Raw genomic sequence first — 144179 nt, forward strand, 5'->3', positions numbered from 1 at the left:
CAAAGAGGCACAGGATGCCTTTTAACCAGCACTGAGCAAGGAGAGAACACCTGGTCACTGCTATCCTTGGGCACTGAGGCCCACACAGGTACACAGAGCAGTTGCCTGGGGTAGGACGCAAAGCAGCGTGAGCAAGTAGAGGGAAGGCTACCAAAATTTCCCCAGGGACAGACACAGTCCTCCGAAATCATCTATTTCAATATGAAACTATTCCAGAGTGCAAATGGAATAAAGTCTCCAAAAGGACTGTGGTGTCACAGGGGTTCAGATTCACGTACCTCAGTAATAGCAATACTGATATTAGAGGGTCTGTACACAAAAATGCTCAGCAAAGCAGGAAACTCCCCACTTCCACTAAAGCACTGCCCTGATGGAGAAAGCTGAGAGCTTTTGGCATTCAGAGCTGACTGGCAGGAGCTGCAAGGAGAAAAACAAGAAGGAAAAGCAGTCTGGTTTTGCATTTAATTCCTTCTAAGTCTAGAGGAGCAGGATTTTATGCCATCTTTATAAATAAGCCATATAACATCTGCATAGTTGACTCCATCACCTTTTTCATCCCTCAGTGGGAAGAACCTGCAGGTCAACTATGGTCAACGTCTATATTTTAAAGCATTAACATGCCAGACATGTTAGTTAACAGTTCGAGACAATACTAAGAATCCTCTTGTCCTGATTCACTTTATTCATAGCTCAGTGCCACTGCGCTCTCTCCTTTTAGGCACAGGGCTGGCCAGACCTTTAATTTCAGAGTCTGCTTTGGGGCACCGGAGTTTTCCACCCAGAGACCTTGCAGGCACATTGGGCTGATGCTCCTTTCTCAGGTCTGAAGACTTTTCCACTGCCAGAGGCTTTCAATCTCTTCCTGTGTCTCTCCCTCTTTCCAAAATACATAGGTCCTCACAGGCTAATGATTGATAAAAAGAAACGAGTGTCACCATAGGCATGCAAAATCCTTAACTTTTTTGATCTATTAGAACTTTGGTTTCATTTCAGTTTAGGCTTTTATTTTATAGTACAATGCAAAAAAAAAAAAAAAGTGAAAATATAAAAGCTTTTTTTTCCAGCATCATTTCCACTATTTTTCTCTCAGAAACATCTTTTAGTAAACATGATTGTATAAAGCTCTTTCTTCACTAGAGCTCACTATCCACTCTCTGATAACAATTAAGACTTCGTTTTTTTAAGAAGAAATTGTAAAGTTTTTCTATAATTTGAGCCTTTAAATGTTTATAGCTATATTTACAATACCCTATTTTGTACAAAAATGGAACTGTGGTTGCACAATAGTTCCCAGTTTAAGTGTCCATACATGTTAAACCATGTAACTCTAGTCCCGCCTAGGCTGAAGGGGCAAGTTAGAAGTACCCAAACACATGAAAAAAATAAAAAGGTGCAAGAGTCCTGAAATAAAAACGGTGGTGAAGGGAAAGGAAGCACAAGTGAAATTACAAGTGTGCAAAATCATCACTGCAGAGATGTCAACAAGACTATGTCTCACACAAAAAGAACTGGAAGGCACAAGGAAACGATCAGACAGCAGGTATAAAATGAGAAAATAAGGCTCTTCCATAGAAAGAATAATCAAACTAAATTCACTGTGAAAAGGCACTGTGGATCCATGGAGGATAAACAGGTTAAAAATGGATTAAACTGATTCAGAGAGGGTAGGTTTGATCAGTGGCAACTAAACACTGGTCTGAAGGCAACCTCTGGTCAAGGGTTCCCTAAAGCCAGCACCGTGGAAGCTGGAGGATGTGCCAGATTTTCCTCTCACACTCTTCCCAAAGCCCTTGGGACTTGCTTCTGTTAGAGGCAGCAGCTTTGAAAAATCCACCCAAATCACCTAGATTTCTAATTCTGTAAACAGTATGGCTACACACTCCCACATGCACAAGTCTGCGTACACACACCTAACTACACATATGGGAATCGAGATAGACATTCAGGATGGCTTCAAAAGTCTGGAAATTAAGTGATAAGATTCTCACAACCAAGTTTTCTGAGGCATCTTCCTCAAAAAGATACCATGCTAGATACTTCTGCTTAAATATGCATTCTTATTAATAATCTCCTCAATCTAAACTATAAAGCATGTTGTGCAACATGACTGAACGAATATTGCTGTGAGAAATATTTTCCCCTTGTTCGAGTAATTTAAATTTGTAAGTTAATGTAAGTTTTTGTATTATATAATGTACTGTGTGCAATTTTCTTTCTTGTAAAGCACTTTGAAGCTTTCAAAGGGCACTCTAGGTTAATAAATAATATGGTCTCCCTTGCCAGAACTGTAGGGCATTTCCCATAAGTTCTGTATCTCCTTTGCCAGAGTTGCAACATGTTGCATGCCAAATCCTGCACACAAATAGGTATCGGGAAAGACCACGGGCATGGCATTCCTGGGTTCCTTAGGAAGCGCAGGAGAAGGGAAAGAAGTGGGAGGGAATAATGAGGGAGGGCAGGGAAGAAATTAATGTCTGTGTATATGTCTTACAAAAACCCAACCGTCTTCACTTTCAAAGACTAAGGCTAAGCTGTTTACTGCACGCAGAACAAACTCATGGGTACATAGGGTTGGGCCTCCTCCTGTTTTCCTTCACGTATGGAAACTGGGCCTTCATTTTTGTGATGGCTTTAGCTTCTTCAAAGCCAGATGTTTGTATGGGCAAGAACACCTGCAATCCCTGCTTCTCTGGGCTCATGGGCATGTGAGCAGAGGGCGTGCAAGCCTGCAGAAGCGCGGTCAAGACTGCTATTTACTGCACTGTGAAAATGACTCCTCTAGGCAAAGTAGCACATGCATTTCATACACCCCAGGCGACCGGGAACAAAGCAAGCCCAATATTTATAAAGAGTGAACACTTGCCTTTTTGCAGTCTCCCACATGGACAACTACATTCCTATTTCTGTAGCTTGGAAGAGGAGGAGTGAAAAACACTAAGCCCCAGAAATTAAGTCAGTACATTTGGCTGCATACCATGTAGGTTACGTTACTCAAGGATATTAGGAGTTTAAAATGCCTTTGTTTTTAATTTTCTTGATTTAATCTCTTTATACATTAACCACAAACAAATAATTTCAACATTCCTCACTAGTTTAGACTGAACTTCTACAGTAATTCAATCATTTTAAGCTTTCTGTCCTTCATTAAATTTGAAGTAAATGGTGACAAAGTTTTAATCAACCAGAGACAACCAAGCAGTTTAAAGGCACTAAAACTATGTAAAGCACTGAGACCACCACTGTTTTCAAAACAAAGTTATTAAAACTGAACTCCACATTCTGCAATAGTAAATGACCGCTTTACTACATGCTTTTTCTTGATATCACAAGAAATGACTGAGAAAGCCTTGCTGTTGCCAGAGTTAGATTGCTTAGAAAAGAATATCCTGTGGGTTACCATTTGCTGCCATGATTTACAAAGGTAAGGCCTATAGTCTGCATCTGTTTCATGTAGAGGTTTTGGAGAAAACGAGTGTTCTGCAGAGTTTGTAGATTTCTGCATGATGGTTTGTGTAGTTGCAAACAGGGTTAGGTGATACTCTCTTAGGAGCTTTTCAAGAATTTCAGCACATTTCTTCAGATTCATCTCCTGCAAGTTCAAACTCTCCCCTCCGTTGCTTCTGTCTATCCAGTAAAAAGCCGATATGCTGTCCAAAACCAAGAGGCAGAGAGAGGGGTGAGTGCAAAACATGTTTTCTAAAGAGTAAAGAGTGAGGAGTAACTGGGTGCTGCTACAACAGTTAACAAGAAAAAGCCTCCCCAGGCACTGTTTTATCATTTCTTCCGTGCTCTGCGCCAATCTGTGTTCAAGAATGGTGACTAGACGGAGCATATCAAAATGATAGTCTGTATCGATGAACATGACTCCCACTTCCAGTCCTCCTCCTGACTTTGGAAGGATGCAGCGGGCTACAAGGTGATAAAGCATTTCTGTTTTTCCTGTTCCTTCTGGACCGTGGAATTCAATGACATCTCCTGTTTCAAAAACAAAGCAGCAAACTGTGAGGTAGGAGCACCTATAGCGCAGAGAGGATTATCAGCGTTCACTGGGAAGTGCAAGTGCTCATCGCTTCTGAGCACTATTTAGAGACCCCCTAATGTCCATCTATTAGTTCCAGTTAAACTAGATCACTGCATTTTCATTATAATCACTAACAGAGGACCACTTTCCCACATTTAGTTTTGGGAGGCCTAGAACTTTGTGATGCTTTTGTAAATAGAACAAAAGTGAAATTCTCCTTCCTCCTTGTCCCTCCTAATATAGTCCCCCCAAAGCAGGGATCATGAAACACAAGCTCAGCTGTTTAAAAGGCAAACAGTCACAATCGCACTTGTTTTATCAAATTGCTGAGGCTAATTGGAAAATGCATTTTGAAGCCTTGGACAGCCATAAAGAATGCATCTACCAAGAGAAATTTCAATTTTCAAGAAAGGCCTCTAAAGTGAAGAAAATCAGTTTGTGAACCTAGGTTAAAAAAGAGAGTATCTAAGACATCAATAGTAATACAAGGTTAGATGGGTTAGATGACCTCTCTATCGTTCCAGGTGGCTAAAGAGGAAGCTGCTATAACAAAGGACTGGCTAAGACACCACACATCTACACTGCAGACACAAAAAATAAGAAATAAAGGAGGAGGAGACAGAAGGGAAAAAAAAAGATATGTTGGATGTACAAATCATGGCGACATATCTATTTTTGTAGCATGGACTGGCCTTTAGCATTTCATGCTATGTGCTTGTTCAGTATCTGTGCACGTCACAAGACACCAGCAGGAGTCTGTGACCAGTAAAGAGAATGTCAGTATATTTATTTAGCACTTATATTCTATGATGATCGCAATATGAAGTTGCTTCTTTTGACAAGGGAGAAATCACACATCACTTTAACTCCAAGCAACCATTCTACTGTCTGAAACTGAGGTTCTCGTCTCATGAACTGACTCAGCCTAACTGCTTGATCATTCTGCGTCGATAACATATGTAACACATACATTTAAAACATTAATAAAAAAACCATAACCCATTTCTAGGGAATTGGTTATTCTGTCAGATGTAAATATAAGATAATACGAAATCTTTTCCATAGGCTTTCTATGTCTTATACCAGAGCAGTACCTTAAGAAAGGTTACTGCTTATAAAAAATACATTAAAAAATTATATAATTTAGGAAACTGGATTACTTATTTATGACATTCTGGATTTTACGCAGGAGGGTAAAGGCACATACAGTAAGGTGAACAGTTCGATTCTCTCTAGCTGAAGGAGATTCACACAACAGTAATTTCAAGAAGCTGATAGGTTTCTATGGCCTCAGCAAGTGTAAATGGCCTAGCAGCTTTTGACGGGAGGGATGCAAGAACAGATAATTAATTGTAACTTTACTAAAACAAGTTTGTGCCTGCCTGAGTTAACAAGGTTTTTCAAGTCATTACCCAACTTCCAGAGGATGTTGTTTGTTCACAAGTGAATATAATGTCCAGAAGCAGCTTGGGATGAGGGGCAATGGGGAAAAGATTATGCTCTCTTCACACACTGCAAACATCAGAAGCCACTCCGTCCGTTTCGGTGGCACACAGACCACTTGCCTCTCTGTAATGAAATCATCACTTCTCCAAAACTGCAATCCCCTTTTCCCGAACATTCAATACCTCGACATTTTTATATATATAAAAACCAAAACAAACACAACAAGTTAATTGCCTTCCAAACCCTTGCAGATCTGGGTTGAATGGCCTTTTCCCACTTTTGAGATGACACATGACTACACCTCTGTTACACTGGTCCTCACCTTCCCCTTGTGCTCAGAGGTGGCAATATCCAACGTGCACATGCACAGCTACTCTACTGTGTCACACACACAGTGCTGGCAATACAACAGAGCCCTGTTGGGATGTGACACCAGCTTGCAGAAGTCCTTTCTAAGTACAGGGTTTGTGTCCTGCCTATCACTGGTTTCTGCCTTCCACTGGCACTGTGGAAAAGTGCACAACTTTTCTACCCTGACTGGTACCTTTGAATCCAGATCAATGACTTGATTGGGTGAAAACACCATGTTTATAGCAGAATATGTTAAAAATAACCTAGCAACTCTATGCCCATTCACAAGCATCAGTAGCAAGATCTTAGTCAGATTTCTAAGAAAACTAAAGAAGAAACTAAACTAAGAAAAAACTAAACCAAGCAAAAATTGTTCTGCGAAGTGCACACTTGACTTCATCATTTTAAAATATGTATTATCAGAAAGTTTTTGTGTTACCTCCTGTAAAACTTTACAGGAACTGTAACTCACAGAACACTGAAGGAGCTTTTATTGCCAGAATTAGCATGAATTAAGTAAAAATGATAAACTGAACAAAAACGAAAAAAAATATTCTTAAAGAATTTCTGTGGTGGTGCTTTATAAATTTTAACAGCAAAACAGCTAAATAGCTTTCAAAGTTTGCTCAATACTGTTGATCAAGATACACATCCGGGTTGCAGTGTGACTACGTTACGCGGATACTCTGAGGAGAATAACAGTTTGGACAGTAAGAAAACCTCAAGGGAACAGGGGGGGTTCTGTGCCTTTGTGATTACCAAAGAGGCTGCCCACAAGAACTGGTGCAAGAAAAACAAGAAGCCATTTATAGCAACATCTATAAATGTAAGGTTTAATTTAATTAGGAACTGGGCTGTTGCAGCAAGATAAAGAGGGGAAATTCATCCTTCTGGATCAGAGCAGACAAATCATGACACAGCAGAGGAAGAAGTGTGGCTAACAGTGCTGTCAAAGAGCCTCTGACACTCTGGCAAGGGACCATGGAGGAAACTAAGGCATCAGAACTAGCATTGTCCTACCCATACATAATTCTATCTGTAAATGTCAGAATAGTTTAAAAGAAGGATAAGTAAGGAGATACTATCACAGGACGTAAACAGTCTGGGAGTTGGGATAGGAATGGCCACTTTAACACGGAGGAAAGCTAAAGGGGAACTTTTTACTATGAATTGGCGTTGCCTGACATGAATAATACCAATAGGCTTGGCAAAAGGTGTAGGAGACAAACTAACTTAGTGACCAGAGCAAGGTGGAAAAGCAGAACAATTTCAGATGAAATTCAGCACTGGCCAATTCAAGAAGAATACTTTAAGGAATGACTGGTCTAAGGCAACACACTACTTGGGTCAAAGCAGTATCAAACGCACACAAAACTGAGCCCACCCACTGTGAGCAGGCTAATGAGAACAATAGCGTAAACTACATAATGCTGAATAAACTTCAATATTAATAAATATATTTTCAACTGAAACGTTGTTCTCAGTCCTGGTAATAAATTCAATGTCATCTTTGAATTAATGCAGCTGAGGTTATGCCAGTAATCATTACACTAGCAAATATCAGAATTATTTTCTAACACTCCAGTTAAAAAACAGCTATTAGAATACTTGGCAACAGTTTTGTGGGTGTCACACCAAGAGATACCTTGAAGTTACCAGGCTAATAATTTACAATACTGTGGAGAAGTCGTCACTAATATTCCTGCCATTTAGAAGTGGGGTAAAAGGGCAAAGTGTTTATTCCAAGTTAATTTGGGGTGTTGCACTCCAGCTGAACATCAGAGCTTAATACTGACACCCACGCCTTCATACCAGTGGCATAAGGAGAAACATGACTGGCAATAGTGGAAGATTATTAAAAGCTTGTGTCATTTTTGCTCAGTTCCAGAAGAGCTTAAATGGTGTGTAATTAATATGCTTATGTGTTCTTAAACATAGAATTCCACACTAATTAGAAGCGCTGACTGGAATGTCACAGCAGTACTTATATTAGCTGTTCCTATTTTATGGACAAGAAGAAAATCTCTGACACACACATGATGTAACCTTTGTATAGTTTATTGAAGCTTTATGTATATGTTGCTTTGATTGAAATATTGTCAGGAAGAAGAATAATTTAAGTTATTGCATTGTTTTAATGCTACACCATTTTACATTAAAAGAAAAGGTGAAGCCCACTTATACATACAAAGTTAAAAATCAGTGCTAAATTCTTAGGCTGCTCCATTAGCGCCATCTAAAAAGCATGACCAATTCAGATAATGATTAGTACCATTTGCTAAAAGCAAAAGAAAACTGAAAAGCTTTGAAAGCTCAATAATAATGTTGGCACAGAGAGGAAGCAGCAATGACTTTACAAGGTTTCCCAGCCACCTCAGAATGGAAGTTCTGGAACCTCAATTCTGGAACCTCGGTCACTGGGCAGAAACAGGGCTTGATGATGGAAGTTGGTAGCTTTATGAATGGAATTTATAGTTCTATTGACTGCAACAGCAAGGGCAATTCTTGGCCACCAGGAAGGCTTCTTATAGTCTGTCCTAGGAGGATATGTCCAGTTCAGTCTCAACTGTTTCCTGCATGTAAAGCTCCAAAAAACGAGCACACGCTGCTCCCTCCTAATTTTTGTGGGGAAAACAAAACAGTTCTGAATTAAAAGTACTTAAACACCCCACTCTGCCCTGCTCACACTGTCTTGCCAATATTTCACTGCCCTTTAACTTAGTTACATCATATTTATAACGTCTGGGGGCAGGAATTGTACACTGCTGAAGCCCTAATGTATTCCCAAGTGCTGCAAAATATACACGAATGGCTCAGAATGGCTACATTTTTAGACTAAGCATCATCTCTCACACAATTATCACGATTTTTTAAATCGTTTTTCTGCTCTGATTCTTCTATACTTAGTGGGAATTCAAATTGCAGGCAAGTATGTTGATAACTACATCAGCCACATACTTTTCATATAAAAACTATCCATATATACATACATACATATATATATATATATACTTTCAACAACTGTGGTATCTCACAGCTTGATACTTTAAGTTTGCCATTCATGCTTCTTTTTTGCTGTGTATTTCTAGGTCTGTGTACACATGCACCGTAGTCTCTTCTATGGTAAAATCCATGGAATTTCAAATAAAATTCAAATGAAAAAAAAAAGTCCAACTTCTTGAATAATCAAGAAATTACTGAGTTATTTCCTGTTTAAGCTCAGTAATTTCTTTCATTAAAGCATTCATTTCTAATTTAAAAACACCCAGTAATAGAGAATCTACCTTAAACCTATTGCACCACTGGCAAGCAGAGGTAGCCCAATTCCTCTACCTTCACTTGGAATTCTTATTTATTCAGTTAAGGAATAAGACATTTTGATCATAACATCCTCCAAGAAGTCATTCAGCTGATTGATATTTATGTTCATAACAGAATTGTTTCCACAGTTTCATCACTTAAGTATAATCCCCATTTGTGGGGCCAAGTGGTAAGGCTTGATGACTTGGTTTTATTAAAATAAAAAACAAAAACAAAAACCACAGCTGTTTGCTCTTGCCCATTTTACTGGTTGATCCAGATCATTTCATACCACTGAGCTTTTTGATATTTATTGAATCTCAAGTTTTCTTCAATTTTTTACAGTGATGATCTTTTGAGGGGGCTTAGGCCACTGACAAAAAGCACTGCCAGAATCAGGATGAATTTCTGTGAAACACTACTAAAAACCTACCGAAGTGTTTGCTATTTCCTCATCTACATTTTTTGTTACCTGTGAATTAGATATTTTAAATCAATTTATTAATATTCACATGTTGATTCTGTATTGTTCCATTTTATCTAATTTGTCTAAAACATAAGTGAATTACATCAACACTTAAAATTCTGAATCCAGGGCAAAAAAAGATCTATTTGTATTCTCAGGGCAATATGATGGAGATAAGCATACTTTTAAACTGACATTTTTCCATAAATAAGATAAGGATACATTTTTACCATGAACAGGAAATCCTTCCTCAGCAAACAGATATGGTTCAAGATCTTTCAGAGAAGTTCTTCCCTCAAGTCGTGCAAGCAGCTTTTAAAGAAAAAAAAAGAATAGACATACTGTTAGCCAAAAATAATGGAGCTTGGGAATCAAGACACATAAAGAACCAGAGAATTGGAGGTTTCCAGTGACAGGTCTGCCAAAAGATTGGTTTGATTTTAAAATGCTTTCATAAATATGCACACAAGCCCATAGTCTGGAGTACATGAACAGAATTTTCTACTTTACAAGCAGTTATCATACAGATTCTATTGCAATAAGGAGCTGATACCCTTAGGGAAAACAAAGCTAAAAAAAGAAAAATAAAAGGTACAGGTAGAGTAGCAGGAAGGAATGCCTCTGATATACAGCAGTGCTGCCATTTTAGAGAACAAAGGGGAAGAAAATCATCTGTAATAGCTACAACACGCTACTGGTTGAGAGGTGGCAGGCTCTATTACCCATTATTACTCTCCTGAGTCAGTCTCTCAGCTCATTTACAAGTGAAAATATGTGTATATATATACAGGACTCCATGGCCTACCAGTCCTATTATATCAGAGTTACGTATTTAAACATAGCATGGATTAAGAGTAGTTAACATACAGAAAGTCTCCAAGATTTTTTTAAAGCAAGTTCATGTATGTAAAGCAAGCAAACATTTGTAAACCACGTTATTCAAAAACCCATCCCAAAGTAGATCTATTTTAAAACAGGTTAGTTCAAAGTTCTTGGACAGTTTTTTTAATCTGACAGGTATTTGCGTAACAAGTAGGCAGGTATTCGCACAGTCTGTGTTATTTGTAGTTCTGGCATAAATTCATAACCCAAGAATTAACACCTTACAGCACTGCTGGAGACCTTATTCCACACATACACATTAAAACACATGGGAATAGACACTAATCAGGATGCCATAATGTATAAACTGCTACCAAATATTCCCATCTCCGAGATGCCCAGTTGTCATTTAAAGATTTTAAACAAACAAAATAACCCTTTTCAGCTTTCTCTCACTCTCCTTATGGCCAATCAATGAGCAGTGAGCACAGCGCTCTCAACGTGTGCAGCCTTATCTTGCGTTCCTCCCTGCCATATTGATGAGCACCATTTGCTTGGAATTCTTAAAAGTTGTTTGAACAGTTGTGTGTTTGCCCTTAATAGCCAAATAAACTCCATTAAATGACCCTGAATTTACTTCGAGTGGTCATGATGTGAATCCAAGTGTGTCGTTTTCATTGACATTTTAACATTTCCTTCCATTAACAAAACGTCAATGTGTTTGCCTTTGCCTGTTCAGACACACAAGGGTTTTCCAACGTGTCCGCTGAAGGATCACCAAAATGCTTGAGCTGACCTTGCTCTGGACCTGTGGAGCCTCCTCTATGCTTCATACATTTGTGCCATGTATAAAACACACGGTCAGCTCTTGTTCTGGGAAAAAAAGAAAAAAAAAAGAACTCTGTGATCTGGACAAGGCGAAAAAAAAACAGATGTATGTATGCAGACAAAAATATAGTGATATATCACATTTGGGGCCACATTTGCTAGCAGCCTGCACCAACCAAGGACTCTGCCAAGGGTGCGCCAGCAAGAAAACCCAGGGCCACCATGGAGAAGCTCTCCCTCAGCCCACAGGCAGAAGGGCTGGGAATCTCTCACCTACTCATCAGGCCATGGAATTGAGCGGAACAGGAAAACCACCCCAGGCTGCTGGTTTCTGATGCCCTTTGTTCCTCAGCAAAAGGAAGCATCGCTCAGGGATCGCAGCAGCGCAGCCAGAGGCACCACTGGAGCCAGCTGGAAACGCCACGCGCCAAGACATGGTTGTAGGATGGCCACCCAAGCCTTGTGCCTTCCTGCCCCCCAATTTATTTCACATTATCAAATATGTTCTCTATGCAGCTTGTTTTATGGAAAACAGAACCTTCGCCTCCTTGATCATAATCCTCACAATTTACTGCCAGATCTCTGGATCAGTGGATTGATCCTTTTAGTTTAAATATGACTCTGTGGTTCCTTAAGTGACAATTTATACGTTCACTGTAAATAACTACAGGTGCTTACTCCAAGCAGCACTCACGTAGGTAATGTATGGTAATTTGCTCATGATAACACACCTGTGTTTTTATCAAACTTGTATTTACTTCCGAGTTGTGAAGCAGAGACTCCAAAGGCACTTGCCTCATTAGTGTCCTGCTGTGAACAACAGGGGTTTCCTGGCAGGAACAGCTCCCGACTTTGCCTCCAAACGGAACCTCACTGAAGCAGGGCTGCATTCAGGTAGGACACGAGGCAGGAATTCTCCAGCTCAAGAGACATTCAAGTTAGTGACAATGTGGGTTTTTCAAGTAAGCAAAAATCATCTAGTATTTTGGCTCTGTTTCAGGCATTTCCATTTAACCTTTTTATCCCTCTACAAGAGGGACAAGGGAAAAACCTGACAACTAGTCTCAGTGGTGGAAATCGGATGCTGTTCGCTTTGGTGTGGAGAGTTCACACGACACAAATGCAGCACTACTAGAGGAAGCCTTCAAATGGAAGAACTCGGGAAAAATACAATTCTAAATCACATATCAGAGCCTTGATTCTGTTATTTAACTGCAGGTGCTCATTTCTTCCCTCATAAAGCTCTCTTTTTCTATAGCAAATATTGCCTTATAGCAACCTGCTTCATAGGAGGTCTCCACTCCTACTATGTGTTCTTGAAAAGCCTAATTACATTACCAAACAACCTGTACACTTAAGTGGACAGTCACATGTCACAAGCAAGATATATAGCCTAGGCTGGGCAAAAAAATATGGATTAAGCTTCAGTAATGACAACGAGGCTGACAACATCCAAAAATATTTTAACAATGTCTTTTATAACTTATCAATTCCATCTTTTTAATAAAGTATTATGCATATGGGCAGCCCATTGACTAATGTATTACACGTATACATATGGGTTTCAACAGAGCTATGCAAAAGTGTAGGCACCCATGTAGGTCTTCTCAGAAGTGAGGTAGTACTTCATTAAAATGTTAAAGAAATTCAAATTAAATCCTCGGGCTATATGAGAGGCTGTGAGCTAACCTATGGGCCATTTACAAATATAAACATATCTCAAGTATGAGACAAAACTTAATTTTCAACCACTCTAACCACTCAGACTGCGCTTCTGTAAACTTTGGGCAGGAAGACATATGCTAGCACTTCATCATTTATTTCACTGTGACATACCAAAGGTGATTTAGGAGAAGTCCTAATTTGTTGTGTTAATTAGGCTGAAGAATAGAGGTACACGACTGTGGTCTGTGCACAACTCTTACTGAAACCAGGTTTTATGTGTGGCCATTCGAGGGAAATACACTTCAGGGCCGCCTCCTGTTTCAAGGGCTTTCATATACTGCGCTATATTAATATATGTTACTTTTTGTTTCTTTGCCAGGCTGTATCAGTCCTTCCATCACTTGATCCATTGGTGCAGCTGGATTCATGCCCTGGATTGGCAAGTATGCTTGCTGATACTGGACAGATATTATAGTTACTGAAGCATCAAAAGGGCATGAAAACACGGAATTTTAAGAAGAAAGAAGTACTGATTTATAAGGCACTTTTCCAGCATATTCTGATCCAGCAACACACAAATGTCAAAGTGATTTAGCTTCATTACAACAGAAGTAGGGAACAGATAAACCATGAGGGGGTGCATAAGGACGAGAGAAAGACTAAAAATAAAAAACAAACACCCCTCAAGCCTTTTTTTCCAAAGGAGAACAGGCAATTTTAAGTCTCATACTATTCACTTAAACCACCCGTATTCAACACCCCTTCGCGCTTGGACCTTTTCCCTCCACGCTCGACGAGGGCCGCGCGCAGGGAGGCGCCACCGCAAGGAGCTGCCCGCGCTGCGCCGCCCGCTGCCCCCGCGCGCCGGAGCAGCAGCCCGGGCGGCAGCGGCCGCTGCGGCGCCTCCCGCGGCTGCGAGGCCCCGGCACGGGGCGCCCGAAGGCGGCCCCGAGGCGGCCCCGAGGCGGCCCCAGCGCCGCCCCCGCGCGGCCCCTCGCCGGCGCCTCAGGGCGGCCCCGCCTCGCGCGGCCCCTCCCCCCCGCGGCGCGTGAGGCGGCGGCAGCCGGCGCGGGGGAGGGGCGGCCCCGCGTGTCCCGGAGCGGCCCCGCGCGGGCGGCCCCGGCGGGGACCCCCGGCCCGGCCCGCCCCGGGGGCGGCTCGTTGGCTCCGCGCCGCGGGCGGGGGCGCCCGGGAGAGGCCGCCGCGCTGCGCGGGGCCGGGGCCTCACCTGGGTGCCCGACTCCGCCCTGCGGGGCGCGGCGGCCATGGCGCGGCGGGGGGAGGGGAGGGGAGGGGTGGGAGCCTCCGCCGCGCACGCGCGGGGCCGCCGCCCCCCCCCTCCGTCCCGCCCCCCCTCCGCACGGCGCTTGCGCAGCTGCTGTGGTGGCGGCTGCCGCGCCTTGCGCGGTGCGGCCCGGACCTCCACGCATGGGGGTCGCGGGTTCGAGACCCGTTTTGGGGCCACGTCGCGTCTGTCCACCCGTCTCTGCCGAGCTGTTGCTGGAGGTTCCCTCGGTGCCAATTGCTGATTTTGGCTACATTTCCGACGTGCTAAGTCCGGCCCCAGTGGGATGAGAATAGCAGCTTTGCTCCCTTTGTGTGTTGAAGGGTAGTGCCGGTGCCCTGTTTTTTAGCAGGGTTATTGGTGGCACTGCCTGTCCTTGTGTTTCGGAGGAGAAATTAGCGAGCAGGTGCTCTCCTTTCCTTGAAGAAACTGTGTTTGCCTCGTTAAAAAGAGTTTTGCCTGTCTTGTTGCCAGAAAACATGAGGCATCAACCTCAAGCAAAAGGTGATGGCTTTACTTAGTCCTTTAACTCCTTCACCCCAAGCTCCCAGTTTCAGAACACCTTTTTGCTGCTGTGTGACTTCACCTTAATATTTTAGACTGATGGTGACAGCATTGGGCTCCACAAGGCATCAAGATTTAACTTAACTTGGAGCAGTACAGTGAGTGTCAATTCCTAATGTTGTGTATTAAAGCACAGAAAGGAGATGGTCACTTGTGGGGGATTCCCTGCTGGAGCAGGGGGTTGGACTAGGTGATCTCTAGAGGTCCCTTCCAACCTCAACCATTCTCTTAAGTGTAGTAGCCTCTCGTTTTATGTGTATATATATATATATATATATATGGGTGTATGCAAAGCTATCAAGAATGTATAAGGCAGGTGGTTCTCTAGGAAGAAAGAACTGGATGACTAGGAACAGATGCACATTACAAAATTCAACTTCAGTGATAGTTTAATTTTACTGAAGGAGGCTTCTGCTTCAAATTTTTTTGGGGAAAAAAAAAGGCAATGTAAGGGACAGGACTGGAAGAGTTGCATGTCTGGCTGTACTTACAGTGCCCTGGCGATCCGGACCACATTCCCTGGAAGGGTTCAAAAGGGTTATTAATTAGAAGTGATGGACCTTGAAGTTAACTGATGGTTGAATCTAACCCAACAGTGGCGTGAGCTCACGGCAACTTATGACAACGACACTACTCATGGCTTCCACCTCATGGCTATTTTTTTTTGTAATTATAGGTTCTGTGTTGCTGTTCTCTAATTAAAGTCACTGCACTAATTCCAAAAGTGGCTTATTTGAAGTCAGAGACCGAAAATATACCCAATGCAGAAATGCCAGTTGACTGAAACCCACTCCTATCTCATCACTTACTACTGACTGTGTCCCAGTAGGGAACTCGTGTTCTCCTGCATGGATGACCACAGCAGTGGCTTGATACTACAGCCTAATGCAAGATGAAGTGTCACAGTTCAATAGAGATCAAGCCACGAAGACTCAAGAAAAAGAGAGTAAAAACATTGAATAAACAGTAAAAAAATGATATTATTTAATATACTTAGTATGTAATAGAATTAAGTTTGTAACAGCTGAAATACACTGATTGGTTTCATAGATTGCCTCAACTATCTTTCATGTTTGACCTTTGCATTCATTTGCTTAGTGCAGTGTGGCTGGTACTACAAATTTAGAAAATTGATGCTTCCTTTGGCAGCATGCAGGTTGGTAAGGAATCACACATGTGTGTGTTTTCTTAATTTGTCAATACTGTTATTTCTCCTCTTTACCAACAGATGAAAAGCTAGATTTTGACAGAGTTTGAATAACACCAAACCAGTCATTACGCAGGTCTTCAGCTGTCAACCTGTACCTGCTCTGTGAACTTCAGCATTCGGCATCACTGACATGTTGAATCAAAAATTCAGTGTTGTAAGGTTTTCTCAGAACTGTCCCTTTTTGTGTGTGTGTGTTCTACCAGTAGAATACATCTATGCCATTCACCTTTAAACTTTAGTGAAAAGTGCAATTCTAGGTAAGGAAAACTTTTCCCATTGGCTTCAGTTGAGCAAGGATTTTTTTTTTTTTGTCTAAAGAGCAGAATCCTCCGTAATGCAGTAGAGCTCTAAGTAGATCGTAGTGTCCAGGGACTGTGTGTCCCAGCAGCCCTGTTTCTACAGGCAGAAAATTTGTCGTCTTTGTTTGGCATGTGGGGAGCCTGAGGGTGCCCCTTGGGCCCCAGGCAATGTTTATGTAGCAATTCAGCAGCAAGAACAATGTCTTTGCTAACAGTTGGAAGATCAGACTCTAGGGCTATGCATCTCTTTCTTTATAAAATACATAGTCTGGAGAAAATTACTCTTTCCTAATGTAGATTTTGATCATCTTTCATGCTGATATACTGTGTTTTCCACAGCACATAACCATTTAAAACATTCATCATAGAGAAAATGACAGTTTGTCAGTTCAGGAGAGGGAGGTACTTAAAGTTGAATTGAGGCCCTGAGCAAAATGAGTGTTTTAGTAGTTGTGCATTCATATGTTCATCATTACTAGTTCCGCTCAGCAGGAAGAGACAGGGTTGGGTTATGGTGAAGGAAGAACTGGCACAAATGCCCCAGGGCTGTAGAGAACTGAGTCTACTGTTTATATCTGTTTATATAAACCTTTTTTTTTTTTTTCCTAACAAAGCAAAAGCTTAATTTTAATTTGCCACTGGTCTACAATACAGAGACAGTCTAAAGAATTGACACCCTATCCCTGAGCAAGGCCTGAGGTAAGAGCTCAAAGAATAGAGAAAAGCATGAAAAAAACCAATGTGGTGACAAGAAATTTAGATTGTATCAGGATGTTTGTAAGAGGTTATACATCAACTCTGTTTAATTAGGTAATAGCTGAAGTGGAAACTGGAATTTAAATAAGTATCCTCCTTTAAGCGTTTTTTTCAGCCGCAGAGATTTTGTTCCAATATGGGTTTCATCCTTTTGGTGTATTGTCACTTAGTGTTCTCTTGCAAGATTTGTATGGGTGACATTTCACACAGCAAAAGCCACTTCCAAACAGATCTTCAAAGTTGAAAATCAATTTGCTTCTATTCATATAGTTGAACTAAACTCTTTCAGTAAAGGCAGCTGTTGTTTTTGTAATTAACCTCTGGACTTCTAAATAACTTTATTCCAAACATGACAATTTGAACATCCAAAAATTCATTAAAAAGAAAAATCAGTGCAAGAGAAAACTGAAAGGTTTCTTATTTTGATCTCTACTCCTTTGTTTAATGGTGTTCAAAACCCCGAAGTTGTACCAACTGAAGACCATCTCAAAGTAAGGCAGAAGTATATCTCTGGAAGAATTAATAGTAATTATATTTATTGAAGAAATTAAGATTTAAGATCTTTAAGATCTACATGTGGCAAAGCCGGTGATGAACTACATTTCATGTTATTTTCAGCCTCCCTGTTTTGTGACTCCTGCAATTGCATGTGGCTGATTTCTGCCCCACTGTTTAAAGTTTCTCTCAATAACTGAAGTGATCTGTCACTGGGTTTTATTAGATTTTTTTTTTTCAGCAGATGGCTGATTTTTTTACCTGGAGGGCTGCCACTTTCTGTAGATGGATCTCAGTTTTACAGTAGTGTAATTTATCTGTTTATCTGACAAATAACCAGGCTAAGTTACAAGGGTGTTATAATTCCACTGACCTCAGAGATGGTGATAGATTTGCTGTATAACCTGGAAAAATGGAAAGAAAAGAGTTTGCTCCATTGCTGGATATACTGCTTGCCATGAAATAATAGGCAAGGTCACTACCAAGTTCTGGCATCTATGATAAAGTTTCATGGCTGTGGTTGCTAGATATTCTGCTTTACAGGGCAGGTTGAAGAGTAACATAATGGTCTGTGTACCTATTCACATATATTTATGACCTGTTCATATTTCTGAAGGTTGCCTTTTGTCAACTTGTGTTCCTGAACTTGAGTTCCTGTTTGTATCGGGTGATTTTTCTTTTGCCGCTTCTTTGGCCCTGTTTGAGTAACGTTGCATTAGCGAGTGGTGACTCCAGGTCAAGTTTCATTCTGAGTACTGTAGCTCTGACCTGCAACCCATGGAAGGGAGGTCTCCTATCTGCTCTTGTGAATCTCCATCTTTGCTCATGTGTCGCTGATGAGAATAATGCAAATTTTCACCTGGTTGAAGCTGCTTTTGAAAGTGGTCTCTGATAAAAGATGCCCCCAGGTAGCTGACGGTGAGTCAATGTTGACTGGTATTCCTTAGTAAAAGCAAAAGGGAATTTTCTCCTGTTGTACAGAAAAATAACAGTATGGTTCAAATAATCCTTTGTAATCATTAGATACAGCCCCAAGAAGAATAACTGATTAATCTAGGCCATGTCCATTAAAAATAATTGACTAGGGAATCCCCATTTTACCCTTTTTACACAAATTTAGCATTAAAGTTTCTGTTTTCTGTAATCCCCACAGACCTCCTGTCAGTGTGAAATATAAATCTATTTCTTTTCTTTTTGATCTTAACACTTGTAAGTAATAAATAATTGATTGCCAAAGGAATTCTGGGAATATATTCAGCCTTAAATTGAGCACTAAACTATTTGCAAATGTACTTAGGCACCAGTCCAAAAGATAGATCAAAAGAATGTCAATTGGATATTGGGAAGTGAAGTGTCATCATGTCTTAGAATTAGGACGCATAAAATATAAGGAGAGAGATAACAGCTGTCAGATCTGCTACCAGTGGTAATAGCAAGAGGTAGGTTCTTACAGAAAGCTTGAACTTTTGTTCAAGCAGAATGGTGGTTTCCCCTTAGTAGTGACATACTCGAGACCATATTTGGGGAATGCCTTGTCTTGAAACCAGGGCTTGACACTGAACTAACCCAGGAGATGGAATTGGATAGAATAGATAGAAGTGCATCTATCAAATCAGAAAGAGTTGGGGTATGTTTACTGCAGTGACCGGTCACCTTTGGCACTGCTAGCAGGTTTGTTGTGATAGTCTGGATTTCAGCGTGGTTACAAGCCTGAGGTGGATCAGTAAAGCTGTGGTCTGTGCAGCTGGACATGGATTTTTTCCAGAGCCTGAGCTAACTTCAGTAGATCTGCACTGCTGTGCTTGCAAACGAGACACATCCCAGTGTCCAGTATTCCCAGATTCCAATAGCTGGATATCAGTGGAAAAAATTTACACGTTGTGTGAACGTCAGTCTTGCCCCCTGCATTCAAAGCTCAAGCACTCTCTTCATGGAGCGCGTCCTCTTGGGATCCGTTTCCAAGCATGGGAGTAGCAGGAAGACAGGGTTGGGGGCTGCCAAAAGTGTCAGGGGTCTCGGTGTGAAGAGAGGATGAGGGGACTGGGCAACACTCACGTGATTCTGTAGTCTGTGTTTCCGTGCAGCAGTGGAGGAGTCATGGGTGGGTTTGCTTGCCATCTACCCATCTCTATTAGGTTGGTCTTAGTTTCTTGCATCTGCCCAAACTGGCCATCTGTTTGAAGAGGTGTAGATCAAAGATAGTTTTTCAGTGACTTTCACAGAAGCCTTTCTGACTTTCGGGGCTGCAGGGTGCTATATCACCCATCATGTAAGTTACTTGGGTCTCAAGATCCTCTGCTGTAAGACAACTTCCAGTAACTCTCATGAAGTGGTGGCACATGTGGAGCATTGCTAAGAGAGCAGGCGCTCTCCCATGTTGATCTGTCCTGCTCATGGTGCATCTGCCATGATTGTGAGCTGGCCAAGGGGAATGGCTACAGCACTGATGTAGAACAGTTAGTGACAAAGTTACTAATCAGTATCTTTTTTTCTATTGGAGAGTGCAGGCTGGTAAAACCCAAAATGTTCTTGCAATTTTTCATGAGATGAAAATGGTTTGGATGGATTTCTCATCTTGAAAACATCAGGGGATTTTGGGGGGAAGTTGTTGAGACATCATGTGTTGGTAATTTCAATGTGAAAACTGACTTGTTATGAAATAGTCTTTCTTATAGATCTTTGAAGTTAATTATACTAAAATATTTGAATGAAAAAGACCACAGTTCAAGAGAAACATTTCAGAAATGTGCTTGTTGGCTCACTGGTGAATTAGAATACAAGACTTTGCTCTTTTGGTTTTTCATACTAGGGATTTTTTTAAAATCTTGGAACTCCCCTAGGATGGAAAACCTCTTCCTACTGTATATAAAAGTTAGTAGCCATCTAAGATTGTAACATGTTAAGGCAGCCTAGAAAAACCTTCCTGTAGCTTGGGAACAGCATTATGTATTTTAACGTCCTATATTTAGTGCATTCTGACAATAGTGCAAAAAGTCACTTTAGGTTAATTTAAATTTCTCTTTTTTTATCTTTATGCAATCTTTATGCAATTTCTTTGTGTTCATATCTATTTTAATGCTTGATTTTCTGGACAATGAGCTGCTGATAGGATTGTTCACTAAAGCAGCAAATTTGGAACTGATTATTCAAAGTATATCTGTAGAAAATGAATTCTGAGCGTATGTAGAATACAAGATTTTTCATCAACTGCATGATTTGTGCACTCCCATAACCAGTCACAGCCTGAATTTTCTGATGATACATGTTTAAGAGAAATTTACTGAGGAGAAGTTTAGGGAAAAAAAGACTTCTTGCAGAAAAGTTTGAAAAATGTTTAGAACTAAGATTTAGTAATGGTTGTTTCTAGGGGGAAAAAGTACATGGTTAATATTCATTCTCTGCACATGGGGTTTATTGAAATAGTTCCTCAGATTATTCTCATAAATTTCACCCCTTTCACTACTGTAATCTTTTATCAACAGTGAATGACGTTGTAGTCAAATTAACTTTGACAATTAAGCACCTCACTAAAGCAAACTAACTTGAAGAGTCTCAGCCTGAGACTAAGCCTGAAACTGACTGTTTTAATCCAGCTAAATTCAAGTTGCTGGAGGAGTTTGTTCTTGGCTGCTCCTGATGTAGGGAGAGCAGGACAGGACAAAACTGGAGTTAGGTTGGTCAAAACCAGTGATGAAACCAGTTGCGGGCAGACCTCAAAGCACTGCTTTTTCTCAAAGGTTAATTTCTCCTTTGTAAAATTCACTGCCTCAAAAACAAAGTTTTAATTCCTGAAGCACAAAATAAGTGTCAAGAAGAAAGCGCTCTGTTGCTCTCCGTCCTGAAGTGATCCAAGATGTGAGTTGTGCCTGTCCCAAAGTAGGGCAGTTTCAACCTTTAATTCCTTGAGACAGAATTGCAATAAGTCTGTAGGCAAAAAAGAAAAAAAAAAAACTCTATAATTCCTTTCAAGGCATTGGAGTTTAATAAGAAAGATTTTCTGTAACCCTTAACACAGGTCCTTAGGTGTCTGAGAGACCACTCTAGTTTCCAGCAGATTTTTCGGTTGCTGCTGGCTCCCTGCAAGCCCTTTGGGTTTATTTAGTGGGAAGATCTGCCTCTTAGGAAGCAGTGCAGCTGCATGAGGAGAGTGAAACGTGGAAACCTCTGCAAAATCTGCTCATCACTTAAGTGGAAGCACTGGTGTGACTGGAACTGACTGCCAGGAATGGCATGAGGGTGAAAAGAGGTGACTGGTTTGGTGAAAAAGAAGGGAAAATAGGAGACAGAAATCAACGCCACAGCTTCTACCAGAGCAGAACAGCTCCTGAAGTTGGTGAAAATTATGCTGAATTTGAAGGTAGTGTGATTAGGTTTTGAGTTATGCAGAGAGTGACAGAGATAAGCGGGCCCTGAGTAGAAGCTGTTCCCACAGAAAAGAAGCTGTTCCCACAAGGTCTGGGTGATTAACTAACTCATTCAGTGCCATTCCCACCCGTAAGCTGGAGGTTTCTGCCAATTGTCACGTTTGCTCTCTAGCCTCCTAAAGTGAACCTAGCATTCATTCAAAAATGAACTTAAATAAAATATCCAGATTCTTTCTCTCTGTACCCTTTCCCTCTTGTCCCTTGCAAACAAAGTCCCAGCAAACAAAAGCCCTCTCTTTGGGTACCCCCACCCCAAATTAAATGGTAGTTTGTAGCCAAAACCTGTGTTATCTGGGTAGTTTTATCTATCCTTGAGGGATGGATAATTAAATATTCTTCAGTTTCTGAAGGAGTGGGGTGCTTCCGAGGAGTTCAAGGAAGACAGGAGTCTTGGGAACAGGGAAGGGGAACACGGATAGGTTAGCTCACTTCCTCAACAAGGAGCCCTGCAAGTGTTTTAGGAGAGACATAAAATGGGGCTGGGGGATGAACGAGGAGCGGTGGGGGAGCGTCCCAGCAGTTGTGGAAGTACCTGTTGGAGCTACAGTTCCACCTGATCTGCAGCCTCAGTATTTTCCTCTTGGGATCCCGTCTTGGAAAAAATACCACGTTTCACAATCCAAGATAATTGACTGCGATTGAGATCATTAATTACAAGCATCTCTGTTTATGTTTGAATATGCGTTGACCTTTGTGTGGCTAGATGTGCTACTGTACCAAGCTTTCTTGTATCTTTTTATCATCTCATAATCTCTTCCCTCCTTACGCTGTGTTGTCTCTCTGTGTTTTGCCCGGGTAAGATTTCAAGCCTGGTGCTTGCTCCCCTCTTCGCAGGCGAGTATCTTACTCCATATTTATGGTAAAGGATCCTCTCCCACTCACATGCTGGATTCCCAGCGGCAGCATCATCTCAGCCTGGAAAACCGTGGCCAGTGAATTGCTCGAACATCGTCCTCACAGTGGCAGCCACGTGGTGACCGCAGCAAGAAAAATACTTGGGTTTTCTGTTTCTCTGGGTTACAACAGGTGAATCTGGCCCAGGCAGTGCTGAGATGGCTGCTCAGATTCCCCAGCTGTGCATTTATCTGTTTGTATTCCCTTTTTTTCTTCTTCTCGCTTTTGTAGGATGAAGGTAATGACAATGTGGGCTTCTAAATTTGCCCGCACTGCCGGCACGGTCTGTGGTGTTGCCGTGGGCTGTGCGAACCTGCAGGCTGCAGCGCGCCGGCCCGCGGCGCTGCTCGAGGTGAGAAGCCCTGCGGCACCCAGAGGCGGGCAGAGGCCTGGGGGCTCACGGGCTGACGGGGATGTTGGCTGGAAACACCCCTCCTGCAGCAGGTACCGTCCCCGTGATGGAAACGCAGTGGAGTTCAGCGCCAGGTCTCCGTGACAGTGAGTCAGACCCCGCTGTGTGAAATGGAGTGCTCCTGCATGGGAGGAACCACCCGTCCTCACAGGGGAAGGCTCGGGGCAACCCATCCTGGCAGAGTATTTATTCTTTCTGAGGGTCCTCAGGCCCTATGGAGGCGCTGCTGCCTGCTCTCACCTCCTGCTTGCAGCCACCCCTTCCCAGTCTCGCACTCCTCCTGCTGCTCTGCTGGCACCAGCGCTTGGGCTTGGTGGAGCGCGACGGGAGGGCGAATGTGGCTGAAAAAATCCCAGCCAAAAAGGAAGGGGTGGGGGGCTGGCCAGCTCCGTGACCTGATCAATTTTGCAGCAACCTGAGCAGCTCTACTGGTAAAAGAAGGGATTGATGTAGGAGTAGGGGCTCCCTACACAGAGCTGTTGACAATAGTGCTCAGGGAGCTGTGAGGTGACTTTTTGTTGTGGTTGCTTCCTCCTGCCAGCTTGGAGGACACAAGTCTGCCCACTACAGTTTGCTGGGGAGAAATCCCTGGCTCACACCATCTAGGGGAGGGTTGGTGCCTCATTAAGGGAAACTCCTGTCAAGTAGTAGCCAAAGGTTTTTATTCTTGTTTGTTTGTCATATAGTTAGGTCAAAATACAAGATTTTAACCAGTGAAGCTCTGCATGGTTTAAACTTCACTGCTTCCAAATAAAGGACCTGCTGTTTTGTTTAAGGCACTGATCAGGGGGCTACTACAGATTCATCTACCTACAGGGAAACGTCTCCTTGGTTGACATCAAGTAGTGTCTGATTTCTATTTGGAAACTAATGGTTTATGTAAATTGTAAAGATTTCTAACCCCCTATTTCTCAGTCTCACTTTCCTCTTGGAAGCAGGGGGTGACATCTGGATCCTGAGGGCTGAGGACGGAGCTTTGGTGTTGGCCAACAGGAGTTGATGGAGCTGTGTCTGAGAGCAGGCGTGTGGTCTGGGAGGAGGATCCAGTTGTTTCGCTATTAAATCAGACATTTTGAAAACTGAATTGTTTTAGAGAAGTAAAATACAGAACAAGTCACTTGTGAGAGACTTTTTTCCTTCCAGGAGGCATGGCCGGGGACAGGGAGATGTGCGTGCATGCAGGTGAGCCACAACCCTGTCATGAGAAGGTGAAGAGTTTACAAAGTGATGATGCAGCGACTGTGTCCCTGTGGTGTGCTGGGCAGATTGGGACTGCTGGATAATCTTTAAGCTATTTTAAAATCATTATTTAGTTTATTTAAACTGTTATTTAAACTGTTGCCTCACCCTCTGTAACCTGGAGCTCCCAAATTACACTAGAGTCTCTCATTTTATCAGCAAAACTGTGAAGGAAATGTATTTTTCAAGCAGTGAGAAATATATGCATATATATCCCTATTCCATGCCTTTCCAGAGGGAGCTACAGTACCTGGCTGAGTGGAGAGGCAATCACAGCTCTGCATTAAGCAGATACGACTGAAAACTTGCTCTCCTGTAAAGGGTGTCGCTGCTTGATTGCGTCTGCATGTGATGCCCCCTTTCTTGTTAGGCTTTGAGATTGTTCGTACTGAATCTTCCCCTCGTTGCTTGCATCTGCTGATGATCTTTCTTCCTTTCAGCCCAATGATGTGATAGTCTCAACTGAATTTATTATTAAAAAAAAATAAAAACAAAAAAAACCCACCTGACCAAGGAAAGATAAAGCACCAACACAAGTTCCAGAGAGTGTTTCTTCCTGAGCTGCTTTAAAAACGTGCTGCAAACCTTGGGCAGCGAGCTGGGTGAAGAGATCAGGGGAAGGCTGCCCATGTGTTCAATCATCCACAGCCCCATTTATGCTGCTGTCATCACCGCTACCCCCGGGTGGGATATGGGGATTAAGAGCAGTTTGCAGATGTTTCCAGGGGCTGCAAACAGATTTTCCTGTTGTTTTGTGGTCTGTGTGAGGGTATTGTGTGAAATATTGGTGGTCCGTGGACTCAAAAGTCTTTGGTTTTGTAATACTGAAGCTGTGAAAAAGGAGACTTGAAACATGGGGTTTTGCCTTGAAACATGGGCATTTTGCCTTTATGGAGTAGTAGTGCTAAAATACTTAGTAATTCACTAGCAAAACTCTGTGCTTTCTGGAAAACTCCTAGTTTGAATGTTTGCTGATAACACGTTGCAGCCCAAGAAGAAAAGTGGCACTGGGAACAGGGAGGCGTTAAGGGAGACACCGGAGCACAGCAGGAAGAAACAGCAGAGTATTTGGGAAAATGCTCCTCTCTTCCCATGTAGCAGCAGAAGAAAAAACTAGGTTTGGAAAACGAGTTTCCTTTGATATACCTGCAAACATTACTTCTAGAGGGGAACTGAGCTTGCATAGCTTGGAACCATTGAGGCTGCCATAATTGTATATAGGACACTGGAGGTTTGGAAGGATAAAAGTGTAAATCAATGGACCGCTGTCAACAGGATGATTACTATAGGTCTGCAGTAGGTGACAGCTGCGGGATATTTGACTTGCGCAGGGAGGGTCAAGAACACCCCACACTGTTCCAAAGAGCAGTAAAAATGAAGACTACTTGCAGTGAGTTAAGTTCAACGGGACATTTTGGGGATTCTTAATGACTTTTCATAGGCAAATGCTAATAAAAGTATGTTTGCTTGAGTTAGGAGGTTCAGCTCCAGCTTTTTTGAGTCTTTTTTGTGCGAGGGCTTTGGAGGACACTGAATGAATGTGCAAATTTTCTTTTACTGAGGAGAATCAGCCCCTGGGTTTGCATCTCAGTCTTATGTGCCTGTACCAGCCTTGGAGGCCTGCTGATTTGTGACTCAGTTGCAACCTTAAATATTGATAAGATTTCTCCCAAAAGCCTTTTAAAAAATGTTATTCTGTCTGGGAAAGCTAAATACAGACTCAGAAAAGATATTTGGTATAGACAGCAAGGGATTTGGGTATGAGGAATCGCTTGCTGCTTTTAATGGTAGTGTGGCTAGTGCCCTACTCCAGAGTCAGGGTATAATTGTATATTTTATGCCCTATATATTGTAGAGTAGATCCTTTTTAATGCCTCTGGGTTTCATCCTGTCAAATGCACTTAGGATCTCTGTGATTTTTGGACATCCATACACACAAATAGATACTTAAAGCATGGTTGAATTGAAATAATGTCGTGTTCCATATGACAGCTCTTGCGGTGTCTTGGAGAACCAAAGTCTTCGTCTCCACAGAGAGGCTTCTTGACATCTCTGGTTTGGCCGATCAACAAATGCAGTTAGTAACTGGAAAAAGACATTGCTGCTTTGTTGAGGTATTGACTCATTTGATGTATTAAAACCAAAACAAGCAACAAACTGATCTGCTTGTCTGAACTAGCCCAGCAGAGGCAGGCTGGGCTGGAGGATGTCGAGACTGGCCCTTGTTAGACTGTTGTGATCTCGTTTGCTTCGTTCCCTGGTGAAGAAATCAATTTGTTATTGGCATCAGTGCTTTGGGGCCTCAGATGAGGTCTTCTCTGTGTTAGTGTTGTCACTAACAGATCTCCGCCCTACAAACAGAATGTTACAGGAAACTTAGCAAACCATGAAGTTTTGTGTATTTGATACAGAAATTATATTGCATTGAAGTTATCTGAAAGATATTTTAATGAGTCAGAAATAGAAAATATTCAGTTCAGTGCACAGGAGACAAGATGTGCGGTTTCCATGCTAGCAGCTCAGCAAAATCTGCAGACAATTTTATTTAAGGATGGAAACCATTGGACAGGGGGTTCTGCACAAACATATTTGTGCAGCGCTCCGTGCCTTTGAGTGACGCATTTCTCTTTGCGGAGGCGGTTCTCTATGGTGTGGAGTTGGGTTTTTTGTTTGCATCCTGGAGTAGCCCAGGAGGAACTTAAATCTGTGGGGATTTTCTCTGTGTCTGAACAGCCTGAACTGCTGTTTTTGCAATTTGCTGTAATGCACCTTTTTCAAGCAGATAAAGACTTGAGCGGCCAGACGTGCTCCCAGGAAGACAAATTCATGACCATTCCTGCCCTCTCTACTGCTCTGATGGCTCCTGTAGCAGCTTCAGACAAACCAAGCAAGTAGCCTGATAGATAGGGACACCTGAGAAGTTGTCTCTGCCTTGTTAACTTGTCTTTTAACACAGCTGTGCCGATGCTGCAGTCGATGCTTTTTGAGAGGGCGGTACCAGTCTGTCCCTGTGAACGTCCTGGCTATTTTCTTTATGCAACTGTTCCAGACTTGGACATTTCTTAGGCCTCTGCCTTTCAGTCAGGCTTGGTTGAAGCTGCCAATGAGTTCAAATTGGAGGGAGGGAATGAACTGGCAGTGACAACAGAAGCTTTTTTTCCCTAAAAATACTGATTTTAAAATACTACAGTTAGTATAAAAACATGTATTATGCCTTTTTTTTTCATTCTCCTTAGTAGTGATAATTTGTATCCCTGCTATTGCTTGGAAGCAGACAGGGATGACGGGAGGAATTCACATCTTCCTGAGGCGCTGCCTAGTAGCCATTCTGCTGTTTTCCAAATTCCTTCAGATGTGCAGGGATAAAACCCCCTAATAAAAACCCACAGCTTTGGTTGTATTTTTTTTCTAGAATAGAGGTGTCATTTTTTAGCAAGTTTCATGATGCAGCATCGCAAATTACACAAAATTGAGCACCTGGCAGTATTTTTTGTGTTCTGTTTGAAAAGTGTTTAATGTACTTATGTTATACATGTGCATACATACATACACACTAAGACACAGGGAATAATACTCTGTATATACAGTTAATAGCAAGTCTGTCTACCTTGAAGTCTGGTTAACAGCCTTATGGCTTTGCCTGAGTTTTAGGATCTCCTACTTTAACTGATTATGAACGTTCTGTTGTAGCATTCACTTAGAATAAGAGAACTATCTCAATAAAAGCGTAGTGTTAACACAGGTGCCAGATCACTGCACTGGATGCTCTCAGAAAACGGTGGGTCCTGGGTCATGGGGGACTGACTTGGAAGTTTAGGCTGTTATTTGCAAAGTGCAAAATGGTTAATATCTGAGCTGGGGTAAACTGAAGTTGTTAGAACTTAATTTTACAGGCAAGGAATCAGAGCAGTTTAAAATAAGCTTTGCACAGCCTCTACCTCAAAGATACTTTTTAAGGCATTCAGCTACCATGGTGATGAATGTGGTATAAATAGAAAACAGATTAGATGGAATCCAGAATGCTTCTGCGTAGATCTAAACTAACAGCAACCATTCAGGAAAGAGCTAGGGAGCCACTGTATAAGAAAATGCACATGAATATTAAATCTATGGTGGTTTATGTGAAGAAGAAGGTTGGAAGCAGTCGGTGACTTTACGCTAGTGATGCAGTATCCACAACAGTACTGGATTCTGGTTCTGTGCAACCCCAGCATGGAAAAGCAGAAACAGGTGGTGTTCCAGAAAGTGAAAATATATATATATATATAATACTTGGGGGACAAAAATCTCTTTTGGACGGAGATATTGTAGAAACTGTCACATCTCCTTTTATACCAAAGGATCCCACAACAGTGGCACACGGAGCTGGGAAGGATGCTCCAGTGTAAGTCACCCATTCTGCAAAAGAGGTAGAACTCCTTCCCCAGCAAACCACTGACCTTCGCTTACTTGTCGCCCAGCGTAAGACTCCAGTCTAATTTAAAGACCGTGAGCACTTCTGACTGTGTTTGCACAAGCAGCTTGTAGTTTTTTGCCTGGCTATATTAAGGTCAACTGTTTGGGAGGAATTAAAGCTTGTCTAAGCCCCAGTTTGCAGAGTTATTTAAAGGACATAAAATAGGGACATAAATACTTGTTCTCACTTGTTCTCAGTGGGACTATTAGCATGCTTTAAATTACAGATAGACTAAGTACCCTATTCATGAGTGGTCTTAGAAATAGCTGTATAAAGGTCTATGTAGATATAAAGAGTGTGCAACAGGTTAATGTGTGGTCTACAGATGTATTTTGTGTGTACAGTTAGAACTGTGTTGTTATTTACTTATTTATTTGTCTGCAGCCAAGGGAAGAGCCTAGTTTCTCCATCCATTTACCTTCCAGAGATCTAATAAAACTCCGTGATTCCTAGTGTGGGGACACCATTACTTGGTGGCCTTTCCTAGTGACTGTGTGTTGACAGCTGCTTAGCAGCTGCCTGAAACCGGCCTCATGTTTGAAATGATCCCGGATTAGAGATCCATCTTTGCTGCTACTTTCTCAGCTTCTGAATGAGGCCCTTCTGATGTTATCATTGTTTTTTTGCTAGCAGGAAAACAAGTGGAGATTTCAATCAGGTATTTGTGACCAGTATGTAAGCATGGGCTTTGGCTGATGAGATGAACAAAATTTGAGGGTGTAGTTTATCTCACTCCAAGGTAGTTGACTGAATATGATCTGAAAACAGCCCGGCACTACTTGCCAAAACCGAAAGTTTAAAAGAACAGCGATGGCCAGCCATTTATCTAGAGACTGAAATGTTGGACATGAACCTAACTTTTTAAAAACACATAGCTGACACTATTTGGGATGGAGGATGATAGGTGGAGACGTCAGAAACTTCAGGGGGCACATGATGGTCTCTCACCCAGTCATGTTACTAAAGAAGCTGGTGACCTCTCCAGGAGGAGGCTGAGGTGCCGGAGAAATGTTCCCGAATCCCCTGTGAAGGGCCGGACTAAGCAAGCAGTGATGGCAGAGGATACCTCCCAGGAGCTGCTTCGCTAGAACTGGGCACGAACGCACGGCTGTCAGGTAAGCTGCTGGGGCAATGTGACCGTCAAGTGCCAGCACTCTAGACTGGTCCATAGTCTATATAGGCTTCAGCTAGTCTTATCGCTCCCACTAAGCTGGCCTAGTGCTTTGAGATAGCTCCTCAGTGAAGAAACGCTGACCGAAGCTGATCTCAAGCAGGGGAGAGGTTATGCAAGCAGAGGAACACTTCTTGTACTCTCATTTAGCCGCGGGTAGGCAAACACAGCCGGCTAACTTGCTAATTAATGTGGCGGTGTCCCTGAACTCTGAGCGTTCGCGTGCATTTTGTGTAGAAACCCGTCTCCTCCTGGCAGACTGCATGTGCAACTGGAGCTCTGTTTCCATTAGCCTTTCTCTGGGCTGATGTATCTGGGCACGGCACTATTGGCTTTTGAGATGCATGATCTAGTACAAAACGTGTAGTCTTATTAATGCAAAACTAAAGCAAATGCATCAAACCAGCCTCCTCTTACATAATGGTTCCCACAGCTAAGGGCAGGCTCCTTTTTTCAAAGAGTTACCTGAAAGTTTCTTGCGGGCTGCTTTGCTCCTGCTGAATAAGTCTCAAAGAAATTAAAGGCCTATCAAAACTTCAATACCTGCTGCTTCTTTAGATTACCTCCTTTATTATAAACATACCTGTAGCACTTGAAATACCCTAAAATAAAATAAAATCTTCTGCCTACACAATTCTTCCTTTGAGACAAAAATGAAAGAATAGGAGGTATTAGCCACATCACTTGGTACATTCCTCAAGGGCATTTGGATCCTGTGGTGAAAGGGGTGTAGACAAACCAATACAGAGCAGCGTAGCCTCAACCATTTAACTCGTAGTACGCTATACAGATACTGAAATGGAGAGCACTTATGCTTCTTGTATCCTTGTTTTCCTTTTTGTATAGCTTAAAGTCTAAGCAGACTGTTGTAGCCTATGGAATAGGTTAGAGGGACATAATAGTCCCTGTAGTCTTAAATGCCTTGGTCGGGGGAAGCAGCAGTGAGATCCTCCAAATGCTACATGGTTATTGTGTGCTGTGGTTATCTATGTGTCACCTTTAAGCTCTATAGCTCTGGTATCTTCTTCTTTTAATAATTTCTGAAGAATTGGGTAGTTATCAGGCTAAAATGACACTATAATGATATCTGACTGATGTGGATGAGTATTGTCAGGTTTCTCACTGCTGCTAGGCAAGCTCTTCAACTGATCGTTTCTGTACATCTGTGGCAGTTTTGTTGAGGTTCTCCATGGAGTTTCACTTAGACTAGGACAGGTATCCTGTTCCGGATCCAGCTGGAGCAGTTACAGACATTCCTGTGCTTCACCCCTCACCTCCTGCTAACACAGCATTTTGTTGCAGTGCTCCCTAACCCACTTCAGCTAACATCAACTCACATTAGCTCCTAGCACTTATTCAACATGTTTAAGCCACCTCAGCTGATTCTGCTTGAAGTGGGTTGGGGAACATTTGCACAAACAGCTGGGAGAGCTTTCGGGGCAGTAATCTGTGCCCCAGGGATGGTGATAAACAGCTTGAAAGGAGAAGGGCAGGGCACAGAGTTTTAAACCTCTGCAGCTGTGTGCATACTGCATGTCTGCAGCGCATGTCCACAAACTGCATGGAAGCTACGGAAATATTTGTGTTTGCAGTTAAGGCTGTAGCTGTAACAGCTAGTGTCTTGTTAAAAAGAAAGTTATAAATAGTCACAAAGTTACAGGGATGTGGCACCATGTGTGAGCCCGTATCCTCTGAGCACGTATCCTCCCAGCATATTCTGTTGAGAGGGGGTCAATTTTGGCCAAGGAGGTCAAAGCACGTTCGTCCTTTTCTCGGATGTGGTGTCAGTCTTAAGCCAGGACCTCTGAGGTGTTATTTTGATTTGACTGGCTGGGGGCAGCTGCTCCACACCCTGCTCGAAGCTCTAGCGCGAAGCTGACCCAACACGCAGGCTCGGCGATGCTTCAGCATCGCGATGAGGGAGCAGGCTGGCTCTTGCGGTTAACGCTGGGGCCCGAGGGGCTATTTCTGGCTCCAGCACCCGCTCGCAGTGTGACTGTGGCTGAGTCACCCAGCAGCAGCCATTCTCGCGTATGTAAATTGGATATGGGCAGCTTGGCAGGTGGTTTGTTGCGGCCCGTGTATTTTAAGTGCTGGGAGCGCTGCGCACCAACGCGCTCCCTCCTGCCCCCGCCGCCACAGCGCAAGATGGCGGCGGCGCGGGGGCGGGGCGGCGCGGCGCGGGGGGCGGCGCATGCGCGGCGGGGGCGGCGCTGCCGGCCGGCTCCGGGGTGCCCGCGGCGCCGGCGCGGCCGCCGCTGTGAGGGCCGCGGGGGGCGGCCTCGGCGGCGCCGGCTCCGCAGCATGGCGAGCTCCCTGCCCCCGTGCGTGATCGACGGAGGCACCGGGTAAGTGCGGGCAGCGGCGGGGGGAAAACCCCTTCTCTGCCCTCCGCGCAGCCCGGAGGGCCGTCCCGCTGCCCGCCCCGCGGCGGCGCCTCTGCCCCCCGCGCGCCCCGTCGTTATTTATTTATTTTTAACGTGTTTATTTAGTTATTTTGCTGCGGTTAAAGCATTGCAAATCTGCAGCTGTGCCGGCCGCTTCGCCCCTCAAGGCGCCTTCCCTCGGGCCGGGCGCCCCGCGGAGGCTCCCGCTGCTCTCCCTTACGCAACGCCTGGAAAGTTCCCTTGAGCATCCCCCAAAAACGAGGCTCAGGGCTGGGTAACGAGGGGGCTCGATTTGCCTCCCGCCTAGTGTGGTGCCACACTGCCTCCTCCTTCGGAAACAGGATTTTATGCCTTGAGACACAGCTCTCTTAAAGGGTCATCAAACTCTGAGAAGTCTCTTGTCCCGTCTCCGGCTATTTTATATATTTATGCAGAAATCGGCTTCATCAGCTCTGCTCTGCGTCTAGTCCTATGTGCCAGATACTCCTGGGTGCTTCCTAAGCCTCCTCCTGTTTATTTACTGCGATAGTTTAAATACGTTCTCCACAGAGTGTATTTAGGTAGTGTTAATAGTGTCTAATATCTCTTTTAATGGAGAGAGAAATGGGAGTTTTGAGTGCATCCCTTGGAAAACCTTCACTTTGAATGATAAAATCCCCCCAAATTTACAAGATGCGTTTGCTGTATCTTGCAGGATCCCAATGCTTTTGCTGTAGGTTTGTGCACCATACTCATGGTGGAGGTTTCTGACCAATGGTTGTACAGAATAAATGAACGAGGAGAGAAAATCTTATGCTTTCAGGGAAATAAAAGATACAGAGTTTCTTAAGTCTGTCTAATCCTTGCATGGGAAAAACTGGTGGTGTTTGTGTGCCTGTGCATGAGTTTATTTCAGTACATGAGTTTATTTCAGGAAAGGTTTAAATAGCCCCTCAATGGTGGAACTTCTTGCCATGCCTACAGATGTTATTTAATTCAGATTAGAAAAGCTAGTACTTCACCTGTATTTCTGCTTGGCTTTGTGGCAGGACATGCGGATCTGGAGACCTTTCAGCAGAGGTTATTAATTCAGAATCAAGCTGTCTTGCAGAATTTGAGGGGGAAAAAAGGCCCTGAACCAAAGCAGCCAGAAGTATCTGGACTCACTGGTAATGCAGTTGCTGGAATTTTCTGACGTGTGGGTTGAAAACCTTCATGTTGTTAGAGTGAATCTACCTTGGGTTACAAGCTCCAAACAATTCGTTGAGGTACTTGGTGGAAAGGCTTTCAGGTGGAAAGCTTGGAAGAGCATAGTAGAAAGGAGAAGCTACGTGCAGGCTTCTATTGCAGAACATCATGTGCATGAAACCCACTGCTCTGCTTACGTTTCTGCTACTGAATGAGGTGCTTTGTCCAGGCACTAATCCCTGTTCTTTTCATAGAAGTGGACCTAAGAAGTTTGTCAGCAGATCTTTATTTTTGTCGTTCTTTTGTAGAGAAGGAGCCTGGATTAATTAATTGTTGTTTGCAGTTACAGGCCTCAGTCGTGTGTGATGCTGGAGGTCCTCAAAAAAGCAACATTTATACAGAGGATTTGGGGGGAATCTACCGTTACATCAAAACAGGGTTGTAGTCCTTTCCTCTGTTACATAGATAACTTTCTATATGAATGAACTTTCTATATGAATAAAGAATGGACTTTGGTAAACTTTGCAGAAAGAGTTTATTTGCAGTGAATGCTGTTTTCCTTTGAAGTATTTGCACATGACCTGCCCTGTGTTGATTTTGATGCACTATGTCTTTATTTTCTTTAGTGAGTTTTTGTAGTGATCGGCTTGCATGTTGCTATCAATCTTTTCATGGAAAAGGGCATGCTATTTTTAGATTCTTAGCACTGCCAGCCTTTTCTGGTGTTGCTGCTTAAATAGCTGTAAGCTTTATAACTGGTTTTATTAGTCAACTTTTAGCTGTGGGTCATCACTAGTGGATGGACGCACTCAACAAAGATGGCTTAAAAATACCCGTTTCCTCCTTGGTGTGTATGTATGCAGAAACTGAGGAATACTTTTATTTTGGGGGGGATTTTATTCAAGTTGATATATATAATATATATTTTTAGTAAAGACTTTGGCAAAGCTATAATGATGATCTTAGAGATGGACGCTTGATTCAGGGAGAAGCGAGCTGAATTTGTACTAAAACTTCATTTTTGTTGATGAACTATTAGATATCCTCACATTAGGACATCAGTTATATATATTTTTCCCGTTACATCACTAGTGCTAAGCGAGTTCCTTTATCCTTGTTCTTTACAAGCTTGTGTGCAGGCAGTTTTCTGACTGCTCCGCTGTGTGCAAGGAGCCTGGATTAACCGAGAGCTGTTTGCGATCACAGTCCTGCAAACAAACCAAAAAATCCATGACTTTAATATACACTTCATTCCTGCGGTGGCTGCTGGTGCCTCTCATTAAACTGAGCAGATGTTAGCGCATATATATATATAAGCTATGTGTATATATATATATAGTTTGATATTTCCTCCTTCATTCCCATTCCTTCATCTCGTGCTTCCTCATTTCCCAATGTCCATATGAAGACTTTGCATTGCAGATTTCTCAGGCATGTTTGTAGTTAAGGTAACACAATCTATTTATGGCAATATGGTATTATAGATTTTCTAGGAGTAATTATTTAGCATCTTTGCGTTTTTTATTTTTATTTTTTGAAAAAGGTTGGCCTCTCTTGAAATTCTCCTCCATAAAATATCCTGGATCCATGGGACTGCTTTTCCGCTAATCTTTAGCTTGGTCCCGATAGCCTCTGCTTTGGAAGTTTTGAGTAGATTCCTATCTCACTGGCAATGAATGTGCTGTTTCTAGTGAAATCAATGTGGGATGCTTGCTATCTATGTGGTCCCTTGTTGGGATTTGATTGAGGGGGGCAACCTTGGTAAGAGATGAATCCCCTCATGTTCCAGCCGATCCTCAGGGGTTAGAGGGATGGCTGGACCCGTCTCCTAACGGGGATACCAAATACTGTGGTAGCTCCAGGCCCGAGTCTGGCAGTACCATATTCACAGTCTGTCGACTAGGTCCGATTGCCTTCCAAATAAGTACTCAAGCTCACAAATAGCAGGATTTATTCAAACGCAACATTTGGAGAACAGGTTTCGGATGTCAATGCAGGAAATTCTCTACCACAGTGTGGAGTTCTTAGCTAGTGCCTGGTGTACAAATGCACAACCATCACTTACCCAGAAGATGGGAGAGGGCTCTCAACCTCGAGGCGTCTCCTCAGGCAGCATCCTGACCCAACGGGAGGAAAGTGGTTCAGCCCATTGACTGATGCAGAAGTCACAATAGAGTCTTTGCTCTCCCCTCTTTCTTCTTCCCTCTTTCTTCTTCCTGCTTCCTACTATATCCCTCCTTAGTTCACCCTTTATATATTTTCTTTTACATTCAGATGGAGCTTGGGTGTCTCTAATCATACTGACTCGTTATTGATTGATTTTAAAAAGGCTCCCAAGTTGATTGAAAATCCGGAGAGCATGCTCAGTGAGGAGTGGTTCCTTGGGAGCGGGTAACTTCTGGGATGGGATTGTGTATTGGTAGTATAATGAGATTAGAATGAGGAGAGGTTTGAACCAAGCCCATTGGCACAGCACCAGGTATCTTATCACACTGTGTGGCTTGTCAGCTGTGTGGTACCGCCAGGTCACCACCTCTGTAGGGTGTACAACAGAGTTTGGCCATGGTGTCTTCACTCCGCTTCACCCTCCATTCGCTTGTCACCTGCATGGCACCATCAGGTCACCACCTCTGCAGGGAATCACAGAATCACAGAAGGATTGAGGTTGGAAGGGACCTCCAGGGATCATCTATTCCAACCCTGCTGCTCCAGCAGGGACACCCAGAGCACGTGGCACAGGGTCCCATCCAGGCGGGTTTGGAAGATCTCTAGAGAAGGAATTTGGCCATGGTGTCTCCATTCTGCTCCACTCTTCATTTACTCTTCTTAGTGTGTGCTTGGAGGGCAGACTGTGTTGCCAAGGGACTCGTGGAGAGGTAGATTCTGCACATACCAACCATCCTGGAAGTGTTTCTCGCCTCAAACAAACCCCTGTAATGCCAAAACTTCTGTTTTGGCCCTAGTTTTTCTCTAATTTTCCCTTTCTCGAGAAATTCTCCCACATCCCTAAAGTTGTCCTCATAATTCACAGATCATGAGACATTGCTCTATCATTAGTTTGCTGGGCTGTACCCAGGAGAAGGGCGACTGTGTTTTAAATATTCATTGGTAAAGGGACTGGAGACCATGTAACCTCTGGTTACATCCCAAGGCTTTCAGGTCAATGAATATTTAAGTATTTCATATAACGATGTAACGATGTCTGTAGGAGGTCCTGAAAGTGGGTCACCCCATCTCTTTAATGTACTCCTGGCTGCTAGTGTGGAAGGTAGAACGTGTCGGGGTCCTGCAGGGCAGAGGAGAGGTCTGGGACCATGTCTCCTATGCCCTCATCGAGTTGGTCACTGGATGAGAAAAGAGAGCACAGTTGTATTATCCCTTTTTTCCTACCTAACTATTATTTCTTAACAGCAATTTGCTTCACTTCTTGCTTCAGCCTTGAACTGAGAATTGAGTTGCGCTCAGTTCTAGTATTAAAATCTTCGCAGATGTTATCTTCTGTTAGATGTGTCCTACTAAGAGATGTATTTTTCATGGAGACTGAGAAATAAAGTTGCCCCTTACCTTTATTTGAAGTAGAGAAACTCAGCTAGTGACAAAATACAGGGGTAAGATGTTGACCTCTGTGCTTTTAACTTTACAATCTCAGAGTCACAGAACAAATGTTGTTGGAAGAGGCCTTTGCAGATCTAAGTTACTCTAGTAGTTGGATGTGATGCCTACTTGACCAGGAAGAAGGGGCAATACTATTAGGGGCTGATACCCAAAATTGGCTGTTTTAGCATGTTTTCTTCTTGCTACTAATATTTAGTTAGTGTGTGTGTAGATTTGGCAAGTATGTGGCGGGGGGAAAGCCAGCAAACTGAACTCATCTTTGGACTTGATGGTCTTTTAGTTGATGGTTGCCTTGATTCTTATTATGTGAGTTTAAGCAAAACCCATCTAGGAGAAAGAAATGAAGAGTAAGTACCTTGTAATGAGCCTTAAATCCCAGTGAAACTCCTGCTTTATTTGCTGTATTTCCACAATATTCTCAAGGTGGGCTGTATTTGAAAGTGGGAAGAGACTATGCAATAGTAATCATAAAAATAATTCTTTCAGGAAAAGAGTTTTTTTTTCTTTTCTTTTTTTTTTTTTTTAAGAAATCATTGTAGTTTGATGTTTTCAGCAGCCGTAGTAGGTATGCATAGAAATGTTTGGATTAGACTTAGTATATCCCTATAATAGTGATTAAAATTGCAATTATTTCAGTTAACTCCCTGTCCTTTTAGCCTTGAGGGGGTAAAGGCTTTTTTCAGAAGAGCATTCGATGCCTTTTGAAGCCTCAGGTTTGCAAAGATACTGGAAGTAGTTTTAAATTCCAAGGTTACTGCTAATTCACTTTTAATTCCTTTATCTAAGCAAACTGGCTCTTAATGAGGATTTTTGTAGCAAATACCCCATAAAAGGGGATCTTGCTGTTTAAGCCATCAAAGAAGCAGCAACCCTCTGCTTTAGCTTAGGCATGATGTTGTTTGCGAATATTGAGAGCAGGCTCCAGGCAGAAACCCTAATTTTGCTTTAGGAGCTACCTTGTGATTGATTTCACAGTGTAGAGTTCTTCATTTTTTTTTTTCCAGTTTTGTGTTTTATTTTATTTTTGTGAATGTGTCCAATGACCTTGCGATTGCTATTTTTCCAGGTATACGAAACTTGGCTATGCAGGAAATACGGAACCTCAGTTTATTATTCCATCATGTGAGTATTTTTTCCTCCCCCACAACTATTACTAAGGACTTCTATGAGTAAATGCCTTGCTTTCTAACTCCCAACTCAGCCTTTCCAGTCCCTCATCCACCTGGGAAATAATATTCATTGCATTAGCATCTTTGCCTGTAGTGTATCTAAGCAGAGCTCCTTGTTTGCAGTTAGTTAGAACTGCTGCTCATTAAATCAGCTTTTGGTTGCTATGACAAAGATGAAGTGAACTCTAGTCCTCTTTCCTTTCTATCTCCATTATTTTTCTGCCAGGGCTCTTGTGTAGACAGGAGGCAACTTCTTGTCTACCTGGCACCATGGTTACTGCCTGGATAATCCCTGGAAGGCTTCCAGGGAAATTAAGTACTAAAATGCAGGTGCTGTCTGGCTTATTTACATTGTCTGGGACTGAAGACAGTTTGATATGCAAAAAATAGTTGTTCCTTTTAGAAAATATTCACCTTTGTTGTTTATTTACCCATTAAAATATTTTTACCTGTTTAACATAGTTTTATTGAGGGGATTTACTCTTTTTGCATAATGAACTTGTTATAGTGATACATGTTTTTAATATTCTTGTTTTAATTGTCTTCTTAATAGACTCTCTTGAATGTTGAACGTATCTGTAAATTGTAGCATGGGCTGTGTGTTTACTACCAGAGTGGCATTTGTTATCTCATGGCTAGTGATGCTAAATGCTCTCTTTGATTACTTTTTCTGAACATTCAGTTAAGCACTGATTAAAGCATCTAGCTTGCTTTGTGGCTGCTTGCAACAGAATGGGTAAAGATCAGAAAATACTAAAGGTAATTGGGGACTAAAGAGATGGATCTAGCCTGGCTAAAACTGCTTAGGTATTAAATAAATAAAAAAAAAATCCTAGAACACTTGTAAAGATTTGGCTGTTTTATGTCGATGTGGAATAGCAAGTGTTTTCTGTGAATTTGTTATAAGGCCTGTTTTACAAAATTAAGATAATTTGTTGAGTCTTGGATGAGTTTCTGAAAGGGTAGTTTGCTTTACCAGAAATTTTACTTCTCATACTGTTTTTCTAGTGCATCTATGGATTGTGTTTGTGAACTGTGTGTTTTCTGCGTGTGTGTTTGGTGAAGACCATGATTCTGACCAAATGAAAGAAAACTGTAGATAAACAAGCTCTGCTTTACAGTACTTCATTCCATTTTTATTTATGGTTTGTCCCAGTTAGGTAGCTTTGTTGTTTTTTTTGCTATCTCATTTTCTTCCCTGTACCAGCCATCATTAAGTAATTTTAGTGATAATTGCAGCCTGCTAATGGGAAGCTTAAGTGTCTCTAAAGGTTTCTCTATAATGCTCTCCCCTTCCGCTCTCCCTACTCCTCACCAGCCAGGATAATGACTCCAGTACATATTTCTGAAATACATAGTTTATTTTCTTATCCTGTGCCCTTTCCTCTTAATTCTTAGACTCAAAACTCAGAAAAACATGTCACTAGCTTAAAGATTATCTCCTTGTGGAGCGCCAGACATGTGCAGAGCTGGTGACTGCTGTAGTCTGTACCAGAATACATTTTTAGAGATTTGCTCTCAGATCTCTCACTTACAGTCATGAGGGATGTGTGACTCTATTCCCACATGGTGCTCTGAAAATGATCTCTGATACATTGGCTTGTCAATAGATCACTCATGTAATTTCTCTCTGGCAACTTTTGTATCCTACTGTTTTTGGTTAATAATTCTTAAGTAATTTAAACATGTGCTAAATGTATTTTGTCCGCTTATTTCATTGTCTTGTGTTTAGATACATATTTTAATTTGATTTTGATGTGGTTTTAATTTTAAGGTATTGCAATCCGAGAGTCAGCCAGAGTAGGTGACCAGGCTCAGAGGAGAGTAATGAAAGGTGTTGATGACCTAGACTTTTTCATAGGAGACGAAGCCATAGATAAACCTACCTATGCTACAAAGGTAAGAATACATTTAGCATTTCTCAAAAATCTGCTCAAAGTTTCCCTTTCTTATTGTTGCAAATTGTGCCAGACTTTTTTGATGGCCATTTAAAAAAACGAATTTCTCTTAGAAAGGAACAAAAATATTTTACTAACAGCTGTATGCTTTCCATTCCTTTGCTTTACCTTTTTAAAATATGACTGGTGACACATGATTGGTTCTTTATTTATTTATTTTTTTAAATATTCATTGATGCTCTGCAGGTGTTCATTTTCCAAAATTATTAGCTATTAAAATATTTATTGCTTAAACTCAAAATATTTAGTATTTAAACCCTTGCTAAGAGTATATCCTTTTAATGTGGTATCTCAGCTGGGGAGTATTTTGGATACTTTTGCTTCAGGGAGAATCAGAAGCTTATTTTGTGAATAAGCTTCTGATGAACCCAGTCTTCTCTATGAATCATATTTTCCATACGCTAGTGAAGGACTTTTTGTACTTTCAAGATGTTAAAGGTTTATGATTTATATGGAAAGTAGCATGTTTTACACATCATACTGTATTACTTAAATGTCAGCTGTGTTCTTAACATTGAACTAAGTGTAAACATTATCCCTGCAATCCTGTGAACCAAACGTAAACATGGTCCCTGTCAGAATTTCTGTTGGGACATAATGTGTTGCCTATATGGTCTTTAGTTCCTTTCAGAGGTTGGAAGGTGTGCTCAGGAGGAAGACAAGCATTCTCCACTTTATGAATTATGTAAGAATAATAAGAAAAGAAATAAATTACTAGCCCACAATGCCACAGCAGAATAATGGTGGGACTAAGAATGGAACCTGTGTCTTCTAGCCCTGCAAGTTAACACTGCAGTTGGGAGTACCTGAAACCAGGAGGTGATGTGAAGTAGTGCCACTAAACTGAAACCAGAAAGGTGGATTTCATAAGGATCCGTGATATGGTTTACTTTCAGAAATTCTTCCAGAAAATGGGAAGCTTTAGATGCCATTGATATTCTGGTTTTATTTATCCTTGCATGACCTAGAGCATTGTCCTACCTTTGTTTTTTTGCCTCAGTGGCCTATACGACATGGTATTGTTGAAGACTGGGACCTCATGGAGAGATTCATGGAGCAGGTCATTTTTAAGTACCTACGAGCTGAACCTGAGGATCACTATTTTTTAATGGTGAGTATTGAGAATGAGTAAGGAAATATTTCTGTGAGAGGAAAACCAGACAGTATCCCAAGCAAAAGTAGCTCTGTTTGGAAACTTTTGCTCCCTGCGAGTCCTATTTCTTTAGCAATCAAATAAATAAATTAAAGAGGGTGGTGGAGGGAGAGAGTAGTAAAACTACACTAGAATAAAATTCAATTCAATATGTGATGCTGGCTAGTGGCGGGTGTATTTTATTTTTGGGAAGTTTCAATTGCTTTGTTGGAGCTAGTTCTACTTTAAAGTAATTGGCTGAGTTTACAGTGAAGTAAGGGAAATTTTTGTCTAACGAAATGCTGTATGTTATAAGCAAAGCACGAATGCATGAAAGATGAGATTTCATCTTGGAGAATTCTCCAAGATGAAGTTAAATAGCTATTTCTTAACAAACAGTTTGCAATAAATCTTTTTGATATTCCTTGTATTTGTTTCTTCTTATGTCTACTTAATATCCAGATACTGAATTTAAGGGAGCTCTCTGTCAGCTGTAGTTTGAGCATTACTTGCATCTTGCTGAGCTTCAAACACTCAATAGCTTACACAAATTGATTAGAGAAGAAGTGACTGTAAAAGCTGTTATATGGGTGGGATTGATTATGCCGTAGTAATTAATCTACTGATCCCAGTTTATAATGAAGTATTGTAGTTTTGTTCAGGTTGCTGCTCTTGGTGTATTTATCCTTTTGGAGGTAGAAATGTTTGGGATATAAGGAGTCTTTAAATGCCTAGTCTGCTCCATGAGTAAAAACCTTCTTCCTTTATGTTTGACATTGAGCATGTGGGTGCTTGTGCACTGTCTTTTCCTGAGAGCAGTCCTGCTGAAATCAGCTGGGCTGCTCAAACTTACGTGTATCACTGCAGAACTCTGAGCTGCAATTTTCACTTATTTTACAGACAGAACCTCCGCTGAACACACCAGAAAACAGAGAGTATCTTGCAGAAATCATGTTTGAATCTTTTAACATCCCAGGACTTTACATTGCTGTTCAGGTGAACAAAGTGAATCTATACTTCTAAAGTACAGTATAGCTGCAGTATGTATAGACTTCCGTATGTGTATGTCTAAAATTATGAAACAATACTTTTAAGATTGTAGATTAGCATGTTCTGTCTACTTCTAAATGTGAATCATTTTTGATGTAGGCAGTGTTGGCCTTAGCTGCATCTTGGACATCACGGCAGGTTGGAGAGCGCACTTTGACTGGAATTGTCATTGACAGTGGTGATGGAGTGACCCATGTCATCCCTGTGGTATGTAGCCGGGTGCTGTTTGAAATTGTTAGTGGTTTGGGTAAGTAAGGGGTATTTTTTTTTTTTCTGTAGAAAAAAAATGAGAATCCTGGAATCAGAGTAGCAGGGGTTGGAAGGGACCTCTGCAGAGCATCTGTTCCAACCCCCCTGCTCAAGCAGGTTGCTCAGGTCCATATCAAGTTGGGTTTTGAATATCCCCAGGGACGGGGCTCCATGACCCCTCTGGCAACTTCTTGAAGTAAAGAAGTAAACCTTTATTTATTTTTAATATTTATTTCTGAAGTTGTTTGGGACTCCCGCCCCAGCTGTTTCACATTATAAATATTATAAATGCTTTATAAACATTATAAATATATAATATAAATATTATATTATAAATATTTCACATTATGAATGTGATGTTACATTTCACATAATAAAATGTGCTCTACTGTGCTAGCTTCCTATGGGATCGATTTAAGCTGCCCAGACTGAAGAAGGGCCGTAGAGAGGAATCACTAGGTTGTCTTTTATAGACAATTTGTACATCAGTTGTGGTTATCACTCTGTAGATCTTTTACAAGCTCAGATGCCTGAGTCCTGACTCTCTCTGCGTCCTCCATTTTGATTGTGTGGTGTCATTGACAACCTGTTTCTTTTTGATATATTTTAGACCTTAGAGTGAACTTTGCTTGGGTGGGAACAACAAGAAGCTTGCAAATATGCATGTTTGTATACATGGGTGATCTCAAACTGTTCTGTTGTTAAAAATACGCGGTTATCTGTGTGTACTAACATCTGTTGATGCTATTTAGTTTATTTTTGAAGCAAATAATATGCTTGAATGATCAGTTGGTTTTAGAAATGAGAAGTTGACTGTTTAAGTTTATTTTGCATTTTAGAGTGAATCTGGTTGCATCAGTATATTCTTAAACTGGGAAATATTTAACAAAACAACCTTTGCCATATGATACTCAATGGAAGTATATAAAAAGCCACGAAGGAAAAATGCTAGCTCAGCAATAGCAATCTTTTTTTTGTATGTACATGCTGAAAAGGTATAACAAATAGATTTCACTTTTTCAGTGTTCAGTCAGATGTGTTTTATGTTAGTTGTCTGAATATTTTTGTCCATTTTATACTGTATTTTTTAATTATACAGGACAAAAAGCATCTATTCGTAATACATTTGCCATTCAAATTGTGTTTGGAAAGGACCATCTAATCAGACTTTCTCTTGTAATAAGTGTGATTTTTTTTTTTCTTATTTACAGCCTCATGTATTTTGTGTTTCAGTGTTAATTATTATCTCTTTCTGCACGTGGCAGTAGAGGTCTTTTAAATAAAAGACCTATTTAGTTTGCAGCAGGTTGCACATTTTATAGTCATTTCACAGCATCAAGATCTTACTGTAATTAAAAATCAAAGCTAAATATTATATATAAATGAATGTTAGCCTTGCTGTTAACTATTAGTATTTCACACAGCATTTTTTTTCCCTGAATACCTTATATATTTATTTTTTCTGTCTTTCCCCGTAGGCAGAAGGCTATGTAATTGGAAGTTGCATCAAACATATTCCTATTGCAGGTAGAGATATTACTTATTTCATTCAACAGCTCCTAAGGGAGAGGGAGGTGGGAATTCCTCCTGAACAATCTCTGGAGACAGCAAAAGCCATAAAGGTACACCCTTCTTTTTCTCATGGTAAATACTTACGTAAATTTTTAAGCTAATTTTTTGGCCAAAGGCTGTTTTAAAAATGTAAATATAGGAGCTGCACGATAGTTTCAAAACCCACTTCTGGTTTATCAAGTGCAGAGGGAGGGAAAAGAGGAAGAAATGCCATTTTAAGCTTTAGAGTTGTTTCAAACTTGCTTTTCTATTTAATAGAAAAATAAATTTGTCATCTAAATTGGGGGATTATGTGGGCCTGGTCTTGCAACGAGAGCCTGTCATTGGGCTTGTCTGTCTTCACAGACCCCATGGTCATGATTGGTTTTATTCTAAGAGACTAATTTTGAGGAATCAGTTTGGAATCCTATTGAAACTAATAGGACCTTGGACATCCGAGATGGAATAATTACCTTGTGCATTAAACACTGACAAAACTTCTTTACAGGAAAAATACTGTTACATTTGCCCCGACATAGTGAAAGAATTTGCCAAGTATGACGGGGATCCCCGAAAATGGATCAAACAGTATACGGGCATCAACGCCATCAACAAAACCAAGTTTGTCATAGATGTTGGCTATGAGAGGTTCCTTGGGCCTGAAATCTTCTTTCATCCGGAGGTAAGAATAGTGTCTGGTGCTAAATTCTGTGTGAGCAGTTCTGTGCGAGTGGAGAGGAAGGAGCTCTCATTTTTGATGCCATTGCGCCATCACGTGGCTGTGAGGTACCAGTAAGTCTAACTGCAAACCATGTTTTCCATCTAATGTAGAGAAGAAGGTGCTTGAACTTGCAGGTTTTACACAGTATTTTCTTTCCTCCTTTAAACATCCTTAAATCAATAGACTTCTATGCTATATATTTAGTCACACAGTCAATCACAGGGCATTGTGATTGTACATGCTAGCATTCCACTGATAATACTGTAAACATTTGGTTGACTTTTCTGCACTTTCTGTGTTGATACTTTGTTATACTGAGTCAATTTCTAAAGCATTTAATACTTTTAAAGTACTGAATTTATCACTGAGGGAAGCCCACGGAAATCTGTGCTTATGTGGTCACAAGTGACATGCACAATTTTGGGATCTCTGCACTACAATGCAGAGTCCCTTTTTTTGAGAATCCATTCAGTTAAACCTGGCTGGCAACCATAGGATGTATTAATGCTAACAGGTTTAATCTACATTCATATTGGCATCACCAAAGTATTGGTGTTTTGTTTAGTCTTCCTACAGGAAGGATATTCTGGGATCTCATTTTCTGTCTCTTTTTTTCTCCCAAAATTCCAGGCTTAATCTGTTTATGGTCACTTTGTAGCCATTTGTTCCTGTGCCAGGCTTGAGCCCTTGAGCTAAATGGTTCCTCTCCCCTCCTTGCTATTTACTCATCTAATCTTAACCTAGAGGGATTAAACCCCACATCAGACAGGCATCACTTTAATAGCTCCTCTTTCCATAGGCCCTTCCAAGACAGCATGTTAGGAACATGATAAAGGACTAATTTCAATTTTCTTCATTTCTTGATAGTTTCTTGGCTCTCTGTTTGATGGAAAAAAAAAACAAAAACAAAACAAAACACTGAACTGACTTTCTAGACAAGAAAAACAGAGTAGATGATACCTACTGCATCCAAAGAGACTTTCTCGCTGGACTTCACTCACTCTTCACTTCAAAGGGTATCAAGTTAGCTAGGTAAAAACTACCTTTGATAAAACTGTTCTGTAATTCTATCCTATTACCTGTTTGCCCCTCTTTATTATGCTTTACTTCAAAACTTGTTCTGAAGTCTTGCATACTATTGAGGTTAGGCTTTGGGTTTTCAGTCCAGATTTTTCTCTTCTTTCTAAATTATTTTACTTGCCATTTTCTAACCATATGGTATTTGCTAGCAGATTGTAATTTCACATGTCAGTTCTGTGGTCTCTTTTCTGAGGACATACTATCCTCTGCTTTCAATGCCATAACTTTCATTTCTACGTTCTCCTTTTGCCCTGCCGCATTATCTGCCTCCTCATGGAGGGCTGGGGTGAAGATTTCGGGCTATAGTTCATTCCGAACTCTCACTGAGAAGAAACACCTTTCTTTTCTCTTTCTCTTTCTTTTTTATTTATATAGCTTAGTATTTTATTCCTCGTATTGTTCTTCCTTATAGTAGAAATTAGCTTGAATTCTTGGGGATTTTTTACACCATTCTTTTTGTCTCTTGATCTCCAAGCCAGCTTCCTTTGCTAATTTCTCTTTCAGTTCCTTCCTTCCTTCCTTTATTGCTTTTATTTTTTTTTGTTTTGTTTTGTAATTCATACAGTTACAAATTTCATCTTGTTTAGGATGTAAATCCTAGGTAGTTTCTGCACCTTTGAGGAAATCTTTAGATTGTATGTATTTCCCCAATAAATACTTCCTTTAATTTCTCGGGATTTCATCCCTGAGAGGCTAAAACCTAGGTTACAAATCTAAATGTAAATCTTTTTTTTTTTTTTTTTTTTTTTTTTTTTTTTGAACTGTTCAGTTTTAAGTGGAAAAAAAACATTATTTGTTGCATTTTACCATTAGCAGTTCTGACTCTAAATGAAAAAATTGCATTAGGGTGGTGTTGATGTTTGTGCTGGGGGCTTATTTCCACTCTAGACCTAGAGTATTTTTGCCTTTTTGAATGATAGAGATTTTCTGAGTGCTCAAGAGAAACAGACTTTTATGCTGGATTTTGACGTAAGGGTTGCAGTGGTTTTACATGGGAATGTTCTGATTTGAGCCTTCCTAAAAGGGAAGAGACAATCACATTGCACAGAAACAGTGTATCTAATATTGCAGCAGAACTCGCTCATGCCATGAGCAGTAACATGTGTTACAGTAAGCTTCCAGTGCATAAATCTTGACAGTGACTTTATAACCAAGGAAGAGCATCGGACTTCATCTCCAGAAAGAGGAAATGCTTATTTCTCATAAATTGTAACAAGTCCATTTCTATGTAGAATACCTTTCCCCTTCCCCCTTAGTCCTCCCAAATACAAAATTTCGCCACAGTCTCACTTCTGTGTCTTTTGTTTCTTTTTTCTTGGAAGAAAAGATCTAACATTGATGTTCTATCTCATTTTAGTTTGCTAATCCAGACTTCATGGAATCCATCTCAGATGTAGTTGATGAAGTTATACAGAACTGTCCCATTGATGTCCGGCGTCCCTTGTATAAGGTATGGCCCTAACAGCATGTCTGCATGTGTTTACACACATGCCAAGCTACATATTTCCCCCCATCTGTGAAATGGGAACTCTGAATAGAAATCAAGTTTCAGTTAAACAATTTCTGAATGAGGAGTACTTAATTTATGCTGCTTTTCATTTCTTAAAGGGTTATCTATAACAGGGTTTTGATACTTAGGTAATATTGTCCTCAGGGAACTGAGGCAGATGGAAGTTAAAATGTGAATTCTTATGCATGAAGATTTCTGAATTTTACCTATATTAGGAGTTACTTCATGGTATTCTACTTTATAATGCATTCAGTTTTTTATTTTATTTTTGTACTCTTGGTTTGTATATTCCCACACTCTGTATCATAATCGGGTATCGAACTCAGTGTTCACTAAACCTTAAAATCTTCTAGGAGACAATAAATTAAGCCTGCTTAAACTTGTTCGGGGTGTAGTCCGAAGTTCTTAAACTATGATTCCCAAATAAATGAAGAGGAAGGTGCTGACAGGCACAGCCAGTGGCAAGCTATATGTCTGCACTGGCAGCACATCTTGTGCTTCCAAGGTTTTCCGCCTGCGTTAGTAAGGCCCTTTTGGGAATAAAGGCATGAAGAAACAGCAGAGAGGCTTGTTTGCTCATGTAAAAGGTGAGTTTTTATCACAGAATGAGGTTTATCTTTCAGGGCTGAGATTTTCTTATGTTCTAATTAAGCCATATCTCAGGGTAATTTGTAACTCTTAATTTTGTTTTGCTTGTCTAGAAAACATGCTCTCTAATTTAGAAAGAGATGTAGTGTTTTAGAGCAAATCTGTGGAGTGGGTTAAAACAGGAAGTTAAACTACTCATTAAATTTATATATGAGGTCAGTTTTGCAGCAGGTTGTTTCAGTGGCTTCAGGCATAGGTGCTGACTTCAGGCAAGCGTCATATAAAAGTTGAGGCTGGTTACTCTTCCCTCACCAGAATCAACAGGCAAATAACTTTCTCATGGCTGAGACTTGTTTGTTATTCCCCATTTTACTGATTTCAATTGGCCGCGATGCTGCTTGGTGGCACTGGCTATGCAGCTGGGTTCTGTACAACATAGTTGGATGCTTCATTGATGTTTATGCAGAAAATATCCTCAAGGACCCTTCTTTCAGATTTTGTACAGTCTGTAGCCTTTGAAGAATTGTTTTATGTCCCATCTTTTGATGTCCTATGTGGTGGTGGTGGTGGTGTGGTGGTTTTTTTTTTTTTTTTTTTTTTTTTTTTTTTTTTCTTTCTTGCTCTTTCTAGCAGTATTGCTCTCCCAGTCTTATCAACAGCATCTTTTTTTGTATGAATCCAGTCACTGGCTGCACTTCTTTCTCTTAACCATGAACTGTAGGTTGGACCAGCAGGGCCTTATCCCATAGTTTGCAGCTGTTCCATGCATGGACATTCTTTCAAACCTTTTGCAAGTGAAGCATGTTCATTATTTTAATTACATAAATATGTAAATGACTTCACAAAAACACAATTTCTAAGAGAATTTAGAAGAAGAGAGGAGTAGCATGATGGGGGCAAGAGTCCACAGGGGAAAAAAAAAAAAAGTGTTTCTCCCTCCCAGCTTTCACACTACACTGCATTTAGTACTATGCCCACAGTAATTAACACACACCCAGCTTCCAGCTGTGAGAAACATGCAGCTACTTTTTGCAGGTCATGTCTGGCACATTATTTCTCAGGTAGTAATGTAGCTGCAGCAGGTGTTTTCAATGTTAATTTCTGTTATTTTTTTAAGCTAACGTTGCCCTGTGAAGTCTCAAAGCTACTAATTTGTCTTGGTGTTTCCTCAGTATCAATAGAGAAGAGTCAGATTTAACAGTGAGTACAGTGATAGTAACTTTAAGGGTGAACACAGTGCTTTTAGAAGTTCTAAAAAGTCTTTGATATCTTAATAGATCATAGTGGGTGGTTTTTTTTTTTTTTTTTTTTTTTTTTTTTTTTTTTGGTTCGGGACCTATCATTCTTGCTTTCTTGCTCCATGCAAGTGTTTCCCATCCATAGTGTTTCCTGAGGTACTTCCAGAGTTTTTGACAGTCACAAGATGGCTCCTCTCCACTCTTTGTTGTGGTTTTAGTACAAAAGAGGGAATTTAAGAAAACTGTAGGCTGACTTGAGGAGTCACCTGTATTCAAAAATATTTCCGGAAGATCCAGAACCAAATCGGTGTATATATTCATGATCCAAATCGGGGGAATAAAGTTCAAATATCCTTGGTGTCAAACTTTTCAAGTTAGTGAATGTGAACATCGCTTGACACAGGGCTGTAGCGCCTTGATGAGGGACTCCCTTTACTGCGTCCGTGCCTCTCGGGAGGCTGAACCGAGGGCCTCGCTTGCACCGGAGGGGCAGCCTCCAGGCTTGGAGAGAGTTGGGGTGTGTGAAACTTCCCCCATGTCCCCTGTAACTCGAACCGCGTTCACATCCTTGGCTGGTTCAGTGTGCGCAGGCCGGGACGTAGGTGGCGCTGCCGGACCGCGCTGTTCCAGCTGCCTGTGGTAAGCGGGAGCGCGGAGAGCAGGCGCCCTCGGATCCTTGCCACACTTTTCTCCTTCCCCCGCTGAAATCCTCGGTGTTAGTGGAGCAGAAGATTGGGCAGGGTTCAGCAAATCTTTGCCCCTGCTTCAGCAAACTGCTAACACTTGCTCCTCATTACAAAGTACAGAGGGTGGCTCTGCAGATGAGGTCAGGCTTGAGGAACTGCTGGGCCGTTAGCTCTGTGTCACTGGGACTGAAGGAAGCCCCAGGGAAAGACCTCGGGGTGGAAGACCCAAGGGGTTAATGCTGTTGATGCAGCACAGGAATACTGTGAAGAAGGCCCATTTATTCCTATATTCCTAGCACATCTGTGCTTAGACTTCTGAGTGCCCCCCTGCTTAGCTGGTTTAGGAGCTGCTCGCTACGTCTCTCGTGGGCTCTGTCACGTCACTCTCGTGGCTGAGCTCGGAGATTGTTTCTGCAGAGCAGCACAGCTCTGAGTCGTGATGAACTGCTGCTGCTACTCGAGCTATGAAATGTATGTTGAAAAAGGTGTTTTTAAAGAAACTTAAATTGTTTCTTCATGATTAAAAGTCAAATTTATTTCAGCTGTAGTGTCACTTTACACTAAACTTGCTTCTTTGCAGAAATAATGTATTTCCCATTTGAGATTTAGAATATTTCCCCTTGCACCTTCCTATAAGTTTGGCAAATATCGTCCTGGTGTAATTAATTAATCTAATTGGTTCACTTGCTTGTGGCATATGAATTCAGCTTGTGAGTCTTGTAGCTTTGACCTGAGATCATTTTTATTGGCACATAAGGTACTGCCTGTGTTGTATGTCTGTGATGGTACAGTTGGCCCCGTTAAATAACTTTAATTTAGGTTGTCTTAGGAAGAGGGTAAAACCTGGGTATGCTGCTGAAACTCACGCTTAGCAGAAAACCATCAGCTCAGTTGGGCACTGCAAAGTCTAAAATCTCTGATGGAGAGAATGCTTAGACTGCTTTAAGTGGTGCAATGTAAAGATACAGAAAGTAACGCTAAACACCCCGTATTTGGTGTAGAATTTTGCAGAGGCCACTTTGGCTTTCTGGAGTTTTAATGTAAACCTTGCATAGTTCTTTTAGTGTGGCTGGATTGCTTTATTAGCAGATATAAATTCATATGTCTATAGCATGGAGCTATATAGCCATAATCTCAGAAATGGAATGAAGGAAAAATCGATATCCAAGTGTTTATAATGCAAAGAAAGGATATAGATGAGAAGTAAGAAATTTCTTGCCAGCCCTCTGAGAATGAGCCCTCATTTCCTAATTTCCTTCCCTAAATGACTTACTTTCATCATACACCTGTCGTGGTTAGCTTGTTCAAGTGCATGGAAAGTCTGTTACTGTTTCTTCTGAGGGATTATATTCTTTTGAACTAACTTGACTTTCAACTGGTTAGCCATAAACATAAAATCAGTTGGAGCTTCTTTTTGTCGGATGGGATGATTGTCAGTGTCTGCTGCAAAACCTGTGGTCTACTGAGAAATATTACCAGCCAAAGTGTGTTTAGCACAGTAAGATCAGAAGAAATCTCAATTAGTGGAATCAGCTGGAAGCAAATAGATACTTGATTTTTTCCTGGAAGGCCAGAGAAGACCCAGGTGGGAATAGTTTGCCTAACTATATCCAGCATGCTGCTTGGCCTAACTTGTCCATATAGCGCGTGAAGAAGTGGCTTGCCTTTTCAGCAGGTACAGTTTTGCACTTCTCTTTGCCTTGAGCAGCCGTGTTTTCATTCTTTAACATGTAGAAGTATTTGAGTAATTATAACCTCAAGAACATATAGCCTATTAGCTTGCTTTTGTCCTTGGAATGATGAAAGATCCTTCCTGTGTTATGCTAACACTGGTTGCATATTTTGATCTCAGATGTATTCACACAGTTATTCTCAGGTGTATTATCAAATTCATTTTTAGTGGTAGCATTGTCCACTTTATGCAATATACCTGAAGTTTAATTTGCTTTGAATAGAGTTATTGCTTTATCCCCGTTTGCCAACTTCATTATCTCCAGGTAATATTTTTTGTTGGCATCTTTTAAATTGATATTTCATCACTCAAATTAGTTACTGTCTTTCTTTTCTGTTTCTTTTTTCATTAGCAGTTTCATTTTTTCATGGATTGTGTGACCACTGTGGCAGGGTTAGAGATGTTCAGATGCATTGAAGATTCCCTCGCTTTCCCCTCATGCTTAATTTTAGGACATTTAATTTCACACTATATTTTCTCTAGCTTCTGCTGAACATAAGCCCCCTGGGTTTTACTCTCTTTAGTAATGTTATGAAAGTGTGTGTGTGTGGGAGGGTATATCTGTTCTTGTTTTGGATTGTAATCTCTTTTACTCTAGGTCATCCAAAATCAAAGGAATGAGTTTTCCTTATTATAATGGCTTCTGTGACATGCAGAGATTGTTTTCATAAACAAACAGCTTTCTTCTCACCTTATAAGTTACAAACAATGTTTTCCTTGCTATCTGTTACTTAGAATCCAAGCATCGCCAAGCGTGGGGATTCCATGGGGATTCCTTCAATACGTGCACGGTCTTGGCCAGCAGTGTCAAAACCATTACTGTGAGGTTAAACCTTGCCCTGTGTGGAATGAGTCTTGAGCAGAGCCAAGGTCCTCGTGGATGTGGTCTAGGGCACAGCAGTGGTTTTAGTAAGCACTAACAGGCACTTGGCTTTGCAGGTGAAGCACTCCTCAAGGGCACGGGTGTTTGCGTTTCGTCCCTTCCAGAGCTCAGCTTCTGCTGGGGTGCAGCCTTGCCACCAGTAGTATAAGGCATTAAGTGAGGGGTTTTTTAGAGTGTCAGGTGTTCCTGTTCGGAAAGTTGTCCCCTACCCCTTTAAAGCTGTGATCTGCAACCTTATCAAAATTAAGGATGGGAAATTCTAAAACTGTTTTGAATCCTAGCACAAGCCTGGGTTAAGAGGCTTTTAGTTCTGCTCTGAAAGCTGCATAATACAAGGCAAGCTGGTATAGGAAAATGAGGATTGCTTTGCCCTTCTCTGAAATGCAGTTGTCTTTAGAGGCCTGATATCTTTTTGAAGAGTTATAGGACTTACTGGTTGCCATAATAAGGAGCTTAGCTCTTAAAAAAATCAATCAAGTAAAATTGTTTAAACAAAGAGAGAAAGAGAAATTAGAGAGTAAGGGACTTACTGTTCAGGTTGGGCCATGATTCAAGTCTTTTGTATAGCTTGTCAGCTTCCTCTGGTATTAAGATGCAAGTAGTCATTTGTGCAGTATTGGCTTTTAGGAAATTCATTGAAGATACATTTAAAGAAGAGTGGGTGTTTTGTTTTCTTCACAGAACGTGGTCCTTTCAGGAGGATCCACAATGTTCAGGGACTTTGGGCGACGACTGCAAAGGGACTTGAAAAGAGTGGTGGATGCGAGATTGCGGCTCAGTGAGGAGCTCAGTGGTGGACGGATAAAAGTAAGTAAGAATTTCAAATCTATTGGTTACATAAGCAAGTCAAAGAAACACTGTGACCCTAAAATTGATGCCTATGTTAATAGGGATTTCACTCATGCATAGTAAGCGTAGAAAGATGGTTTGAGGGAGGATAGTCAGAAATAGAATTGAAAATTTTTCCTTCACTAGTGAAATTGTAAAATGAGTGGTATATTTGCATGTGTTGTTAAAGCTGTTGCTAGCCTTGCAAAACATGACGTGTTTTTACATAAATTTTAAAGTTACTCTGAGCCATTTCTCTGGGTGTTTTTGGTTTCCCTTTTGAGAGACAAGATCTTAGGAATAGGCAAAAGATCTGCAACTCTTGTCTCCTTCAGTATATTCTCAAATAAGCTTCATGAACTGCTCATGAAGAGTTTTATGACTTGATCTCTTAGCAGACATGGGAGCATTAAGTGTGAGATAGGAGTGTGAATGGAGAGGGTGAGAGCTTCTAGGTCTGAGCAAATAAAATGGGGGTCTATAAGAATCTTGTCAGCAAAATGTCAACCAACCACCTGTGAACTGTTTCTCTTAGCCCAAACCGGTTGAAGTTCAAGTGATAACACATCACATGCAGCGATACGCAGTTTGGTTCGGAGGCTCCATGTTGGCTTCAACAGTAAGTCTTTATCAGAATGGTTTTGAAAGTTTGCATATTGTCAAAATGAAAATAATTAAAAGCTTTGTGTCCTGGCTGTACTTGATCCAAGTACCATTTCAGCTGTGTCATATACTGTGGAATCTTTACCCTATTAACTCAGTGAAACTTGTACCAAGCCAGTAAGTGCTTCACTTCAATGAGAGTATCATGATTTGACTTGATTTTGAAGTAGTTTGTGTACTTGTATGACAGCTGTAATGTAGTGCTTATATTTTTGAAACCAGCACTCGGGATTGCAGTAGTCAGGGTTTAAGGAACATAAGATCCAAACCAAGCTTTTTAAATGTGAGAGAAGCGTGTGCAAGAAATGCATGTCTTTAGCTAAATGTCTTTAGGCCAGGCAAACTTCTCTTGGTTAATTGGATTTAATTCTAATTTCTATTTTTATTCTGTTGCAAGGGTGTAATACCATTTCATAAAGCTGCAATCCACCAAAAAGTGGTTAATTTATTTGCATGTGTCTTTTTTTTTTCTCCTACTTTATGTATTCTTACGCTGTTGAGGGATTTGTTTTCCGTTTTTGTAGCCAGAGTTTTTCCAAGTATGTCATACCAAGAAAGACTATGAAGAATATGGCCCTAGTATTTGTCGTCATAATCCTGTTTTTGGAGTCATGTCATAATGCTTGTCTAATGGAAACAAGATCTCTGATATCTTGCTGGTGAAGAAAGTCATTTAAAGCAGAGGAAAGCAGCAGGTCCTATAATTCTGAAGATGGATGTGGGTATCTCTTGGAAGCATCTGGATCACCACCATGCACTGCAGCACAACACACAGCCCCAAGTCATTTCAGTAAAAAGCCATTTCTCTGCTGACTAAAGCCTTTTTTCTTCCAAAGTGTGAGTTAATTGAAAATAGGTAAGTCTCTGTTTATGAGGTTGTGCAAATACTACTGAAAATGAAACTGAAAGGATTAGGGAGTGTTTTACAGCCTGTGGAAAGGAGAAGAGATTTAAGCCTTTCCCACTTGTGCCCTGATTCTGCAATCAAATCTTTAGCAATGGAGCACTAATTCTGATACCACATTGCCTTCAGGGGACTTGGAATGGATGCAGGCACTTGCCCAAACAGATTAGGTTGCAGGATTGGGACTGTACTTTGTAAATGTAGGGTTTTTCATATCATTTTGTATTTTATGATATTGGTAAGGTGAATTGATGACTAGATCTCGGCACGAACAGCTGTCAATGTCATGGAGTGATGTTACGCATTTCCAGGTGTGAGGCATGTGTTGGAGTTTTGCTGATATGTCTTTTTTTCTTTGGAAAAAAGAGCCATGTATGCTAGGAACTGATTTGCCTTTGTTTTGAATGACACAGAGTGATTTGCAGTATTGTGTAAAGTTTATTATAGCCACTATTACTTTGTTTTGAATTTTCTGAAGATGTTTTATAGAAGATGATGTTTTGTTTTGATGTTGGTGAGCGATGGATGACATGCTGCCTTGCACCAGTGAAATAAAAGCTGTTAACATCTTTATGAATGTTTGTAGTCCTGTTTTACATATTTCCCTCTCTTTATCTCCCCAGATTAGCTTTCCATTTACATGTCAATACATATGGAGTCATAGAAACACTTGAGTTGGGAGGAACCTCTGGAGATTTCTGGGTCCAGCTCCCTGCTCAAAGCAGGGCTCACCAGTTAATCTGGTTGCTCATGGGCAGTCAGTTTTGAGTATCTCCAAGGATGGAAGTTCCTCATGAACTCTGGGCACCCTGTTAGAGGGTAGTTAAGCCACCAATGTATTCTTTGTTGGGGACAAGTGTTTGTTCTTCTACAATTTAAATCTAAATAGGGTAGCAAGTCCTGCTGCTTCTGTGCTGATGCTTATCTCTGGTAACAGTAGTTTTTCAGGTCTGGTATTGTAACACTTTGTGTAACCCTGTAAGAATTTTGCAATCCTTTGGGGTTTTAAGAGGTATGGAAGAACTGAGGCTAAGCAATTGTTTGTTCAGTGTAAATTATAAATTAAAGTGAAAGAAACTCCAGCACTCAATGCTGTTTCTGAATGCTTTTGAACTTAAAAGTACAGCTGGAGAGCCATACATTGAATTGTACTTTGCTCAAGCCTTTAAGAGGAAAAATAGAATATTTACTATAACATCTACTGTTTCTGTTGTTCCAGAGTTGCAGCAGTTTGTCTACATAAGCCATTTTGTGAGATACAGACTTCTAGTAGGTGCAAGTCTGGAACTGCACAAAATTCCTAGGAACACATTTAAAATGCTGGGCAGACAACCCTTCGAGGTCCTGAATTGAAACTTCTTTTTTTTATGTCCTTCCTTCAAGTGTGGCCCCATCTTCAAGCAAAACCTTGAGAAAGAGAGAACTGTAGAACAGGGCTCAAGAATTTTGACTTAGTCGCCTATTGGGAATTTGGAGGCTGATCCTAAGAACAACGTGCTTCAGAATTACACCTGGATTCGAGAGGGGTTAGCATTTTCTATTCAGATGGTCTCAAAATGCTGTTGGCTTTTTGAAGATGCAAATAGAAGTTCGTTACAGTACAGTTTATACTTTTTTGGTTTTTTGCTTTTGCAGCAATCTGGATCCTAGCTCAGTGTGACTGGAGTCAGACTTAAGGCAGAGACGCAGTTCAGTGCACTGAGCACTGCGTGATGGTGCACTGACACACTTGGTGCTACAAGACTGGCAATGTCAGGAATATGAAATGGTTACATGGGTCTGCATTGAGTTTAGTCCGGCCTTGAGATGTCTTAAAAGTTAACTGGAGGAGGTCTTTTTACTCAGCCCTTCTAACATAAGGCCCAGGCAAGAAAACTTTTCCCAAAGGAAGCAAGGCTGCCTTTGAAAACAAATGGGAAAATGCATTTACATTCCCCCTTCATAGGAACATTGCTGGTAAGAAAACTTAACATGGGACATTTGTGTGTCCTGAAACCAAGTTTCCCTGCCCTCCTTCCTTTTAGCAGGATGCCTTAACCTTCATGCTACAGATCGTGTGAAGTTTGTACCCTTGCTGGGCAGACAAGAATTCAGGATGAGTTGTGTCAGAGCACAAATGTGACCTGCTAGCCCTTAACAATAGTTTGTAAAACAGAAGCTTAGCTGATTTAAACTTGTTGCCAAGAAGACTTGCTTTTTTCAGTTACCTTTAATGGCTTTCTTGCAATGAATCTTAGTAATGATCCCCACAGTGGGTTGTGAACAGCAAATTCCGTTCCCTTACTCAGGTGTTTCGGATGCTCACCCGAGAAGGAGCATGGTGCACTGCGTTTGAATCTCCTTGGACAGAGGAAGGAATTGAATCCAAGACTTAAAACCAGAGAGGGCAGCAAATACCTATTCTGTCTCCAGACACTTTTAAGCAGTAGCAGCTCCTGCTGTGTGTCTGCAGAGCCGGCTTTCCCGAGGAGCCCTCTGCTACTGCCTGCTGCATCAGAGCAGGTTTGGGGAGGTTGCTGTCAGAGGCACTGGGATAAAAGCATCAGTTACTCAGCCTGCTAGGAGAAGCTTTTTCTGGAGTAGAAAAATGCATGTTTGAATGCAAAGGTCTTTGTAGAGTTTTTGTCTAATTTAAAAAAAAAAAAAAAAAAAAAAAAAAAAAAAAAAAAGGAGAGGTGGTATTGGTTTGGCAGTCCTCAGCAGTGTAATTTTGCCATTGCATTTCTGAATGCTCAGAGTGGCTTATTGACTTGCATCTGAAACACAGTTTCTTTTTCCTTAGAATTTGCAGTGTGGCTCTTAAAATATCCAAATAACTCTAATAGTTCCTGCAGTTGAAGGGATTGTAGTCCCACCTTTTCCCTGGAGCAGGCACAGCAATAAGCACAGGACACTTGCGACGTGGTTTGACATGCTAATCTAGCAGAAAACTTGTTCACCTATTTGTATGTGACTTATTTTTCTGTCACTTTAATGAGTTGAATTTAACTCTATAAAAGGTTCAGTTAACACTGGAGTTGGTGTAGTGAAGTTAGAATATCTAATTGTGATGCAAAGCTCTGTGGAGGAATCTTCCCCAACCTCACTTTTTCTGGGAGGAATGAGCTGCTAGATTAGCTAACCCTGTTTGGTGAGCCTGTAGTTTTACTGGATAGAATAATGAATCTGAACCTAAGGTGGTCCTGAACCCTGCTGCTACTTGCTGGGTGAGTTTGGTAAAGATACTTCCCACTTCTTGTCTTATTCTTCATTACTTGGCTTGTTTAGAGAGGGGAAAAGAAAAAGAAAAGCTTTAAAAACTTTTGAAAAAGTGCAATAAACATTTAAACTGACAGAATTGCTTCAACTGGTGGGACTGCCTGGAGTCAGAATGTCAAGGAGGCAAAACTCAGGTAAGACAAGAAATTCAGTCTGCTCTGCACAGCTGATTTTGGCGAGGGTTTATGGGATCATTTTTATTTTTTCATTGGAAAAGGGGATTACCTGTTTCCAATCAACCACTTAGCAGATGATGTGTTTTGGCCTTGATTAACTTTGACTGGATTTGAGTCATTGCTCTGAAAGTGGAAGGAATTGTTTCCTGCTACCAATCCCCTGAGCTTTTTCCTCTTTACAGTAGTACTTAATAGCACTTGAGGCTTTTATGATCCTGAAGAACACTGTGCATATGTTCAGTGTGATATTTTCAATTAAATACAATTAGTGAAGTCTTGATGTGAACTGAAGTACGGATCTTTCTGTAAATAATTCATTCTTTATGATCACTGGGTTCTCTCTCATCTGGAAAAAATACTGTTGTGCCAAACAAGCGTTCGAGATGGAACAAATGGAGAAACTTAAAACCACCAGGAATACTTAGCAGGGTTATGCTTAACTGAATAGCGTTGCATAGTATTAAGAAGTCCTGTGTGGTGGCTGTTAGATAGTGACAGCGAATGGAAGCTTGGGTAAAACTATGGTAAAGGAATAGCCCATCACCTCATGTTCATAAGCTGGACTCAAGCAAGAGCCTTTCTGTAAGCAAAAGGAAAATGACAGGAAAGAAAAAAATCCAACAAGCGTGTCCATGTGCCTTTTCAGCTTCTCTGGGTTTCCTTGCTGTCCTCAATAGTAAGTTGAATATAAGCAGTATGTGAGAGAGGCGGAATTCTATCCGCTTGCAGCTCAGTGACTTCGGTTCTGTGGTGACTTTTGTTTCTTGCTGTTCTAGATGATTCTTCTGTAGATATTCAGGACCTGTCTAATGTCAGTGAAAAGGCTCCTGATGCCAGAGCCTTTAATGTTCTAGACCTTCCAGTTCTTACTGTTATCTACCATGTCAGTCTTGACCATGGTGCATCATTTTGGGGAAGCTGCTTCACTTGAATCTGTGTTTGTGCTCTTGTGTTCCAGGGGCGGCTTCTTAGACAACACCCTAGCATTTATCTGCTGCAGTATAATTGCATAAAACTCAGGTACACGTCTGGCATGGTCACTTTTACCTCAGAGCCTGGTGGAATTGTAAACTGAGGGTAATTTATCTTATCCTTGGATGTGCATCTAAAACAGGTCAGCGGGTTAATCCTCTGCTGCTTTCTCCTCTCCATTGGCTATCAAAGTCCTGTGTCTGTCACAGCAGTGGCATCTAATTCTTAAGAGCTCAGAGTTATTGGAAAAAAACTTCACCTTGGCCTCGATCGTGGCCTGTAAGGGCCATGGACGGCACCTTGGACGCAGAGCAGTGAGGGAGCTGGCCCACCGAGGACGAGTGTGGGCACCACGCACTGCGCGTGTGGGGTGGTGGCTCTTGGAGGACTTCGTTGCTGCCTCTCTGAAGTGACTTCAGGATGCTCTGCTTTAAAATCCTTGAGATAAGCAGCCTGTTCGCTGCTTTAATCTAGCTCTGTGCCAACCTGCTCTTCGGTAGTCACACTTTATGCCTGCTTTGTGACTGGTTTAAGAGCCTCCCCTGTGGAGGGCGGCGTATTCGTATATGAGTTGGGGCACGTTAGTGCCGCGGTCTGTTGTGCCCAGGAAACACCGTGTGCCTGACCAGCACGGAGCTCCTGCGAGGCCAAGGCCTTCTCGGGCACCCTGCCGCTTGTCACCTGGTTTGGGAAGGAAACTGTCCCCTCTGCCCCATGGGCCTCTCTGGAAGCAGAGTCAGGCTAGATCAGGATGTGCACGTTATCTTCTGCCCTCTGTCCAGTGGAATCAGGAAGAAAGGGAAGTGTTTTATTAATCCTTAGGAGTTAACTGAATCTTTCATTTTGTACAATTATATTCCAGTGGCAGCTGGGTGTCATACTGGGGAGAGGCAAAGGGTTCATAATGCCTTCTAAATAAGTAAGTGAACTCTCTGTCATGTCTCATGCTTCTCTAATGCTCTTCTTGAAGTTCTTTTCAGTTCAGCTGAATGTAACTAGGCTAAATTATTAGTTGTTCTTCCTTATCTATCTTGAACTTTGCCACTGCTTTGCTTTGCTTCCCTGGAGCCTGACTGCTCTTCCCAGTTACATCAGCTGGTCTGAAATAAAAGATTTTGCCTTTCCCAAGAACTACCACATCTTGTATATAAATCGATATGTTGGGAGAGTCCTGGGTTCTTAGCATGGAGGAATTTCCCTCCATTTTTTTTTCCAGTTCCTCTGTATTAGGACAAGGAAATTACTGTTTATGAAAACAGATATGTATTTTTAATGCAAAACTATAGCTCCTTAACTTTATTTCCACTAGTAATTATAGTTTGGCCCCAAGATGCAGTTCCTTTGAGCTGTTTGTGCCTTTTATATTATAATCATTAGTTAAAAATACAATTAACTTTGAGATTAGTAAAGAGATTTCTGAACATTGAGCCTACTAGAGCCTTTAACAGCTTAACATTTTTCCTGCTGGTTTTATGAACTAGGGAATCTCAGGGTAGAGTTAAGCCAAGGTTTAAGTGTCAGCTTCCCCAGCCCCTCTTTTCTTGGGTGAAAACAGAACACTGACAATGTCAGTGTGGAGAATAGAAACAACAGATGACCAAAAGACTAGTCCTCAGTAGCACCACTGCGTGATCACTTGCGGTTTCTTTGCATTTTGGACTGGATCAGCAGCTGTTGCAATTTAAGTCCACGTAAATTCTTCCCAAAATACTCCAGAAATCTTTCTGTCCTTTGATGGTCGATTGACATAAGTAGCAGTTTGTGACAGGCTCCTTTTGGTAGCTCTCTTCTGTGCATCCAGTAGGGTACCCTGGAAATCCCAATATTACTGCAGCAAATACACAGAGTGACAGTAGAAATGCTGATATTTCTAGGCTCTGTGTTCTTTTGCTTATTAATCGTGCATCTTGTTTTATAGCCCATATCACTGGCTATGCTATTGCTTTTTTGTGGCTTGCTTGCAGGATGTTTTAGTACATTTGTTCATTTAGTCATATGGTATGTCTATAATGCATTAAATGATATTGGCAATTAAAGGATTACAGCCAGGATATAATTATGGCCCTGTGGAATAAAGTTTTCAAATTATTCTGCCACAGTCTATAATTATACTCTGTACCCTGATGCCAAGGAATAATAAGGGGATTACAAACTGTTTTCCTGTAACATGCAGTTCACAGATACGCAGTTTACAATTCACTGGCTTTAAGAAGTCAGTGCCCTCTCCTGGGAAATGCTATTAAAGAATACTGTCCAATTGCTTTGTTTTCATGTTATATTATGCTTGTTTTCCACCATCACCTTGAGTTTATCATGCAGTGACTAGCTAGAACTGCTGAGATCCTGAATAGACAGCTCTTAAATCTGAATGTGCAGGAAGTGAAAATAGATCTGCCCTCCTAGAGAGCCAGGGGCTGTTAAATTCGCTCCTCTCTTTGGTCAGAGGCAACAGTACAGCCAGGGAAGTCTCAGCTGGGCTGTCTGGATTCTCCTTGAACACGTGTGGAGTGGAGGCAGGAGCCTGTACAATATACAGTTACATATTACATAAATAGGACTTAACTATTTTATTCTTGTATATCAGAAAATTGTTTACTCTAAAAACTAATACAGTTAACACTTTTCTAAAGAACTGAACTTAATTAGTTGTGATGAAGGTAAATGGATATTATTAAAAATGGGTGAGAATATAACTAAGGTTCATCTTTGAAACAGCTAAATAATGCTGGAAAGCTGGTTAGATCCCAAAGAAGTGACTTGCCCTTCTGCCAATTTACAAGTAAATTTAAGGCCATTTAGTTTTGCTTGACCATGGATGACTCTGTCTAAGGGTAGTATCAAACATTACATTAGCTTTAAAGCGCAATCTATTGCTTCCCATGTCTGAGTGGCCGTAACAGAACTTGCGAATGAAACGTGCTCGGAAACCTTCCCTGCCCCGGCACCAACTTGCAGGAACATCCTGTTCTTACCAGCCTCTCCTGGCCGCCAACTACGGTGACCACGTGTGGATGCTCTTTTGGGATGGCCTCAGGTCTGTGCTAAATCCTGCGCCCTGCTCAGGTGCTAGCGGTGCCATGGACTGTTCCTGCTTTAACAGTAAATGATGGAACTCCAGTGCTGGAAATGTTTCAGGTTTACTAGTATGAATGGACGCTGTGTATATCCAATGACAGAGTGATGCTACTGTTAATATTTCAATTAACAGTCTGTTTTATCTTCTCCAGGCTTCCTGCTATTCTTACGTAGGTTTTGTTTTTTTAAAACAGAAAAATTCTACTATATTTGAAGTAATATGAACCTTGTGCTGTCAGATAATAGTGAAAAAGACTCCTCAGTTTGTTTCTAAAGTCATAAGAACTGTAATACCAGCTTGAAAATTAATGTTAAAATAGTATTTAAATCTGTAAGAAGGCAGTGTTTTGTTATCCCTTAAGTCAGCTTGTACTCTTAACTTCCATAGCGTGGCATGGCAACGTTTGCAGTTTTTCATGGCTAACAATTTTTTTTTCTGAATTTTCTCATTTTATTGTATTGCATGAGTTACCTTCATGAAATCTCAGTGAGGGATTAGGCTTACAGAGGTGTTCCCAGGATCCGATTCCTCTCTGGGAATCTCCAGCGGGGCTTTTGAGAAGGAAGAGGAGCCCAGCCTGGCCGTGCCGTTTCTCTGGAGGACTTTGCAGAGCTGCACGCTGAGCAATTGGCTCTGCAGGATTGCCACAAAGAAGACCTGGTCTTGACTACGTCTCCTGTCAGGGTAGAGCTAGTCTGCTATGTGCATTGCATAAACATTAAAGCTCCCGTGTCTTTCTCTTTGTCAAGCAGAGATTACTGAGAAATTGAACTTCAAATTCTTCATCCTCCTTCCCTGTGGCAGTGGGAGGTTTCCTTTCTTTTTTCCTGTTTTTCTTCCTACAGTGTTTCAATGAAATGATCAGATTAACAGAAATGATTGGTTTTGACAAAATGGGACTTTTCAACAGTAGGATAAAGACTTTTTGGGCAGCTCTGCTTCAGCGAATCTCTGTGCACAGCCACTTTTCAGAAGAAGAAATACAATTACCGCTGTTTGGCAACACGCAGGCTTCTGAACCCGTGCATTCCCAAATGCATCAAAGTTAATGAAATTGTAAAGCTGAATTAAATATGGGGCTAGATGCAGTTGCCATGGTGGTTTGCATAGCAGCAGAATAACAATGAAAAGATAAATTGTTAATATGAACAAAAGACAAGTGTAATGTTGGCAGCACTTCTTCCTAAACCAAGCGTTGTCTTTTTTGTTATTTTTCTTTTTTGTTTTATGCTTTGTTTTCAAAGGCTAGGCTGCGTGCCCAAAAGAAAACCCAAGCAGAAAACAAGTCTTGTCAGAATGTTAATTTAAATTCTCCATCCTGTGAGTTAGAGACCAGGTCATGGCTACTCCAGAGACTTAATATTTAAAAACCAAAGGTAACCCTGAAATTAATGTGCTTTTCCTCTTCTGGGGCCAAATCTAAACAGACAACACAACAGTATTATAATTAGAGTGCACAGACGTAAATACAAGAAAAAATGCTCTGAATAAATTGCAGCAAAGCCAACTTGGTTCTTTCCCAAGGGAAAGTTTCCTCATTTCATTTGTGATCTGTATCACAGGTTTTATAGCAGGACAGCAGAAAAAAAATACATTAAAGTAACACCAGCCCCCTTAGATATACTAAGCTTTGTGCTGTGAGCAAGTTTATCCCAGAAGCACAACTTTTGTTTTGACTTCTAATTTTCTCAAAATCCTTCTTTAATGATGTCTATTATTAAAGCTATTTATTTCACCTAGGTGTGTACGAAGAAACAAGTGGCTTGTGAATAAATCCACGTTGGTGCACTGGCCATAGTAGTTACTGATTTATGAGCTCTTGTCTCTTCAGAAGGAAAAAGATAATTACATGCCAGAAAATACACTTTGGTTGTTCAAGTAGGTGCATTAAACTTTTACACTAGGATGCTAAATTATACAGAAGTAGATCTGCCTCTTTGCAGATATTTTTTTATGCCACCACCAGATCTCCCAGCTGAGCACGTCACTCAGCCAGGCTTTGGATGGGTCCTGCAGAGTGGAGGGGCTGCTGTTCTCAGGACCACGTTTGGCTGCTGCTGCCTTCGGATCCATGTTCTGCAGCTCCTTGAAGGAGCTGTCACTTATGCAGCTCCTAGGAAAAGATGTTACTTTAAATATGATGTGACTTGGAATGAAATACCTCGAATTAAGCAATTAATGGTTTCTTTAAAATGTATCTTAAAAATAAATAGGAATAGACAAAATGGTGTTATTGCCTTCCTACTTTACAGTCATTCCTTCTTCTGAACGTGTCAGCTTTCATGTTGGGGAAAACAGTCCTCATGTTTGATGTTCCTCTTGATTCCTTGTTGGCAGGGGATACCCAAGGAGCTCCCTGCTGCAAGCTGAGAAAATGGTGTTATAGTCCCAGCCTGGGTGCTATTTTTTTTTTTTTTTTTTTAGGACAGATTTCATCTGCTCTACTTTAGGGTCCTCAAAATTAGACTTTTAAATCAGAGCCAGTCACGTTTTTTCAGTCTCTATATCCAAAGAAGAAAGTATGTGGCTGTGTGGACAACTCGCCCAGCTCTGAGGTAGGTCAGGTCTGTGACACTGTGGTGCTGCGTATTTCTTTTTGTGAACTTACATCAAAATACAGAGCTGAGCTCAATGAGCTTTCTTCCTAGGAACTAAAATCTGTGGTGGAAGCTTGAGCTCAGTTTTTCTGGTTGTATATCTACCTTCTGCTGAGAAAAGAAGAATTTGGTAACAGTTTTTTTTGAAACTTTGGATTTCCTCATGTGCTGACAGCATTAAAAACCAGGTTGGGACTAAAACCTCTGAAAGATTGAAGAAAAACTGTTTATCCCCAGAAGTAGAGAAAGGAACCTGCCTTCTTTAGTAATGTCTGTTGTAATGGGTGTTTCTTCTTTCCATAGTGTTCAGCTGTGCTTTGTGATGTTGTATTTTAACTGCCCGGTGTAATCTGTGTACGCCTGAGTCTTACACATGTCCCACTACACCGGGTGGTTGTGCAGTGTCAACCGGTGAGATTCATTTTGCACTGTAGCTACTTGTGACAAATGAACCCATAGGAGCTGAGGATCCTGCCTGTGTTTTAAGATCTTCTGGCATCTTTAAAGTCATCTGACTCCTGACTGCTCAGGGGTCCTTCTTTGTTTGTTTTTCATTCCTCTGTTTTTAAAACCATTTTGCTTCTTATCTTTATTGAGCTATCAGCATCTCTTCCAACAGACAGCGCTGCAGTAGCTTGCTGTATTGTGATTTATCAGGTAATATGGACATGAAGTAAGCCATTTATTGTAGATTTTGTAGGTTTTGTGGTTCAATAATGAGGAGTTCAGGTACTGGGAGCCCATCATATTATCCTAAAGGTAGCAGTACTTCACTAAGGATTGTAATTCCTGTTTCTGGGTCTGCATCTGTCACCACTGCAGGCAAAGACCAAGTGCTCCTAAATCAGCTTTATAGATTCATTTTGCCTCATTTGGGATTGCTGTAAGCTTTTCCAAAACAAGAAGCAGCCCTTTTAAGAAAAAGCAGACAGAAGAGGAGGAGGTGAGCAGTACATTAGAGTTTGAGAGTGTAGATGCTTAGAAGAGTTGGAGATGCAGAGCCTCAAGCAACCCCATGGGGGAAGAAGGAGAGCCAGCTCTTCATGAGAGCCTGTTCTGCAGAAATCCTGCTCGTTAAGATAGTACCAGGATGGAAGGTGCTGTAGCATCAGAGGACACTGTCACCCTGAGCCTCATCTTTTGTGTTTATTAATAGGAATGATTAGACCCGAGGTGAACATGCTGCGGCTTAGCTGTGCGCGGCCTTCTCAGCGTTTGGCCTGCTCTTTCTGATGACTCCATGCATGTTATTAATGATGAATGTGACTAGTATCAGCACGGGTCAGAATGATTTCACCTGCCTTAGTATCCTTTTCATTACAGAGCACCTGATACGGTGCTGAAACTGTTGTGGAAAAATTACTTTCCATTTTTTTGTGGTGTAGGCTGACATCACTGTGTAGTGCTTTAGCTATAGGCATAGCATGAGCAGAAGTGAAGAGCAACTTGGAAGGCCGAAGTATTCCCACCACTTACATTTTAAACAAATAAGTGGCTAACGCCAAATTTACTGCCCAGCGGTTCCAAAACTGCTTGTAGCCAGTGCAGAGCATCACCCATGGTTGGTTTTGCACTTGCCTTTCAGAACACTGGGGCAACTGCAGCTCTGTTGTGTTTTAGTTGTTGCCATAAAACTGAAGGCAGTGCCATTGCCTGCTCCTCCTGGTGCGTGGTGCTTGTTAGTGGTCACCATTCGACTGCACGATATCCAGCCATTTGTCTTGCACTGAAAATTCCTGCTAAATTCCTGCTGTTTGGGCCATATTTGCTCTCAGCAGGTCGTTACCTGTCTGATCCACATCTGGGCTGGAGCGAACGCCAGCGATCGTCACTGACACCGGGGTCAACAGTCAATCCTGAGGCACGTCCAAGCTGCTCGTCACTCGTGGAGGTAAGTTAACCCTGCAAGTGTGACTCTGAAGAAGCCAAAGGCTTGTGCTGCTACCAGTGAGTATTTCTCCTATTCTACCTATCCATGTGACACCATGAATCGTGTGTGTAAAAAGCGTAATCACACCAGGGAACAAAATCTTCATGAGAACAAGAGCCTCCACTTACACGTGACTTTCCTCTTTCCATGTCAGGAATTCCACAAGTGAGTAAATATTATTAGAGTCTTTTCACAGATGAAGGGAAGAAGCCAGAGGGCTGTTCAGTGTCTTGCTCCAGTGCACGCAACGGAGCAGGAGCTGAGGCAATGCAGAGCTGAAGTAGCAGAGGGTCCTCTCCGAGCCCAGACTTGGAGCATTTCCGTTGTTGCATCCTGGGCTATTAATATTCTCATGCAGTGGCCTGCTGCTGTACTAGCACGTTCCTCTGAGGAGAGAGCTCTAATTAAATTGTTTACAGATGGGTGATTTGCTGGACTACCCACACGGTGTCTTAATAACACCGACTTTCCTGAGGGTGTAACGTGCTCCTGCAAAAGAGGTATTTCAGCTGCGCTCATCTGCAGTGCTGAGCACATTGTGGGGATCTTGGGTTTGTCACAGGGACATTTTCTCCCCGAATGCAGCCAGGGAGATACCCCAGCTCAGCCAATGCTCCTCCCTGCTGAACAACTGACGGAAACAACACAAGTTAACGCAAATTTTGATTCTTGGAATCGATACCGAGGCTATTTAGGACAGCACCTTTTTCTCCACCTCCACTTTCTGTCATGCTCATGTGCTATAATAGTACCTTTTGAAAGCATTTTGAAACCAGCCGGGATGCAGGCTGTATTTCATAGCTGAATGTTCCAAAATAACATTCATTTGTTTGGCCGGGCAATTGTTGGCAGCTTTAGAGCAAAGCGTGTAGGAGAACCAGTCCACGAGTCGGGACAAATCAACTCGCTCCTCCGTGGCCAAGAAGGATCTTGACTATAGATATTGCTAAAAGCTGAAATGCTTTTAAAAAACTGTTTTACTTGCATCTATTTATTATTGTTGAGCTTAGTTTGAATATTAAATAGTTTGAAAACATTTGTTTTTCTTTGGTTTTGATGAAAAAATCAAGTTTGAAAACGTTCACGGTTGTCATCCTTCCCCACCCATTTGAACAGTTCCTGTAAAACCAACTGTTTCTAGTCGGTTTTAAATCCTCCTTGTAGTGTTAATATGGTGTATAATGTAGTTTTAATATCCATTACATTTGATAATTAAACCCAAGATTCTCATCAGTTCTTTATGTGAAGTTTTAACTGACACAAGAATTTTGTTCAGCTAACATTTGTGTAATGGAAACTGGGCCAGGGTAGTTGGCCTGCAAGGTGGAAATGCGTAGCTTTTGTTAGCCTGATTTTTGTGTAGGTAGAGCACCCCTGGTATCTTGCCAGCCTGTTCTTCAAGGTCATTTCTATTTAATCCTTCAAGCTGCTTAATTCTGCTACAGCTCTCACTGAGCAGAAATAAAAATCCCTATGTACCTACAGTATCTATAGAAAGCCTCTGTTATATTTTAAAGACCTTAAAGAATGCCAGAACAGGCAACTGTTAACATGGGTGCTCTTTCAAGGGTTTTGAAGAAGGAAAAAATAACCCTTTCATTCAGCCTGGTGCTCTTCCCTGAAATTTAATGGGGGCAGGAGGTGGAAGCAGCACAACCCAACAGCCTGGGCTTGATCTATTCTCTCCTTCAGAAGGAAATGGGAATCAACAGATGATGCTTTCAAGCAATAGCAATAATTGGGAATGGATGGAGAGTTTTGCCACTTTTTAAAGTGTCTTTTCTGTGGTCAAAATGTCTCTGATGCATCCGCACAGGATCCCAAACTCGTAATGATTCTGTGCAGCGGTGTGCTGTGCTCGCTATTCATTGGAGGTAGAATAGTGAATGTAATTGTATTAAGAAATTGAATGTTAGGGTGAATAACCTTAAGCTATGCAGGAGAAATATCCCAATATAATGCAGTAAAAGGAAACTGCAGTTGAATAACCAAAGCCAGCCAAAAATGCCAAAAGAACCAGAGCCTGAAGCAGAGGTATTTGTGCGAGTTGTCTTGTGTATCTGAATTTGTTATAACAGCCATATTGTTTGCAAAGTATTTTTGCTATTTTCCACCTACTTCTCCCTCTAAAAGTACTGCAGACTCCCCCGTGATGATCAAAATTCATTAATTCTGGAATAAAACTCCGCTCTGGAGCAGTGTTCGGAGATCACTGCAAAGCAGTGATTTACCCTGTAAGCCACGTGCTCAGTAGTAGATGTGGATTAGTTTTTCTCTGCCTGTGTAAACTAAAAAAAAATCAACTACAGCACTTTTTTTGTTAGTTATGGAAAGGCAATTAAGATACTAATTGGAAAGGGGGTGCATAAATTTGACTGGCATGGGTAGAAAATGCCTGAGGAAGCTGACGATCCATCTCTGCAATGTTACTCCTCAGAAATTCTAATTAGAGATAGCAATTGGATTCTTTAATTTTTTTCCGCGTGTACTCCAAGCAACATGAAACCAATTAACTTTCTTATTGCATCTATACATTACTGTATGTACAGAACACGGTGATAGAAGACATTTCTATTTGAATTCTTGCCTTTTGGCCTTTAATAGAAAATCAAATAGTTGCAGTTTATTAGACTATTAGAGAGTATATAGGAACACAAATTTTATCTTTTTCTTCCAGAAAGGGAATCTCAGACCTTTATAGTTCTGGAAACATTTTTTTTTTCTTCTTCTTCAGTGTGTGTGATTTCTCAGCAGTTTTATAACCCTGATAAGAACGCACATTAATTAAGTTTGGATGAAGGAAACTTAGCAATGAATCTCTGGAGTCCCCCTGCAGTTCTGCACATAAGGCTCTCCTCGTCTCTGAGTAGGTATTTAACTGGGATTTTGTTCTGGGGAAAGGAAACACACAAGCTTAAGCCTGAGCACTGTGCACGTTCATACGGAGGATGAGCTTTACCTAAAAATAAAGTGTGTTGATACAGCGAGGGATGGATAGTGGATTTGACGTTTCCCTTTCTGGCTTTGTTCTCTTTAGATAGGACTTATTTCTCAGGGAACAGAATATAGAGCTATAAGCTCAAGCTTTAACGATGATGCTAATTGCTCTGGTGTTGTTCTAGCAAAGAGGTCCTGGGGTGGGAGCGCTGGCTGCTTGGGAGGAAGCAGACGCAGCTCTGCCTTGGAAAGGTCCTTGTTTTACTCTCAGCCCTGTTTCCATTTATTTTCTTTATCAGTTCTTCCTGGCACAGGAGAAGAGCAAACATGACGGATTCTGAGAAAAGGTGTCTCTATGTTGGGACACTCAACAGAGGGTCAAAACTGACTGATGTTTTAAGTCCCTGGCATGGTCAGGTGAGGGCTTGTGGTGCTGCAGGCCCCAAACCACCTCCCGTCGTGGCCTCGGATGGTGCCGCCTCTGCTCTGCGATGGCCAAGGAGGAAGATGATGTCTGCTCCTGGCAGGGACCTTCTTCCCAGCTGTACCACAGCTTTATCCAGCTCTGCAGCCCTTCTCCTGTGCCAGGGAACATCATTGTGCCCAGACGGGTGCAGCTGAGAAGCCACTTTCTTTCCCTGCTGCTCAGTAAAGGCAGCTATATCTTCTTATGCTTATATGTCAAGGTCCTCGGCGGCGGCTAAAAGCATGGTGTGAATCCTCACTACTACCTTCCAGCATGGTTATTCAACCTTTTGAAGTGCTAGATGTGGGAATGGGAACCTTCCTTCACACTTTCCAGGGTTGTAGTTGCTGGAAAAACAGCCACTTTTCTCTCCATCTCTCCTGCCCCTCTTTTTACCTAGCTGGTATCTGAGGATGGGGAGGGCATTAATGAAGCCGAGACAGTAATTCAGGCCTGTGCTGGCTGGGACTTGCTCCCTGTCTCCTCTGAGGGCCAAGGCAGCAGCTCTGCCACTAGTTTGTCTCCCAGCTTGGGAGTTGGACTGGACTGATTTGGTGGCATCAAAGGGGTTTGAATCGATGGCTTCAACCCTTTGGGTTAGGCAGAGTCCCATTCATTGGCATGTCAGCAGGCCCTCCTAAAATGTCTTCATTTCAGTGGTAATTGGACAATTTAGGCTTAGCTGCTTCTTTCCTGCAAATGTGCAGGGAGAATGCACAAACTCCATTATACATTATATATATGCTAGCATAACAGTATCAAGAGCTGTGATTTTTTGTTACTGTTGTTTTGGTAAAGAAGTAGGGAGTTACAAGAAGCAGCAAAAGCCCTTTGGAGCAGGACTGGACTAAGCATTAGGGAGGTCAGCACGGCAGTGATGGCTCCAGAAGCTGAACTTGCTGCCTTTCAGGGTCATAGTTCTTGCTGTGCTTCAACTTGCATGTCAGGAGCTGCGGGAGAATTTCACACTGTGTGTGCACGGTGCCATAGTCCTGTCTCTAAAGCACCCCCTGAGCGTGTGCTGCATCTGTCTGTGCTGCAAGACGCACTTATGTGCTAAGTACTGTTTAATTAGCTAGAGGGAGCTCTTCCGTTGTGTAAAATACATGTTTTTTTTCAGCCCTGTTTCTTTCTTGTCACTGAACAGTAGTTGCAACATCACCAGCCTGCAATGGCTGTTGTTTTTCAAACTCATTTTCAGATGACATTAAAGTTTTTCAAGAGGCTTTCTGCGTAGGAAACTGCCTTTCGGGGTATCAGTTCCTGAGACAAAACAATCGGTGACTGCCCCATGCCCCAAAACACTGTTTGTTAAACTGGAGCAATATTAAAAAATCTCAGATGTGTGCAGTGGATTCACAGTTGTGCATCTTTCTAAGCAAGCAGTTAACTTGATCTGAAAATGTAGCCTCTTGAAACTGGCCTATCGGAATTTGTAATTCAAGGTTGCAAGATTCATTTTTCCTGTGTGAAGTTAATGGGTACCAAGTCTAAAAGACTCCTGCACAAAAACAGCAGTAAAAACAAGTGGAGCATAGAGTACTTTTCAGTACAGATTAAATCAATGACTCCTTTCAGTTCCAGCTACCACACATGATGTCCTAGGCAGCGATGTCTGTGGAGGAAGCTAGTGATATTGGGAGGACTTTCATATGCAGAGGGTTAGCTTAAGTACCTAATTTCACTGAGATTCAGGAGGAATTGGCCGTATAACTTCACCATTGCTATGAGCCTCCTTTCTTAGTGAACCATTTGTTCTGCATAGGAGAAACATCATTTACATCTGCCATTTAAAAATAAGTACACTCAGGGTGAAAAATGTTTAGTTTGAACACACGCACACACACAAAAAGCAAATCAATTTAAAAAATATCAAAACAAAATACTTCTTAGCTCTTCTAAACTGCCTCGTTGTTTCTCCTCAAAGCAATTTAAATAAATTCATGAATAATTTTGCTCCTTCAGACAGGGCTATTTGTTGTTAAGGGAGTTATCTGGAAAATTGAACTCGGCTCCAGGGCTCTGTCTCTGCGTAGCGTCACACAGTGCGCTGAATGCTGGCCGAGTTTCAGCTTACGGGGGGATGCTGTGAAAATCAAAATCACGGTTTTAGATATTTTCTCAGAAAAGACTGGGAGAGGCAAGGTATGGTTTGCCCTTTCTTCTCTCTCTGGCCTTCACCCTCATCTTGCTTTTACAAGACCTGCTTTTTGGTGCTCTTCAGGTCAGGTGGTCAGTTTGGTCTGTAAGGAGCACAGATGAAAACAAGATTTTCTTCCTTATCTGCAATCAGAGATGCTCCAATCAGCAGCTGTTGTTGAGGTCACTTCCAGTCTCATCCTGCAGAGGTGCCCTGGCACTCAGTGTGCCCTCGCTTTCAGTTGTCCCCATTGGGACAAGCTTCCTGGTGGAAGCGACCACAAGGGCCTGAGGATGCGGTGGCCAGTGGACAAATAGGCCCCTGTGGATGCAGGGTGGTGCCTTTCTAGAGCAAGAGGAGAGAGTGGTTCTGGCACACAAGAAACGATAGCAGCAATCTGAAGGCTGCTCGAGGTTGAGTGGATAGAAGTCCTGTTGACATTCATCACAGCTACATCTGCTGACTATGTACGTGAGCACAGATTTACAGGGGACAAGCTAAGGAAGATTAAGTCTGCTGTGATCAGCATCAGGCACTGATGCAGATCCCCACACCACCTGACAGGGACACCCAGTTATGTAGCTGGGCAGCCCACCTGCTTATATCATGATGCATCTGGCCCTGACTAGAGGTCAGCGATTTCTAGTACTGCTATAATTATTTTCAAGCTTAAAGTTTCTGCTCCGTAGCCTAAGATTAAACTCTTCAATATTCACAGAGTTGGAACATCTGCCATTAAAAAATCCCTGGCAGAAATTTTCCTACTGGATTAATATTTTCAGGACAGGATATACGTCTGCTGATTTTTTTGTCTGGGATGTAAATAACTTTCTTATTTTGGGTGAAACTTTTACAGTAAAATTATTGGAAGATATAGCCCAAGTGATGTAGCCTGGAATTTTAGGAGCTGTTCCAGTGACTGACTGTATTGAAGAACGATAAAAATGGTATAGGAGATCAGCTCACTGGCTCGGACAGCAATGCTTATATGTCTACGGTGTTAAACATCTACTTCTCTCTAAGTTCTCATAGTTAATGGAGGTCTAGCCAAAACAATCAGTGGAGTCTCTCTGCTTTAGCATGGATTGAATCTAAACTTTGTTGATTGATTCTCCTATCAACTATAGTGTGATTTTAGACACCTGACTTCCATGTCTCCAGTTACAGGTAGTCATTTCTGTGCAGGTTTCTTTCATCTGGAGGGGAATCCTACCATAAAGACATAGGAAAGATGACCTGGAGAGGTTGAGAGAAACGTGGCTGCTTAACCTAAACGGGAAAAGATTGCAGAGGGATAGTGCTGGTCTTGAAATGCACAGAGGAGCAAAGAAAATGTTTTCCAAACCCCTGGGGAATAAGGTGAGAAATAATGGACAAAAGTTGGACAATAATGGACAAGGAGGATTTAAGATCGGTGTCACAGAAATAGAGCTCTCAGAGCTCTTGGAAACTCTGAATAGATTCCCTGAAAAGGATGTAGAGATGTCAACATTGGAGGTATTTGCCAGCAAGTAGAGACATATTTGTTAGGGATGGGAGAGGGGTATCTTAGCTTCTTTCCAGTTTGATGAATGTAGTATAAGGGCACTTCACCACTATAATATAATTGAAAGACCAGTTATAGAACACTGTGTGTCATTACACACATCACATATTTGATTAGAGAGACTGTTTCCAGCACTGGAATTGGGGATGTTGACAGAATGGGATGGTCCTCACTTGTACTTTTGACCATGCTCACATTTTCCTGGGGACACCAGTAACACAGCAAAAAGTGGCATGGCTTTCTGGAGCGATGCAAAGGCAGTTCAGATTTCAAAGGTCTAAAGTACTCATAAAACAGAGTGTAAGCTCTCTTAAAGACAGGTCACACAAGCGACCTGGCAGCATTTTGCCTGTTCAAAGGAGTCCTGCTCACCATTTTGAAATGTAGGTCATAAAGTCATGCAGAGGAAGCTTAGGAAGCTGAAAGACACCTATCAAAATCTGTGTGATCTAGTGACTATATGCCACATCACACCTTTCTTTTTTTCTGCCTTCAGGCTGAAAATCTGCGAAGTTCACATAAGAAATGCTTGGATACTGGATTTTCCTGGCAAAAAAATAGAGAGAAATGAAAACTTCAAAGGCATTTGACATAAAGTCATTTAAGCTTTGAGAACTGCTGAAACAGCATGTTTGGGTAGGACTATCTACTGTAGCTATTATAAATATCAAGCAATATATTACTGTGGCTGTGTTATCTCTGACAAGATTAAGTGCATTCCTGTCATAGAGAATTCTCCAATAGAGATTTCATTGCCTGTTCCCCACATACAAAATGATAAGTGACCCTGATATTTCTCTGCTCTGCTTTATCAATAAAAAATGTTCTGGTTGGATTATCCCTATTTGTCTCCTAATGAAGTGGTATTTTGTGATGTGTCAGTCAATCCTGGAATTGAGAAAGACGTGTAAAATCAAATCCACGCTCTAAAAGCAGTAGCTAAATACCACACACTGAAATATGCTGTGCTGGGCTTTTAATCTTCTTTACTCAGGAAAGGATAAATCATCCATTAAAAATAATTACTGAGGTAAGGAAATAGATTATTTGATGAGCCAGATTGCGCACTGTGAATCATACCACCACTTGCTGAAACAGAAATAGGAGGATATTGAGTTGGAGATGTCAAAACTGATTTAGATAGAGATACTAGCAATGTTAAATCAAAGCTACTACTTCCAGAGCAGTATACGAGGTCTGCTGGATAAATATCCTAAGGACCACGTGGAGTAATGAATATTAAATGTTCTGTGCCACATGTGAAAAATGTAACGGAAAGGCCTAAAATAGGCACAGCAACCTGAACTGATGATGGTGGCTGCTGGATCACAATCTACCAGTGTGGTCTTTTCTTCATCCTCTCAACCAAAGGTATCAGTTTCCAGGGATCAGTTTCCACAGCAAATGCTGTGGTGAAGCCTCCAAAGTGAATTAGGTCCAGCACAACAGCCATGTAGGCGCAGGAGAACTTAGCCATAATAAATGTTGTAAATTGGCATCTGTCTAGACTGGAGAAGCTTGTAGAAGCTGAGGTTGCTTTGCAGGACTTCTGTTTTAAGAATAGTTTTGGCAGTAGTATTTAATTGGGGAATGCTAGAAAAAATCTCTGACCACAGCCAGGCGAACTTGAGATATTCCAAGCATTCCTGGCTTGGTGTACCAAATACTGATGGCATCTGAAGGAGATGAGAACCAGAGCTGCACCTTGCCTGGAAGCAGATCAAGGCATGTGTTAGTGCCCAAGCATGAGGTACAGAAGGTGGAAGGGTATTTACAAAAGCCTGAGGTTGGTGAGATTGTGTCTGGTTTCCAGTGTGGATTTAACCACCTAAACTGAAGTGTGGAGTAAAGTTACGAGACAAGAAAGCGGAGCTGCAACTCGGGAATTGACTCCATGACACAGACAGAAAATGGATTCCCTCCCTCCAAGCAAAGACCCACTTGTTATTCTTAGACTGTGGTTACCTTGGAGCACCCAAGTAGCAGGAACAGGGACCTGTGAAGTCCCCAGGTGTCTCTATCAGTTAGAGCCTCTGGTCCTGAAGAAGCTGCCTCTGGTTGCATAGGTGACAAAAGTTTCCTTTCTCGCTGCGATGCTGCGTGTTAAATTTATGATGCAATGTGTTTATTTTAATGTGTGGTGTCTGCATCTCACCAGCCACTTATATTTCAATCTTTAATATGTCTATCTCGCTGTATTATAACGCTGTCGCGTATTTACTCACAATCTCTTCTGGATGAAGAATCAAGCAGTATCTCCTGGCATTTCACTAATTAAATAGATTGTGTGTTTTGCTGGCAGTGTGTTGTGAACATTAACTTCTGAAAGCTTTTTCATTTATCATTGTCTCATTCTTTGGCATTATGATTACTGCAATTTCATATGTGATAAGACTTTACAGCAAGTTAGACTGTATGTCAGAAATTCCTGCCTTAAGCAATCTGCGGCACTAGATAGAAGTGTAATGGGATTCATAATGCTCCCTCGCACCCGCTCTTCATCAGCATTTCCTCCCTCCTCTTGGCTGAGGGTTTTATTTATGTCTATTCCTCCTGGATTATGGGGAGAGGGGCAGCGTTGGTTTTTGTTCTGCTTTAACCTTTCCTGTGATTCCCTCTTTCTTAACAGGAAAGGAGGGCTGCAAGTCGGTGTTTGAAAAATGCCTGGGTGTGAGAGGAGCACGTGGCCCCGCATGGACTACTGGAAAACCTCTTGGGATGTGGAGGTCGCTCCTGCATCTGTCAGAGTGGCACTGCTCTGGTAGGGTGGAAGGTGTAAAACCACAGAGCCAAGCGCTTGCTTGCTCCTCTTCACCAAATGAAGTCCTGGTTTCAGGAGCTGCTGGTGGGATTCACCTTGCCCTAAATTCAGGGATGGTTAAACTTGCTGATCGAGGTGTCTGTGTGTGAGCCAGGTGTCTGAACTCCTGTTGAAATCCGTGAAGATGGGAGTGGAGGCCAGTGGGAAGTGGAGATCAGAGAGCTGTTCAGCTGACCAAAGATAGGATGAGCCGAATACTCTCTATATGCTGTTAACTGTACAGACTGGCTCTCTGTGGGAAACCTACCTTGGGTGTCCAAAAATGTTAGGTCACAAGTATCAGACATGGCTATTTGTGTACATATGCATTTTGGAGCCCCTCTATGCGCTTGCATTTGTTCATTGCACTTGTCTTGCACTTATGTTCATTAGGTTATTCCATTCCCTCAAAGTAGCGATGTGAGTTATATTTTTTGAATGGATTTCTTCTCAGGGTAAATAAGATCAATCAAATCATATGGCTAATAAAATTGATAAAGAATCAATAAAAGTCCAGCAGCACACCATCTGGCACCCTGAAGATGAACAACAAAACCGAGCCACTGCTCAAATCTTAACTTTCCCTATCACATTAGAAGCTCATTCACACTTCATAATAGCCCAACACTTCATTTCAGCCCCTGAGATTAATGTCGAAGAATACATAATCACACAATAATTCTCTCTCTAGCCAGATGTATAGATTAGAATCATCAAAATAAACTCTCAGATCAGGCATTTATTCCCCCCTGCTACCACCCTATTCACTAGCCTGGCAACAGCAGTACCCAGAAGAGACCCTCAGCAGGAACAGAGGTGCCTGCTGTTAAACAAAGGTCAATTGGAAAGAGCAGATTTTCCAAAGCATCAAAATTATTTAGGAGTGGAAACCCTGGTGAAGTGTACAGCATTTCAACTTCTAACTCAAGGGGATTCATGCTCTCAAGCTGCCAACAGTCTTTTGAAATTTTTGCCTAACCTTGACATGAAGGATGTGACCACAGACCAAGGTTCAGAATCAAGGTTCAGGTGCAGATCTGATATGATAGCATCACATCAGTGGCAATCAAAGCAATTATACCTTGTCAAGGGCTATTTTTTGCTTTCGAACTTTGGAAATAAACTCCAAAAGCAAAATAGGGGTTCTAGATGCTTATAGCAATTCATAGCACCAACAATCATACCTATAACGTGAGCAACAGTTTAGAAACTGTACATGGGCATATCCATAATATGAAACATGACCTTGATACACACCTGAAAATAGGGGTGTTGTAAGAAATATTGACAAATTATCCATATAATTGTGGCAGACAGGGCAGCACCCTTGGATGCTTATCTGAAGTACAAGTTGTTAAAGGCTCCTCAGTTATGGCTGTTCCAGTACTGGCTATTCCTCTAGCAATACCACATAATGTCCATCTGCTGATGTATTGTGAGCTTTTCACAGGCCAAGTGACAAGTTTTTATCGTCTATCGCTGCAGATCTTAATCAGAGTGACAGGTTAGTGTAATACATCTGCACAGAGATGCTCATGAGGATTTCATACCACCACATCTAGCAGCTGCGTGTGCCTGGCATGTTTATAAATGTGTGTAGAGGTGTCAATGTGCCTGTTGACTTTTGCTCTTTGGCTTTGATTAAAAATATATTGATGTATATAGCACAGCTCAGGCCATTCAGAACAGAGGGATATTTATCCCCTGAAATACCTGCGGACCAAAGTGTAATCATGGGATTACGCTGGGGGATGACATGAATTTTGGGTATTGGGAAGAGTGTTATAGCAATTGTGCTACGTGCATCTCCACACAAGCCATGTCTGGGTGCAGATAGGCTTTATATGGGCAAGTCAGGCCTGGGTTTGTCCCCTGTAAGGTAAGGGTGGCAACTGAATACCCGAGTTAGGACTCTTGCCCTCGTGGTCTCTCTCTCTATCATAGTCAATGGAGAGAGAAGAGGAGAGACAGGCACCGCAAGAGGACAGGTTAGCCTAACTTGTACCTGAAGTATCTTGTGACCATGCCTATCTCTTTCAATTAATTGCCTAAGGAAAGAGTATTCTTACATCATCTGCTTCCTGTAGGTGCCAATGGCACCTACGCAGGATGGCACGAGTGTGCAATGAATGCAAGTGGTTAGAGAGGGAAGTCAGGGGACACAGCTGCTGGGACACTGTGGGGACCTGCTGATGTCCTCTCTGATGTGTTAAGGGTCAAGACCCTTAACATTGTTCAGTGCAGAAACACTTGGATGAAGAGTGTGGTGAGAATGCCAAGGCAGAGAGAATACAGGTTTGGAAACTGGGGTGAAAGTAAGAACACAGGGCAGGGGGGTTAAAAAAAAAAGTTGTCATGAAGCTAGCAAAATCTTTGCGCTTTAGTTTGTTACTCTACTGTTTAATTTGCCTATTTTTCCATCATTGCATTTTATCAAAATTATTATTTTTTTAATGAGATGCTATGTATTATTCTGTTAGGTGCCCTTTAATGCCACTTGGCATGAGTTTAGTAATCTCTGTCTTATCAAAACTGATATCGAGGCAACTGACTCAACTAACTGTGTTGACAGAGTATTTTCAGATAATGAAACCTGCATCTTCAGGATATTTTGCTGAAGAAGCAACATTATACAAGCCAGTTGTTAAATGATCATTAAACCATATATTAAACATCATAAATCTCATACTAAATGACATATTAAGTCATATGAAATATATAAAATGTGTAGAAAAAGCGACTTATCTGTAGATCTCCATGATAATTACACATACAATGCAAAAAAATTTGTCAAACTGGGTGGTTGTTTAGTGCGAGGCATTTATTGATGATCTAAGGGATAGATCAGCTCATTACTAGCAACGTTTAAAGTTTGGACCAATAGCTGGCAGAGTGGTGAGTAATTGTAGGGGAAGGACAGTTATAAATCGTTCTGTAAACTGACATAATTTAAATAACAAGTGCTTTTAATGTAACCAAATGCCAGCGTATGCTTCTGGGAAGTGAAGATGTGCATAATACTTACAGGATGTGGGGCTATCTCCTGGAAGGCATTGACTAAGGGAGGGAATGAAAGATCATCACCAATAAACAACTTACTGTGGTTGTCCAGTATAATCCCATGGCTGAGAGAGCTAATGGGAGCCTCAGCTGTCTACAATGGTAATAATTAAGTAGCAGAGGAGAATAATATTACCACTGTTTACTGAAATTGTGTATGCACTGGCCAGTAATAATTCTGGGATCTTAATAAAGACACAATGCTGTAGCAGCTATTAGAATTATTGCAGATATTTTTCAAAATTAGCTTGGTTTGGATAAGAGCTTGCTTGAGAAATAAAATGTACTCGAAAAGGAAAGACATGCCTCACTCACAAAGTATATATACCTGTACCAAGGTATGAATACCTGCACAGAGAAAAAGTTACTGATGTCAGAGGACTGGAGAAATGAGCGGGTAAAGATGCTGTGAGATCCACTAGATGGGACGTCAAGCTGAACAAAGTAGCATCAAGAAGCAATATTTTGAGGGGGTAACAGCCTTGAAGATAATGCTCATCAGCTTTTGGATTCTCTGTCACCTCCCATACTGTTGGTTATGTCTGTGTTATGATTTCACTGATATCAGTGCAAAAATAAGCAGGCTAACGTGGAGTGATCTGATATAGACACAGATTAGGTGGAGTGCTGAGTTGTGAAGAGATACGAGCTCAGATCCTAAGAGCAATAAATTGCTCTTAGTGCAGTGATACATTCCGGTTCATAAGCTTGGCTTTTTCGCAGTGTTTGTGGACTTGGAGAGGGCTGTGCTGTTCTGGAGCCTGCGTGGCCGTTGCTTGCTGTAGCATTTCTGCTCTGTTCACACACACTTCCAGGCTCTCCCAGGCTCACTAGGTGATGACAGTTCTCAGGAACTTCAGTGAGAGTTGTGTTCTCTGCTCCATGGAAAATTAGGGGTGTTATATTGTCACATTAACCACTGGGCAGAAGTTTTAACAGGGAAAGAGTATTAGATTGGGTAGGAAGATTGAAAGGTCTAAACAATGCAAAGAACAAAGCAACAGTGACATAGAATTGCTGCAGTGCAGATTAATTGCCAGGCAGTTAGGGATGTGAAGCACAAGACAAACACATCAGGTAGAGAAAAGTTAGTTTGATAGACAAGGAATAAAATGCAAAGTTCAGGAACAAATGCAATTTCAACATAGGGATTTAGAAGGAATGGGGAAAGATGTGAGGCTGAAAGAAATAGCAATAAAGCAGAAAGAAAGTGATTTGTTATTTGAAGAGGTTGAGGTTTAGGAGCAACATCTGTGATGGTTCTCTAATATCTGCAGAGACCTGAGCACTGTTATTCTGCCAGGTAACCATAAGACACCTCGAGGGCTTCTCCATCCTTCAGAACAAGACCAGGTAAAGACTACATTATGTCAACAGGTCAACATTACAGCTGAATCTACCTGGACTACTGAGCTGGCATGAGCAGAGTTTGCCAGTTTATTCTGCTACGACGCATCCAAGACAATTATCATCTCCTGCTCAATGTGTGTGACAGCTCCTGCAGTATGCAAAGGTAAGGCTGCCTGACATGAGGGTTTCTTGACAATTCCCACCATAAAACTGTTAAGTTGGCATAACATTTCCAGACTTTAATAGTGGCAAAGCTTTCTCTGATGGACAATTCAAGGATGATGCTATTGGTGACTTTTCCTCAGTTCACAGCTTCGATACTGGTATGTGGTAACTAGTTTTTTGGGGGTTTCCTTAGGCCTACTAAGGCCAGATGGCTTCATTGCTAGCACCGCATTTTCCTCATTGCTGCAAAGGGCTCCAGCGTAGAGTTACGGGGTTTGTATGTGTGGTTTTGGTTTCCAGGAAGGAGTAGTTTGATATCTTTTCCCCATGGTGGCTCATCCTGGAGGCTGAAGCCTTTCATACCTGCCTGATCCAAAGCCCACTGAGTCAGTGGCAGTCTTCTGGTGAATTATAAAAAGCATTTTAAAAAAGCTGTTGAAAAACCTGCTAAAGAGAACCAGTGTCTTGTGGGCTTGGTGCTGTCCTGCACAAGATGAAGGGCTTTGAAGAGCTTACATGCCTCCATCATTTTATGTAAAAATAGCTGCCTTGTATACAGAAGAGCTCTCCCAAAAAGGAAGAAAAGAAAAAAGATCTTGTTTATACATCTTTTTTTTTTTTAAACTTGTTCATGGGATATGGGGAAAACCATGAAGATTATCAGTCTGAAGTGAGGAAAAGTAGTTCGCACTATTAACTTTACTGAATGAAAAAATTATAAGAACATGAGGACGACTACAAGGACAAAATTCATATAAAACTGTGTTTGACAGCCTGCAAAGGTGGCATAAGACAAATGTACAACAAAAAAAACAAAGGTAAAATGTGTTGCCTTTACTCCCAGCAGTGTGTGGCTTCCTTATTCCTAGTTTCTTGAGGTTTATTCTTGGATTATTGCAGCCTTAACAATTACTGAAATTACAATTACAATGTTACTGAAATCAGTAGCCATGCTCTAGATTTATACGAGAAAGTCTGATGTCCTCTTGGGCTATATCAGTATTAAAAGCTCTCCCTAAGCAGATCAGCCACTCTTAAAAAATGCTTCTTTTTTTTTTTTTTTTCAGGAAAAGTCCTATTTTGAAGTTCTTCACTGGCTAGATTTAGATACAATTAAACAGTAAATAGACAGTAAACTGTCTCTTTGAGAATGTGAAGTACTGATTTAACATTCTGTAAAAATAAGCGGTCATCCTATTTGACTTATCAGCAATTGTATTTCACTAACAAATAAAGTTTGGTAGTGAATTCCCTTGAATTGCTGTCAGAGATATCCATTGATATTTCAGTAAACGCCAGAAACCTAGAAGATATAATAAGGTTGAAATACTCAAGCAAATGGAATTTTGGCCAGTGATTGCTTCAGGTTCAGTTAATCAGTGATTTAAAGCCAAGAGCATTTATTCTTTTCATTATTGACTTTAGTCATATCATAACTGTAAATACAATAAAGCTTGCTATAAATTGTGCTGGTCATGTACGGTCAGATTATTTGTGGGATTGATTGCCACACAGACTGGAATTACATTACCTCAGGTTATTGGATTACATATCATGTCTTGGCGAATTTTAATATCATTTTGTTTAAATGCAAATGCTAAAATAAATGATAACTTTGCTTTGGGGCTGTGGATTAGTTATTCAAGATGATCTTACCATTAGCTGTGTGGTGAAGACAAATTGGATAAAGGAAAAACTTGACATCTTATCAATTTTTTCTATACAAAGGCTTTAGCAGAAAAAATGCTTGTTACAGCAGTTTCCTTTTAGTTCCTTAATCATGTGTTAAGTAAGTCTGCGCTATGAGTTTAATACAGAATTTTAAAGTGCTTAGACCTAATGAATCCTGAGAAATCACTATGCGGAGAGCAGTAGCACTACAGCAGCAGGACAAGGCATGCTGTATGACTATGAACAGCAAAACCAGACATCTTGGATGCTTCCTGTCCAAAGCCAAATTCACCAAAGCATTTACAGGATCTGATGGTTTCCAGGTTATAACCGAAGTCACCACATTAAGTACTTTGGTGGATCTGCCTTGATGCCCAGATACCTTGATGGATACTTGTCTCTTGGAAGAGCCACTCCTTACTCTGTTGATCTCAGGAGAAAACTGAGGTTTCATCTCCATTATCAGGAGCCCAGTGGGTTGGCAATATAAAATCAGCCCAAATTGGGTGCCTGGGATTCCAGAGAGGCAGGTACCTGCCTGTCTCCCCAGGGTGGATGGACATTCCTTTCAGGGCTGTGCCAGCCTGCAGTGCAAGGCTGAGGAAGATGGGGAGTCACAGAAAATGCTTTAATCACCCTACAGCCTTGTTTCTCCTTGGCAAGCCAGAGTATTTCTTTCTCACTCTCCTGTGGCTATAACTAAAATGTCTAGAGGAGGCTATAAAATACAGCTGCAGAATGGGGATGCTAATTTCAGCAATTTTCTTGTTATGATGTGAATTTCTAGATACTTGAGCTAAGCTCCCTTGCAAAGGGCTGTGTCCAGCTGAACCCTGTGAAGCTCTGTGTCAAGTCTGACTTGATATTGTTAACATGCTGCTTGCTCGTTGTCCCGGAGAACAAGGACATTTTGCAGCTCAGTTAGTATGAAACTTCTGAGACAGCAGAAGCAAACTGGGGAGATCAGAAAATGGGACAGAGAAAAACGAAATGAGGCAATTTAGAGAAGAGAAAATGGACACAAAACCCACATTCAGTGGAAGGACTGAGTCCATAAAGGGTAGCAGGAAGGGGACTGGAGTGATTGCATGGATGTTGCTGGAGGGAGCGAAGGAGCCAGAAGGCATCTTCCTGAGCTGGGGTGCAGTTTCTGGTCTCCCTGGGAAGCCCATCACAGGGACACACTGATAAAACAGATAGAATTCAAGCACAGATAATAATAAGAGCTGTATGGCAGGATTTATGATGAAAAGTTAAGCACCAAATGTGCACAGTTTGTCTCCATGACAGCCTGACATTAGAACAGTGTAAACACAGATGAAAAGGAAGTGGTGCCATTTAACATAATAGAAAGATGCTGTGAGCAAGGGCCTTTCCCAGTCCTTACTTCAAACAAGCCTGCAAGTTAATGAAGACTCAATTCAACTCCTTCTTTACCCACTTGGTTGCTCCTGAGATTCCCCCCTTCAGCCTGTGTCCTGTATCTCCTCTCTCAAGGAAAATCACTCGTTCAAATCTGTCTTGGATGAAGAGCCGCCTCTCCTATGGAGTCAGTCCAACTCCCTTGACTTTTCTTAGGAGGCTCAGTATAAATCCGCTTGTCAACCTTATGCTGTGCTCAGATTCTGCTCTTTTTAGCTCTTAACTCAGGTGTTACAGGAGTTGTAGCCTTTGAAGCCATTTTCTCCTGTTTTCTGACTGCTCAAAGCAAACACTACTCCTGAAGACAATGGCATAAAAAGAACTATGAACACTTGAGCCTGAAGAAAAACATAGTCAATGAAATAGTTCCAAAGGTTATTAAACCTCAGTGAAAGTGTTGGAGACCATCAGGTAGAAAGAATACTCAGCCACCAGACCAAGACTGGGCCACTAGCACCTCCTCTCCACATGTACAGCTCCATTTCCAGTCTTCAATATTACCTCTTTCAGGAAGAGCAGTTGCCCGAAAGATCCTACAGCTCTGCAAAAGGCGGCAGCTGATGCTCAGCTATCAAGAAAGCATCCAAAAGTAGTAAATTCCCATTATTTCCTAGATTGCATTTTAATTATTGACAGGCAGACAGCCAGTGTTGGATGCTGATGACTTCAGAGAGGTGGAGTGCCCAAAGGCATTCTGAAATAGGGGGTTAAATTTTGTTAATGATCTGACTTTCTGCCAAATTCACTGCCACATATCATGAGTGACTCTAACGACACTTGGAGGCTATTTCAGTTAAGTGTTTACACTCTATTTACATGAGCCATTTCACATACTGCAGCTCACAAAATCCTGAAGAGCACAGAGGAGCAGGTATAAGGACAGGTGAGCTGGGATGGCCGACCAGTTTTCTTCTCCAAATTGTGGAGTCAGATTTATTTATCTGCAGCTGAAGAAGAAATTAGTTCCTATTTTGTCATGAGGAATTTTTTCATTTCGCTTGAGCACTAATGTGTCTGTTGTATTTTTCCTTGGTGCTCCAGCTCGAGCAGTCACACAGAGTTTAGATTCATGACCTCCCTCCACAAAGTCTCTTATGACCTTCAGCTTCCTTTCTTGCTATCAAATCCATCCTCCTGTCCTTATTTTCCCCCTTCAGGGTTGAAGTTCAGTATATCCACTTTTGCCTTTGCCTTTAGTGTATTTAATCCAGAAATTCAGCTGCCCCCTTCAAATTCATTTTGGTCCTTCTCTCACCCACTTTTGGAAAATCCTCTTTTTTTCACTACTCAGCAGCTTCCAGCAAGCTCCTGTACTGTCCATTCTTCCCAGAATACTTGGTAGATTCCTATAGCTCCCGTGTCAAAGAATATGGTGCTACTTCCAAGACTGTTGGAAGCTGGTTGGGAAAGAAAATTGGAACTGAACTGTCACTCAGTCCTGTTTGGCATCAGTCTTGCACCTAGGCAGCTTGGATGGACCTTGTTCTTTCTCATGGGCAGTTGATACCTTTGCAATACTTTGCAAGGTGATTGCCCAGAGATTGAAGAGGAACCAAAATACATGCTTAATTACCAAGACACTCACGGTGTGATTATGAAACCCAAACTCTTAAGAATAATTTAGGACTGAACTGAAGAGTTGTGTGACTCTTATCTTTAAATCAAGAAAGCAATCATCTGTCAAGGTAATCTATTTCCCCTGTTTAATCTTCTGAGAAGAAATGTATGACTGATAAGTGTATGGAAGTTAACATGAACAGATAATTTTAAATGAAATATTCATCACCATGGAGAAATCCTTTCTAGGATTTCTAGGAACCCCATCTAGGTTCCTTAGGACTTTGGGTCTGTGGTCAGCTCCACCACCTTCCCAGCTGCATCTCCCTGTATTCCTGCTCTTCTCACCACAGTGTCTATCATGACACCTGAAAAACAACCAGCTGGGAGCAGAGAGGCTGCTGCTCAGAGCTGCACGATCGCTTGTACTGTCATAGTTCAGGAGGAGGGAATTGTTCATGCCAAGTTTGTCTGGGTGATGCCCATTAGGGCTGCGTGGTGCTGATCCATCCTGCTGCTGCACTTCTGCAGGGTCAGGCAACAGCTAGTCCTTGCAATGCCCCTTGAAGAGTCTATGCTGTCTCCTACTTCTGCTCTTCCCTTCTGCTGCGTGGTGGAGTGTGTTCACTAGATGCAGAGACCCTGAGCAGCCCTGAAGCTCCAGCTCAAAGGAATGAGAGGCTGAAGGGGATTTGTAAAGTCTTTGACTCTATTGATGAGATCTAAAGGCTAAAGAAAACCCAATGGGAAGGTTTACCAGCTTGCTGAAAGGGTTCCAGAGGATACTGATGGATACAGCACTACAAATATGTAGGAGTTGTGTCTGAAAGAGGATGTCTCTAATCTAAGTGTCCACATCTTTACCAGTTACTTAGGGACCTTAGCAATCGGGGAGATGTAATTCATATGGTCAGTGGAGGTGAGGCTGTGGTTCATCTTATCCAAAAACAGATGTTCAGAATGGATCAGATGAATGTACATACTATAAAGAGAGTGGAGTGATGAGCTCATTTTTAAGGTCTTCACTGTAGACATCTAAAGCCTTGGTGCCTGGTAACCTCTCTTTCTTCCATAGTTGTAGGGTGTCCACTTCTCACCTTGATCCAGTAGACCTGAAACAGCGGCCTCCGCCTTCTCCCTATCCGGAGATATGAGTTCACTCTATATCTCTTGCTCAAAAGCAGGGAAAAGGGAAAAAGACCATTGCTTTGCTTGGTTGAGCTCGTGTGCTATGCATGTGCGGCTGTGTAGCCTTAAAAAACCCAACTATTCCTGCTATAGTTTGTGGAGTTTTTTTCCTTTTTTTTTTTTCTTTTCCTGTACAAATAAAAGGCTGTGCAATGCATTCCAGATGATCCTCTTGTTTTATGTAAGTTTAGGAGAGCACACTGGATAAAGCACTTAATTAGGTAATACCACCAGGTTGGAGAAAAAGAGATTCCCAGAAGACTTTGTGCTTTGTGTTCAGTTCACTGCCTTACCTAGTTCCTTCTGCTGTTAATAGACTCCCAGGAAAATAAAACAATGCTTAATAAAACTTTCACTTGGAAAAGTAATTTGCTTGGGCTATTGATTTAACTAACTTAAGTCCATTTGTTTAAGCACTGTTTGTCTTTTAAATGCATCACATGGAACCTAGAGGAGAGCTTTCCCTCCTGCACTGAGCACCAAAAACCTTCTTCCAGCAAGGGAAGGTCACACTGGAAAGGTAAAGTGTCCCCTTTGCATGTGCCATAGTGAAAATCTGCAGGGCTAAGATACGGCACCAATAGTCCTGGATCCTGTTTCAAAAGTGAGGTTGACCTTTATCTACAGGGAGCCCTTTGCATGCTTGGTGTGCTGGAACATGTGGTTCTGTTAGGGAGAGCTGACAGCTTCATGCGCTTGGGGATTTTGCCTGAAATTCCCAGCCTTGCCCTGTCATTTCAGTAAAAAAGGCCTTTAAAAGACTGGGACACACGTCTGTGTTTGCAAAGCTGATGCCTATTTACCAGCATGCTCTTTTTTTTGTTGAATTTACCAAGCTCTGTGGTTTAGTAACACTGATATTACTTCATTAGCTGGTGAGTCACATAACCAATTTATTAAAACTGCTGGAGTATGTCTTCTGGAAGACCTCATCTGTGAGAGGCCACTGAGTCAGAGGTGGAAGGTTGCTTGATTTTGTCATTTGTAAGGTGCAGTTGTGCTTTTCTGCCTGGTTAGGGCCAGGAAACTGTCTTCAGGTGAAGGAAGCGATAAGTAGAAGACTATCTCGTGAAGAAACATAAGCCTCTTGTACCAAAGTGTGTAAACAGGTTATCTAGCTTTTATGATTGCTAATAAAGGCTAAGAAAATACCAGACTTCTTATGTGCTTACTGTCTGCTTTTGGGGCTGAGAAAAGGAGACTGAGCAGTGTTGCTACTTTCAGCAGGGTTGTTCTTTATTCCTGGAATCACACTGTGAAGTGGCAATAAGCAGTATTCTGCAGGAGTGTCTCTAAAAGACCACAGAACTGACTAAGAATAATATTTCAGTACAATTTTTCTGGACCAGTACAGTATTAAAATTGTGGGGGAAAGTTACAACTCTCTGTTGAATTCTGTGCATTTCTGCTGTGGGTATGAGAGGAGAGGGGACAGCAGCTCCCCCACTAAATTACTGAACTTTCTTTGCACAGGGAGTGGAAGGTAAAAAATGTCCCTTCCTCCAAGGGCTGCAGAGCAGCATCATGATTCCGTCACCAGGACATGGCCCCGGAGATCGGCTGCATTGCCTGCTCTTCAGTCCAAATCTCCATTGAGGAGAGATGCCTAAGTAGATTTGAGTGCTGATGTTGAGATTCTTAAAGGCAAAAGTGGTATGGGAACCTGAACAGGAAGGAGTAAATGAAAATCTTTTTATTCTGGTTCCTGTTTAGTGCCCTGTGTCCTACATAAAACACAGAGTGCCTTTGACTTTCTTCTTCAAATAGTGTAACATAAATGTGTGATATTTAATTTCCTGTGTTAAAAAGTTGCCATTTTATACTGTCAGTAAACTGGCCATTAGAATCGAAAAGGGGAAATGAGTTTGACACCTCCATGAAAATCCAGAAATCAGCTGCTGGCTATGGTCGTGTTCATGCCACTAAGTGTCCAGGTTTATGGCTGAGCGAGTAACTTTTAGCTCCTTTTCCAGCCAAAGGAGACCTACTTCATCAAATCAATGAGTGTGTCTAAGTAAATATTCCCATTATGTTTTGCAATAAGGGCTTCATCATATAATCCTTTGATATTGCAACTTATTTGGAGAACTTTCAACATCCTTTAAGTGCCTGATGCTTATAGACTTCATGACCACAATGATGCTAATAATTGAGCAAGTTCATGCTTTTCAAAAATGTAAACCTATTTACCTTCAGAAAAGTGATTTCACAGCATACAATCGTTTTGATATGAAGAGTTGTTCCTATTATTCCTCTGGATTTAGATTCTCTTGGGTTTTGTAAATGTTTTAAATTAGTTTATTTAACTTCTAGTATCCAATATCTCTATGGCTAAAGAGAACTCAGAGCAACAAAGCATTTGTGATTTAATATATCTATTTCCTAATATGAAAGCTATGCCAGTATTTTTAAAAATTATGAAGCTGGAAATAGAGAAATGACAGAACTGCTATTGGCCATTCAACTGTATCTCTTCTTTGTGTCTCACTCCATGAGGCATACATGGAAAAGCATGTGAAAGTGCAATTAAATTCTGCATCATAATGCATTTCCACTTGTTTTGTATATATATATATTTTCTTTTTTTTTAAAGTGGAGATCGTAAAAGTCACTGTGTAACCACTAGCATGATGCCTGTTTGACACCAAGGCATGATCATGAAGTTTGGACAATCATCACTTTATTATGGCATTCTCAGGAGGATTCACCTCCCTAATCTTCTACTAGGTGCAGACACTGGGTTTTTCACTAGCAACACTTTTGTATCTCACTCCCTAAAAGTTCATCTAGGCTCAGAGATGAATTTTATTGAGTTGGCAACCACCTTCTGGTTTGTCTTGGGAGGATGGACATGACAAGCCACAGACTCTCCCAAGACACATTTGTAGCAGCTTTGCGCTCCACTGATCATCTTCTCTGGACTTCAGAAAGGTGAGACAAAGCTTTGAGATCCTTGTACGTCAACAGAAATATTTCAGTGTGCTCGGCTTATTAAAATCTGTTGTCTAAGCTGTGAAAGATGTAATACAATGTTACAAACTCCCTCAACCATTTTTTGTACCGTGAATCACTCTACTTCTCACTCATTCGATTGAAAAAGCACCATCGGCTGAGCTATTTGCCACGTTGGGTCTCATCTTTCTTGAAGATGGACCACAGGGGAGACAAAATGGACCTGAGGGACTGTTACTGCCATAACATTTGTGTCCGAGACTTTCTCATTGCTGTTGAGAATGAGAATAAATAAAAGGAACAGATTCTAAATAACTAATAATTATAATAGATAGATAACATTAAAGCAAGTAAATGCTAGAACTTATTGTTTAGCCAAGGAGGATTTTTGTTGCCTTTATGAAAATAATAATAAAATCCATAATGTGGCCCCTTCTTCCCCACCATTCTCTTCTAGAGCTAAGATAAACATGGCCAGCTGCTGCAGCACACTGATACTGTTAAATCCAGGCGATCCATCTTGCAATTGGTTGCAATCAGATAGGTCAGGAAAGCTTTGCAGAGTCAGCTTTTTTAGGCTCAATATATGTTAAAAAAAAGCCCAAACTTCTAAGCTTAAGAATTCATTCGGCAAATTCTTCCTTTAATCTCAGTCAAACCAGATTTCTATTAAAACTCACTCAGCACTTGACTGCACATGGTATAGGAACCACAGTAAACAATTAGGTATTAGTGGCTTTTTTCCTTTCCTTTTTCTATGACCCTTAAATCTGTACAATATCCATTGAATACAACTAACTACTATCACAGTATTTAATCTTAAAACATAATTAAAACAAAGAAGTGTGAAATGAAAATCAATCAGACAGAAAACACAGACTTCACTTGGAGAATTTCTGTTCTTTATTATGGGAATGTAAATTAAGATGGTTATATAATTTGGACCAGTACAGTCTAGTCAAGGAAGAACTGGAACCCATAACCAATTTCTGAGGAATTACTTGGATTTCTTTGGATTCCTATGTAAGCTAATCTCCACTGAGGAATCTTTGCAGCTCTTAAACAAATAGCTAAGCGCTTAACCCTGTGGAACGTGCTCTAGGTGTCCCTACTGGAGCAGGGGGGTTGGACTAGATGATCTCTAGAGGCCCCTTCCAACCTCAACCATTCTGTGATTCTGTGACTGTTCCTGTGCCTTCCCTGCAAAATAGGGAAAAAAAAAGGAAAAAAATGAAAAAAAAAGAAAAGCATTCCTACCTTTCAAGAATTCTTTGGGCAGGCATTGGATGCTTTGTGTTCACAGCTCCTGGCCTAATGGGAGCCTCATCTCTTCTGACTACTGTCATGCTAGCAGGATGAATATAATAAATGAACTGCTCTTGGCCGTGTTGTTTTTATCCTGTAGATCAGCCCATTTCACTCAAAAATTAAATAATAAATATATGAATGTCAGTTATGGACACAGTTAATAAAGCACTCAGCAAATCTAAGAGTGCTTTATGGAAGTGGGCAGCTACATCAGTAACTGGTCTGCAGACAAGGTGAATGTGGACTACTCAATGTTCTCTTTCTCAAAATAACACAGATGTGTCCATTTGTCCTTATCTCTATCCTTATTGTGCACCGTCCAGCATATAAACTCTTCAAGTGGCAAATTATATATTTTTTATCAACATTATCTACAGTTCCACAGTGGGATGGTGGCTCGTAATCTTAAATAGATGATTTTGAAACAAACCTATTGTGTGCCCTCTGAAGAACCTTAAAAAGAGAGGAAGGATCTCCATGGCCTATGACAGATTTCACTGTGTTGCTAAAGTCACTTCTGCATTCAGCCTAAAACTGCCGTCTGAGTGGTTAGGCTGAAGGGTGATTAGGATCAGCTCCATTTGCTGCACCTCTTAGACAGCCTGTAGGTGGAAGTATGTGAATGTCTATGAAAAAATGCCCTCCTCAAGACTCTTTTTATCTTTATTTGAATGAGAGGTTACAAAAAACTCTCACCAACATGCTGTCCTTCTGGCTGTCAACCTAGCTAGCATGAGTTCAAGAGGTTTGGGGAATAATCTCACATTTATCTAATATTAGGTTTTGGGGGTAAGGTGGAGAGACCTGTGCAAAAGCAGGGAAAACTCTTGTCTTGTTCAGGCTAGTGGGTTTTTGGTCAAGGAAGGACTCCAGGAGGGAAAAGCTTCACAACCCTTCATCTCTCCAGCACCAGGCTGAGAGCCTATCTTGCCATGTGGGTGGTGGAGGAGAGAGTCCTGCATCCCATTTTCTGGTAAAGCTCTCGGCTGGGAAGTGGCTGGAAGCAGCCTAATTTCTGACTGCAAGGCTAGATGTTGCCTGGTAGGATTGAGTAGTGAGAAAGAAAATCCTGAACATCATTGGTGGTGCTCTGCAGTCAGGTGGTTTAACTGGGAAGACAATGTTATAGAAGCCAGTTTTAACAAGTGGCTAGTTTTAAGAAGCAGCTACTCATTTCCTTACTGTACAGAAAGAAAGAAGGCGAGTGAAATACAGTGTTGACTGGGTCACTGCTCCTCCTAAATACTTTTCTGGAGGGTGTGTTGGCCTCCAGAAAGGTATTCAGTAGGCTCTCTGACTTTGGCAACATGACAATAACACAAAAAGTCATTTATTTTCTTCCCTCCTCCTACTTCTGATAATGTTCTTCTCTCATTTCCCCCTTCAGTTTTTCTACCCTCTGTTCCTTTCCTGGAACTTCAATTCTCTTGATCTTTTCTTCCTCACGCTGCCAGCATTGCCTCCTAATTTCTCCTTTCATGGCAACTACCTCCTAGCTTGTTTTGTGCCCAAATTACTTATATTTAGTGCCACCCGGCATTCTCTTGCCAGCTCAATTCCTCCCCTTTATAACCCAAACTCTGTTCTCCCAGGAGGCCTGGCTCATCCCAGCTCTTTGAATTCAATTAATTGATCTTCATCAGCCAGATTGCCTTTGGCAAAGAAACCCAGCACGCTGACTGTCTTTGTGCTTTAGCTTCTGTTTTATCCTCATTTAATCTGTGCCCTTTGCAGCTTACTGAGCCCTAATTACCTCTGTTACCGTCTCACCATATTCAATTATAGCCTTCATCTCACTGACCTGATGTCTCTGTCCTCATCAAATCTCACCCCTCTGACTTTGCCCATTATTTCTGTACAAAGTCACTACCCTCCGTGGGGACCTCAGCTCTTCACATCTCGCGTTTCCATCCATTTTCTTGCTATTTTCTCTACACATAAGGAGATGCTCACTTTGTGCTGCTCTAACTTCATCTTCACAACAATTGCAGAGTGGGACAGGATGTTGTACAGGGACAACAGACCCTGGCAGGACCAGAGTCACCTGCACAGTGACTTCAACCCGTTCAGCTTGGTCTGGATTGAGGAAAGTTAATTTAGACACTAGAATTCTATTGTCAGATTAAAGACAGCCTCAGCTCTGAAAAACTATTAGATGCCCATATTAAAGCTATTTAAAAAACATTTCATAACACTGGTCTGCTGAAACTCACACCACTGGTGTCTGGGTACCACCTCTCTCTCCCCTTCATTCTCCTTCCTGTTTTCTCTTCTTCCACCACCCCACACCACTGCTGTCAGATCAGGATATGTGGATATTTCTCCTCCAAAAAGACTAAATTTCCTGAATCCTTCACTCCATGACCTACTTTTTTTGTTGTGTTCCTGCCCTTCTGCTTTTTCCAAGCCGTTCTATAACGTGGAAGGAAAAAAAAATCTCTTACTGGAGAGTGTGGCTGTGGTGCCCTGTGTCTGGGATGCAATCAGAGGAGAAGATCTGGGCACGAGTACTTGCCATAGGAACACAAGCCTATTAAAAAGTGTCCCACTGTGTAATTCCTTTCTCTTTTTGTAATCCACATCTGAGGTGAGAAGGTCTGGGCAATTACCCTTTCTGTGTTGCATGAATCCCAAACTCATTAGTCTGGTTTTTGATTCCTCGGAAGGTTTGATTCCCATGTCAGCCTGTTTCTCTGTGAGACGTTTGGCTACATCATTGACCCCAGGCTGGCTCCTGATTTCCCTGAGTTATTTTCTCTCCAGGTGTTTCCCAGAGGCAATGAGCAGAGCTACTGCCCTATCTCCTGTTCTCAGCGACAAAAGGAGTCAAAGGCAATATGCCTGAGACCTTATTTTAGAAAGCAAACTCTTTCTCATTATTTTTTGTTTTAGCATGATTTTACTATTTTGTTTCTTCCATATTGATCCTGAATGCTCAGCTTCTATCATCAAGCCCTTGCTAGCCACAAAAATCCTTTCTTTCTTTCTTTCTTTCTTTCTCCTTCCACTGCAATGTGTTATTAGAGAGATATATGAAACTAAAACAAAAGAAAATTTAAATTTGGAAAGTACAGGGCTGTTTGAATTACCTAGTTGCTTTCTATATCTTCCTGAAAATACTATATCTGTATAGGATGCGGATTTTTTTTTTAATCTGAAGAGACAGTTCTGCTTTCCCATCTCATTGAGATGTTTTGTGGCACACACAGGGACAATAATGCAACAGCAGAGCTTCAGGTGTGCTCAATACCCATTTATCCCAAAGCTTTACATGAAAGCCAAGTATTCAAGGTCAGCGAGAAAGTCTATTTCTAAGGCTCCTGGGCCATTCAATCTGAACCCAATCCCTTCTCAGGGCACAACTAAATGAGATATTCATCCCCACTGAAATATTTATCCCGAAACACCAGAGAGGGATAACAGAGCTTAATACCAGTCAGGTGTGTACAGTAGCATTTCCTATCATGTCCAACTTATGTCTTTTGCTTTATTTACTTACTTTTAGATTCAGTGCTTCAAATGCATATTGTGGCTATTTCTGCCTGGAAATAAATAATATATGTGCTTATAGTTTCTCATAAATGTGTCCAGAAAAACATAATGAGGACCAGCTTTTCAGCAGATACAAACAAGCCTCATTTCGTTAACGTGTTCGTAATGTCAGGCAGCTTCCACTGCCTAGAGCTCTTTATAGCCGTTTCCCCCTTTATACAATGCATGAGTGTTGAGGCCACATTTAGCTATAAAACACTGAAGAAATGGGTCAGACTGGAATGTCTGCACTGGCTACGTGATGAATAAACTGCTTAAAAATGGTAGTGGTGTTATAGGTCCAAATCAACATATAAATTGGAGGATAGTAAATGTGCGGGCTAGGAGCTTTGTGTCTGGGAGGAGGAATTAGGAATTTTACTACCTGTTTCCTTATGGGCATGTTTTAAGTAAAGCAGAATAACATAATGACAACAGCACTGGGTGATTTCCTCAGGGTGTTATGTGATTCTGGACACGTTCTGAACCTTGCTGTAGCCTCTGTTCACCACGGGTGGAATAAAGGTAGTGCTATTCTCCTCGGTACTGTGCATTTAGGACATTAGAAATGTGCAATTTTTAATTTTTAACAATAAAGCCCTCACGCAGAAAGACGTGTTATATCTGTGCAAATCATTGCCTGGGAAGGTAATCACCAAAGCTCTTATGTTTGAAGACTAATCTTAAGAAAGACCTGCAGCCAATTCTGGGTTCCCTGCGGGAACAGGTGTAGCCCCATCACTCTCATTCCCATGAATACTAAGGCACAGACATCTGTGGATGCCAATCCTTTCCTAGCCCAGTGGAGGCTTTGTGTTGCTGTCACCAAAGATGATGCTGCGTGCGATGCCCTTCCATCTACCACACTCCTCCTAGCAGTTCTCCTCTAAAGCAATCTTGGACTGTAATTTGGGAAGCTGTGCTTTAAGTTTCCAATTCCTTCCAATTCTTTCAGAATCTAGGTCATTCCTTTAATGGTGGTTCACCTTTTGCCATCCAGAGGAATAGGTTTACTGCTTCATAAATTTCAAGTAACTTAGGAGTGACCCCTTTGGTCTCCTCGCTGTGCGCCTGTGCGGGGAGACCTGCAGCAGTGAACTGTGGTGGTGAACCTCATTGCCTCTCGCCAAGGAGCTCTGCCTTTCTTTGGAGCACATGGAAGGGTGTTTCTTCCTTTTTGGGACATGTTCTGTGTTTTGAGGACCTGACGTCCTTTCAGCTCCCTCCTCCTGCAGAAAATACATGAGGAGGAGATGAAGATCCCCTGCTGAGTGTGGGCTTGTACTACTGGGTTTCAGCTAGGAGCATAAATGACATAGTGCCATGGTGCTTGGAGAGAATGAGGGAGACACAGGAGAGAGAGACATTCGGTGATGCCAGGGATAAAATGATAAAGAAGGAAAGTATCAAGCAAGGAACCTGGTCCTCCAGGCCAAGGAGAGCCTTGGCATGGAATGGGATTGTAAGCATGGCAGGAAAATAGCTTTCTGTGAATGGAAAATCTTAAGGCAGCTATGAAAGCTGGATACTTTATCTGTTCTTTATATCTGTTTTAGTCACCTGTGCTTGCCTTTGCCTGGAAAGAGTGATTTGGTTTTGGTCATGCTTGGAAGGTGTAATGATCTGAAAGTCACTACCCCATTCAAGATTTCCTTTGTTTGAAAGACAGTTTAGTCCAAGAGGGCAAGACCTGCGTCGCTTGTGCATCTTTCCTTGATGTTCACATCCTGAGTTTCAGTGAAGGGGCTTTGGAAATTCACCATGAATGCCAAATTGAGTCCCAGCCACTGCTCTGCTCTTCCTTGGCTCACACAGGCTGGGAAGTCTGTAGGTCTCCAATCTATAGCCAGCTTAGTACTAAGGAGTTACTAATTTGGTTTAGAGTCTGTTCATTTTCTAACATTACTTCTAATAAAGATTGCCCATACATGAAGGCTAACCTGTAATAAAGGAGGATTTCTACAGAACTTGTGGACTTTCTAGAGTTGTACCTTGCTGCAGCATTTCTTACCCTTAGGGAAAATGAAGATTTATGGGATTGAAGCTAGAGCTGAATGCTGGGTACGGTCTCCAGCTCCTCATCTTCATTCCTGCACCACTTGTCATTTCTCCAAGGCTTCTGACATTGAAAATTAATAATTCCCCACTTGAATTAATTAATGTGTTTCAATTGTCTCTGCGTTAGGAATGTAATGAAGAAAGAGGAGTATGGGGGAGGGAGACCCAATTAAAATGTAATTGTTTCATTCAGTTCACAATCTTGAACAAGTGAATCTTTGAAAAGGAGTCTTTATAATTAAAAACAGATGAAGGATTGGTGATGATAGCCATCACACTAGGAGTCCACCTTCATTCTTACTCAGTTACCTGTAATGACCTTCAAACTTGTGTTTTAGAATAAGGATGTCTGTGTTTGGAAAGAGCATCTTGTTATGTGGCACTTCTTTCTGACTTGCCAAACATTTGTTAATCCTTTACACATGAATAGAAAAAAGATCTGCCATTTTTATGAACACAAGCGTTCACATCAGCCAGCCAAAACACAGACACGGTACGCAGAGCTTTTACCACAATTTTAAAGGCAAAAGTATGCAATTTTGCTGGGAACCCCTCTTCCTCACAGTAACACTTTATAAACTTGATGAAATGACTACTTACTAACTAAAATCCATCTGTTCAAAATTCTTCAGAAAATACTGTATTGTGCTCAATTTTGGCGAACATTACACAAGGTTTAGCCTCATATTAGCATTTTAATTGCTGGCTGATTGCTTTTATGTTGCAAAACTCAGTGTGCAACAGTATGTAAGTTGCAATTAGTTTTTACTATGTGATTCATTAGTTCCTATAAAATGTGTCGTGCCGCAACATTTGGAAGGTAATATGCTAGAAACATCCGTGTTCACATTAAAAAGTGTGAAATAGTGTAGAAAATGTACCAGTCTTGTCTTTGACAAATACATAGCCCACATTTGTTGGCAGGACATATTCTCTCAAAAGAGATTATTTGACAGCTGTGGATAAAACTGTATCTTACTGACAGGGTTACTGTGAAAACAGCATCTTGATCCTGCAGTCTGGTCCTTATGGGTTTACATCTGTGTGGGATTTGACCAAAATCAGTGGTGTGGACACAGGTGTGAGAACTTCCTTGATGGGAGTCAGACTGCTGAGCTCAGCCTGGTTTGTGATATTCCTCAGGGGAATGGACTGACATCTTCTTCATGCATCGAGGATCTTATGCTGGCTTTGGAGATGCACTTGCTCACATCGTCTGTGATGGTGGAGGAAGCGCATTTTTGAGTTACATTAATTCATTCTGCCTTGAAAAAGGAGGATAAACTAAATGCCAGCTTGAAAACTTTCCTACCCTATTTTTCCTCTATTCCCCAGGCAATAACAACAGAAGTTGCTTAAAAAGCAGTCAAGAATTACTAGTTCCATTCGGTAACAACTGAGTGTTTTGTCCCACCTCCTTTAGAAATTGCTGTATCTGGCAGGACATTTCATCATGCACAAGGACATGGTCAGAGGGATTTCGACTGCTACATGCCTGGTTTGATGGCTTCTCTGAGGGTCCATGTCAATCACATGTTATTTTTATCAGTCTTGGCTGGGTCAGACTACCCTGAGAAGGTTATTCTGCAAACACTCTGCTTTTCAGGCAGTGCAGAGTCTGCTCAGTGCTAGAACAAACATACTCAGCTGTTCAGTCTTTCCCCTTAGTTTGGAGTAAGTGTCAGCTGCCTGACAGCTCTCCCTCTCTCCCTCTCTCCCATTTTAAGCATCTTGCTGCCTAAACCAAGTCTTGCTGTCAAGCATGGCCTACGCCTGTGTTTTTTAGATGTAGGCTCTAATTATTTCCTTGGCTTAGATTATGCAAAAAGTTCTCAGCTGCATTAGGACAAAATGACCCTAGTGGTGTGAACACACAACAGTTGGATATACTGAGGCAAAAGGCTGAAATGCAGGTGAGGCTACCCCAAGGATTTGAGTTAAGGGGTGAGAAAGCCAGGACGTACGGCTCCTTTTGGATGTCTGCTATTTGGAAGGTGGAAGCCATAGGAGTAATATTGGCAATAGGGAAGGTAATATCAAAGTGAAAAGACTGGAAACCTTTTCCCTACTTCCTTTTCCTGCTTTTAGAGTTTGCGGTATGTGAAGCCTGACAAGCTGAAATCTTCACTGTTGTTTGTCTGGTAGCTGCCTTAAATCCACAGTATACATGGTTGTTTATTCAGAGAAGCTGGTGCAAAATGGGAAGGGGAAGTGATGGGCAGAGATTTGAGCATTAGAGATGCTTATTCATTGTTTGAGAAAGCAAGAAGCAGAAAATGAGTTTAATGAACTGCTGGCCTGTCTACTCACTATGGATTTAGGCAAAGAAGTCTTGTTCAAAGTGTCCTTTGGGTGAAATTGCATGCAACTAGTCTCCAGGGATCTGTCCCCTATATACTAGGAAAATATAACTATCTATGAGTATAGTTGTGCTAACTGAAAACCACAGTACACATCATAATCTCCACTTTAATCTGCAGCAAATTTAAAATACACAACTTGAGATGCAAATCTGCTTCTTTGTAAGATAAAAAGGAAAGAGGTAATAATGCATTCACCTCCTGCCTATGTCTGCTGTAAACACAGTGGAGTTTAACCATGCTAAATTCACCGAAAAGCATTTCACTTCCAATGCTTTTTCCTTTGCAGGCTCCAGTTAGAGTTGAGCTCAGACACCCTCCCTGTAGGGGTGAGGAATAAGGCAGGCAATAACATGTCTGTTTTATTTCCTTTTTCCCTGGCAGCACAAAAGCTGAGGATATCGTTAGTCTTGGTGAATACTCTTTTGAAAATATATGCCAGCCCAGCACTGCTTGGACTTCGAGCTTTCCGCTCTTTGGGAGCTTCTCAGCACAAGACGGAGGTGGGAACATAGTGGAGCTAGTGGGAGCATCCCATGGGACTCTGCTCCTTCCAACGGGCCTCCCGTGACATCGGCAGCATGACTCCAGCCCTGCTTCTCCCAGAGACTTTTAATGGCACGAAATGCTGGATTTCTGGATATTTCCCAGATTTTCGGAAGCTGTGGGGGCAGACAGATTTTACTCTTGCTCTGAGTGTTATGGATCATTTCTCAAATGCTTGCTCCAGCAAATAAATGAAAAGTTTAACTTTTGGGAGGATATTTAAACCATTCAATATAGCTGCTAGTCTCAGGGAGAAGCAGTATGGATAATCCAACTTTCAGCGCAGATGGGAAGCTGATACAAAATTCAGCACAGGAGAGCAGAAGACCTTGGGGCAGCCTGGCTCTGTGCAAGGAGGTAAAAGCAGATGTAGGAAGGCTTCCTGCTTTGTGCTGCACGGTGGCATCGGCTAGAAGGAGAGGATGGATCCCCAGGATTTCAGGGTAGCAGAAAAAATGCCTGACCTCCATAGCAGCTTTAAGCAAGTTTCTGGTCTCCTGAAGGGAATAGCAGAGGAGAAAATTGCACCTTTAAGAAGGCTCCTCATTTAGAAATTTGCCTTTGGGTGTATCACAGCAGGCTCAGTAGGACAAAAAATGTGGCAGTCCCTTTCAGCCTAGCAAGCTAACTGACCTCGATGCCATCAGAGACGCCATCTCTGAACAGATGCCATCGATGGCATCAGTTTGTTTATTTATTATTATTGGTTTATTTGTTAGTGTATTTCACTGGCACACCCAGTCCTCCTCTTTGGAAAAAGCAGTAATATTGGTGTGCTCAGAGCATGGAGGAATTTATGTGGTGTCGTTGGTGCTGCTCAGGATGTTACTTAAATGCAAACGAATTTTGTGTATTTTACTAAATGTAATTCATCAGAAGTTGTGCAGATTAACTCTGCCGAGCTGTGCTGAATACAATGGCATCTGCAGATAAAAAATGACAAATGATGATATTACTCCTGCTCTGTGATTCATTGGGAAGAACTGAGAAGCCATGCACTTTTCTTTTTGAACAAATTATTCAGTAAAGACCAAACAGTGACTATAAAACAACAAAAACACCTACTTTGCAATGGTTTTAAATATTGTTGTACATAAAATCTAATTTATATGGTATTAAGGGTTTTTCTTTGGACTACAAATCATCTTTGGAAAATGCTATCTTCTAAATGGTTCATCAGACACATCTCAAATGATTTTATGATTATTAGTAAATGGAATTAGAGCACCTTGTAGTCGTTTTATTACATTTTGCACAGCCATAATAGATTATTGAGAGGCACACAGTGCTATAGTTCAGGCAGCATAACAACTTCTAAGCCAACACAGAGTTTTCATAGGCTCTTTGCTTTTTAAAAGATTTATCTCTTTGCTCAAAACGACCTTGCTTGATTTCACCTGGAAGTTGGAGCAGTGGAACTTTGTTGCCTGTGTTCATTAAGAAATCCTGTAAGGTGCTTAAATGCCTGTCCTTTACCTCCTGTTTTTGTTTCTGGTTTTATCTGGCAATTAGAAGTGGATTTACTGTGCCCTGTTGACCATTAGCATGTTAGAAGATGGGGAGGGATTCATGGTAGCTGATATGGTGTGTCGATAGTGTAGTGCTCATAGGTGATCGGGCTCTTTAGGATGCATGTGACACACAGTGGAGTTAAGGGAGCGATTCATCGATTCTTGAGCAGGGGTCAATTTTACTGCTGTGGTGTTTTAACACAGTTCAAAGATGGGCTACATAGGTAAAGGGGGTCATTGAGGGTGGGTTCACATGACTGGACATCACTGTCTAGTACTGTTTTTGATGTTTGAGGGGATCCAAAACACCTCTACAGGGCCCACGGATGTGCCATAGGACAGACAGACCAGTGTCTTCTGGTGGTGGGATGTGCTACCCCACAGTGCTCAAAAGGATACTAGTCACTTGTGTTTATGGAACTGGATCTGATTCTGTGTCTACGGCGAAGCTCACTGAAGTAAGAATGGAGAGAAAGCAGCATATTTAGGACGTGCGTCATCTCAGTTTAGATGCCCACTTTGAGGCAAGGTAGATCTCAGCCTGAGTGTCGTCTTTAAGTACATCGAGACAGATAGCTCAGATGGACACACGTGGTCAGGTGAAACGTGACATGTCTCATCTAGATTGGTTGTGTGGGATCTTCCAACAAGCAATATAGAAACAGAGAATGATTTGTCCTACCTTTCCTGAACATCTTAGGATGGGATGAATTGGTACCAAATGAATCCTTTCATTGACTGCAGAAAAATCCCAGAACATCCACCTTAAGTCAAATGAGATGAATCAGAGTTTTATAGGGCCAAAGAAAGATTTGTAATCTCTAAAGTATCCAAGTTTTCTCTCAAGTATGTACAATATAGTAAGTGATATTTCCCACAGAACTTGTAATTTTTGTCCTTAAACCATCATAGTTACAGCACTATGAGTTGGTCATTCTAGACACTGGTCACGACTTTCCATTTATAGATAATTTTGAAATTATAAGCTCTTATCTAAGTATCTTATCCCAGTAGTGACTGGCCCAGTAGCACTGGTAGGATAGTTCTTATAGCTCCCTTGCTTTCCCTGCTCGCAAGACTCACATGCATGCTGAACGTGTATTGAAGTTAAGCACATGCTTAAGTACTTTGCTGAATCAAGAACCATTAAAATGCATTTTTGAGGCCTTGGTTAATTATGTCTTGGGGACTGCATGATTGGCACTATGTTGAATATAACTAATATATTTCTTCAGATAAGTCTTTGCATTCACACCGATTCTGAACTGCAGTTTATCATGACAATAGCAGCTTCATCAAAGCACAATGGCAGAAATATATTTGGATCTCAGTTCTTGTCAATTGACCGAGTTCACAATGGTGGTCTCTGTTCAGATAAAAAGGCATTCATTTTTTTCCAGTTAAATAGTTTCTTATTTAAGAGAAGTCAAGGAGCTCCTGCACAGCTTCTTCAAGTAATAAAGAAAAATCTGAGCCACTAGTCTGGGTCCTGCTGTCAAACAATGGCACAAGATAAATCCACTGAATACATATAGAGATTATAAGGCCCTAAACAAAGATCACTAACAGCAGCCACAGAGAGCCTCCCAGAATGTGTATGTTTGCTAAATACATTTATCTGAGTCCCTGTTCTGTCTCTTCCACTGCAACCCACCCTTGCTTGTAGTAGAAAGGGTAAAAGACAAACTCTTGCACTATCAGAGTGCAGATGTGTGCATTGATGCCCACCCTGAAGCATAAAGAGGCAGGAGAGAGACCTTTGAGGAAGGATGGAGCTGTGATCCAAGGGTCGGATAGGTCAGCTCTCCGCATACGAGTCCTGGATGCAACTGCTCATTTGTCATTCCTAGCCACTGGCAGAACTTATAACTTCCTCTCTTCTGCTGCAGTCTCTTTTCTCTTAGCTGTTTTGAAGGGAAACTTCTAACATCTTTTTCTCTATCCACCGGTGTGATCCCTACAGAAGGAAGCTCAAAGGCTTGTAAGATGTGTTGCGTTGGTGAAGAAACGTGCTTTTCTTTGCAACTGAAAAGGGATTGGTAAGAGTTTTCCTCTGTTGTTCAGCAGCTCAGCTTGTGCTGTATCTTGGAGTGCAGAGAAATAAGTTTGAGATATTCCTACCCTTCCGGGAGATACAAGGCCGTGATTTTTAGCCTGGGAGTCCAAAGATTAGCTCTAGGAATCCCCAAGAAGCAGATAAGTGAAGCAAGCTCTTGTAGGGAGGTGAATGATAGATAAGACCCCCCAGAAAAGAATTGGGAAACTGTTGCTCTGAAGTATAAATTCTCTCTACCAGAAAGCCCTTCACAGATCTCAGGAGGAGCGTTCTGCATACCAAGTGCCCATGGACACTTCTTGTGGAGTCATCTGACCACATGTAGCTGAGGCAGAGATGCCTGTATTTGAGCCAAGTGTAAACTCCCACTGAAGGTGTGACAGATATGCTCCTTCCCCAGCTCATCCTGACTTCTCACACGTAGCCCTGTTCAGGTGTTAACTACCACATCATCTGATCCTGGTAGTTGCCTCCCTGATTTCTTCCCCCACCCAGACATTAACCATCAATAACAGTCCTGATGGCCCTGTCCTGATGGGGAGATAAGGCTAACTGTGAGTGCACCATCCAACAGTCATTTCTGAATTGAAAGAATGACTATCAGTCAATCATCTTATCCTATAAATACGGAGACAGCCCAAGAGCCCATTGAGCTCTCCTTGCATGGCAGTGGGCTGCACGCGAGGATCTCCCCTTGAGCAGGGACACCTCTCAGGGATACTCCTCGAGGCTAAGAGATCCTTCCCACTACAGGTTCGTGGTAAGTGACTATAGTGCGCCTTTCTGAATTTGTAAACTTTACTTTGTAACTGTGCACAAATCCCTTAGACATAAACCGCTGACCAGGTTTGGGACTGGGACTGGATCCAGCTACACCCAGACTCCTCTCAGAAGGAGTCTGGAGAGCAAGGGGGTCCAGTCTGAACCTCGTGACCCAACGGGAGGGTGTCCTTGATAATTCTGTGTGTGTCTTGAACCTCCATGCAGTAACTAATAAGTGACCTTGCCATAGAATCTCGTGAAACCATTGTCATTACCAATAAAACCTATTCCTATTTCTTTCCCACGAGTGAAGTGCATTGTGTCACTCACCACCACTCGTTCCGTGACAGAAGGCCACGGAGAAAACTTGGCATATGGCATTTTTTGGAGCACACTTGGACTTTCTCAGCTCCTGCTATTGGCTGGCCTTTGCAACTCTCTCCTTAGGGAGAAAAAGCTGCACCAGCTGATGTTGCTAGTCTTGCTGGGGTGCAAAGAGTGGGTAAAGGGGAGCAGCCCTGCAAGCAGCTGTCAGTGTGGACTGGCTCTGAGCTAGTGTGATGAGACTGACACTGTCTAAACCTGCATGACTGATTGGGATCATGTCTAGTTGCTGAATCACAGGCACTGCAAAGTGCAACATGGCACCTTTATTTCTCTGACCTAGTCCAGCTGTAGCGTGCCGAACTAAATGTGGTGGTAGTGGACAAAAGAATTTGACATTTTACTTTTGAGAAAAGATTGCCAAATAAATAGGTGCCAAATATTCCTAATCTTTGACTTTATTTTATTTATTTTTTTTATCTGATAGCAAAGACTTCTTGGTTCTTGAAATCTTGAACTTGTGCTAATAGACTTACATGACTAAATTAAACAATAGGATTTTGGGTGATTAGGTAAAGAATAAATGAAATCGTAGAGCAGGGCAAATACATTTAACCACGAATCACTAGAGAGCAGAGTATAATCAGACATGCCAGGAGAAGAGCTGTGGTTTTCACTTAGTCACGCACCTCTTAGCAGATCCACTGGAAATCAGACCTTTGGGGCAGAGTTCAAGGAAGAAATCTGCAGAGCTGAGGCCTGGCTTCAGAAGCATTTTATGAGGAACAGTGGGATCAGAGTTACTATGGAATCAAGATCTGTAATGAGAATTGAGAGCAGGCTTCATTCCCGTCTAAAAACACTCGCAGTTACTGACAGGCAACATATGTTGCTGTTGAGGCTGAGAGCTTCTGGGGATGTAGAGAGTACTATTTTAGAAGAAACGAAAACAAAACAAGGCGCTGTATTCTCCTTGGAATTAGATATATTGAATTTCTAGATGTATTTAGTGAAACGTCTACAGGAGCAGAGCTAGGACAAAGCTGCATTATTTGCTTTCGTAGTTGTTAGCCTTATTGCATGGCATGGATTTGCTACCATAGCACTCTGATTTGTAGTAGTCCTGTATGGTCTGGTATAGCTGTGACATGTGGACTAGTTTGTGACCTGCCTGCCTGAGCTTTTTCTTCCCTTCATTTCTGACTCAAGCACATCTGGGAAAGACACTTCACACAGCAAGATGAGCGAGAAAAGCAAAATGGAACAGCTTAGTTCTGATCTGAAATGGTTGAATCAGTACTTGCTGAATTACATTCCTCATGAATTTCCATTGAAAAATACACTTGCATTGGTTTATCTGCTCTGTATTATTTTCAAAAAATTTCAGTTAATATGTTTACTTTCTAAAAACAAGCCCAGCCTCCACAGTGAAGTGTCTTCTCAAATTCTTCTTGTCACATTGGCACAAAAAAGAAAACATAACTTGACCAAAAACCACTGAAATAAATGGATTTTAGCCAGGTTTGGCTCATGTCTATCACTGCAATTATTCAGGGAGTTTGAATTATGATCTGGATTTTCATTGCCTTGGATTTGGTTTCCAAGATTTTCTGCTCAGATGTCTCCATGTGCTAGCTCTTGTTTTTGGGTACAACAAAGAATTTGCCAAATTCTCCTTTTTTTTTTTTTTTTGAAAAGGTTTAAGATTTTAATGTATCTTCCTCTTTTCTTTATTGTGGCTTCAGTTTAGAAGCAGCTGATTTTCTGTTAGTTTCTGTAGCACTGGTCTTACAGGCTGTTTGTACATTGGTTGGTTCAGCTTGCACAAAAGTAGACTAGATAGGTTTTCTTTGTTTATGAACACACAGCTCACATAAATATATTAATATCATTAAGTGGTTGCTCCTTTTTATGGTAGTGCTAATTATTGTGCAAACCTGAAATAAATGTTATTGTTGTTGTTAAACTCTAGAGAGCAGTAAGAAAAATAGTCTTTAAAACAGTAGCAGAACAGTAATTTTATGTTTTCACTTAATTTTGTTTCCCAAGAAATTATCCAGTTTTATAGTATGAAAACGGTGATCCTGCCCAAAGCTGGGAGATATTTTCCTAAATGTGGCGCCAGCCTTAAATCAGGACCTAGGTTTCTTAAGCAGATGTTAGAATAGCATAAAAGAAAATGAAGCACGTTTGACAGTCCCCTGAAGTTAAGCAAATGGGAAGCAAGTGTTAAAGGTAGAAGATAGGATGTAAATTTGAAATAGGGTCCCTTTGGGGAAGGGAAAAAAGAAAGAAAGAAAGAAAGAAAAAAGAAAAACTTCTACAATCTTCTACTTCCAAATGTGCAATGCAATCAACCATAGTTCTCTTAATGGGAAGCATTCTTTAAGGAAGACAAACAATAAAGTATGCCCAGATCTGGGATCTCACCTACTCTTTGCTTGTCTGAGCTGGCATGTTCATATACAACTTCAGGCAGCACATAGGCTTTCAGGTAAGATTTATTTGACTGCACGTAACTGTTCCATCACATCTTTATAGTTAGTAGAAATCCAATCCTCAGTAATAGAGACTGGGTCACCATTGGAGAATAGGTATCTATAAAGGAGCAGGGAAATTGTGTTTTTACAGTGCTTCTGTGGAAAGGAAAGGGAATCTTCTCCCTCATAAGAGCAGGCACTGCATGAACATCTCCTGGAGGGTCACAGGGATGTCTCCATAACCTCCTTCATCCCTGCAAGGCAGTCCATGTATTTCATTTGAGGAAGTCTCTCGTCCATCAGTAGAACTACACAAGATGAATGGCAGGCATCCAAATTTAATAAAGGGTGTACTGAAAACAGGAATGAAAAGTAGGATGAATATTAATTTAGTGACAGTTAAGGAGCTAATAGAGAATCACAAAGCTGCTGAGAACAGACAGCAATGAGGATTAAAGAGTTGTGAATTATTAACTTTCTCCCATCAGATAATGAGAGAGGCACAGTGCAAGTGACTTCAAATCATCTCCATTGCTTCCTCCCCACTTTGTGTGATTTACATGCGCATCAGATTACAGGATCTGCTGTTAAAGTTAAATTACATTACTAAGAACACTACAAGAGCAAAGACAAAACACGTAGGGATGATACTACCTCTGCTGATGCTGGTGACTTGCAAATGGTACAAATTTACCCAGCAGTTCAGATTGCACCATAGGGATTTCTGCTGCCATAGCAAATCTTGATGCTCCTTCGGTCGCAGTTTGGTACCTTCTGGTACACTCACTTCTGCAAAGGCAAGAAGTAAAGCAAGTGAGCATGACTCCATCAAAGCAAAGGTAGATCCACTTTGCAGTAGCCCATCCATGCTAGATGCTCCTCACCAGCCCTCTGGCAAGTGTGCCCTATCATCTCCCACGGAAATTGTCCTTTCACCCCTCTTCTAGTACCTGAGCACCGCTCTCTACTGTGTGCCAGCACGATGGCACGTTCCCACCAGCTTTGCCAGAGTGGATGCTCCAAGTGTTCTCATCTGGATTCGTCTTCTCCCTTGGTCCCACACATTCGGAGTCATTGCAGTGAGCACTTGGGCTCTTTTTGTTGCCTCTCAGCTACCTGGTGTGTTTGTCAGAGGCAGAGATGTACCAGACTGAAAGAAATGTTAATTTTAAGATGAAATTTTGGCTGTTAATATATCCTTATGTACCCTGAAAGATTGGCTTGAATTGCTACCGTGTGGCCTGGCATTGAAATGCTTGGGCAGACAGTGTAGCCTGAAGGTAGTTTATGAAGCCCAACTTTGATTTTACATGACTTTGACTCTCTGCTGCCTTCTGTGTAATATCTTCTCCTTCATTCTGCTATTACTAAAAAGCAGAGTCAGGCATTGCTCTTGCAGCAGATTTTAGGGTGACAGCAGCCGGCTGACAAATGGTGCTAGGTAATACCGAGCTCATTTATGTTCTGCTTTGCTCAGCTATGCTATCAACCACTTCTTGGTTCTAGTTTTGTTATTATCAGGCTGCTACAGAGACCTTAGCACGGGCTGCCATGTAAATTAAAGACAGAGAAATGCACCCGGTAATTAATTGCCTTTCCCACTTCTAATTTGGTTTGGGGAAAATATCACTTCCTAATACAACATTTGGTGCCTGGCCAAATACTAGATTTAAGTATTCATTCTCCCCTGTTTACCATTCACATGCAGAGATAAATGTTGCTTATGTTAAATATTGCTTTTGCTTATGCTGCTTAATTGAAATGGGCAAAAGGTGTGTCAACTGCTGAAGGCAAAACAGCTACTAGAGGTGATGCCATGTCCTTGGCTGGTATGTAACTTGATTAACTCATATTGTTTATTGCTTGAAGGGAAACATTGCATATCACTTCCAGATAAATATCTGAGGGCATGACTTAATTTTTAATACCGGAGACCCTGACACTACATTTATTACTACTGTCTTAGCTATTAAAATTTGGTTTTCTTGACAAGCACAGATCCCAGTGTAGTATCCTCAGTATCCTCACAGGATATTGATGGCAAGGAAGTGTTTTCTCAGGAATAGGAACTCTTTGTGGGGAGATTACCAGAAGAGCTCCTTACTACTGCTCCATCGCTGACTCCAATAATCCAGAAGCAGGAGCAGTCCACATCTCGTACACAAGAGCTTGTCAATGGAAAAGCTGTAGGAAAGGGTGAGGGAAATGAGAATCTATGGTTATGGGTGTCACATAATCAAGGTAAGGAAAGTGTCTCAAGAGACAACATAGTTCCTAGGATGGGCTCCCAGGCATCATGATAATGCAAACGTCCCCCATTGCCACAGTGGTAAAAATGATTGCAGAGATTTTGGGATATCTGCTAATCCCTTCCATGCTCTGCAGTAGAATATCTAGAGTGAGAGGATTTTTTCTTTGGTATCTCTGCTTTCAAGCCTTTACTAGTAACTTGCTCCAGCGCTTCACTAGATTTATGGCTAGATATTCCTCCCAATGTTTAAAAAATGTGTACTTTTTATTGGTAATTGATATACTATTTTATCTCAAACTGGTTAGTGCCTACAGAAGTCATGACCCTGGTTTATGGTGAGCAACAACAGCCTTGATGGATCACATTGGTTCATTTATGCCTTATTTTTGTATGCTTTCACTCAATACATTGTTCAGAAAGGACTTCTGTACCCCATCACCAGTGCTATGCTTTGATTAACAATGCGGTTTTCTTCCTATGTTTTTGGCCAATTCCGGATTTGCATCAGCTACAAGAGACCCATCCCTCCAGAAAACAACACTCAAAGCCCCTACCCACGAAAGCACAAGATTTAGCCCATGACTACCTGTCCATAGCTTGGGACTCCTGGCTCCTATCATATCAACTGCCTTGGACCTAGACCGTGTTTGAAATTCCTCCTGAGGGAGGCAGGTCACCTACTCCAGCATTCTGTGCTTTTAGCCCTCTTTTTTTTTTTTTTTTTTTCCCCTGTTTTAATCCTGTTTTGGGCAGAATTCTCTTTCTGTCCTGTTTTCAGAGTGCCTCCCACTGGGGAGGTTTGTTTCACAGCAGAGGCACTGGGTGCCCCTGCGTGTGGTTAAGTCGTGGGTGGTTCTTCCTGGTGCCCAAAATGCATGAAAGCCAAAACCTGCAAAAATGCACAATCTGGGTTGAGGCTGTTTCAGACCTTGTTTTCTAACGTGCAGAAATACAGCTATGAAGATGATGTAGCTTTAAGGTGCGGACTTGGTTTTGCACTGGTTTATATTGCTAACAGCTCTCTAGAAGCTGGAAATTAAATTTTATTTGCAAATCATGTTTGCCTCTCTCCATCTCTCTTGCTCCTTTGGGCGGTAGTCGCAGAGAAAACAGAGGCCACTTGTTTGAATCCTAGTTTCTATGCGTGAGCCTGGTGACATCTGTTCTGCCTGACATTGTCTGCGTTGAACGCAGGATGCTGAAACAAGAATGGTGTGACTGCTGCCCCTCTGGGAACTCCAAGAAATTAGATATTTGTCTCACAAAACTCTTCTGGGGAAAAAATATATTTAAATAAATACACTAGGCTGGAATGAAGTCATTTTTCCCCTTAAGGATAGAAACCAGATTGCTTTGCTTTTGGCCCTCCACCTCTGCTGCTTGCATTTTTTCTCGCATCAAGGCTGATGGTGATCCCTGACAAAGAGGGAACAGGCTGATTTCTGCAGCGTTTTGGGAAATATTTGTACCAGCTTGTATGTACCAATTTTAACACCATATAAAAACATTAAATGAAGGTACTTGGATTTTCACAAGCATCATTGAACAGTGTGAATGGCTTTTGCATCCTTCCACGTAACTACATTTGTGCCTGTTGATTGTGGGCCTGGAAGAGATAATTTGAGAATAATTGGCTATGGCTGCATTAGTAAAGACAGCTCAGAGGAGCAGATACTGGCAACCCTGCAGCTACAGGGCCTGGAGGATTTTGCTGCAGGCTGCCTTAGCTTGGTACTCTGGAATGAGCATTCCTACCCAACACGTGGATTGAAGTTGTCCAGAGGACAGTGGTTGGTTTGGATCCCATTTGGGGGTGGGTGCTGGAGCACATATGGTGCTCTCCTAGGGAAGAGCTTCTGGTGTGGTCTCCTCCAGGAGAAATCTAGCTAGTATGCACTGACCCTGCTCTGCAGACCAAACCCATGCATGGTGAGCCGGGACTACTGGGGGAATTTGCTTTAAAATCTTATTCCTGCTTTGACCCTTCCCCCTCTAAAATAAACCAAACCAAAAAAACCTAGTGCAGGAACATCTGAATTAGACATGAGCAGGAGATTTTGCTCACATGCATCACGAACACTTTAATGAGAACAGACCCACTCCCACCCTGTTTGAACGGCAAACCAATATATATATATATATATATATATATATATATATATATATATATATATATATATAAATATAAGAAAATCAATCCTGAAATGCTGCTGTGATGGCACATGGGAATTTTCCAAGAAAGGAGCCCTACACCCTTTCTCTTTGGTTCTTTGGCTGAACTGGGAGAGCCGTGGTCTTGAGCTGGAGCACATGAAGCCGCTTAAATTCCATTAGCTGCAGCCTATGGAAAGATGCCCATCCTGCAAACAGCCCCAGAATAGCTACTCCCACTCTTTTAATTGGGCTGGATCTGGGCTTTTCAATTAGAGTTTGAAATTATCCTAAGAGAACACCTGGTATAAGCACAATTTTTCCAGTATCAGACTGGAAACATAAAACTTTTTTGATCAGCCCTGCTGATTGTTGAATTCCTAAAGATTTCCTCTTGGCATGTAACAGAGACTTTAAAAAGCACATTCGTTATATGTGGTTGGTTATAAAAAATGCAAGCAGATGTAGTTAGCAATGAAACCACACTGTAATATCTTTTAATTCCATATTAATAGATAATTGAGTAATAAAATAGTAGGCTAATGTTTTGCATGCTGTAGTTTTACCTACCCATAATTTAGCATGTAAAGTTACCTGGCTTTCTTAATCCCATCATAGTATAAAATTGGAATTTCATTATTGAAGTGAAATTCTATTTCTACTGCACTTTATGCCTGGTTCTGCCAAGCACTACTGAAAACCTTCAGGACAATTTAACAGTGGCTGAGAATGCTGTATATCTTTCAGCATAAGACCCCTGTGAGACAAAATAACATCTAGTAATGTGAATGAGAATATACAAAAGCTGAGCTTTATAAAAAAAGAGGCTTATTTATAATTAAGAGTAGAATAAACACTAAGCGTATAAGCCAGCATCCGGAGTTGATATGGAGATATTTATGCCAGAGATATTCTGCTTTTGGGAATCTTTAATCTTTCTAAAAACATACAAAGCCCGGGAAGCTTTAAGAGAATTATTCACCAACCTTTTTTGAATATAACTGAATCAGATCATTACTAGGATCTTCAGCTCATGCTCCCCTGTCACCTGCAGATTCAGTTCCCTCTGACTCTCCCTTATTCTTAAACCTTTCTTATAGAAGAGTGTTCTTAGCTTTAATAGCACACAAAATTAATAATTGGGCCTATTCCTGCAAGTTTCCATTCTCACGGGACAGAAACAACACATATGTGGTTTGCTTGAAATTGTTGTTAACGCAGCAACTGCTACTGCTTTCGAGTGCACTCTCTGCACAAAGATTGCTTTTGGCTTTGGCAAGAAAATTAAATTAAATCCACAAAGCAGAGACTATCAGATAAGTCAGGAGCTCTTTCATTATCTCTAAGCTGAGCTTTATACGGATGCCTTAGCTGGGTGCACTGTTTCTAAACTGTAGAAGATTTTGCTTATTTTCAACAGTACACTAGGAAAAATAATACGACGAATGTTACATGGATTGTTAATTTGTGGATCTAGTAAACAGGATAAATGTTACTCTTGCAAAGCAGAGGTGTATTTGATTCCAAACACAGGGAATAGCCATAGGAGGCTACAAGTTGCTGCTGTTTGTGCTCTGAAATGCACCCTAGAGCCTTTGGGGGTAAACTGACTTTTTGCCACCGTATCACAGCCATGGGGAAAGGGCCAGGGGTACGACAGAAACACAGGAAAGTCTCACATGAATGCCTTATTTTGGAAGACCTTTGAGGAAAACAGCATTTCCATAGGAATATCATGCATTTTTATCTCAAATGCATATTTCTACTGCCTTCAGATATGCTCTCTGTCATCTCAAGCTTCAATTTATTGGTTAAAATGGTACTTGTTATCATTCTTCATATATTTCAGTGCATTTTTGTTTTCTTAAACCTACTTATAAAAATCCATACCTGAGCCACTGACAATTTTAATAGAAGTTCAGCCTTAGCAGAATCCATATTCAGCAAGCTGCTGCACTCTGTCCAAATCCATTTACAGAGAAAAATATTCTTTCCATTGCCACATTAGAGATAGAAAAGGATATAATAAATTCCACAAGTTTAAAGAAATTGAGGAAACTAACACAGAAAATTCTGGAAGTCTGCAAGTGCTCACTGTACTGAATCTCTAGTACATAGTACTCCTAATATAAATAGTTCATATTCAGGTTTTTATTAAGATTTGATCTAATAGTAGTGCTTGGATAGCCTTAAAAGTCAAGGTTTTCTTCAGAGCAAATGGCTGATTCAGGGTAAGATTATCTTATTTGCTGGAATCAAATGTGAATTTGGGTATCTAAGAGCTAATGTATATCACTGAATGAATTTTTTCCTGCACTTTCTTCTTTGCTGTGGTGTTTTTAGATAAGTTGCATTTCTGACTAGGGAATTTGTTCTTGTTTTTCTTTTCTCATAACTTTTCGATGAATCCATTATGTCATAAACTTCAGTGCATCTCAGATAAGACTGTTCCACTTCTAAGACAGAACCTTGAAATTTTTAGCACACAATTTCAGTGCATAATTAGTATTCAGTCACCAAAATGTCTTTTCACAATCCCTGCCTTTGCCATTTATGAAGAAAAGGTAACTCTCACCTTGTCTCTAAAGGAAGCGATAATTGTTGGAAAACATTTAAGATCCTTTGAATATACATGTAATTATTTGTGTGGGTGTGCCTCAACATTTTGCTGTGCTGCAGGCTGACAAATAAATTTCCTATAATTTTCCAACTCCCTTGGCAGATGACAAGGGACTGAAAGCTTATGTTACATAGGTTTCGAGATCAAAGGAAGACTTTCTGATCATGCTCTCTGCTGTGCAACACAGTATAGGAGTGAAGCACCTTGCTGGAAGCAAATATTTATTCTTGTTATCCTTTGAATTGTAGACCTGTTAAAATTGGGATTAACAGCTCGAAGTGAGGTTGTATTTTCAAAGTCCCAACAATTTGGTTGCAGGAGCCTTTTCACATCTCCAGATACTCTGATTTAGATTTTACAGCTGTCTTGAAAATAATCAGAAAATTGATTGTTCTACTTTTTAGCACAAAGTAACAAAAAGCTATTGAATACATTTTGGTAGAACCATGATTTGAAGTATTAATGGTTATAAGGGAAGAATAAGCTGTTTTCAATCATGTCTTTTCTTTTTTCCTTACAGTTGGAAAAAGAGCAGATATATCTCTGGTCAAGCACAAAGCTACTGAGATGCCTCATGTTGTCTCCAAGTTTTGCTTTTCCAAGATATTTACTGGTGCTCTCAATGTTTAGGCAAGTCATGCTATAGGATACTTTTGTACTTTCTACAGTAATAGCCTGGTCATTTTTTGTCGTCTCCTCTATTTTTTGGCAACAATGTGTTTTTGAAAGTTTTGTTCTTAAAATCTATAGCAAGTTACTTCCCTGATCTGCTCCATTTGCATGCTGCCTTATTTCTGATAGTTCACCATGAGCAACTGAGAAGCTCTGCCTTCATAAACCACAATAAGCCTTTGAGCAATTACTGCTTTCTTCACTGAGCCATGCAAAATTGTTTATTCCTTTCACAAAATGCAAAGTCTTTTCCAGGGCTTATATCTTCCTTGCTGATGGGATGTGCCGTTTCCATCACTGTCACGGTCACGAGCCTTGTAAGACTGCAATGCAACCAACTGGAAATACATAAATAACTTGCAGGTCTGAGTTTAGCTCAAGTTCACTTAGTCCAGTTTGCACTCCCTCCAGCTTCTCAGACACTGTGTCTCGGTGTGATCCATGTTTATTATGGGCAATCAGTCCATGGCAGAATTTGCCTTTGCAAAGCAAAAGAGTGTGTGTGCATGGTAATCTTTCCATAGTAATCGTTATGTGATAATTGTTTTCTGGATAGGATAAGTCTACTCCCAGCAATAATTTCAGATTTTATCCTTTGGTATGTCAATAGCAGCTGAAATTGTGTCAGTGTAAAATTTCTAGTGAAGCTTAGGATCCCTTGTTAAATGGGATGCATAAAACTAGACTTTTGTTTAAGGTCAAAAACACTGGACATGATATCAATCAATAAGATGTTTCAGGGGAATACTGCAGCCTTCTGCGAAGTCCATCCTTTTACACATGATGACCTTGCCAGATAAATAGCTTTTTCAGGATGGTCCCTCAATAAAAATTGTGTATCCTTTTGAGTGGTGTTTCATCTGTTTTTTTTTTTTTTAATTTTACTTTTTTATTTAAAAAGATGACAGTGAAATTGTGCTACCTACAAGGTAATTAATAATTTTAGATTATGTGCATGTGTCATCTCAAAAAGTAAACACTAAAAGAGCTATTATGCTCCTTGCCAAACAAGGGAGAATTGCCACAACTTCAAAATTGCCAACTGCTAATTTAGTGTCAATGCTGATTGCAAATTAATAGGATGTTCTTCTGAGAGTTTCACAGGTCCACGGTCATTTCTATCTCCAGATGACACCAAAGTTTTGTTAAAAATGAAGTACTGCATATTCAAAATCCTCTAAAATGTTGAAGTGGTTTCATGATGAAAACACTTTTGAATGTAATCAAAAGAAGTAGATTTAAAGACTCTAACAAGAGAGAAACTTCAAGGAAATCACTGCAAGTTTATCAATATAAGCTGTAATACATCTTCCTTTCTGAAATAAAATGAATACTTAAAAAGACAAAACACTAACGAAGAGCTGGTTAAGTGAAATACATCAGGTGCAGATGGACAAGTGGAAAATAATTCAGCTAAGAAGATGGGTGATGGGATTTCTATCATTGCCCATATAAACACTGTAAATAATTACTGTGTCCCAGTAATTATCTTCTGCACATAAAATCCAGAATAAAAATGAACGTACTGTAACACTAATGGTGCATATTCTGAAATAGAAAAGGTCATGTATCCCAAACTCATTACATTCATCAGAAGTGATTTTTTGCTAAGGTTTTGCTAACTCCTGAAGCTTACAAAAGGATGAGCTGAAGATTCACAGACGAGATCAAAGTACAAAAGTTGGCCTCCTTGCTCTGAAGTTTTGCAGTCAGTCATGTCTTTTGTTTTCTCCTACTATCAAGAGACAAATGAAAGTACTTCATCAACCAACAAAGAGGTACTAATAAATTATTTCGCTGATGATTTATATAATTACAGGAGAAAAACTTCCACTGAAGCACACTTTTCTACCATTTGCTCCATAGGAATATTCTGAATACTAAAGATATCATCATTATTTTAGTAAATGAATAAATTACTTTAACTGTGCTACAGGACTTGATCCTCAGGAATGAGGATTAACTTCAGAACATGAAATGTTTACATGTTTTGTTTGCAAAATGTGAGTGTTTGATTCCTCATTTTGGAGTAATGTGCAGAGACTAGAGAGGTGGGCTAGGGCTGTTGTAGGTATCTACTTTAGACTGAGTTGGATATCTCTCTAGCCCTCATTGAGATTTTATTTATTTATTTTATTTATTTTTGTTATGTCACCATGGGTTATAAACAGAGTTTAGATTCACAAAGATGCCTTAATTTAGGTGCTTGCTTTTTGAGCTGAGTACTGCCTGTAAAGTAAGGACTCAGTTAGCAGCCCACACTGAGGCACATACTATCAATTGAGATCGCCTCGGATATTCTACTGAGCATTATGTGATAGTTATTACATTTAATTCATTAACTTAAAATCCAGGAAAAAAAAAAGCTGTTAATATTAGAAGAAGTAAACAGAGAAAAATCAACATCACAACACTGTGTCTGACAGATTGGAGTTTGCAAAAAAAAAAAAAAAAAAAAAGGACAAAAAGTTAGCAAAGAAAAAGAATCTGTATGTTCACCTACACCCCCAGATAATCCCATTCTCTGGCCATGGGTCTGTTGTAGTAATAGAATAAGTCTGGTTGAAGCAATCAGTGTTGTTAACAAGACATTTGCCCAATGGGATGTTTCCAATCATTAGAGCTCTGTGAAGATGCAAAAAGTCATAGAATTAATGTAGTGTTCAGTGTTTACAAGGAGATATCAATTAAAGATGCTGAGAAATGAAACAGAGGATTCAACATAAACATTTATTTCAGGAACACAGCTGCAGATCGCAAAATCTATGGTGTAGTCCCATCAGCATTCAAGCCTTGCCACATTCTAGGTAAATAAGAAAAAGGTTGAAAAAAAGTTATAAAGATGCAGAAAGCAAGGGAGTTTTTTAGCACTTATGAGTCCTGATTCCCATTAATCTAAGGCACTGGAAAGGAGGAGAAATTCTGCACTCATCTTCCAAAGAGTCATGCTGCAGTGGCTTTCTGCAATGCACCATCTATAGCAAGAAATAGGTACAAAACAGTCTCAATCAGAGCTAAAGGCAGAGACAGTCTTGGGCTCTCTGCCTTGTGTTTAGCAATGGTAATCTTTGCCTGGTGTATAAAAAGTTAGAAGAGATCTGACATGACTTTTTGAATGCGTTCTCCCTTGAGACTGTTGTGTGGAAAATACTGATTTTCCTGCTCTACTTTGCAGTAAACATATGGACTTTGCTGTTAAGAAAAGTTGGGAAATTTGTGCAAAGTCAGTATTGGTGAATGTCATTATCAGCTTTTCTGTGCCCAAAAGAACGAACCTGACCCTCATCGTGATATTCCCTGATGTGTGTTGAACAGACTGTTCACGAGCAGTCAGGAGACACCCTGTGCAGTAGGGACGGGTAGAGCTAGACGTGATGAGTTATGGCCACACTTTCCTTGCCAATGAAGCTTGGGTAGGTAATAGAGCCAGGACACAGAGCTGTCTAGCAGACTATGAAGTGCAGCTGTCTCCACTTTTGACAAGTCACTGAATACAGGTGCATTAGCAACATACTCAAGCATGCAGTGATGCACAAGCATTACCAATCAAAAGGCTGGTGCTGAAGAGGGAGTTTTAGATCATTTCAATGAAGATGAGAAGGAAGAAGAGAATTACCATAGTGTTTGAAGTATGTATCAAGTGTCTTACAAGTGCCTTACCATATGCATATGTTCTTTTATCATAATAAAATATTGGGTTATGTCACTATTAAAGAGGAATATATTATGTATTTTTAGTTTTTTGTATATATTAAAAATCTCTTTTTAACTAATAAGTAGCAAGATTTAAGTGCAAAACTAAACTTATTTCAAGAGCAGAGTTTGTCACTATTTGGAATACAGCACTAAGCTTTCATTCATGGAAGAATATCATAACTAAATCAAGCTCATGGGCATTTATCTTCAAAAAACATTACTTGTGTTTACTGTGATGCATTAGGTTGGCAACAACTACAGCTTCATTGCTGATTACCAGAGATTTCTTTTCCTTTGCATGACATTTGTTTAGCAAATGCAGAATTACATCCTGGGAGTAAACCAGGATTTTAGGTTGTCAATTCAGTGTGATAGAACAATACCAGAAAGACCCTTTTTTCCCCATTTTGTACCTTTCACCTTCGACTGGTGTATGGGGTACATAGTGCCCTTTCCTACATCCCTCTCTCTGACCTGGGCAGAAAACACTGGGTTTGTCATGATGCCCACGTGTCACATAGATAAGTCTCTCTGAGGAGTTGACCAAAAGCTATGTTGATGTAAGTAAAACATCTTAACAGTTTTATTGGATATGTGTCAATTGTTCAGTGACCTCAGGTCTAACCTGACTTCTGTTTTCAAAAGGCACCTAGGACCATTTAGACAAGATAGACTGTAAAAGTGTCTTTGGAATACCACAAAGCCCTTCACTGCTGGATGTAAGGGCAAACTCCCAGACTTCTGAGGGTCTATTTCTGTCTCCCTGAAGTTAGTGGGTGTTTTGCTGTTCCTTCCCACACAGGTGTGACTGAACCTTGCACCATGTAGTTTCAGTCTTTTGTTGCTCTGTTTTCAGAGTCCTGACAAAGAAATGTGTGGATGAGATCTGAGGAGGTGAGTTGACGGCATCAACTAAGATACTGACCTTGGTTTGAGGCCAAAAATGACTGCCTCTGCTGCCTAATGAGAAATCCTGATCTGAGATGGAGGACTCGGGGCATGGTTTAAAAGGCCATGCTCATGGAGGAAAACGGGTTGCACTCTGTAAGCCTCATAGCGTAAATCCCATGGAGCTTAATGGGGCTAAAGGAAGTAATCGAAGGTTCTGCAGAGAGGGACCCTTTTTGTAATATATTTCAATTCTGCTAATGTATTCGGTGGCAACTACAGGATCACTTTTTAGCTTGTGTCATTGATGTGTTGCTGGCATATATAACGAACCTTGTCTTCTTCAAAACCATCTTATCCCTATGCACTTTTTCCCATAAGAGATTTTCCTAAACATGTTCTCGGTAGAGGCATAGTTTCTTTAAATTCCAAAGGAATAAACAGCTGCAATTCTATTTTTATTGTTTTATGTTGAGCTGCTATTGGGGTTTTATTCCACTTTCTTCCTTAGGAGTACTGCTAAATAAAATATTCCTTTTCTTATCACTGAGATGATGTTGGGCCTTTGTATTTAACTGGAGCACAGAATGTTTAGGAAACAAATTAAGATTGATTTTTTTTTTCTTTTTTATCTTAAATTATACTGCAGAGGAGAATTTCCATGGCTCTGATGAGAACTAGGAAAGAACAGCCATAGGTAATATAATAGAATATTATGATGTAATAGATAATGAATTAAATGTAAACATCTGCTTTTTATTTCATTTTGAATCAAGTTTAAATTAAATGTGAAATTCAGATCAATGAGATGATTTTTATATCAAATATCCCATTATCCTCTAATGGAGCAATAAATACTAATGTAGGCAATCTCAGATAGTAATTTTCTTTGGAATGTTTTCTGTTTGACTGTAGAATGCTTTAGCTTTTAATTTATAATGCTATTTAATGTGTTTATATGTTAACATGATATTTTAAGAGCATCGGCTCCACCCTTAGGGAAAAGAAAATGACAAATGCAGATCACTATATGAGCTTTATTATTACTCTTACTTTATTTGGTCTCTCTTTTTTTGTGTGAAAAGGTATTGAAATCAATAGGCATTTAGGCTTGCTATCAGAGCAAGATATAATCTGAGTCACAGTAATGAAAAATAGACAGCATAATTAGTCTTTAATGCATGATATCTTTAAACGGAAAAACAATGCCACAAAATCTTTATTCTCTGTCCCCTTTTCCCTCCTTATGTTTATGCACAAAAGAGTTGGAGGTATTACTTTCAAAATGGAAATACTTATGCAAGATCAAGTGTATGTCTTGATTGCACTGGGTTGACTAGGGATCTAGAAGGAATCAGAGAGCAGTGGGAGCTCTGTTAACACTGCCCAGTTCACTGGAATAGCTCCTGGGGAAAATTTCCCCAGGTGTATAGAGCACTCAAAAAGAGAGGAACATTGAGGAAGGGAAATCAGTCACTTTCTGGGAGCTGTGAGGTTGAGAAGATCTGTAAGGCTGTAACCTAGACAAGACCATCCCTGCAAGAAGTGCACTGAGAGAAAGTGATTCTCTTCACAGATGGTATGGCTGGACCTATCTTTGAAATGGCTATTTTTATCTGGAAACCATGAAATTACCAAATAAGTCATCCTTCTGAGGCTTTAAGTAAACACTGGTTTACCAAACCTTGAATTGGAGCATTGTGAAAAGGAAGCCAAGGAGAGCCCAAAGAGCTCATTGCGGGGTTACAGCCCCGAGCCCAGGAACTGCGTGGCTAGAACTGCTCTTGAAGAGGGTTTGTGATAAGGTAATTTCACTCAGCTAACAGCTAACAATATTATATTATCCTTTAACCTGTGCTTAAAATCCCACTGGACCAAATTCTTAGGTGGTGTGAATTATCAGGTGTTGCTTTTCTGTGGGATGGCATTTTTGGGCTGTATCAGGTTTTCCTCTTTCAAATTCCATGAGATGGCAAACTATCTTGGGGAGCTATCTTGTCTAATAGACATGGAGCGTTCAAGGAGCAGAATTATCTTTGCAACCATGGGAGTAAAACTTTACCTAGGAATAAAACCCCTCTTATGAGTTATTTCTCATGTCTTTTAACTCATAGATGTATAGAACCCACTTAGCTGGTCATGAGTATTCTGTTGATATAAACTGTGTGTTGAAGCATGAGAATTAAAAGACATTTGTTACTTGCTCGGATCTGATCCTATTAAAATTTTCCTGAATGTTACAGTTCTCTGCTGCTTGCAAACTTCAAAGACAGGCTGACTTCAAAGACAAACTGGATGAGAAGAAGAACCTGACTGGGACCCAGCTTCACAAAGAAAACGAATATGACTGGCTTGCGTCGTGATCTCTCCTCCCCAAGGTTTCTCCTCCAGTTCTTCCAGGGTTGACTCTGCTGCACAAAAATGCACTCAAGTTGCAGATGCTAAACTCTGAAGTCAAGATAAGTAACATGGGTCAGAAGCCACATTGTGCTGAGCATAGTCTGGGAAGGCTGTTCAGTCACAGCAGGAATTTTCCTAACTCGGGAAAAACTGAAGTTGAAGAGTTGAAATTGCTGAACTGAAGTTACTTTATCATCTTGTAGGACACTGGTCTGGTTATGTATTTTTTCCCCCCTCTACTCAGGTGTATTGAGTATAGTGGAAGTGCATGTTTTAGATAGTATTCACAGTTACTAAGTAGTTTTCAATAATGTAATGCTATAAATGACATGTAATAGAACTGATGTCTCAAATCTACTCCTGCTAAATGTGATTCAAATCGACTCCTGGTAAATGTCATATGCTAAAAAGTTTCTCTTTCTGTACAGGCTTGTAATTTTAGATTTCTTAGATTACATTCCCTCCTTTGTAAGTACCCCGTTTAGTTTGCCATTGAACTGAACAGTAAAACAAGGATGGTTTTACATGTGTTTGGATTCTTAGCTTGCCTTCTTAGTTTTGCTTTGGGGTTTTTGGATGCAACACCACCAGGAAGGTTAGCCTGACCCTGAGGGCTGTGTTATTCCTGTGTTATTTACCCTAGTGATAACCCACTCATCATTTGGTGAAGGAGAAGGATGAAACCATGCTCTTGTCAGTCCAGTTAAACCCCTCAGGTACGAAGGGTTTTGTCTGTGATCATTGTATCATAACAGATTGTTTAGTCAACTAGAAATAACATATAGGAAACCTTTCTTATCATGGGCACGTACAAGACTGCCGCCCGGAGCGTGTGAATCCTCTGCTGTTTTGCTGGTTACATCACATTAAGCAAATAACCAGTGTCACATTTACTGCCTGAGCTTTGCTGAGTAAGTTAATATGCTTAGACCTTTACTTCCATTGCATATTAAATATGACTAGCCTGATCTTAAGCTCTTGTCACATTTTGATTAATGGTGGTATTAAACTCTGCTCTTTTGATGCAGCAAGGAGTAATCATATGAACGAGTGAGTTTCTACCAAAATGTGTGGAGCATGAAGAGTCTAAAGGAATATGAGAACATCTCCTGTTAATGGTCATCAGACATAGTCACAATTCCAGTTAAACATGTGTATTTAAAATAACTACCCTTGAAAAAAATTAATCTATGAGTTAACTTTATTGAAACGATCCCAAATTTGGCAGAACAGTGCCTCACCTGATGGAGGTCTCTACAGGACAGGAGTAAAATATCATTGGGACCTTGCTTGAGTAAATGAAAAAAGAATTAGACTGAAAAGCTAACTAGGCACCAATACCTGAAGATGGCTTAATGTTATTAATCTTTGCTTAATCTATTTCTGCTTATATATGGCAAAGGAAGGAGAGGAAATTAAATGCTTTTTTTTGGGAAAATAGATGTGTTCTGGCTGAAGCATTTGATTCCATGGAAACAATAATTTTCCACTGGAAGGAACAGTTTGACTGACTCTTATAATGCAGCTAGCTGGCAGTTCATATTGTGCTCCATCTATTTGCTCTCATGTCATTTCAGTGCATAATGTTGTGGTCCTATTTCCTAGCTGAGTAGTTGTGAGTGTGTCAACACTGTCTTTAATACACTGTGCTAAATCAATGGCCTCCTTAATTCCCTTTGTACTCAAACTGAGGCCCACGTATTCTGAAATCAATAGACAATTGATGTCTTGAATGAGATGAAAAATGAAACTCAAGATCTGAAAAAACACTTCAAGATATATATAATATAGGGGTGAAAATGGCCTTGAAAAAAATAATTTTACTTGATTTGCTACATTTTTCCTTGAGTACTGCCAATTCTTGCCAGATCCAGCAGGATTTTTCTGATAGTTAATGTGCTCCTTCTAATAGGTAGTATGCTATTGCTCAGCTCCCTGTTTGCTGCTCTACCTCCTTTCCTCAATCTGATGATTTTTAGTAGTTCTTCATTTTTTGCTGGCTATTCAGAGAGTTGGCATTGTTCTGAGCCTGCCAAAGTCTCTTCCCACCGCTCGGCTTTCTCTTTTTATCTTTCTCTTGCTTCTGGCATCCTTCTTCCTTTCATGCCACCCTCTACACTTTCTGAATTGTTATCTTGGGTGCTAATTGTGATCCTTATCCTTCTTTAAATCTCATTTGTTTTCTAAGGCTCTAATAAAATGCCCCTAGGCTCCAGCAAAACCTTTTAAAACTGGCTGGTGCTTCATTCATTGACATCAGCAGCCTCTAGATACTTCTGAACTCTTTTCTTTAATATCTTAACTTATTAAATAACAAGACCTTGCTGATGGAGAACTTTCTTGGGTTCTAGCCCATAAACCCTAAATATTTTTATATTTGGCTTATGAGTGGGTGGATAGGAGTTAACAGAGTAATGCTGAGACTGAGGGCCTTGAGAAGAGTAGCAGGAGTGAGATCCAGGCAGGTTTAAAAAAATAACAGGAAACACTGCAACTGGGGAAAATTGAAGTCTTTTTTCCTATGACTTTATATTTTGTGACTGGATTACCCTCTGCCAAATTGTAAACTCTGGCTGAAGCTTTTCCTGAACTTGTACCAGTATTTGTAAATGTCTACACTCATGGAAATCCTCTGATGTCTGATTTCATAATTATACTCAAGGTATTTTGAATTTTTCTCCTCTGCTCTGGCATCTCTTTTTGCAAAACCTTTTCAGAATAAATGCATTTATCTGCATTCTTATTTATTAATAAATGCATCTTTTCTATCTTTTTACTGAAAGTTTGCTGAAGTTTACTGAAGTTTACTGAAAGTTCCTAAGCGATTCAGATGCAAGAGGATGTGATCACCCAGCCCCTTTTCGTCTCAAATCAACCTTGGAAAAATGGTAGGAGCAGGACTCATTACCCAAGACTTCTGAAAATCCCAGGCAGATTCCTAGTTATGAGAGTGGGTGAAGGACTGTTTGCATAACTCCTTGCTTGGTTTTTAATGTAAGATGTCAATAACACTCAATAGATACTCTCTGAAACACAAATATTTTGTCAGTATCCAATTTCTGTGGGCATGTTTTTAAAACCATTTTAGTCCTTCAGAAATTGTATAGAAAAAGGTTTATTCTTGTTTTATGTATCATTTGTTATGACAGTTTCATTTAGTCCGACAATGGGAAACAGAACTTTGCAGCAATACAAAAATATCTACCTTTTTAACAGAAACCTTTTTCAGCAGCGCATTCCTGTTGAATTAGGAAGTATGGATGATTTAGAGAGCAATGTAAATAGCAAGACAGTAGCTGGCTCTTTGGAAATGTTTAGAGAGAGAAATCCAGAAAGTATCCAGAGTATAGTCGCGTGCTTGTCTTTTAAGAGAGTTTCTGCTTATATATGTAATGTATGCACTTGTCTTTTATGGGTATGGGTTGACATTAAGGGGGCATGTGTGGAGCTGCCTGTGAAAATAGAAAGGAGACTTGTTCCTCCATCCCATAATTTCCTTCTCTGATGTATTAATGCAGAGATGCATTATCAGAGATGCATTAATCCTGCCTAAACCCTGAAGCTCCAGCAGATGAACCCGTGATGTGGCTCAGAGCTAAACTGATGCCCATCTTTCACGCTGTCTTGCTGTATGTTGGACTCCAGCCTTTCTGAAGGGAACCTCATCTTTGTGCACTGAAATCCCATCTAGTGGCCCAGTCAGTACACGATGCCTGTCTGTCTTATAGAAATGTCAAGGGAAAAAAAACACATAGGCAATAGATTTGCTGATGTGAGGAGCCCATTTCTGTCACACTTTCTGCGCACAGCATTATTCTGAAGCACAAGGGAAGGGAGTGCCTGTAAATGTACATTGGAATTTAGTTAAACTGCCTGCGTGGCATTAAGTCTCCTTGAGTAAGTACCATGGACTTGCTATAACTACTGGTTAAGCCAAAATATATGTTCTAAGAAGTTATTTAATTGCAGGGGTTGGGCAGTCTCTTGCAGTCATTTGTAGGCATGCTGTAAAGATTAATTATTCTCTGCTAAAAATTTGATTTTACTTCTTACTTTAATTTGTTTCGCTTCAGACTTCAGACACTAGACCATGTTATGCCTTTGTTTGCTAAACTAAAGAGCCTGTTAAATCAGTAAGAGCTCTTTCTTTGGGTAGGTATTTATAGACTAATTCATCACTTAAGCCAAATTGAGCTTTTAAAAATCTCTTGGTGCAGAGCTGACTTTACAGATCTTGAATTATTTTTTTTTTATCCTTTGTGAACCCATTCCTGACTTCCACACTGTGAGAATTATGATAATAAAAATGTAATGAGCTGTTCTCCAGTCATGGTGCTGCCATGGCCCTGTGTCCAGGCAATCCTATATTCCCATGGGATATTTTTATTTATAGATTTAGCAGTTTCATGGACATCCCAGACATGGAGCTCTTAAAGCCTCACTTGAAAAGTGTAGGTCACAACTTACAAAGAGAAGATTTTTTTTTTCCCTAAAAATTTGATTTTTTTTTCTCGTAAGCTTTACTAGTACTTTAAGATAAAAATTATATCTTTTCACCTGCTCTTCAACTTGCCTGTCTACCTGAATATTGCACAGTTTTTTTTTGAAAAAAGAAGAAATAAGATGAAAAAAGTTCTCCTCAGAGTTTTGCTTTCCACTCTTCACTGAATCCTAGCCAAATCCTGAAAAGAGCAGAGTCAATGGAAAAGCTTAATCACTGATGATTCAGAGAGAGCTCGTGGAGGCGCGAAGTCCTCATGACTTCAGCGTGTGCCTCTTTTCTACTTTAATCAAAATTATAGAGAATATATATATGTATATATTATTAGCAGACTTATAACAAAATAATTAGTACCCCATCAAATGTATAATGAAGCCATGGACCTTGCTGCAACAGAAAAAAATGTGAAAGCTGAGTGAGGTGGGACACATTCATGCAGAATCATTCCACTTTAGTCTATTAAACACAATAATCCAGCTGCAACTCTCAATTCAGAAAATTCCTAGCTGTCTTCTTGCTAGGATTATAAGATGGATTGATGATTGTTCTGGAATGTCCTCCTTCATTCATGCTTTCCTTATATATTTGCTTTCTGTCATTACTGCATACAGGCTTTGCAGCTGTACTAGCCTACCCAGGACAGCTATTCTTACGGCAAGCAATTATTAGGCACAGGAGCTATTGGGCTTTTGGTACTGAAATTAGTGGTCTACCTGCTGCAGCTTTAGTTTTATTAAACACATTTGAATGGAATGGGGTTGCATTTGAATGGAATGGGGTCTGGAATGTCCCCTCTTTGTGGTAAGCCATCTGGTTGCCTTGAAGAGTGGAAACATCTGACTGCAACAAGTTGTTGCTGTTGCCTTTGCCCTGTGCCCAGGTATCTGTGGACTAGCTGGCAAGAGAGGCTGTCTCTATCCCAGCTCACTTGGGGTGAAAGTCACAGGGACAAGTGGGTAGAGGTGCATAGACAATTGCTGGCAGAACTACCAAATTTAACAAGTGGATAACATAGTGTTAACGTGGAGTGAAGCAAGTCACTGAGCAGTAATTTGCCAATCAGTTCTTCTCTCTTGTTTCCAGGACAATATACCTCACTCTACAAAACTGTCTGCATAGCAAGATGTAGCAAGTAACTTGATAAAGGATGGGGACAAAATCTAGAGTCCTCTGAGATGAGACACTAGATATTCATGACTTACTTTTATGGCTGTGTGCACACTGCATCATCCCCTTTTCCCATGTAATGACATGGGAATCCCCAGACTATCTGGGATGCAGATAGTTGGTCTAGGCAACTAGACATTTAAAACATATTCCAAATGAGGCTACAGGCTAGTGAATGTTTTGAGTGGTAAAGTCAAGTTAATCCTCAGACATCTTTTTGAGGACTCTCCATAAAAGACACTGATTTGGGAAACTCTACAGAGCTGAGATCAGATTTGATTAGGGAACTGGAATATGCGGTCTAGGAGAGGCAGAAAGAGCTGGATGTTTAACTGTGGAAAAGAGAAAGCCAGGGATCTAACTCCTGTCTTCAGCTATTCAATGGAGGTGGTCAGGGAGAATTAAAAATCAGGCTATACTTAGAGGTGTACAACAGAAGAACAGCAGGCAGTGAACGCAGGGTCCAGCAAGGAAATTTCAACTACATCAAAGTGGTAAGAGGACACTGGAAGAGGGACCCTGAGGGACTGTGAAATCCCCATCCTTCAAGATATTCAGACCTCCACTGGACTAAGCCATGAGCAACAAGATCCAACATTAAAATTAGTCTTGCTTTGAGATGGGAGTTGAAACTTTAGTAGTCCTATTTTTTTTTTCCTTTTTATTCTATTTTATATCTTGGTTTCTGGTGAAGGAGTGTTATGTAGACTTGTCCAAGCCAGCTCAGTAGACATCAGTATCTTGAAGAGACATTTATACAGCACATGATTTCTGGCACTGTAAGCTTGTAGTGTTACTGTTAGCAAGAGAGCCATGTATCCCTCAAAAAAGATATTTTCAGTTTCACACCTACAAGAATGGAAGGTTTTAAAATGAAATTCAGTGGGAAGAGTGGGCTGCGTATTGAGCATACCATGTTCCTTTCTCAGTGTGCCTTGTGTCTCAGCAAGGCCTGGTGACCTCTGCTCTGCACTAAGCAGGTGTCTGTTGCTGCAGTGTATCCTGGAGATACACTGTCCATCGAAGGATGGTTGAAGAAGCAACCTGGGTTCAGTCCTATTGGTCTTGTCTACTTTAGAAGCACCCCAGCATAAAACACTCTAAGAAAAGATTTTAATAACAGGAAAAGAATTCAGAGACTTATTAAGTTTCTTCCTCTCTCTGGAAAATAAGCAGATGTACTTTCTCATTACAGAGATTTGTTGCTGCCACATTAATCTAAAACCAGGAAGAAAAGACCAGCAAATAATATGGGTGATAAGGGATTTACTGATGTTTCATGAAGGCAGCTAGATTGCTGCAATACAGCTGGGAAATAGGAATATTAAAGTCTACTCTAAACCCCATTCTACTGTAATGATTCATAATACGTTTTTTCTTTGCTGTAGGAGACTGTGGCTGTATAGTGACTATGTATGTCTGCAGAAAGTGTCTCTAAGTTAGGTGCTAAGACTGACTTATCAAATTGAGAGGAAATCAGTGTAAGATTTTTTTCCCCTGACTACAAGCAACATTTCTTGTGATAGCTTTGGAGATGGAATTTGGGTCATATTTCATGTGCCGATGCATACAACAGCTACTGTAGTATGTGTCAAACATCAGTTTCTGAGAATGCCTACTTCTGTCGATAGAGAGACCTACCGCCTAGAACTAATGCTACACTTTGTTATCTTATTCCCTATAAATCTGCAAGTATTTTGTCAAGGAAACAAACAACAGTTGCAGCAAAAAGGTGGAATGTAATCTCTTTCTGCTTTAATTGAGTTCTTTGGCGCACTCATCAGACTCCAAAGTGGGTTCCGGAAAGGCTGTGTGAGAAGAAATCATGTCAAAGAGCCAGGTCTTTAATTCATGAAAGTAATGATGCTCCCCAGTGCAGCTTTGCAGAAGTCAGCAGAATTACTTCAGATAACCCCAGCGGAGGGTCTGCTCCATCTGTTCAGTGTCAGAACAACTTAATGCAGGATTGATATCATTCTTCCTAGGTTCAGTCTACTGTACAGTTAGTAAGGGTGACCTCATCCTGTTCAGCTCTAGAAATGTATAATCTAGTCGTCTGCAGGTGAACCCGGTCACTCCATGCTCTTTGTATTCAATAGGTCAGGAGAGCTGGACCCTAAATATCCGTTCTAGAGAGCTGGATAAAATATGCTACAGAGGACTAATATTTGTGAAAGGAGGCAGAAGCAGGTACGTAAAGTCATTTGCAGATGGATATAGATAGGCTTGCTTTGCTCCTGACGTGTATTAACAGAAAGCAGTGTTGCTATGACTGCTGTTCACGGTTTAGGTGAACATATCCTGCCCTCAAACCAGGCTTGTGATTACCGGCTGTGCACCAGGTAGCCATATAGACTCGGCTTTGAGTTTGCAGCAGGAGAGGAACAAGGACATATCTGCCAGCCCTGTGTCCCTGTGACTCTGTCCTGCCTATTGCCACCTCTGTTCCTACACGAGGACCCTGCGTGGTTTACATGTGCTAATGCAGCAAGCTGAGAGAGGGGATGTGCCAGTGTGGCCCTGGAGTTCTCCCTGAGCTGTGCAGATCCACAACTAGGTAGTACGGAAAATGGGAAAAAATTCCTGAGCAAATTCCTTCTGTCTGAATTTGCCCTCCAGAGCTTTGTGTTTGCACTGTTTACTGGATCTCAGCTGTTTAAAGCAGGACTCTGAGCAGGGAAAGGAAGATCCTCAATGCAGATCACATAGCCCTGAGGCCTCGCCAGCTGGCAGGGAGACAGCGCACCGCTGCTGTGCAGGTAGTGTGCTGGTATTTACCTCTGCATGGTTTTCTTCCTCTCCTTTTGCTGCTATGAAGCTCCAGCTTCAGAAGGCTACATGCGTCTGTTGCCATAGAGCCTGGACTAGCAAAACAGGAAAAGAGGGAGTTGTGCCAGAGTAGCATTTTTGGCTTCTTGTGATTATTGCAATCTAATGAAACCTTAAAATTTATCGTAGCAGAAAAGTAGGGGGAATAGGAGATAGGCCTGCCAGTCATATTTTTTTAAACTACCTCATCACTTGTGCCCATTTATTTAGCTACCCCTCATAATCCAGCTCGCAGTAGTTACCCATTGAACAAGTTCAGGGACATCTTAGTGCTCCCAAGCAAGGGAAAGGATACGCAGGCTGAGCTTGCAATGAGGCGCAATGCAGCGAGCTTTGCGCTATTGCTGTCAACAACAGCAGTGTCCTTAAATGTCCAGATGTACAATGCTGTCCACATCTTGGACAGCAGCTTCTGCAGGAGGCTTTAAAGGGGATGGTCAGGGTTGCAAATGTGCTGTTAGGTGGTGAGTGCTGTGCAGTTCTCCCTTGTCCCTTCCCTCTCTTTCCCAGGATGACTCTGTCCCTGCCTGGGCTGTGAGCTGGGTCACTTCCCAGCTCCCACATTTCCCATAAAGACATACTTTAGGGAGGGGAGCAAACAAACTGTAGTTTGTCCTGCTGGTGCTCTGAGATATTTCCCATCCAGAAGTCTTACAAACACAGCACAGTGGCACAGCTAACAGAGCAACAGACCCTGTCTCCTCCTGTCTGCTTCCATCCAGGACAGGGAAATTGTTTCCCTGGAGTTACTTACCTGGAGGAAAAAAACAAAAACAAATCAAAAAAACAAAGACAAAAACTCTTTAAAAAATTCCTTAAAATTGTGCTCAGAGATTTGTATTAGTACATGAATTAACCTACCTCAGGAAATGGGCAATAATTTGGTCAACTCAGCAAACAGCAGTACAATATGCATTGAGAACAAAAAAAGCTTTTCTGAGCAGAGACTCCAAGATACTGATAGCATTTAACCTTCTCCCCTCTTCTGTAAATATCTGTCCCCAGAGAACAGAAGCAATGCTTTAAATCCAACTGTTACGTCCAGCAGACCTTGAGAGACATCCTGCTGTTCTAAAACACTGACTGTGAAACAGGATGGCAATATGTCTTATTATAAGAATTCCCTCTGATACTATTTGGGAGTGAATTTAGTAAGCAAGAAGTGTCTTGGAGCAGAACGTTGCCTTTCCCATTTTTCATTCTCCTCTCTGATACTGCCTATGTGGGAGGCAGCTGTTGGAAGGTCTGCAGGAACTTGAGAATTTAACTGAAATCCATAAGGTTGTACAAATACGTTTAAAAGGTCTGTGCAGTTTCCATTGAAATTCTAGTTTACAATGAAGCTGGCAAACTTTGCCTGCTTACTATCTTTTTGATGTGAATACTTTGGAAGATCTAATTAGAAATATTTAAAAAAATGTCTGGAATAAGAAAAAGGTATAAATACATTCCAGGAATCAACTCCCCATGCAAGAAATTAATTACAGAAAATAATGCTTTGTAGCAGCTATCAATATGTCTGTTTGCATCTAGGGTTGTTCATTGCCATTCAGAGATATTTTCAAATTGCTTTGCACTATCATGTTAATTAAGATGATGTTTTCATTAGTTTCAGTTCAGATATTATTTTAATCTAGATTTTTTAAAGAAAGTGATTTTAGCAGATAATGGAATGTGGGTAGCTACAATGAAGGCTACAGGGAGCTCATTAGCCTTTTCTCAATTCATTGTAGTTTCATCAGTCATTAATTCCACTTTAAGCTTCCCTGTTGCTAGAATGTACATTGCAACTGACTTTATTTTTCATCCTCAACAATGTACCACTTTCGATACTTACTATAAAGGTAGAAGGCAATTATTGGTAGCATGAGAATACTTCAAAAAGTTTGAAGAAGTAGAAAGGCTCCCTGAGGAGGGTACGTTTGAAATTGTTTGAGACAGCAACACAAATAACCTCGTAAGGGTGAAGAAAAATATGGGGGAGAAAAGGGATTATGTTGAACATGCTCTCTTTTATATTATAAAGTAATAGAAAGAGTTAGGTTGGAGGGACCTTCTGGAGGTCTCTGATCCAAATCCTTGCTTAAAGCACCTCAGTGGACCTCGGTGTTGAGTCAAGTTGCTCAGGGCTTTGTCCAATTGAGTTTTGAGTATCTCCACAGGTGGAGATTACCCAGCCTCCTGGTGCATCTCTTATAGGGCTTGACCATTCTCTTGGTAAAGTTTTTCCTTATATCTAACAGGATTTTCCATTGCAGCAACTAGCATCTTTTATCCCGTGACCCTTTACCTGTGAAAAACTTATTTCTGACTTCCCTACAACCCTAATAGGTAGTTAATGGCAATTATAACATTCCTCCCTTAGATCCTCCCTCTATTCCAGGCTAAACCAACTGAGCTTCTTCAACCTCTACAGGTGCTTCATGTCCACAGGAACCTGGGTAGCCTGATTGCAGACCTTGCCAGTGATGACTAAGTCGCTGAAAGCATCAAGTACTTCAGCCTTTTCTGTGTAAAAGATCAAGGCCCATACACAAAATTCAGTGAATTATGTGCCTGTGCTCATGACCTAACTTCCTGGTGCAGACACAGGACCAAAGGGCACACACATGTGCAAGACCTTGTATCCTGACATCCTCCTGCTCCACTGTAATGGACTATAGTGCCTGCTAAGGCCCTCACTGGGCCAGTGAAACCATGTCCCCAAAATGGACCAAGCTGGTAGCAGATTTACAATTGGACCTGTGTTTTACTAGCGGAACCAGAAGTGAAGGGTCTCGCTAGAAAAGACAAGTGAAGGCTGGCAATGTCAGCACTTAGGCAGATATATGCAGAGAAAAGAATGACAGAGAGCTAAAAACTATCAGAAAAGTTGAAGTATAATCCTGGCACAGTCCTATAATTCACAGAACATATTAGACACTGAAATTCTTATTCCTCATTCTCTTGACAAATGATGCAACAAGAGCAGAAAATGGCTAATATGAATCTTGTCTCAAGACCATGATTGCAGCAGTAATAAGAAGTGATGTAAACTTAACTCATTCTTGTTACAGAGTGCTAAAGCAGATATCTTAGACTGCAGGATCATTGTGCAGCGAGTGCAGAATTTTGCTATGAAATAGCTCTTTAAACACTTTTATTTGTAATTTTTGAACTCTATTTAGGAAGCATGGTGCTTGTGCAATCCTCAAACTAGAAGCAAGCACTTTTGATGGTAGTTTTTGACTGTCAAGAATAACTTTGCTTAAATGAAGGGCATTTTGTATGAAAACAAAGTCATGAAACACCCAGGCAATGTGCCCAGTGCTAGAAAAAGTGGCAAAAGGCCTTTATTCTGCTCATGGAGAAATCTCTTTGCTGATCATTTTTTTCCATATCTTCTGATCCCTGATCAGATTCTGATATTTTCTAAGTAAAGAGGCTGTCAAATGAAACCCTTAAGTTCTGATGAACCCAGTAATGGACAAAGCTCTTAGGAAATGAAAATCTCATAGTTTGCTTTCATCAGATCTGTCATCTCTAAGTCTCTAGGTAGAGGGACCATCTTGCTATGCTGCTTTTTTGCAGTTTTCTTGGGTGACAAGATGCTGAGTGACACTTAGTGCAGGGATAATCTTGTGTGTTATTTTTCATGTAGGTGCCTGCACCTTGTACTTACTCCTGTCAAATTTTGAGGAATCTTGAAAGGTGATTCTTTCTGGAACATGATAGTTTGTCTTATCACTGTCCATGGAAACACCTGTCTTCTTAATTTTGGAACAGTTCTGTCTTTGACTCTTCTAATTTTGGTGTTAATTCTGATATTTTTCTTCCATCTCTGTAGGATTTGGTTTGTTTATCCTTGAAAAACATCCTGGACAGAGTGCAAGTATTTTGATAGAAGGAGTATTCACAGGCTGTTTGATTCTCTTTTGCTTGCAAAATTTCCTCTCCAGTGATTTGTTTCTGGTTCATCTTGCAGACCTGGAGATTCAAGGTAAAGCTTTTTATCATGTTTGTGTGCAGGTGTACCATTTGTTTCAGACCACTTGCTGTTCTTGAGAGTATTTGTGCCATTATGCATGGCACCAAAGCTGAACCTTAGTTCTGATGAAATACTTCTGTATTTGCAAAATCCTCCTGGGCAGCATCTGTAGGGTTTCTGTTTTGGGTATTGTAGCCAGTGGGCATTGATTCTGCCTTGAAGCTGCAGTTCCAGAGGAAACGAGGTAATTCATAGATCCTTGCCTAGGTCAATATAGCAAATGTGTCATCTAGATCAGTTTGTGAAGACATCTTCAAGTAGCTCTCAAAACTGTGGGTGTGTGAGAGGCTATGAAACAGTCTCCTCTGATTATTCAGTAGTACTGTTCCTAACCTTCCCCCTGCTGCTTCTGGGAAGAGAATTATAGTCTTTCAAAAGAGCAAAAGTTAATGTCTGCTGCTTATACTAAAATATTCTTAATTTTTTGGGGTTCTTGTTGCTTCAGTCATTCCTAACATTCACTACAGCTCACATCCCTGTACCATCAGCACATCCTTCCACATTTCTCAGATGTATAAGACCTGGCTTGTTGTCCACTGAAATTTCTTTCAAGACAAATATATTCCTATGAAATCCTTAAGTCTTACTTTGCAACAGGAGGTGGGAATGGATATAGGGGTTTATAGCTCTCTTCACAGCCTTAATGTCCTGCTTTCCCAGTTTCCTCCCTCTCATGGCATAGTAACTGGAAAAATGTCATTTTTAATTCTTTGCAGATTCCCATGACCTTGGAGAACATTCAGCTCTTCTGCTTATGAATCCTATGTGTTCCTTCTTCATTTTGATCAGTTCTGCCTGAAGTGGTAATTGTGCAGTCCAAGGTAATTGGTCAGTATCTTCCTAAGGAGAAAAAAAAATGGTGCATGACACAAAAAGGGGAATTATTATGCAGGGAAAATGTAATAGAAGGGCATCCCCCTCTGCCAGAGTTGAACCCTATCCTCCAGGTTCTTGATCAGTTAATTTTGGCATACAGCTCAAGTTGCTGTCAACCGCTTCATGGTTTTCTTAGTTTCAGAGCTGAAAAGGGGTATGGTCTACCCAAGATTAACTTTAATGCTGCCTGCTCCTGGAGTCTTCTAAAACATCCACATCCACTTTGTTTAGTGTCTATATTCTAGGAAACAGTGGTTAGGAGATTAACTTTTTATATAAAGATACAAGCTCACTGTTTTTTTGCTGTTGATCCCTGAAGCATAAGCTGCTCTTTTCTGTACTGGAGATCTCTGCACTCCCTAGATAGCTCTACCTCCCAAGCAAAACTTTTTTTATACAAAGCATCTGCTTAAATACTTAGAGGACAGGGAACATTTGGAACTAATTTGTCCCTTTGAGGGTACATATGTTTGAGAAATTCGCTCAGATAGATGCTTTGTCCAGATCTGAAAAGCCTATGTGCAAAAAAATTTCTTGGTGAACTTCATGCAGTTTTGGTCCTGCTGCACTGCACTTGCTGCACTGTGATGTTTGTGAAGATCCCTGTCATAAGCCCAATAGAGACCTTGTGTGTTTGCCTTCAGCTTCTCGATACTATAGGGAGGGAAATGGTTTTCACAATGCTGGGTGAGCTGTGAAAAAAACGAAGTCCAAGTCCTCAAAAGTGTTTGAGGTCAATATGTCTTCAAAAATCTTTCAAGCAACTGCCTCCTGTCATAAAGGGAGCTGCTGCAGAACGAGGAATTATCACGTAATCATAAATGACTGAGGTTGGAGGGAACTCCAAGTTTGGATATTGTTACTCAGGGCCCTCTGCAGTGCAGTTTGAAAATCTCCAAGGATGGAGATTCTCTGATCAATACTCTCACTGTGAATATGTTTTTTCCTTCTTCCATCCTCTATCCTCTGTCCCTTCCTGTTCCAGGTGCAGGATGAAACCTTCCTGTCTTCGGCAGCCAAACATTTTCATTGATCTGTTGCACCCAGTTGATCTGCTGTGGCCAACCATATACACAAAGAGACACAGCTTTCGATTTCAAAGACCTGCTTGTTTTTCCTGTTTTGTGGGACTTTTATTCTTTTCAGTGTACTTTTCAATGCTGCAGGTCAAAGTGTTCATAAGGTTTCTGTGGAGAGGAGTGGATGAAAGAATCACGGGCACAGTTGGCCTTCTTGTCTCTCCACTCAGTGAAGGGTCAATGTTCAGGAAGTGCCACTCTGCATCTTGGAAACAGATGCAGTTATTTACCAAGAGGCTTTTGTTATCCTGGACCTAAGGGTCATGTTATACAAAGCGATGAGCATTAATGAAGTTTAGTGAAGATCTTTCACTTTAAATGAATCAGGTGTAGCAGTACTACAAGCAATATAAACGATGACCTAGATGGAGTTAAAATACAGGAAAGGTGGTTGTTCATTAAGTTGTAGGAGGGACCAGGTAACAGTCACTGTAATGAAAGTATGATGAATAATAAAGGGAAAAGACTGAGGGACTTTTAGTTGCCCACAAATCTATTGAAAATAACATATATTTAGGGGGTATTCTATTTAGCAAGTTCTTTAAATCTGGATATATTTTTGTAAAGATGATCAAGTTAATTTGAACAGGATGAACTTTGGTTGATAGTGACCACTAGAAAGAAACAAGTTGTTGGGTAATATCAGGGTAAAGGACAATTTACATGAGATTAATCATGAAATGCCAGATTCATGATTAACAAGTCTTGAAGGAGGCTAAGCAGTGAGAGAGTAACAATGGATTTAAAGTAGGAAGACTTCAATAAACTCACAAAATCAGTAGGTGTTGCCTGGAAGGCAAGCCTAATGGAATAGGAAATTTGAAAAAGTTGCCAGTTCCTTACAGGCAAATATTAATAAAACTCTGTCATTGTGGAGTAGAGATAAGAAATTCAGTAAGAGAGCAGCTTGGCTAAATTATGAGCTTTTCATTGACTTCAAACATATGAAGAAAGGATATAGAAAGTAAAAACTAGGTCAGGCTACTAAGAAGGAGAATAAAAGCATCGCAAGAGCTCACAGTGACCAAATCGAAAGGTCAAGACACAAAGTATCATGAAATAGCAAGGTGCATTAGCTATAAGAAATCCAAAAGTTGGTTTGATACTTATTAGAAGAATCTAAGAAATCTAAAGTGATGAACGCTTTATTCTGTATTGGTCTTCACTTGCAATCATGTGGACAGTGCTGTTAATACCAGCGCTCAAAGGAGAGATATGCCAGCATAGAGCGGGAGAAGAGCTGGGCAGAGGGAATATTCAGAACAATAACCTTCAATTTTGGCATGAAGCCTTTGTGTGTGAAGTTATCCTCAGAACGCTTGTCAGTCCATAGTGATTTCATGTAGACCACACTTCCTTAGCTTCCAAAATCTCCCCTTTTCTCCATCAAGTAGGATGGGCCATTTTGCTGTTCTTCAAACACTCTCAAAAGAAACTCTCCCTACCCTTTTCATATCCCATATGAACCGAATGCATGGAAAAAAAAAAATGAGAGGGCTTGATTTGTAGCAAGAAAAATTCAAGCTGAGTTGTGGAGGTTCACTTGTTGAATTGCTTAAGAGTCAGTTTGGCAAATATTTGTCAGTAATGCTAGTAGGGATAGTTGATCCTGCCTTAGGCAGGGAGATGGATGGACAAGTTAATGCTCTCTTGGATTTCTTCTAGCCTAATTTTCTATGATGCGAGTGAATGAGATTTTTATTTGCATGAATATTTGAAGTCAGTGACCCTTCTTCATACTAGCACCATACTGACTTGTGAGCAAGTATATATGAAAATGAGCAGGAATACTGCTCACAGTAATCATTTGTTATTGTCCCATCTTTAATTTCAAATACTAAGTCACAGAAAAAAAAGGAATAGTATCATATGGCATAGCTGACTGCTCAAGTGGTGCAGGTAACTAGTGAAATGCTTAGATAAACTTCTGACTGAAAATGAACTCTTAAGAATACTTATGGCTAAATACCACATTCTCCTCAGTGATAAATTCACATTTGACTAGTGGGCAGAAAAATAATAATTTTTGTGATTATTTCCTTATAATGCCCACAATATAAAATAAAATTAATTTTAGCAGCTTTCTGGGAAAACAGGTTTTTTTAAAAATGTTTCTCATGTTCCATTATTGAATAAATTTGAAAGAACAGTTTAAGCGGGCAAAGTATAATTACTAAAGATGGAAATTGGCCAGGGAATTAGGACTAACTCGTCTACCGTGCATAGTTTTTAAATGAAAACGGATTCTTGTCACAAGCTAGTTTAATTCTGTACAGCCTCCAAAAGATTCTGCGCCTGTGCTCAAGGGAGGATGTTTCCCATGGATTTATCACATCTTCCACTTATTGTCCTTGGAGTAGCCTCTGCCCAGTCGAAACTGTGAGACCCTCATGAAAACCCAAGTCATGGTGATACCTCTGTATTTCTATTACTCTTCTTGCTTGAAAGCCAGGGGACAAGGCAGCAGTCGTGTGAACCCCTGAAGATGAGAAGCACTCAGTGAAGCTCTAGTAGGAGGTAAAAGATGATTCACCCATTTGAAGATAGTGTAAGGAAATTGCTCTTCAAAAGTGTTTTTTTCTTCATTAATTATAAAGAGGCATAGATGACTCATGTTAGACTTTGAGACGGCTCATGTTAAGACTGTTTGGTGTGTTCAATAGCACAAGGACTGTCTGGGAGGCAGTATAATTCGGTCTTGTATATTCATGCTTCTCCAAAATATCTCCAGAAAAAATCCCTAGAAATAAATGTCACTGTAGGTTATTAATACTTAGGAACCCCAAACCTTATTCAAACAACACTAGCGACTGGAAAGCTTCTGAGAAAACAAGGGCAGGAAAGAGATTGTCAGTTCCTAATAAATCTGTTCTCATGAGCAGTGAATGCTACTGATATATGGAGTTATATTCTCAGGACAAAGGTCATCAAGTTTCAGTACTTGGTACTGTTATTTTTACATGCCATTTGTTCCTGTATGCAAAAAATAACTGTATTCCATTGAGGAAGCGGGTTTGAATGCAGTCAGAATGTCTAATCAAATGGTTTTGTATTTTAATATTTTTTATTATTTGTGGAAAGTTATGCATAATGCAACATGAGAAAATACCTTTAACACTGCTGTTTAAAAAAGAGGCATTTTAAAAAAATCTTATGGTTTAATGACTACAGGAATTGGTTATTCCTTACAGTAATTATTCTGAAGATTATCCCAGGTTATTAGATTTGATTAAAAGATTTTACGCTTGGTTTGCTTGAGAGCTGAGGATTAAGCAATAAGGAGCTTTCTCCTATGCTATATCTCTGAGCTTATCATTTCAGTACTGCAGGGCTCTGATTACTTAGCCATTTTTGTAAAACATACAGATTTTTTGTTCATTCACAGCTTTTTAGATCAGCCAGAGCTATTAAGCCTGCTAGGTGATATCCTGGATGACAAGTTCTATTACAGGTTACATTTATTCCTGTTGGTTTGACCAACATACGAGCATTTTTGATACAGAGCACTCGACCCATGTGGCCCCTACAGGGATAATGATGGACTGCAGTGACAGTGGAGACTGAGCTCACCTTCTTACTGGTAAGTTCACATAAAATATTGGGATCTGAAACATTTTCTTTTATTGAATATGAAGGTCTTGATGTTTTCAAACTTCATCCAAAGTCACGGAGAGATACTAAGAAGTTTTGGAAGATCTCAAGTTGGATTTACTATTACTAATATTATGGAAATATTTCACATCTAAATTTGCACAAGACTTTCCTCATTTGGAACTTTCTTTTAAAAACACATTATAGAGGAAGAGGGGAGCAATCTACATGTTGTTTTCACTCTTACGATGATTTCTAGGTGAGAAAACAAGTGCATTTTTGTTATATGGAGCCTGGAGACAGATAGTATGATCCCATGTCTGTCTGTCCTCTTCAGGCGGCCAGAAGAGCATGAATAGGACCAGAAGATCATTGTAAATTATCTTGAAGTGGGGATGTTTTTCCTGTTTCCAGATAATTCTTAATGATCATCTGCACATAATCCTGCCTCCTATATACCCAGCATTTATGGCTGTGAAATGTCCTCTCAAGTACGATGCACAACCTGGCTGCTGGGCTGCATCCGATCTGATCCACAGCTGTCTGTGCACTGTGGATGTGCTGGTGGGAACACTGTCACTGTCACATCCCTTCCCAGCTAAAGCTATCTATGGTTTCAGCAGACGCTCTGCTGCAGACATATCTACACTCTGGTCTTTCCAGACACTCTCTCAAATATCAGGTCAAACTCTATGGAGTGGCAGCCCACAATGAATACGTGTGACAAGGACTTTGTGGCAAATGACTCCTGTTGTCCCTGGATAGTGACATGCTGGCGGCTGCGATTCCTGGACAGTTTCTTGTGATGGCCCATCAAATTGTTTCCAGGCTGGAGGGTTAAAGATCTTAGAGTATAGAACAAAACACAACCTCTATTTCTTCTACTTAACCTCCTACAGATTGCAAGTAGCTCAAAAGTCTGCGCAAATTGCTTTTTGATGGATAAAGAGCCTATATACCTGCAGATTCCTTGGGATATTCTTTTAATGATGTGGGCTACTGGCGACTTTAGTGTTAAAATTAAGTGTATGGAAGCAGGTAAATAGAAGTGCTGAGTTTTCACAATCACTAATGCATTTAATTGTTACTGTCCCATCTGACTTGATGTTCCCACTTTGGTCTTTGACTTTGATTTTTTTTTCAGGCTTTGACCTCTTTTTTATATCAAAGGGCTGAAGAATAGACACCATGCTTTTTCTTTTTATTCCCTGAAGTCAGTTCATAACTTATTCAGCCTATTAATTGTGTATTGCATCGTGCTTGGCTCATCTTCCTTCAGACAACTCATTTGAAGAAGCTGCAGCTCCGTCTTGTTGCTAGTGTCCTGGTGCTAGTTCTCATTTAAAAGGTCTTAAATAGAAATTCAGCAAAAAATGGTGTCTGTAGTTGATGGGAGCTGTGGAAGCGCAGGGAAAGCTCTGGACTGCACTACTATAGTTAGCTTATTATTCCAGAGGTCTAGAGGTGGTTCATATAGCGGAGAGGAGGTGTAGGAGGAATAAATTATAGAAATGCCAGAGGAGAAACTTCTTCCAACCAGCACTTTCCCTTGACGTCACCACTCAAACTCCACAACCTCTCCTGGCAGCTGTTCCAGTGCTCTGTCACTCTCACAGGAAAGAAGTTTTTCCTCATACGGATACGGAATTCCTGTGTTTCAATTTGTCCTGTAACAAGCCCCCACTGAGAAGAGTTTGACCCTGTCCTCCCTACATTCGCACCTCAGATGCTTATACATATTGATCAGATCTCCTCTCAGTCTTCTCTTCTCTAGGCTAAACAGGCCCAATTCGCTTAGTGTTTCCTCATAAGATAGATGCGTCAGGCCCTTAACCATCTTTGTCGCTCTATGCTGGATCCTCTCTAGAAGTTGCATGTCCCTCTTGCACTGGAGAGCCCAGAACAGCACCCAATGCTCCAGGTGTGGCCTCACCAGAGCTGAGTAGCAGGGGAGGATCCTGCCTTCTCTTTGGAGATTCACACTGGCCTGTGCAATTTGACCAAAGATGATTCTCCTCCTGAGATGCTTTCTTCCCATTAGAAGAACAAGACTTATCAAAAAGCAGAAGGTGATAATGTAAAACTAGGGAGTAAGTACCATGGATAAACACTTGAGGGACAGAGCTCCACTGTTTCCATCTGAGTCAAGTCACCTGATGGTGCCTACCCTGCAGAGAAGGGCAGTGGGCAGGGGCCTGGTGTGCTGGTGGGTGCCCATCCATCTTCCTTCCTCTGGCTGCCTTACAGGCATCCTGCCCACATATCTGCTCCCTCCCTAACTTTCTGGGAATGGGTGGGCATAGGGACCCCATTCCTATTAGGAAATTAAACACTGCTGAGGAATGTTCCCAGGTCATGCAACTCACTGCATCTATCCTGCTCAGCTGCTAAAATGGGCCCAAAGTGATTTCTGACCAAATCATTAGCACTCCTTACAGTATTCTTGGGGCACACTGCAAGGACTGTTGAAGAATTGGAACTGTCCCCAAAGGCAGTTTGGATAAAATCACATGGGTTTGGAAAGTGAAAAGTGCTAATAGCTGGCATCAGTGCCAGAGAGTGGTCCAGACCACATTTAAATGCTAGTATTGCTGCAGCCTTAGAATCCAGTGTGAACTGAGGGTGACGCTAAGCTTTAAATGGCATATAGCTAATACCTATCTAATATGTATTATATAGTACACAATCTAATCTATTCTGTCACCTTTAAAATAAGACCATAACTTTTCTGTGTGGTAGAGCTGTTTGCCTGCCCTTCATTGGTTAGTGGATGATGCATATGTACCACGTGAATGGGGCAAGGATAACGTTGGACAATATCCATGGCACATATTGAGTTCCCTGGTAGCTTATGGGGAAGCTGAGATCAGGTCACAGGTCTTCTCCCTACATACTGCAGAGAACAGAGTCTAGGTGAGATAGTGAATGGAAAATACATTATATATATATGAGCAGAAACTGGGACTCTTGTCCCTCAGTGACTCCCTTGATCTATTTTGTTTCTGTTGGGTCTGCTGCAATTACTACCTAAACAGTTCCTGGGTGGACTCAGTTCTGTTTGTGCTTGTTTGTGTGTATGCATTTACATATATATGTATATATATGTTCATGTATATATTTATCTATGCATATATATTTATATATTAAACACAGATAACCTTCGCATTCACATAAGTGCGTTGTCTCAGCTTTATTTTTAGCTGGTAGTGTAGTCTCCATGTTGTTTTCAAAAGGAGCAAGGAAATTGCTGGTGCTATTCATCATGAACTATATATATATTTCATTTGCTTTTCTTACTTGCAGTTCCTTTCCATCATTTTGGACAGGTCAGATCACACAAGCCTGCGTGTTTCCATATGGACAAAGCATTTGCTCTGCCTAGCTGTTGGATGCTCTTTTGTCCAAACTTTGTAAGTTTGGGAGGGATGAGTGAGTGGTGAAGAAATCACACTAGCTAGTCATTCAGAAAACCCTTCTGGCTAAAACACCTTATACTGTTTTTCTGTTACTATTCTTCTGATTAGCCAATTAAACTCATTAAAATATGAGTCATATTCAGAGATCAAATGTCTTTCACCTGAAATAACTTTGGATAGAACCATTTTATTAGTGTTCTTAAGCCTCCAATGAAGAACAATGATGGTAAATCATCAAAATATATTCTGTCGTTTTAAAATTAAATCTGCACCATGGTATGTTTTACTGTTTTATAGCTATTATATGAAGCCCCTTGGGATGTTCTCATAAAAGGTGCCCCATCAATTTTATATAGCCTTGTACTACGTTATATTTTATTGCAATATTCCAGCTTTTCAATAAACCTCAAAGGCATCATTTATTTTTTTTCCCCCAAAGGCCTCCATGGGAGAAAGACATCAGATTTTGTATTGGCAGTTTCTAGGGAAAGCACCTACTGTTTTCAATTGTCAACTGTTCTCAGTGACACAGAGCTTTCTGTCATTTTGAGTGCTAAAACTTCAGTGAAAAGGATACAAAAGGAGATAGAGCAACAAGAAT

General features: G+C 41.0%; 2 protein-coding genes across 4 annotated transcripts; one reads left to right on the top strand and one right to left on the bottom strand.

Moving 5' to 3' along the window:
* Positions 1-2666: 2666 nt before the first annotated feature.
* Positions 2667-14172, bottom strand: XRCC2 (X-ray repair cross complementing 2). Of its 2 annotated transcripts, XM_088534755.1 has the most exons (4): positions 14128-14172; positions 9815-9896; positions 3398-3975; positions 2667-2909 (listed from the first exon to the last, which is right to left on the bottom strand). In XM_088534755.1, the coding sequence occupies exons 1-4, from the start codon at positions 14164-14166 to the stop codon at positions 2898-2900; spliced, it is 711 nt and encodes a 236-aa protein (XP_088390881.1). In that variant the 5' UTR covers positions 14167-14172; the 3' UTR covers positions 2667-2897. The 2 variants fall into 2 exon arrangements, with proteins under 2 accessions (XP_088390881.1, XP_088390880.1); XM_088534754.1 differs by lacking the exon at positions 2667-2909 and having other exon boundaries at positions 3015-3975.
* Positions 14173-32357: 18185 nt separating this feature from the next.
* ACTR3B (actin related protein 3B) lies at positions 32358-55792 on the top strand. 2 transcript variants are annotated; one of them, XM_088534805.1, is made up of 12 exons: positions 32358-32452; positions 38340-38395; positions 40217-40341; positions 41401-41511; positions 42433-42528; positions 42682-42789; positions 44310-44453; positions 44891-45064; positions 47541-47633; positions 53502-53627; positions 54184-54267; positions 54836-55792. In XM_088534805.1, the coding sequence occupies exons 1-12, from the start codon at positions 32409-32411 to the stop codon at positions 54929-54931; spliced, it is 1257 nt and encodes a 418-aa protein (XP_088390931.1). In that variant the 5' UTR covers positions 32358-32408; the 3' UTR covers positions 54932-55792. The 2 variants fall into 2 exon arrangements, with proteins under 2 accessions (XP_088390931.1, XP_088390932.1); XM_088534806.1 differs by having other exon boundaries at positions 54840-55792.
* The last annotated feature ends 88387 nt before the right edge of the window (positions 55793-144179 follow it).

The sequence above is a fragment of the Tinamus guttatus genome, unplaced genomic scaffold (genome assembly GCF_059628265.1).
Source record: "Tinamus guttatus ecotype Peru unplaced genomic scaffold, ASM5962826v1 Tinamus_guttatus_pri_ptg000599l, whole genome shotgun sequence".
In the NCBI taxonomy this organism is placed as follows: Eukaryota; Metazoa; Chordata; class Aves; order Tinamiformes; family Tinamidae; genus Tinamus; species Tinamus guttatus.

Excerpts from the sequence above, each read along its gene's own strand:
- XRCC2 (XM_088534754.1), bottom strand. The coding sequence starts at position 14,166 with ATGGCCGCCGCGCCCCGCAGGGCGGAGTCGGGCACCCAG. Across the intron at positions 9,897-14,127 it reads GGGCGGAGTCGGGCACCCAG|CTGCTTGCACGACTTGAGGG; the intron begins GTGAGGCCCCGG and ends TTTCTTTAAAAG. Across the intron at positions 3,976-9,814 it reads GGAAGGATTTCCTGTTCATG|GAGATGTCATTGAATTCCAC; the intron begins GTAAAAATGTAT and ends TTTTTGAAACAG.
- ACTR3B (XM_088534806.1), top strand. The coding sequence starts at position 32,409 with ATGGCGAGCTCCCTGCCCCCGTGCGTGATCGACGGAGGCACCGG. Across the intron at positions 41,512-42,432 it reads AGGATCACTATTTTTTAATG|ACAGAACCTCCGCTGAACAC; the intron begins GTGAGTATTGAG and ends CTTATTTTACAG. Across the intron at positions 53,628-54,183 it reads TCAGTGGTGGACGGATAAAA|CCCAAACCGGTTGAAGTTCA; the intron begins GTAAGTAAGAAT and ends TGTTTCTCTTAG.